A 144,179-nucleotide genomic window follows, 5' to 3' on the forward strand; every position below is an offset into this window, starting at 1 on the left:
GAAGTTGCTGAACAGTAGGCTAAATCAAAATTATTTGTAGTATCACCAGGTTAGAACATGGTTAGACCCTGAGATTTTAAGTGAAAAGGTTAAAAAGCCTTTGCATATCCTTTTTTCTTATAAACCGTATACAACCTGACTCCTTGCACATTTTTAATGAATGTCTACATCTCCATCCAGCTTCTAAAATTTGATTGGCTAGTTTCTTTAGTTCGTTGACTTTGTTGGTAAAGCTGCCAATGCCAATATAAGCAACATTACTTTTTCTATGAGCAAACTGAACATAATGGTAAAGGTATGGGACCTGTTATCCAGAATGCTTGGGACCTGGGGTTTTCCGGATAAGGGATCTTTCCGTAATTTGGATCTCCATGACTTAAGTCTGCGAAAAATAATTTAAATATTGCATAAACCCAATAGGCTTGTTTTGCCTCCAATAAAGATTAATTATATCTTAGTTGGGATCAAGTACAGGTACTGTTTTATTATTACAGAGAAAAAGGAAATAATTTTTAAAAATTAGAATTATTTGCTTATAATGGAGTCTATGGGAGATGGCCTTTCCGTGATTCAGAAGTTTTCACATAAGGGATACCTGTATATGAATTAGGCAGAGCTAAATGGCACAGGTGTATATAACTAACTTTAAAGGGAAACGAAAGGTAAAGTCACTTGGGGGTGCCAAAATGTTAGGCACCCCCAAGTGACTTTAACCGCTTACCTCGTACCCCGGGCTGGTGCCCCTGTTGGGAGAAAACAGCACCAGCCCGGGGCACCTGGAGCGGATCGCTTCCTTCTTCCTGGCTTCCTTTTCCGGAATGCCAGCGGTGGGCGCATGCGCAGTAGAGTGAAAAGCCGACTTTAATGTTTAAGTTCGGCTTTTCACTCTACTGCGCATGCGCGCGCAGCGAAACAGAAGGAAGGAAGCGCCGGCAGCTACCCCGGGCTGGTGCTGTTCCCTCCTCACAGGGGCACCAGCCCGGGGTAAAAGGTAGGTGGTCAAAGTCACTTGGGGGTGCCTAACATTTTGGCACCCCCAAGTGACTTTGGCTTTCTTTTTCCTTTAAAAGCTACTACAGGCATAGTATACATTATCCAGAAAGCTGTAAATTATGGGAAGGCCATCTCCCATTTTTAAAAATCCAATTTTAAAAATGATTTGCTTTTCCTCTGCAATAATAAAACAGTACCTTGTACTTGATCCCTAATAAGATATAATTAATCCTTATGAGAGGCATAACAAGTCAGTTGGGTTGAATTGATTTATAAGCTGACTTAGGGTGGTTTAGCTTTAAGTTAACTTTTAGTATGTTCTGGAATGTCCAATTGTTGCAACTTTACAATTGGTCATCATTATTTATTTTTTATAGCTTATAAATTATAAGTTTTCCTCCTCCATCTTTCCAGCTGGGGGTCACTGACCCCAGCAGCTTTGTGAGGCTACAATTTTATTGTTATTGTTACTTTTTATTCCTTATCTTTATATTCAGTCCCTCTCCTATTCATATTCTTTGCTAAGATAAACAAGACCCAAACAGATAGCTATTGAAATACCAAACTGCAGAGCTGCTAAACAAAAAGTGAGAGAACTGAAAAACAAAAAAAGATGAAAATCCATTGCAAATAGTCTTGGAATATCAATATCTATGACATACAAAAAGTTGATTTAAAGGTAAACAACACCTTTAAGGTAGGCTGATCTAAATTACAGAAAGACCCCTTAACCTTTGGTTCCAAGCATTCTGGATAACAGAATCCATACCCTTACCAATTTGGTAGGACTTGCTAAAATGAAAATGTTTGCATGTTTGTAAGCATAGAAAGGAATCATTTGCCTGATTATTCAGGCTACCAATCTGGAAGACGCCCCTCCACTGTGATGATGCAAAGTTCAGTAGTTGGAGGTCAGGGCACTTTTGCTTTAAGACCTACTGTGCATGTTGTCTTTGCATTGCATTCATCTTATCAGCAACCAACAGATTAATACTATACACATACTATCACATGAATCACTGCTGTCTGAAATTCTCATTACTTCCTGCTTGCAAGCTATGTATTAGCATGGTAATCAGAGGGCTGACTGAATACCACATCTATATTATCAGCCCGATTAAAGACAGCTTTATAAACGTTGTTGTGCTGTAGCACTATGCCCCAAAATAAATTATCCTGGGATCCTGATATGTGCAAAGGGCAGGCTGAACCATAAAACTAGACTACATGGTACTTAAGTGACCCGTGTATTCAGGAAAAGGAAGGGCAAATGTAGTCTACTAGCCCCAGGCAGTAGGTTTAGCCAGAAAAGACTATGCTGATTGAACACCTGTCTGTTCAACAGGAAGTTCATTTACTACTGGTGAAGGGAGAACGAACTTAAATAAAGTCCATACGGGGCAGAGACCTCCATCCTCTTGTCTCTTTGACTCTTAACTTATTGCAACTGTACCTTGTATTTATTGATATACTTTGTATTTATCTATTATTTTAATAACCCCCTGTTTGTATTAATCTATTGTACTGTACAGCACTGCGTACATAAGTAGCACTTTATAAATAAAGATATATATAAATGTGATACATAATCAAGTAGCTAGAATACAAATATTGGGTTGTTGGTGCTTAGAGAACCTATATGTCATGTAGGTTTAATTTCATAGGACTGAATGTTATATATTGCATATAACGAGGATCATGGGGGTTGAATTATATATATATATATATATAAGGAAGAGTGGAGCACACCCTACAAAGGCTCAAATGCCTTGGGTGCTGGCAAAATGAGGAAATATAAGGACAGAGAGCCGCACGCACAAGGACTTAGTGATTAGTGAAAAAATGTATTTGAAAAAATCCAACGTTTCGAGTACTGACTTGTACTCTTCTTCAGGGACAAACCACTTTGAGATATATATATAATATATGCAGGTATGGGACCTGTTATCCAGAATGCTCAGGACCTGGGGTTTTCCGGATAAGGGATCTTTCCGTAATTTGGATCTCCATAAAAATATTTAAATATTGAATAAACCCAATATGCTTGTTTTGCCTCCAATAGAAACAACAACAAGAGATCCTCTGCACTCACCCATTATCAATATATAGGACATTAAGACATTCGGTGCATTTAAGCTACTAAGAAATGCCCTCCCCTTTAAACAAAACAGGGATTGTTTGTCCATATATTGCAATATACTTCAAGCTGGCCAACTGCGTCAAAGTCATCCCTTTTGACCAGTTCCTACACTGACTTATGCGATTCATTACAAATTCTACTGCTTCAATATACATTTAGCAAAGGGACTAAGTTTTACCTGCAACTTTCTTGCTTTCAAGGTTAAAACCCCCATATGGTTGCCCTTTTATTGCCTCCACTGGGATCACCTGACTGCAGCTGGGAAGGGTGGGAGCTACAACAAGGAGCTGGCCACTGCTCCTGTATAAGCTATAGCAAAAAAAGGGAAAGTTGTGCTCAACCACTAAATTTTAAACCATTAGGCGGGGGTGCAATGAGGTTGTGACCACAAAATACATAGAAACAACAACAAGAGATCCTCTGCACTCACCCATTATCAATATATAGGACATATATGTATATATCACACATCACCAATTTAAAGATGATGTAAAATCTGGGAAAAGCACCCATTTAAAAGCATTATAAATTGGTGGGACCATAAAAATGGTGTAAAATGTGGGCAAACTTGAATATGTTGCACTTGATTGCTTTTTCTTCTTTGCATAAAAAAAAGAAATGTAATTTTAAGCCATCTTTTAATGATTTTTAAACTTACTGCCTAATTATATTAAAATCAGTTTATGTCTGGCCTTTGTTATTGCCTTCTAAGTTCACCGCACTAAAGAAAATATGTACAGAACTCGGCCCTCCACCAGCTCTCCTCCAACCCAGTTAATCCAGTTTCATTTCTTTATTCTAGTGTCAGTGCTAAGATTAAAGCCATTGAAGCTAAACTGAAAATGATGGCAGAAAATCCAGATCCATTGCTCCCCGGGCAGTCGACCTATTCCTACTTCAAGTCGAATGAAAAGAGAAAAAACGCGCCATACCCGAAATCTTCACAGAAATCCAAGAGATGATATTCTGCTACAAGCCACTACAATTTTGTCACAGGCAGCAACTGTTGCTTCAGTACTAAACAAACCTCATGCGACTCTTGCTGATTTCTAAAGACTTTGTGATAATGTGTGAAAAACACTCACGCATATTCCAATTTTATTTTTTAATTTATTTAAGATTTCAAATTTCTTGACTGTCGTTTTGTTACGCAAGTATTTGTACTTGAGTCCTCTATTCCTATACTGGAGAAAGTTTTTAAGCACATCTGGAAAGCATACATTTAGCAGGATTGAACAAATGTGGATTATGAAATGTAAGAATGCCTCAGTCAGAGATTCTATGTCAAGTTTTTGACTGCATGCTTGACATTAGTCTTCTGCTAAGAATGCATGAAACTTGGACCCATTCTCATTACCGCCATTAGCAATCTTCTCTGTTTTAAGTCTCCAGTCTCCAGTCTCCTTCCAGTTCTTCCCCAAGTACACAGATAAGCTCTGGTTAAGCCTGTTCTACTGAGAACCAGGTTGCACTGACCTCTGTGGGCACTGTAAAGAAGTTTGATGGAACTGCTGGCACGGAGAAGGAATTTACTTACGCAGGGAAAGTTTCCTAGTGGAGTTAACAGGCTCAGTGTATATGCCCAAGTGAAAGATGTTGGACTGTAGAATTGGCATATTACATTCATAAGTATATGAAGAATACAAGCAGTGCTTTCAGCCTGTAACAACCTGTTTGCTTTTTTTTAAGAAACTACAATATGTTTGCTTTTGTCTACTTGTAATATGGTGCGGCATTGTCTTGAACTACTGTTTGAGGACCAGCATTTGGGACAGTTCCAGGAGCATCCAGAACAGCAAATATGCATTCATCCCTGACCTATGGGAACCCATCTTTCAAGAGACTATAAGACTCGAGTGATAATAAAACAAAATTGTGGCAAGAAAGAACAGTGATTATTATTGCAGGGGGACTCAGAGGTGTTTATACCCTCCTGTTTTTTGATCGGATATGGGAATATTGCTGCCTATCGCTTCCGTTTGTTATTATACATGGGAAGACTTGTGACTGAGAATATGTTACTAAAATATATTTTGTTTTGTTTTAAATGTGTTTTTTATTTCTTTACACTGATTCTGCTTCATCTTCATTATGTTAAGCTTTCCCATTCTATCCACAAAGGCTCACTGTATTCCTTTTTCTCTCTTGATTTATTGTTGCTTTTTTTTTTTTTGGTGGGGGGGGGGTGTTCAGTGCAATCTTAGAATAGACAAGATAACCATCTCTTAGGGCTGTGACAGCCGCGCGACAAATCTCCCTTGTCATGGGCAACTAATCTCCCCAAAATGCTATCCCACCGGCAATTGCCTTGAGAGGAAACGTCTGTGATTTCAGCAAATTTCGGCGCCGTGTATGCCATCCCACCGGCGATTTACATTCTAGCCGGTGGGATGGCATTTCAGGGAGATTTGTTGCGCTCCGACTAATCTCCCCGTCGGTCACAGCCCTTAAGGAAAATACCCCGCCATAGACAATACTGAGAGTTGTCTCTGCTAAAACACACAGAGAGACAATTGTCAGCATTGTCTATTTTGTAGCCAAGACAAGTAGCTCCGTGTGTCATTGCCCTAAAGGGATCTTTCAAGGAAGAACTCTTTTTGCAAAGTGAAACAATGTAATTCTAAGGGAACCAATCCACTATTTTGGGATCTGGCCAAACCCTGAAACATTTGTGGAAGATGCGCCCAAATACTGAAGTGAATCCTAATTTGCATGTGCCAATTAAGCCATTGAGGGGTTAAAGAGAAAATGTTCAACTGTTTATGTGACAAAAAGTCACATGATTTTAAGGATTCAGTTCGGCCAGGCATGTGGATTCGGTCACATACGAATCCTGCTGAAAAAGGCCAAATCTTGCCCGAACTATTCGGTGCATCCCTAACACAAAATAACATTTTTTAGTTGTTTTAAAGTTTTTTGTAAATATACAAAACACTGAAACAGTGTGTGTCTGGCTGTTTACTTTCTCCTCATTCCTGGTTCTGACTCTTGAAACAATGTTGTAAACTAGCTGATAAAAAAAACTGAGCCGAGGAGACACAACTACTGTTACATTGGGTTTTTTTTGTTTGTTTGTTTGTTTGGGTTTTTTTTGTTCAGAGGATAAACAAATATTGCTTTCAACTGCAATTACATTTACAAACAACTTTGAAACCACAGACAATTTTTAATACTGTATACTGGGTGTAGGGCTCCTATAAGAATGTAGTATCTCCTACTACCAATAAATAAGATTTACTTCTGCTAATAAAGGGATTGGTAATATATTGAAATGGCAGGGGGGTTACCGGGAGAGCATCACTATTTATATGGAGATGGGGGAGCAGTCAATGATAGATGAATTTGAAAAGAGGGAAAGGGAAGTTTATGGAAGGGAAGCAAGCTAAAGTGGAGGTGTGGGGATGAAAAAAGGAGAGGATGTAGAATTCAACTATATGACAAGAAAGGTACAAAGGGAGTGGGGAAGGGTGGATATTCCAGGTGTTGAAGGTGGGCTCTTTGCCCATGAAAGAAAGTGAGAAGTCCAGGTAAGAGGAAAAGAATTATGTTGAACATGTTATTTATAATCTTAATACATAGAATTTTAACAGATGCTGAGGTTTCTATTTTTGTTAAGGCACTTTGCCTAAGGCAAATTTGCCCCATGAACCATGAACATTTCTGAGGTCACTTATATTGAAAAAAGGGGCAATTTAAGGGATGAGAAAATATGTATATATTAAATTAAAAACAAAAAACAAATCTTTGTACTCATCACTATACAAAGACAAGAGGTGCTCTGCATTCACACATAAAAGGCATTTTGTGTGTTAAGCTACAAAAAATGCCCTCCCCTTTAAGCAAAACAGGGATTGTTTGTCCATATATTCAGTGTCGGACTGGGAACAGAAAAACACCAGAAAACCTTACACCATGGGCCCACTCTCCAAACAATATTTCCTCATTTCCTCACCCAACCTCTTTATTCTCCTAGTCTCTTTTATTACATGCTAGCATCTATTCCTCCATATAGTTCTCCTCTTTCCTCCTATTCAGTAATAGGGAATGAGCAAGAAACAGGCCAAATGGTCAGGAGCAGGAGGGCCCACTCACACCTGGGCCCACCGGGAGTTTTCCTGGTGTCCTGGTGGGCCAGTCCAACACTGCATATATTGCAATATACTTCAAGCTGGCCAACTATGCCAAAGTCATCTGGTCTGGCCAGTCCTACTCTCTCTTTTATCTGATTCATTAAGAATTCTACTGATTCAATATGCATTTAACAAAGGGATTGAGTTTTACCTGCTATAGTGATACAGACAGTGGAGGATGAAGGTTGTCCTTGAATAGGGATAAATTAATTGCAGAACAAGTAATGGATGAGACCACATATTGCTGAAAGTATTATTTGCAGTTATATGCACAAATGAATGGGAATGGCAGACAAGGAGATGTGTTGCCCATGAGAAATATGCACGTCCTGTAGGCGACAAACCTCCTGAAAATTCTTAAGCATTGGTTTCAATGTAAATTACTGGCAGTAAAACATATGAGTCAGATAAATGCCTTACAATGCAGGAGAAGGCAATTAAAAATGAAAAGTTACACAATTCATATGTTTTCCTGAGGGCAATTCATACTGAAACCAGTGCCAAGGTGACAGATTTACTATATAACACAGTATACAATGGAGTAATCCTCATATACAGCACGTGCAAGAGCAGAATACACTATAAAGAAATATCCAGAGAAAGACAATGTGTTTGGGTTCATTGTGCTGAAAGATGAACTTGCCCGAGGTTCAGGTATAACAGGGTGTCTTGCAGTTTTGTCTGTTTTGCACTGATCATTTTTCATTTCAGAGAAAAAATCAGACCAACATCGATGCTAAATGAAAAATTCCACACAAACATAAAAAAAACCCAACTTTATTTATAAAACAAGAGCCATGCTCATAATTCGACCTTTCCCTACTTTATGTATGGTGGGTAAAGAGTTATTATATCATTAATGTATAGTGTATGGATCCCTAGGCATCTCCTACCCCAGCATGTATACTGGACTTGGTTGTGGACACTGACTATGCAAAAAGAATGCAATTTTAAAGATCATATCTAGAGAGATGCTTATAACTGGCTGTTTTATTGCTAAAGCCTGAAGACTTACTTGCCACTCCCTGAATATTTGCAAGCATTACCCTGGCTGCTTCCCATACATAGATAGCTCAACCCCAAATGGACATAGGGACAAATGTAGTGATTTTTATCCTTCAACTTTTCAGTTTGTTTTACAGAGATAAAGCAGCAGCACAAAGAGAAAATGCCAGTGACGAAGCCCCCATGCTTTGAGTATACATGTTAATAAAATGGCATCCTTTTAAGGGCCAGTTTGAAGAAAATACATTAAAAAATAAATAAAACTAAGTACTAAGGCCATTTTTTTGCCCACTGCTCCGTGCTTCCTGCAATGTGTATGTTGCTGCAGGCCTATGTGCTCCATTCAGAACGCTGATACCAGCTGCTTGTTCCTTCCATAGAGCGCTGCCTGCGCTAGGCTATGTTCTATGTTCTATCCCAGAGGGATGGCAGTACGGACAGGGCTGTGGTAGATTTGTGATCATGGTCAGACTCAGAAGGCAGCATTTCCTTGGGCTCAAGATGTCAATAAGTGAGCATAAGGGGCATGCAGTTGTGCCTCTGGGAATAATAAAGGACTCCTATTATCATCTTCATATCAAATCATCAGGTTCATTATTAGGTTCATACTCCTTGTGAATGTTCAGAAGTTTGCCAGTATCAGTCCCTGTCTGTGTAAAAGTTTTTATTTTTGATATACAGCCCTTGCTTTCATTAACCCATAATAACAAATGAGACACTGATTGCTGTACTAATTTGCCTTAAAATATTGATAAAATGTAATAATATGTATTGGTATATATGAATTCACCATGTTCTGTAAGTACTAGGGATGCACCAAAGCCACTTTTTTGGATTTGGCCGAATACCGAGCCGAATCCTAATGAGCATACGCTAATTAGGTGTTGGAAGGGTTAAAAATGGGAAAAATGATCAACTTCCATGTTTATGTGACAAAAAGATTTTTTGGATTCGGTTCGGCCAGAGGCATAGATTCGGCCGAATCCTGCCAAAAAAGGCTGAATCTTGGCCAAATCCCGAACCGTATCCTGGATTTGGTGCATCCCTAATAAGTACAGGTAAGGGATTTGTTATCTGGAAACCCATTATCCAGAAAGCTCCGATAGACTCAATTTTTAATCAAACAATTTAACATTTAAAAAGATATTTCCCTTTTCTCTGTGCCTTGCACAGGTATGGGACCTGCTATCCAGAATGGTCGGGACCAAGGGTTTTCTGGATAAGGGATCTTTCCATATTCCATGATTCGCCAGCTAAAACTTGCCAAGATCATGTAGAATTCTTTGTGTCAAAACGTTCTTCTTTCCTTCTAAACGTTAGAGGATTTTGGATTTTTGATGCTGTTTTTTGTGCAACAATTTGAAAAAGCCTCAGTTTCGTGACTTTTCTGCTACTTTTTTCCATGCGTACTTTTTCAGTTCAGACTTTTTAGTAAATTGAATTATTTGCTTATAATGGAACCTATGGGAGATGGCCTTCCTATAATTCTGTAATTTCTGGATAATGGGTCTCCAGCTAATGCATTCCATATTTTTACGTGATGGTAACTGAGCTGCAACTGAGGCAAAAGAATCCTAATGAGTTCTTTATTAAGTGCAAACAACCTGAAAACTTGAATGTAAGTTGGCAAGTTTCTATAGAAGTAAATGGGAGTTGTTATAGGCAAAGTCAAGCCATATTCAATTTTTTTTTTCGAAATTATCGAAAGACCCCTTATACAGAAAACACCAAGTCCCGAGGATTCTAGATAACAGATCCCATACCTATATTGCTAAAATCCCAATATTAGTTGGCTTTAAGCCACATAGCTACATACTGAAATACCCATGCCCAACAAGTTCAAACTTTTCCTTGATCATTCCTCCTTAGATTTTGGAGCACATACTGTATATTTTTAAATAAGTATGGCTGTGTGTACGTTATAGGCTGAAAAGGTTCTTTTTTTCTTGGTACATTTAGAATTCTGCAACCTACAATTCAAATAACAAAGTGATGTTCTTAATTTAAAAAGAATTTAACAACTTTTCAACTTGATCTTATTTATAAAAGAAGGGCTTTCATCTGAGTCCAGTTGTGCGGCACAATTAAGTTGTCACATTAAATAAAAAGCTGGCGTCAACTGAAAAACTTCATCATATCAGGTTACTCTGTGTGCAGCGGAAGCAAAATCTGCATGGAATTATATCACCAACAAAAAGCCTTAGTATAGAAACCCCCATTGTAGTTTAACAGAATTTTTCATTTTCAAAGAATTGTCAAGATCAACATTTGTATCAGGAATTCATGTGAAATGTAACAAAGCATAGATATACTGTATATGTGACAGTGTGCCAATACATTTTATTATCTGTTCCTTTATCTAGAATGACAGGAAGGCCATCTCCGTTACAGTCCATTTTACAGGAGAAGGAAAGACTAAAACACTGGGAGATGCCAAAATGTTAGCCCCCCCCCCCCTTGATTGTAGTAGAAAACTACACTGGGCAGTAAAACTATTTTATTTTTCTTTGTAATAATGAAACAGCACCTTGTACTTGATGGGAATTCAGCTGCATGATTCCATATTGGAGGCAAAACAATCCTATTGGGTTTATTTCATGTTTAAATGATTTTTAGCAAACCTTTCTGTGATCCAAATTACAGAAAGATCCCTTATCCGGAAAATCCCAGATCTCGTGCATTTTGGATAACAGACCATAGGCCTTTAAAAAATTTCTTGCTTTCCCCCACTCTGGGAAGTGAGAGCAGAAAGTAGTTTCACTGGAAACAAGGGTACAAATATATTTTAGCATAAATCATTATATTTTCTTATTTTAAAGGTTATCGTATTAAGTTCCGTATTTTATAATGATGCATTTTGCAGGAAAAAGTGGAATTTGATTGATTTCTCTCACCTTGTGCATTGCAGATAAGGAAATTCACTCATACAATGTAGAACTATGTATTTTCTGGTATAGTTACTTCAAAGGGATTCTATAATTCCACAATTTTCCCAATATATATATATATGTAATTTTACTTTTTGTGAAGTACTAACTTGTGCCAAGCAGTTTTTCCTTACTAAGTAAAAGATTGAGACATATTATGCAGGGCTGATAGTCAGACAACTAAACACCCCTAACTGTGTCTGTTGTAGTTTGTTTCTGCAGGAGATCAGACCACACAGAGCTATCCAGACATACAGGGGGCACATACAGGAATACTTTGCACCCTAGGACAGCAAAAGCAACAATGTTAACTAAGGTGCACTGCTGTCACGCACTGTGTCAAGACTCACTGCAGTGAAACAGGCAGTGGTAACTTTCCTTTAAAGCAGTGTTTTTCAACCTTTTTTGGGCAAAGGCACACTTGTTTCATGAAAAAAATCACGAGGCACACCACCATTAGAAAATGTTAAAAAATTTAACTCTGTGCCCAGCAGCAGTGCCCCCCTAGTACACTGGTGCCCAGCAGCAGTGCCCCCCTAGTACATTGGTGCCCAGCAGCAGTGCCCCCCTAGTACATTGGTGCCAAGAGCAGTGCCCCCCTAGTACATTGGTGCCCAGCAGCAGTGCCCCCCTAGTACATTGGTGCCAAGAGCAGTACCCCCCTAGTACACTGGTGCCCAGCAGCAGTGCCCCCCTAGTACATTGGTGCCAAGAGCAGTGCCCCCCTAGTACATTGGTGCCCAGCAGCAGTGCCCCCCTAGTACATTGGTGCCAAGAGCAGTGCCCCCCTAGTACATTGGTGCCCAGCAGCAGTGCCCCCCAGTACATTGGTGCCAAGAGCCAGCCCCCCTAGTACATTGGTGCCCAGCAGCAGTGCCCCCATAAGTCAGTGTGCCCCGTGGCCCCCCCTAATACATTGGTGCCCAGCAGCATTTTACTCTTCGGCGGCTTCAGCAGCATCTTCCCCTCACGCGCGCCGCCTCTGCACTTCTGCCTACACGCGACCGCACACAGGCCCTTTTATAACGTTGCGCCCCGTGCGTACTGACGTCACCCGTACACACGGGGCGCAACCAATGACAGGGCCCGGATTTTTTTTTTAAAGTAAAAATTGCGGCCCTTCCTACGGCACACCAGGCAACATCTCGCGGCACACTAGTGTGCCGCGGAGCAGCGGTTGAAAAACGCTGCTTTAAAGGACAAGACAAGCCTGAAACACAGGGCACCGATCTGCTAGTCATACAGATTCCTTGAACATTAGAAGCCCTTTATTGAAAACATTTAGGCCTAAGCCAAAATAGAACAGCATGTATCAAGTGCTCTTTGTCAAGCCCATTACATACCTTGCTTCACTTCCATTTGTTTATGGGACATCTTCAACACAAATATAATGTAACACAACATATCAATTACTGAGATATATCAATCACTGCTGAGTTGTTTCACCATGTTTTTTAGCTCAGCATCCTGACGTTTCAAATAGCATCTCTGACCACTGAATACACTCTTGGAAAGACAACTACAGTCTCATTCAAAAGGGATATGACTGCTTTGTGTGAGAAATACTGGTCTTTATGATTAGACACTGGATTCCGAATAATGCTGTCTGCCCTTAGACTGCTCTGGTCCTACAAAAGAGAGGGGGTTGATTGATGCGACTGATAATTTTATGATCATAGCCTTATAACTAGAGATGTAGCGAACTGTTCGCCGGAGAACTAATTCGCACGAAAATCGGGTGTTCGCAAGTTCGCAAGTTCGCGAACTTTTAGCGAAGTTCGCAATTTTGGGTTCGCCTTAGCTGGAGCCAAATTTTGACCTCTCACCCCAGAGCCAGCAGATACATGGCAGCCAATCAGGCAGTTCTCCCTCCTGGACCACCCCCGGACCACTCCCTTCCATATATAAACCGAAGCCCAGCAGCCATTTTACATTCTGCCTGTGTGTGCTTGATGAGTTAGCATAGGGAGAGAGCTGTGCAGGGATTTGAGGGACAGTTTAGGTAGCTTTGCTGACTAGTAATCTACTTTCTACTGCTCTGTATGTAGCTGCTGTGGGCAGCTGTCCTGCTGATCATCTGCTATAACCCAATAGTCCTTGTAAAAGCAGATTATTACACAAGTTTAGAAATGTAGTGTGATTTCTGTCCTTTACAGCACAAAATGCAATGCTGTGTCAACAACGTATTTTTCAGAGAAATTTTTGCACTTGATCCACCTCCTGCATGCCACTGTCCAGGTCGTGGCACCCTTTAAACAACTTTAAAATCACTTTTCTGGCCAGAAATGGCTTTTCTAGGTTTTAAAGTTCGCCTTCCCATTGAAGTCTATGGGGTTCGCAAAAGTTCGCTCTTTTTGGCAGAAGTTCGCGAACGGGTTCGCGAACTTTTTTTGTGAGGTTCGCTACATCTCTACTTATAACTAAAACCTCCTTTTTGAACATGTCTGCACTTGTAGGGAATAAATGACTGATTATGATGGGGTCCAGGAAATGTGCATTGATCAATTCCCACTATTTTGTAAAGTCTGTGGAAATATTAGTACTGCCAGTGCCACTTAGCCTTGGAATTCTCCCTTTGTATTGTGGTATTATAGCGGAGTTATTTAGCAGTAAGAATGGCCATATATCAATATGGTTGCAGCACACCCATAATAGTCGTTGCTCTCGGACATATATCCCCTATAAAAGCTACAGGGGGAGGGTTTAGACTGTGAGACTATTCTTTGACTAGGAGACACTTTCCCCAGGAATTACACCCACAACCCCCTTTGTATTATTGGATTACTCTGATGGCCACCTGACTCTTGCTACCATGCTTCAAGAGTCCCTAAGTGAGGTTAAAAACCCAGGGCTTCAAAATGCCACTGGGGAAAAGTAGTGTTCATGGAGCTTGCTAGCTTTGTTGAAACCTCTACACTGTCAGCTTAGAGCAGGGATCCCCAACCTTTTTTTACTCATGAGCCACACTGAGATGTATAAAAAGTGCTGGTGAACATTAGCTGAAAAAAGTTTTTTGGGGGATGCCAAATAAGGATTGCGATTGGCTATTTGGTAGCCCCATATGGACTGTGTCTCTATGCTTCTAACACTTGTTTCAAAGACCACTGGCCTAGAGTTTCCCTTCTGGAGCCAAACTGACTGGTACCTTACAGTCAGAAATGTCAAACCAGATTCATCCATAAGCTCGCAGATGCTATTAGATGTAATTAACAACACTTCTAGGTAAAGGACAGGAGTAAAAGTAGCAGTTTACCTTCAGGTTAACTTTTAGTATGTTATAGAGTGGCTTGTTCTTAGCATTAACCCTAATCTGTATTTGCCAGACCAGCCTTTGCTGCTGTTTAAGGCTACTGCACACAGGGCAATTTTTAGGCCCAAGAAACTGCCGTGCCACTCTAATCTGCTCTGTGTCCTTTGGGGTGCAGGCACTCGGAGTGGATTTTGGTGTAAAAAAATTGCACGTGTTTTGGCACTAAAATTTGCTCTGTGTGCCTGCATCCAATCAGATGCAGTGTCTCTGGGTGTCACACCTTTATATACAGCAATTTTCTTGTTTCATTTCTATTTAATAAATTCTTCACTCCCTGATTTTTCTGAGCTTGGATTTCTCCCAGCTTTCTAAAGTTGTATTCATTTCTATAAATCTTGGAGGCCCATTTATTTTTCTACCACAACTAAACTCACAAATTAAAAAAAGCACAAATGTTTCCTTATTAAATACCATGACAAAAAAGTGCTGAAATACATTAAAAAAACACACGAACACCTCTCGCCAAAAAATACGAAGAAATTGAATACCTTGAACTAAAATGACCGCAAACAAATTACCTAGGACAGTTCCCATTGACTTTAATATGACACATAATAAATGCCAAAAAATTGCATTTTTTAAAATGATAAATCATTTTTTTAGTGCAAAGAAATACAAATCACAGAAAAACATTAATAAGACCTTTGGTAAATCAGCCCCATATTCTTCTGGTCCTAAGTCATTTTGCTCTGCTCCCTCCTGTAGATTTATTTGTGCAAATTCTGCACGAGTTCCTCTATCTCTTTGCACACTTTCCCTATATGTTTAGAGAATTCAGGCTCACAGTTTTCCTGCTATGCTAAATGTCTTTATCTTTCCTTCCGTGGAACCTATCTGACTCTTTTCCATTTGTTCCTAGAACCTCAATGCGTCACGTTTGTACCATACATTATTATACAACACTTCTCCCTGGGCATATCATGCGAATGTGTTTGTTCTCGTGGTGTATAGAGCAGAACCTCGGTATTTGCCAGCAGATAAACAGGTGAGGGTTCAGTCCCATGTATGGGGTTTCACAAATATTTATGGTCCGAGTACTTAGTATAAGCTTCCACTGTTTATCTTCAAGGTTTTAATTCATCCATGTCATGACATAACTAGCCTTTGTAAGCCTGAGGCCCCTTGCACATGTGTTGTTTTGTTCTCTGATGCAAAAAACAGCACTTGACAAAAACCCAACCCCAGTCACCAACCCATGCCTTCTGTATAAACAAACCCCATTCCTTCTTTAAGCTGCAACTCTTTTTCTATAAAATTAGGAGCAGCTTATTATATAGAGGCTTTCCAGTTTTGACTGTGCTCACATGTATTGGAAGTAGAATGCAGCTTTACTTTTAATATTTTACCCTTATATATTTTATAATTAAATAACTAGGTGAACAGCATGTTCAGTTCAAGCCCTATTCATTGACCCTATGTTCAACAACAGTTATACTGCCCCTACAAATGCACTCCATTCTCATATGTGGGAATGTTATGTTGTGAACTGACAGAAACATAATTAGGTTTACCATGAAAAGGCAATCAAAGGCATAGCAATACAAAAGTGTACAAACATTTTAATTTGCAGTCGCTGCCTGGATTGACAGATTTTGATTAAATGATATTGGACTGCTAGTGAAAAATGATTACGACTGAAATGAAAGAGAGCAAAAAAAACCAACCACAAAATCTGTCTGCTTTTTGGTTGCTAGGGTCACTGACCCTAGTAACCAGGAGGTGTCTAATTTTTCAAAATGGTGAGATGCAGAATAGAAAGACAATACAAAAAGTACAAACAATGTTGAAATAACCTTTTAAAAACTCTAATTGGTAAATGATTTGGGAGTATTTTGTAGGTTAGCTAAATAATGAAAACAGTCAGCTTAATGCTAGGGGATGGGCTGGGGGAGATTTTATTAAAGGGGCAGTATACCAACTTTCTTTTATTTGTAATTAATATACGTTTTTAATTTACTTTTTGCCCTTTGCATAAAACAAATCCCCAGTGTACAGAGAAGCCTCTGTATAATGAGCTGCTCGTTATCTAAAAGCATAACAAGCTGCAGCTGGGGGATGGGGGGGTTGTTCCAGAGGGACTTTCAGGGGACTGGTGATTTGTTTTGATTGTGCTTGTAGGGATAAGGAACTAGAGTGTGACTTTAGTTTCAGTTTCAGATTTGACCCTGTTTAGTACAAGAAATAACAAAGACCATGCATATTTCCTAATGAAAAACATGAATGCTCAGCACAAGCCCTTTTCATTGATCTAATGTTGGAAAATGTGATACTAACAGTTCCTGTCACTGATAGTAATGTGTCATTTTTCATTTAATAGGAACAGCCCCTCTAAAGGGGGTCTGTGATGTGCCTATTGTGTGTAAATATATTCCCATATCAATATTTGTAGAGAATAAAATGTATTTTAGTAAGTAATTATGTTAGTGAGACTGCCTCTGATGCCTACAAACTGTTCAAGGCTTCCTATCAATGATGTTGAACCCTAACTCCCTGCCCCAGTCCCACAAGTCTCTCTGCTTGGCTTCCCCCTATTCATTCCTGATGCCCTGTACTTGCTCCAGTTCTATACATTCAGTTTGCTCCATGCTGTACCTTTTTTACCATCCACTCATTTCTTTCCTACTTTTCCCAGATTACTTGTGCTCTCTGCTCCCTCATATAAAGCTTCTGCCCCTAGTCCTATACTATTCATTCCTATAAATTTCTCTTGTCCCAAAGTGCAGGAAGCAGTGCTGATTAGCCTGCCAATAACCACTTTCTTGATTGCGCCAGCATAATTCAGTCAGAAATGAGCTGTTCTCAAACATAAATATTTACAAGCCAAATCCCCTATGACCTGGGTTAAAGTAGAGATGAAAACTAGAGATTTAAGTGTCTGCTTTGGCAGAAAAGAAAATACAACAAAAACAACCCCCTTAACCCATCAGTTATAATAAAGCATTTGCCTTATGTGTGGCCACTTAACTTTTTATAAATATAAAGGCTTTGTGAAGAAATCAAATACAGAGGCAGTGACTATATGGTTTGCCCAGCCTTTATCCCTAAACCTGCTCATGAACAACTCCCAGCATCCCTCTACAATCAACTACTTCATTAAGGTTAAGCAGCTTGGGGGCCTGATATTTTTAGATATTACATTTGATAATTCCCAAACAGATTACGTTTTGAAGTGCAAACCATATTTCAAATGTACTTTCTAATGTCCAATTAGAATCTTGCATATATTAATCCAAAGGAACAATGGCAAATGCATGCTATATGGTTTATTATTACTACTGGAAACTAAAAATCAACAGACAAGTGTTCCTACTATTATTCTATCTACCAAAATACTGTACATAAAGTTTGTGTCTTACTTGAGCCTACATATTATATATATATAATATATGTATATATATATATATATATATATATATATATATATATATATATATATATATATATATATATATATATATATATATATATATATATATATATATATATATATAAAATGTAGGCTCAAGTAAGACACAAACTTTATGTATATATATATATGTGTGTGTGTGTGTTTGTGTGTGTACTGTAATATCAAGAGCCAGATCGGGTGAGAAACCCCTATATGACGGTAAACCCCAGTAAAATCTACAAAATTGCGTTTTTTGTCATCATTTTGTATTTAGCCGAAAATATCAAAAGTTATCGTATATCAAAATATATCACAGGTAAACTCGAATGTGTAAAAAAAAGTTCTTTGCGTCCTAAAGTGCTGGAAACTGTTAACAGAGAAACGCAAGGATGAATATTGTATAAATTCTTCCCGATTAGATAACGTTATTCTGGATACACAGCAAGAGAAACAGTTGAACACAATATATTAGCGATATGTACTATAGCTGAGTGATAGTAGATAACTGACCAGCAATTATAGGTCAGTTAAATGTATCAATTAAGAATAATTTCGTAGAAACGAAATAGAAATGAATTAGATACTAGATAAAATAGATTCAGAACGAAATACAATAAATTAACAATAAGAAGGGTTACAGTTAATTTATATAGATAGATAACTCACTATTCTGAATAGTACATACCAATAAGTAGCTTATGTTTGACATGTAATAAGACAGAGATAGAAATAATTGAGATACATTAATAGTCTGGCAGTCAGTGAGTTAAAATTGTCATGTTAACCTCGGACTGTCACTGCAACTACTTTGGACTAAAAACGCCTGATTCTCAATAGCGAGTTTTCTAATCCCCATTTGCAGCACCCAAACCAGAACCCAAACAGAAACCGCAGTAAGAACTGGGCGGACGGCTGCGATTATACGCAGGTGAGGGGGAGTCTGTGGGAACTAGGGGGGCGTGTGGGATGCTTAACCCAATGAAAATCAGTTGTATTAGGGAATATCAGTGGTAACCCCTTCGCTGCTCAGTGGAACGAAATCGGAACGAATTATCTTTTACACCACGAAAATGGGTTTCCATGGGATGCTCACTCGTCTCTTTGTACCAATAGCTCAGGCGACTCGCAGGACTCCCTAACGCAAATGCATCTCTCAGTCTATAAATGTATATCTAATGCTTTCAATTGTAACAAATCGGAACATTTGCGATTATTCTACTGTTCGAAATATCCCTGTAACCAAAACGGGTTTCTCACTTCGTCAGATATCAGAGGCTGCGGTAGAAGGTTCCATGCTACAAGAAGATCTACACTTTGTGCCCTTACTGAAGTCGCATTTGGGGGGATTTTAGACGTTTCCCCACTCCCTACTGATTCCTTTCTAGAAGGTGGACCTCAAAGCTGGAGCTTCAGGACATTTGCAGACCTGCCTCCATTGCGCTAATGTTCCTTCCCTTCCTGCCTCCCAGCTCCAACCAACAGGAAAGTGCAAAGACGCAGCCCAACTTTCCATTTACAATCCCACAGTTCCTGCTGCAGCTGCTGTGGAACATTATAGGCTTCTAGATATGGGACTTCGGGACCTTCTAACTGGTCAGCGCTGGGACATTTGCACCGAGTTCTAATACCTTCCAGGATTTGTACTTTCTTCGGACTGGAACATAGTATTACTGCTGGCCATTCAGGCATTAGCTCTCTCCTAATGTACTGGAAAAATGAAAATCTGGCTCCTCATTCCGAGGGGAACAAGCTGGATTCTGAAGGGGATTCTGGAGGAAAGGTGAGTTTATTGTCTAAATAACACTTACTATCCTGTTCCTTTAGATGTTTTAAAGCTGCATTTCGTTAATTCGTTTAATAAATTAAACTTCTGATTGTTTGGATTACTGTATTTCTACTTGTAGACTTTCACAGCTTCGGTAATGTATTACATATACCTATAAAACATACATACACACACACACACACACACAGATATATATATATATATATATATGTATATTGTAATTATATACATTTGCATTTATATTTTTCGTGTTGTCAGAATATTTTTTGTATTTAACATGCCAGGTGCCTTATTTGATTCCACATACATACACTACAGACCTGACATACAGTTATAGAAAAAAAAAATCTATTACCCAAAAATCGAAACACTGGAAATTTGATTAAGCCAAACGCCACTTCTCTGTATAGGAATTAATTCGATTTTTAATTACAAACCGTTTAAAAAATCAGATTTACAATTCTTTGGGAAGCCTGGTGGATTTTCTGATTGACAGCTGAAATTGACACTTGCTGCCACTTCTTCTGGGCATTTACAGCAGTTTCTAATTGCAGGTAGTTTGTTTTTTTTCTCTGTGCTTTGGATTACATGGGAACGAAACGATTACCTCAAGAGGCATGGGTTAAGTGCAGGAAAAAAAATCAAACCAGATTCAAATTGCTTCATTAAAAAGACACTTCTTTTGTTGCAAATGGTTTAAATGCCTACTAGAAGTTCTTATTTGTTGTTTGAGGCTGGTTTATGTAGGCTGTGGGAAATATAAAGGCGAAGTGGATGGCGTGTAATGCAACTCGGTGCTGATCATTTTGTTGGCTCTGTCTCCTGAAGGTGATGTCCCAGGATAAGCAGATCCCTAGGGGAGCCTCCCGGCGCTTAGATGGCAAGAGTCCCCACATGATGGTAAGTCTGACATGTTTATAGACTTTCTGCACTGCTAGACATGACTGTGACAGGGGGACTTGACACACACACACGTTTTTACCACTGGCAGGCTTGTAAACAGGTGGACTAAGGCTGGTATGGAGGAATAAATATGATTATTGAAATCAAATGAGAAAAGAACCATTATGAGTTTAGGAAAAACTATTCACGATGTTACCAGGGATATTAAAAAGTACAGTTTTATTATAAGGAGCGGTGTAGATCTAGGGGCAGAAAAGCGAATGCAGAGCTACTGTTGGGGTAGGGGGGATGATTATGGAGATAGGGGAACACTGGGTCTGTGATGGCCTTGCTGGGCAGAACTAGGGCAACTAGGTTACCTTGTTATTACTAGAGACTATGTACAGAACTAGGGGTTTCCAGGGGGGCTGGAGGGCATTAGGGGAACCTAGTGCCCATAATATTATTATCATGGCAGCTTCAAACGATCATAGGAGACATATTAACGCAGTATTCGTATCAGGGACCCTGTAGAGGACTAGAGAAGACTGATACATCCATTGTAGAGGCTTAAGGAAGACATAAGTTAAGTGTAGAGGACTAGGGAAGACTGACAAGTCCAGTGTAGAGATCTATAGAAGACTGGTAAATCCAATGTAGAGGCTTAGGGAAGACATAAGACCAGAGGACTAGGGAAGACAGATAGGTCCAGTTTAGAGAGCTATAGAAACTAATAAGCCCAATGTAGAAGGCTGGAGAAGACTAATAAAGCCAGTGTAGAGGGCTAAGGAAGATACAAGCCCAGTGTAGAGGGCTAAGGAAGATACAAGCCCAGTGTAGAGGGAAGACTAGAGAGTCCCAGTGCTATTATGAGAGATAGTGGAATGGGGAGAAAACCTGAGGACATAGTTTATGGCAGTTAAAATAAGAGGCCAATTGAGGGGTACAAGTGAGGACATTTATAAAGGGAAAGGGCATTGTAGGAAAGGCAGCTGAACACAGTGCTTTAGGACAGGAACTGAAGGCAATCAAGGGACTCAACTACACACAGTTACTGTACCATGAGGGACACTGGGTAGGGTTGGGAGAGACAGCTGAACAGTGCAGGAATAGAGAACATTAGGGACACTGCGCTGTTATTAGAACGGTTTGTAAATGAAACTGAAAGAGACAGGGTATAAGATTATTTATGGGATAGCAGAAGGTTTAGATGGGACAGGTGAGGATTGTGTTCCATGAGGGTCAGTATTAGATGAGACAGATAGTGATTGTAGGAGGGCCCAATGCAGGTGGGAACACATTTTGGGGATAGAGGACAATTGATTTCATTTTGTTTCTTTTCGGGGCCAATAAAGGCATATTACATTTGCATATTAATGGATTCTTCTAAATAAATTGTACCGTTTAGCAACAATAGTCCCCACACTCTGCACCGTGTTATTCTCACACCGCAACTGATTGTAGTGTCCCAGTACTATGCCCATTATTACCCCAGCACCCCAGCATAGCACCCCAAGCATAGCACCCCAGCATAGCACCCAAGCATAGCACCCCAGCATAGCACCCAAGCATAACACCCAGCATAGCCACCCAAGCATAGCACCCCAGCATAGCACCTCAGCATAGCCACCCAAGCATAACAACCAGCATAGCCACCCAAGCATAGCACCCCAGCATAGCACCCAAGCATAACACCCAGCATAGCCACCCAAGCATAGCACCTCAGCATAGCCACCCAAGCATAACAACCAGCATAGCCACCCCAGCATAGCACCCCAGCATAGCACCCAGCGTAGCGCCCAAACATAGCACCCCAGCATAGCACCCCAGCATAGCCACCCAAGCATAACAACCAGCATAGCCACCCCAGCATAGCACCCCAGCATAGCACCCAGCGTAGCGCCCAAACATAGCACCCCAGCATAGCACCCAGCGTAGCGCCCAAACATAGCACCCCAGCATAGCACCCCAGCATAGCCACCCAAGCATAACAACCAGCATAGCCACCCAAGCATAGCACCCCAGCATAGCACCCAGCGTAGCGCCCAAACATAGCACCCCAGCATAGTACCCAGCGTAGCGCCCAAACATAGCACCCCAGCATAGCACCCCAGCATAGCCACCCCAGCATAGCCACCCAAGCATAGCCACCCCAAGCATAACAACCAGCATAGCCACCCAAGCATAGATCCCCAACATAGCACCCAGCGTAGCGCCCAAACATAGCACCCCAGCATAGCACCCAGCATAGCGCACAAACATAGCACCCAAGCATAGTACCCCAGCATAGCGCCCAAGCATATCACCCCAGCATATCACCCCAGCATAGCACCCCAGCATAGCGCCCAAGCATAGCACCCCAGCATAGCGCCCAGGCATAACACCTTAAATGCACAGAGAGCAGCAGGCACAGTGATGAATACCTAATACCTGACTCCTAGCATAATGTAGCACAAGCCAGTGATTAACAGACTTGCAGGAGAATTGACTTCTGATATATATTGTAAGCCAGAACCAGAGAACAGAGAGGGATAACTTTTTTTATCAATTTAAATTACATTTATAGATGTATAGAAATGTCACTATAAAAATTCGGCTTTTAGGTAGATATCCCCTTTAACCAGTACTAAGCGCAATCCCTCACCCGCAAAATAACAGCACTAAGTCATTAATCAACATGGGGCTATTGGTCCCCAGTGGGCCAGTGTAAGGACCAACTAGGAGGGTATACCTGTAACCATGCTATGAACCCAGTGGGAGGTTAGACCTCCAGTGGAGAGTCCCATAGCTTTGGGGTATGCCACAATTCTTCAGGACAAAGCACAGGAGTAGTAAGCGCGATTTATTACAGCACCGTGCAGAATATACCCCAAGCGCAAAAAGCAGCGTCAGTGTTTATTTCCCTATAACACAGCACTGTAACAGCACTAATATTAAAGGTACCAGTAACAAATGCCTACAGTCGCACCAAGCGCAGTGCAATTTCCCACGCAATACCCGCACAATGGCCCCGCATCACGCAAGTCCCACAGTGCCAGCTTCAGCAGTTCAACTTTGCCCCAACACCAAGTACAATAAGACCCAAAGGGAAATCTCAGATCTCAGTACCACTTAGTTACACAAACCATTGAGAAGACCCCCCAACCCATGTACCAATTAGTTCCCAGCACTTTGCGCAGGTTACAGCGCTATACCCGAACATTTTGTAACATTTTCTGATACAGTGTGTATTTGTGGCAGTTACCTTAGCGCCAAGCACAGCGCATCTTTAGCCCCATGTACAGAAGGTGTTGTACTGCGCCAGCCCATGCAAAGTTTTCCCTCAATACGGGTTGGGGTGCTGCTTTAGCACCATACAGAATAGCACCCCAGGCCAGAGATTATATTTACCCCTTCAACACCTTAATCCCTGCTTTACCATCTGTACTACGATAATCAAGAACTGCACAGCCCGACAGTAGCAATGTATAGTTATATTACATCCGATCTTCTCCAATCCTGCATTTTGGTTAGAAACTGCAATACTTTCCGAAGGGAACGGTTTAATATAAATGCAGGGTATTAGAGTCTATTAAGGTTGACAGTATAATGATAGGTTTCTGTATTTCTCTTTTTCTTCACGGTTGATGTAAAGAAAACACTAAAATATACAACAAATAAACGAACCGATTGCCTGTAGTTTATTTCGTTTCTCACAATATAATTGTCTACCAAATGAATCTGAAGTTAGCGCAGTTAATAATTTCCATATCTAATAAGGGGCAGCCTATAACTCCAAGCCTGCGGTATCATACACATGGGTTACCGAGTATTTTCCCGTTTGTCTGGATACCCTGCAGTGCAGAGATTAGTATTTATTATTATATATCTATTTACAACAGAGAGTTTTCTAACGGAATGAGATATTTTACTAACACCGATCAGCAATTATATAATATATAATTTCCCTTTTTAGTACATCATACTGGGAACGGTTGCGCACTGAATCTAATAAATAGAGAACCTGTGTTGTAGACGTGTAATAAATTAAACAATTCCCAATGTTCTTCACAATATCCCCTAATTAAAGTTCTAAGTTGGCAGGGGTAGGTGATTCCTTTCCGTACATCTTTATACCAGCATTCGGCGTCCGTTCTGATCTCACAGACAGCCGCAAGGTTTGCGGGGGATGCTGGTATTAGTAGTTCAGAAACATCCGAGTCGGGTAATGACAGAATTCATGCAAAAACCCACGTACAAGTTTAGGTTTTCTAATTTACTTGTTTAACCAATTTCCTCAAATGTATAATCTGCAGCAGAATCTGTACATTTCTTAATTTATGATATCGATTTAGTGGAACTTTTGTTTCATACAATATTAACCAACCCCTCATGGAAGGCATGAAACATATTCTACTGCCATAGATTTCAGCCCAGATCTCTTGCCTGAGAAATGGCTTTATCATTACATAAGGGAGAATGGAAGCAAGTAGAATACTGTTTGCAATATTGTGACATTAGTAAAGGGAGAAGAGTAATTGAATGTCTTGTAAAATGTATTCTACAATATTTAATAGCTATATTTATGTATAAAACACAAAAAGATCTATAAACGTTTGTGTTATTTGATGGGAGCTTTAGGAAAGTTGTTTAACTGAATTCAAATGTAATGAGGTAATCTCTGAATCAGGATTTTTTTAAAAAAAGGTCACAAAGGGGATATTTGAAGTATTTTCAACTTGCTGAATCTTTTCATATATTTTTCATTGTATCATGGATATGGATGTATAGATTTCATGAATATCACAGATGTATTTGTGTATACAAATCATTTACATGCATCACCTTTTGACAGAAACACAGTATGGAATCCCTGCCCAAAGCATGCAGCTACTTGCAATCACTGCAGTAAAACGTCATATAACTTTATTTAACTCCCTAAACACTAGCCAAGAGCCAATTTAATTTTGCGATTAGCATTTGGGCAGACTCACTTATGATATTCTCACTACTGGTAGAGAATTCCATATGTTCTGGAGCCAAAGGCGAACTCTGTACTCTGTAAACCCTTATCAAAGCAGTTATGCCTCCAAATATTTGCTTGTATGTGTATATATATATATATATTTATTATATTATATTACAATATATATTACAATTATACTCTTAGGTTAATGGCACAGGAAGCATTTGCTCTGCTGGTGGAGCCTTTACTTACCACTGAAGTGTATGGAAACCATCTGTCCCCTGTATGTTGCCCATAAAATGTGAATTTGAGCTTTTTAGGGTTAAAATCCACCTGTCAGCCCCACTGACAGGCAGTTGCCATTCAAGTCAATGGGAGGCAGCACAAGCAGCAACAAGTTTTTCTCGGCTGGCAGGAATACACCCCAGAGCAAACACTATAAGCACCATTAGTTGGATATATATGTACGGATCTGATATTTTATACTTTACTATTTTGTCAAGTTACTGACTATGCACGTCAAGTTCAAACCTGGCCGAACTGAAAAGATAAATACTGGATTCATTCACCTATTGCTATCCACAGCAATTTTATTTGTAAATCACATGGACATACATGAAAAAAGCTTGGCTGAGATTGCTTACTGTGATACATATGAACATGGATGGGTCATTCTAATTACTTTGGATGCAACTCAAATGATGTTGATTAGACATTGGATTGGTTTTTATTATTAAACAGAATCTGACCCTGTGCTTGCTTTCATTAAGTGGGTCAGTAAACTGGGCAAACATAATGTCTTTTATTACATAGCCCCCCCGAAATGTTTAAACATAGCAGTAATTTACTAATTGCATTTACTGTGAGTTTAGTACTGTGTTCATCAGGAGGGGTTTGGGGGGGGGGGCATGGACACACTCCCTAGCCACCCCCTAATGTGCATGTCATTTAACCTTGCAAGTTATAGAGCAAAGGCTGGGCACAGACTGGTCTTCTACTTACCACCTGCCCTATGGCATGCACTAAGTAGAGGATTGTGCACTAAGTAGAGGATTGTGCATTAAGTAGAGGATTGTGCATTAAGTAGAGGATTGTGCACTAAGTAGAGGATTGTGCATTAAGTAGAGGATTGTGCATTAAGTAGAGGATTGCATTGTGCCTGCATTGCTGGGCCTTATACTTTGAGCTGGATACAGTGCAGGGAGCAGGCTGAGGGCCTGGGGTCACTTATGGCCTCAAGTGCAGTATGCAAAGAGATATTTTGCTATGTTTTTCCAATGCTGATTTCAAGTCATAAATCAAGCTACGTTAGTAGTTCCCACAAAATGGGGCTACTGGTCCCCCAGCCGGGGGTGATCCGCTTGCCACAACTGTGTTTGATGCATTTGTTTGACAATTTCCGGCATTGTGTGAGAATGATATGTCCGCCCTTAACTTTCAGAGCAGCTGCATTGGAACAATTGGCGCAGGCCCCTGTAGGAGCCCTGGAGCTATGGTCTGGTCTCAAGGCGATAGTAGCTCCAGGGTTCCCCAGCATCAAGTGCAGGAAAATGTTAACCCAAGTGCATTTGATAATTTTGGATTTGATAATTTTTGGATTTGGATTTATAATGCACTGAACTGCAGTTAATTTTGCCGTCCCTGCAACTGTGCTTGTGGTCATTAATTGATCCTTCTGTCCCTGCACTCCTTCCATATAGTTGTATTTGTGCCGCTGCCTCATATTCTGAATTTCCTGTAGTTGTGCCTATTGAGGCAGAGTCCCCAATAGGGACCTGTATGAATTGCTGTGGTACAGTTGCGCTAAAATAATGCACATCAGGTCATTTATGTAACATGGGTGCAGGGTGCAAAGTGAAAAAGCAGCCAAAAATCACCATGGTGTTTGCACTTCATCCCCTGCCCCAGAGTGCCCAGAGATGCAGGCCGTTGCACCCAGAATGGACCTGCATCTCCCAAATGAATATAGCACTGTATTCCAAAAAGGAAACAAAAGGAGATCTAGCTGCTAAATACTACTTTATTTACAATACACAACATGTTGTGAGCTCAAGACTCTTTATCAACCGCACTTTAGCTACATACACCTTAGGTGGTGGTGTTTTATTGAGACAGCTGCTTGTTTCCCCCCATACAACCACCTTCTTAGATTTGATTTGATAGGACTGTATTCGTAAGAGAGATGTTGGCAGTGGTGTGGCATTCAGATGTGTAATTTAGGGTGCAGAACACAGGCAGGTCCTTTACTTACCTCTTGCTCTATGGTGGACTTTAAAGGAAAAATAAAGCCTAACTAAAGAATTAGGCTACACTATGTTTTGGGCTTCTGTGTCAGCACAAGGCAACCACAGGCCTTTCGCAGGGAAGATCTGTGCCCCAAAGATTCCCCAGTAGCTCCCCATCTTCTTTACTGCTGATTCCCTGCACATACTCTGCTGCTGAGCTTAGGGGCAATGCACTGTATATATAGAATATAAATGTCACAATATAAGGCTATTTAGTAAATAATAGAGATCATCACTGCATGCCAGCTCTGAAAATGATGCAGTCAGCATTAGAAATGAATCATCACCTTCTATTACAGGGCAACAATTTGATTGATAATTTGCTATGACCCCTAAGCTCAGCTTCTCTGAGCCCACTGAGCATTTACACTGCCCTGGACAGATTCCAGTATGGTGACCCCCATGACAACTTTGAAGTACTGGATCAGTACTGGATGCTAAACCTTTAGGCTGGTTTAATGACTTCAGTGTATGAAATATGGAATTTCTAGCCATATTCATTTTAGGCAGTTTTGTGCCCTTATTACTCCTGCACTGTGCTGAAAGGCCTGCCCCCTTCTTCCTTACCACAGACTCAGCCATTCTACTGCAATATACAGTACCTATAGAAAGCTAAATGAAAGCATTCTGTAATATACATTAAAGTTACAACAGTTTCTGAAATGAAAAAATCATCAAAACTACCTCAGCTATTATTAATGGTAATATAAAATGTAAATACATAATGCACGGTACATAATGTACAGTGTTGGACCGCCAGAGAACCAAAGGCCCAGGGCCTACTCTCACAACAATCAGATGGAGACAGTTTCAAATGGTAGAGTTTACCATACATTTTTACAATACAAAGAATTACAAACAGAGAAGATAAATAACTAAATATGAATAGATACAGGGCCATGTGGTAAGAGACATTGGGAGAAAGAGGTCCCTGTCTCATAGGGCTCACAATCTATGCGGCTAGATAATGTACAGTCCTGCTATGCATAAAGGTTTGTGCCCCAGTTAATAAAGACTGGATCAAAAATGTTTCTAGTTCTGCAATAGGTAGGATCTGTTGGTTTTTTTTTTAAAAGGTTGAGAGAGTGTTGAGAAAAGGTTGGAGTTGCGAAGGGAAGAAGCAGCAATACAGAAAGGTTTAGTACAACCAGTACAAGTAAATGTGGATGTATAAAAAGAGAGTGGCTCTGAGAGGAACAGTGGAGATGGCAGTAATATACAGGGATACAACTGAAGAAATGTAGTTAGGAGTGAAGAAAAGATTAGTGCCCTACTGGTTAGCAGAAGGATTTTGTATGCTATTCTGTGTTTGATTACTATGCAGCCATGATAAATACCGGGGATGAAAAGGTTCCCTCTTATGAGAAAGCTTAAAGATTCTAGCTGCAGACTTTAAACTTGATTGCAAGGGAACAAGGTGGTTGGGAGACACCCAACTTAGAAATAGGGTGTATCGGTGCCATCAGTAGTAATTGTAAAAAGGAGGAGAAGGTTGGGTAGATTATAAGCTCTATTTTAGATTTAGGTTCAGTTTGAGGTGGTTTGATTTATTCAGGAGGAGATTGCTAGGTGGCAGAAGGTTTGAATGTCATTGGTTAATGAAAGGAAGTCTAATTATATCTGGATATCATCTGATTACAAGTGATATTTAAAGATCAAATTAACCAATACAGATTTAATTGTGTAAGAGACAGAAAACAATTGGCTAGAAAGGTAGGAAGAGAATCAAAATGCAGCTTGATGACAGATAGGAGTGATCAACAGAAGTGGTGTAACTAGGGATTTATAGGCCCCAGAACAGGCATTGTGGACTGGGACCCCAGGGGCCCACCAGAGAACCTTAAACCCTAGGCCCACTCTCCAAACTATTATTCCTCCTTTCCTCACCCAACCTCTTTATTCTCCTAGTCTCTTTTATTTACATGCTAGCATCTATTCTTCCATCTATTTCTCCACTTTGTTCCCATTCATAAATAGAGAATAACCATAAAACATGGTCCTCCCCTGAGAATGTCGGGTGGGTGGCAGGGGCCTCTGCAGGGGGTGCGGCGGACCCCCCAGTCCGACCCTGGACACAGGCCTCTAAAGAAAGGAAAGCACCAGAAGCTAGGGTGAAACTTAATATATAAGTATTATAGTAAGTACAGGGGCACACTGTTAAGCTGGCCATACACGTGGCGATCTGACGATGTTTCGTGCGACCTTCGGTCGCACGAAACATCGTCAGATGTGCCACACACCATTCAGGGCTGAATCGGCAGGTAAGGAGGTAGAAACAATAGGATTTCTACCTCCTTCTGCCGATTCAGCGCTGAAGAGAGATTTTGATCAGGCGCCTTCTATGGCGCCCGATCAAAATTTTCCAACTGGTCCGATCGGCGAGTCGTCCGATATCAGCAGCTTCCTACGATATCGGTCGACTCGCCAACATACCATACACACACCGAATATCGTACGAAACGAGGTTTCGTACGATATTATCGGTGCGTGTATGGCCACCTTAAAGATGAGAGCATAGGATCAAGTAAGCAAATTGTTATTGTAGAGGACTGAGCAACTTCAGATAAAGTAACAAGATCAAAATCAAAGAATGAGGTAAAAGCCTAAAAAGGTCTAGATTACTGGTGTCTGTAGGGGCGGCAAATTAGTTTGCATCTAGAAATGTGAGTGATTCTGGTGGATTTGCATGTAGCAGGGTGTTGAATATGAAATACAAGTGTCATGGATATGTTATTGTTTATGGACATACTATAGTAAGCTTGCTTAGCCTTGAAGAGGTCAGTATTAAGGCATGACATAAGACATTTTTAGTGGGTGAAGTCAGCTTTTGTGCGGGATTTCCTCCAAATGTGTTCTGTGAATCCTGTAGAAGAGGGCAGGAATTGTGTCTGAGAGTTTAGCTAGGGGACAGGGGGAATGGGGCCAATATAGAGTACAGAATTGAATTCTAGGTATTGACAAGTTAATCAGGATCAGAGGGAGAATTGATGGAGGAGAGGCTAGAAATGACTGTTAGATGAAGCACATATGTGAACAGTAATGTTCAGATTCAGGATTTTTGGCAATGGTTTGGTTTCTGGTGCAGGCCAGGTCCAGGAAGCAACCAAGGGGACTGTGTCTGTCAGGTCTGGACTGGTTTTCAAGCTAAGCCCTGCCATATTAACAAAACAGAGGCCCAAACAGCCCCCCATCAGCCCAATAATTAGTGAGTGTCTATAGTATCTTACAGCAGCTCCTCTGGCATTTGCCAGAATTGACAGATTGTCAGTCCGGGCCTGGTATCTCTTTACTGCTGGAGAACAAAGGGGGATGGATAGTGGTCATGATTGTGCCAGTTTAAAGCTGGCCATACACGCACCGATACTATCGTACGAAACCTCGTTTCGTACGATATTCGGTGCGTGTATGGCATGTCGGCGAGTTGACCGATATCGCAGGAAGCTGCTGAAATCGGTCGACTCGCGATCGGCCAGGATAGAAAATTTTGATCGGGCGCCATAGAAGGCGCCTGACCAAAATCTGCTGTCAGCGCTGAATCGGCGGAAGGAGGTAGAAATCCTATTGTTTCTACCTCCTTATCTGCTGTTTCAGCCCTGACTGTGTGTGGCGGATCTGGCGATGTTTCGTGCGACCGATGGTCGCACTAAACATCGTCAGATCGCCACATGTATGGCCAGCTTAAGTCACCAAAGATAATTTCAATGCTGTCAGACCAAAGCAAAACGAATCTACATTCAGAGAGGAATATAGAAGACTGTGTGGTAGAAAACTGTCTGTAAACAACAGCCACACGTGCACTAAAGTCACATAATAACAAGAGTTTCAGTCTCTAAATGGGGGCAGTTGCATGTTTTACAAAGCAAACTAAGTAGACAAAAACGTACAAATATATAATAATAGTGATATTCCTGGGCTAGCACTTACCCTCTATAAGTCCTGTATCCCAGCCTGGCACTACAAATTATTTGTTATGGGTCTCCAGTGCTTGGAAATGTTCCATTTACTTACTTTGTGTGACCTCAACATTTTAAGAGGGAGTTGTCATGCAAAGCTCTAGATCTGCTGTACTACTGTACTGCTCAGTTGTGTTTTTAGTCTATGCATTTTATATTTATATTCATTTTTTCAATATAAACTCAGTACAAATACAAGAACCAACTACAACAGATTACAGTTATGTTCCATTACTGAAATGCAGTTGACTTGGGATTTAGGATATTTGTACTGTAATGTTAAAATGAGCGGCATATGTTATGAGCTAAACATGATTTTATACTGCAGGCAGTGGAAACTCCAGTTTCCAGAAAATGCACTCTAATGTTTACGTGAAGGAAAAAGGAAAAAGAATGACTTATATAGAAATGTCATTATATGTTCAAAAAAAAAAAGAACTCAATTATAGCTTTAATATTAAAGCATGAATCGTAGGTAAATGATATACCTAAAAAGGACATATTTAACTTTAATAGATCAGAGTTTTATTGGAGCACAGTAGAAGGGCGAAAGCATGATGGGAGCTGTAGTCCAGCAACTGCACAGATGGATTTTAAAGCAACAAAATGCACAATAAAAGTTTTATTTCCAAAGACCCAGTGCTATATCTGCCATGGGGCAAGGTAGCAACTTTACTGTATGTAACACTGTACCAAGAGCAGCAAAAATCACCCCCGGCAACTTAAAGAATTGATTTCCTTTTTTATTATTTTTACCAAATTTCATCTTTGGTAGTGTTAAAGCATGACTTTGCTATCAATTTATGAGGGGGTTCAGCACCGGGTCCTTACCAGGCCCTGAGTCTTTTTGTCATTAGCTCAATGGGCAACCACCGCCCTTTAGCAGTGAGGCTCTTTGCCTATGAAGATGTCCCTAGTACTTTCCCATCTCCTTTTTTAATTGCCAGCACACTGTGCTACTGTCAGGTACCTGAACTTAAGGACTGACTCACAATATACTGCATATATAGAATATACTAATCAAAATACAAGGCTGATTATTAATTAAATCAGATTCTCATTACAAGACAGATCAGAAAACAGTGCAGTTTGTATTAGAATTTTTAATGGGCCCTAAAGCATCACCCTCTGTGGCAGATAAACCTCATTTTCTGCTTGATGATTTGGGATGGCCCTTAAGCTGCCCAGAGCACACTGAGCATGTGCAGTGTCACTGACACTTCTAACAAAATCCAAGATGGTGCACAATTTTAGAGGCCTGAATCATTATTGTTATAGTGATTCTGAAAATTTGAGCTGGTGCAGTAAGTTCAGTATATAATACTAAAGCCATATTGTACGGTTATTTAATGATTGCCATAGCACTGTAGGGATAATTTTGCATTGGAGTATACTCTCACATATGTAATTAAGTTTGAATTGCATACTGAAGAGCTCATGGGGCACAAAAAAGTCTGTAGGTTTTCAGCCTCGACCCTTATACCAATCCACCTATGCTCTTAGTGCCCATATAACTGGCTGCAAGCAGTGAGAATGCCATGTACTGTAATTTAGTGGCCACTGGGAGAGCTTTAGTTTAGTTAAAAAGGGATTCTGGTAGTTGACCTTAAACAAACAGCTGTCCAGTACTGGAATATAGTGGGAAAACACTGACAGCTCTTGGTTAAATAACCCTATTAGATCCCACAAAGATGGCTTAGCATGCATTCGTCAAAAGAAAAAGCTGAATAATAATGAAAGATATTCCTTTTTCTTGAAGGTGATGCTGTGCCAAACCAGATGTTTCTGATAAAGGAGTCACTCCCTGGTTGTTGCCAGCGTTAAATATTTTCCGGTCTTTCTTATTTTTCTACATCCTGTTGGTAAGTTGGTGGTGATTAGGTTTTTCTGTAGTTGTGCTGCAGGCTTTGCAAACAGAGCGAGGGCATATGCCTATGTAATTAGAGGGGTTTTCTATATATGTCACGTCTCTTGGAGTGCTGAATAGCTCATTAGACGTTCTTCATTCTACATTGCAGTCACATCTAAATGAATGCCACAGACTTTCTCTTCCTCCTCTGTCCCATGTTTTCGAAATGTATATTTTTGTTGTGGACATATGTAGCTGTGATATTGAGATTTGGAACTTTGGAAGCTACCATATAGAAGAGTGGGGTATATACTGAAGAAGCAGGAAAGGACAACTTAACAATTTAAATCCACAATGGGATTTTTATAGCAGGGTAACAATAAGATATGTACCAACATAGCTATAAAGTTAAGTGTGAGTGTGTACTACATTTCATAAGTATAGTAAAGAAAAAAAAAGGATCAGGACAGAAAAAAGACAGGAAAATACTGCATTAGCAAATACTGCAAGATAATTCTGCTTCAGGTTGAGGTTGCCCTATTTCACATTGTTTAAAGTTATAATTGTGTGATCCAAGCCCAAATTTGTGGGCAGGTCACAAAGGCCTGGGCCTAGGGCAGCAAAGATAGATCTGGGGGCGGCAGTGGCATATCTATGTACTGTATACAGCAGATCCTGTGGTCGGGGACTGGGAAACAGGGGGCCCGGACAATGGAGTCTGTTGTGCCATAGTCCCCCCTCCCTGGCCCTTCTCCTACCTTTAAATATTGCATTGTGGTTGGGGCGGGGAGCTACCAAGTTATGCAGAATGCTGCCTGCTGGCTTCATCTGAACTGGGGACTGTCTTGTTTAGTTCTGGCAATAGAAGGAACTGCAGGGAGAAAATAAAATTTGTGGGAGCCGGTGGGGGGTGTAAGAGTGGGAGCGTGTGGGTGAACGGATGGGGGGCTGTGAGGGGGTGGGGGGATAGTGACACCATCTTTAAATCCAGTGCTGGTTTGATCTGCAAAGAGTTTGTATGCTCTTTATGTGTCTGTGTCATTTTCCTCCACCCAAAAACAGACAGGCTCCAGATAAAAAATGACTTAAGTGTGTGTGGGACCTTAGATTGTAAGCTCCCTGGGGCAGTGACTGGCGGGAATGATGTTGAAACTCTGTAAAGTGCTGAGTAAATGTTTGGTGCTATACATAACAGATAATAATAATATCCACACCATTCTTTCACTATTTTGTCACAATATTTGTAACCAGTTTTCTTCCAGCTACATGTACTCCTGTTCATATATTTGTTCAAATACATATGTGTATATGGAACATTCACTATTACATGGACAACAATCAGTGGCCTCCCAAATGTGCTTCCATATTGTATGTCTCTCGGACTGTAGGTAACCTATTAACTTATTGCTGATTTTGCATATGGCTGGTCCCATTTCTGAAGCTGAAAATTGTGCCAAAAGGTGCCAAGATAAATATGAGGAACTTAATGTCCTGATTCTGCCATAATGTCTCTATAGTTGTTTGCCTAATAATGAAGGCAGTTTTATTTATTTATCAAAGTTTTATAAATATTTGAAAATATATTGTCCCTTTAAAATATTTCCCAATATGTTGTCCTGGTTTTCATGGAATCTATCAAAATAATATGTGCCTAGGTGGAAACCCCGGTTTTTATTTCCTTACCTGCAGACTTAATAGGAGTTACTCCCTGCTGTTCCCTCTCCAGGAACTCTCCTGCACAAAATACTGCTTTCTCCATTTAAAGCTACAAGTTTCATATGTGGAATTTACCTGTTTGCCAGCACCGCTCATAAAATACAGGTTAAATGTTAAAAAAAGCATTATGGTGGCTCAGTGGGTAGCACTTCTGCCTTGCAGTGCTGGGGTTTAGTTTCAGGCTGGTGAGTAAAGAAAAGTAGCCAATATAAGTGTTTTGGTTAGAAAATAAAGTCAGGCAAAATAGATTTCTGGCTGTTCAGCTGTGCAGAAAAACATTAAGGGTGAAGACACACAGAGCTACTAGTAGCAGCTACTTGTTGTGGCTACTAAGATAGACAGTGCTGATCATTTACTGATAATTGTCTCTATGTGTGTTTTAGCAGAGGCCATTCTCATTATTGTCTATGGCAGGGTATTTTCTGGCATTTAATAGCTGTGACAAGTAGCTGCTACTAGTAGTTATTATTAACATTTATTTATAAAGTGCCAACATATTCCGCAGCGCGGTATAATAAGTGGGTTACATACATTGGACATACAGAGTAACATATAAAGCAATCAATACAAGAGGTGAAGAGGGGCCTGCCCAAAAGAGCTTACAATCTACAAGGAGAAAGGGTTGAGACACAAGGTGTGGGAATGGGCATGTGGACCGGATTTTAAATGCAATTAGTTGCTCATAATGCACTTACATATAGAGTGGATATCTGCACAAGGCCTTTGTGTGTCAGTGAGATGGGGACATCACCATTGTTTCTTCATTCATTGGTGCATATTTACTGACCAATATCTCATGAAGGAGGGCAGCTAGGGATGCACCCACATTACTTTTTGTTTCCTGCAGCCCAACCAAAAAGGAACCATTTGATAGCATTTCCCCACAGGTGTGTGGATATTTGCAGCTGTTTAAAATACTTCTCTCTGTAAATTGTAGCTTCCATTTAATTTTTTCCCTGCCATTTACAGACATAATAAGTTAAGGGGATTGTTTAATTATGTGCCCTTCCTATATATTATACATGAGTGGGACAAAATAACAAGACATAAATACAAAAATAACTAAGGGTGCTCTATATTGCAACAAATCTTATTGAAAAGACATATAGCAGTTCCCTAATGTGTATGTATAGTTTGAGAATAGTTTTCTAATTATTTTTGTTTTTTCTCAGTCTCACTCAGATGATGAAAATATGCCATGTAGTTTGGAGAAAGAGGACCACTCTTCACCCAGCCCTCCCTCCACCCCTTCAGTGTGCTCACCCCCATCCTCCTCATCCTCCGTCCCATCAGATGGAAAGAACATCTGCTCCAGCTGTGGCTTGGAAATCCTGGACAGATATTTGCTCAAGGTATCTTGTGTTATGTAAATGTATTGCCTCTAATGCCTCTTTATTATCCCTTCATTATACAGTGCCAGTAATTTTTGTTCATCTCTTTGCTGAGATTTAACCATCAGTCCATGCCCTGGTGAAGCATACAGTCTGAGCCCTTTATGAGATTCATATGCACAGGGGTCTATTTCATCTGATGCCAGTGAACTTTCACGCATGTTTTTGAAGTGTAGAAGAAAATCCGAATACCCATATAAAACCTACACAGACGCAGGGAGGATATACAAACTTCTTCCATATAGATTCCAGGAATCATTCTCAGGACCTCAGGTTGCCAAAAAGTTGTGCTAACGACTGAACCGCCATCCCTGCCCCAAACCTTGCTAGTGATCTTGATGATATTTATTGCTACACAGCTATGTATTACTAAACCCTTTTTATATAAACTAAGTAACTCCTCTTAAGCCCTTTCTGCTTTATTTGGCTCGCTCATTGTCCTTTGTGGGGGCTAAGAGCTAGTGCCACCAACTGTGTAGATGAGGGTCAACCCAGTGGCCAAACATGGCTAATATTATCAGAAGATGCTGAGACCAGAATCCAGGCAGTCACTTTGGGTATAGGATTGCTTTATCTGATGTTACAGTGGGTCAGAAATAGAAAGTAAGGGAACATAGGTTGCTGTTCCAGAAGACAATGTTGCTTAGTGCCTGCAGAGACTAACTGCTAGACAAGCTATTATACAGCAAGTTCCCCCACCAAAGAAGATAAGTTCCAAACTCCTTCTGCCAAAAGTCTTGTCCTGGGAAAAACCTCTATCTCTAGACTGCAGTGTGCGTCAAAATTTTCTAAACACGCATACTAAATGCCTTGTGTTTTAAAACTTTATACACAGTTCAGATGGATGCAGATCCACACATGACCACATATACTCTTTTTGGGGGTAAAATGCTGCATTGTAGGCAAAGACATGACTAATTGTGTCCAAAACTATTTGCTTAAAATGGACTCTATGGGAGATGGACTTTCCATAATTCAGAGCTTTCTGGATATAAGGATGAAAGCCCATCCCTGTATTGTATCTAATTATTGTTAGCAGGATCAGATGGATAGAACAGAACAAACATATCCACTTTATTATGAAAATCCAGCTTTTGTGACAAAGTTTTGGTCCAGAGCTACCCCCCCCTCCATGTTTTGCGGAGTTACCCAATTTTGGCTTCTCTCTACTGGTCTCCCATCAGTTGATAGCATTCTCCTGATTTTTAATCTCCCGAAGTTCGCTGTTACATCCGGGCACGTTTATGCATTTACCATTTGGTAACGCAGAGCAGCAGTCAATTGCACATGTGCGTGACGTACTTCTGGAAGAGTGTGCATGCATGTTGACCTCATTTCTGGCTAGCATGAATACATTTCAGCCCTCCAAAATTCTACCTCCTAGGCTTGACAGCTCTGCCTCTCACTCTCAATTTTCTCTGGTCTAGTCTATGTGAGAATGAACCCTACCAAGGCACCTTGGCACCCTTAAGTTGATTTCTAAGGACATAGAGTTTCTGACTCTCTTACTCTGTGTAACTACCCATTTAACAAATGGAACAATCTTACCAAGGCTTTCCTGCATTCTCTGACTCTTGCTAGGATGCTGTGAAGAGGACTCCAGTCCTAGGTGCCCCTCAGTAGTAGTAGTTTCTCAGCCACAGCAGCCTTCTTTCTGTAAGTGCGGGCTCATTTGGTCTTGTTGTTCCAAGGCATCTTTACTGGCATCTGTGTGTGCATTGATCTGTCTAGTTATTAGCCTGTTGGTTTCTTATAGATTTGTCATATGCAGCTATAATGTTTCCTGTTGAGCACTCATAGTTTCTTGGGGCACCTGAGGTTTTGCTCTAGTAGCTTCTTGTAGAGCTGTCATGCTGTTGCTGGGCCCTTGCAGCTTCCTGTTGTGTCTCTGTAGCTTGCCATAAAACCCTTATTACTTCCTACATTTACGAGTTGCGATAGACTTCTCTGTTTAATTGTGCCTGTCCTTTTACACTTTTCTCTTTTTCCAAGTGAAAAATTTGCCCCTTGCATACCCCCATTAATTATAAGCAGGATTAGACAGACAGACAGACAAGGCAAGAACAGAAATGTCCGTACTGGGATTCACAGCTGTAAAACTAAATACCAGGTTGATGAATCCCTATACCTGTGTTGTAGCACCTTTCCAGGTATTTTGTCAGGAGCACTTCACACTGCAGCTTCTCTCACTTTCACTTCTCTCTGGTCTCTCCAGCAGATTACTATATATTTTTTTTAATATCGAAATTTCTATATCATTTTTCATCACTTGAGAATTAACACTTTCAGAACCGCTGTACAGTAGGGAGTCAGAGATGAACATGGACTCACGATTTAGAAAATTGCCTTTATTCTCTTCTTGCATCCTACTCCCCCCATTAGTAGTAGCCCTTAGTAGTGCCAGAGAGCTGATTTTACAACGTATAGCCATTTCCATTGACTTTTTTCTGCAACCAATTGTCCAGATAATGTCCACATACCCACAGGAGTCTTTTTATCCAAAGTAAAGCATGCCTATATCTTCCAACAGTAAATTAGTGCCCATGGATATGTCCTCACTGTTATACCCATGGAGGAAGGTATTAATACATTATGTGGACACCCTTCGACTAACCAAGACCCCACAAGACCATGCACAGAGGTTTTATTTGAGTTGTTACAGGTGTCCTACTATCTACAAACCAGAGGTTACAGTATGGGCAAATGTTGACATGGTTTTCACCAATTTATGTATGGCCGATTACAAACAGAAACATATTCTGACCCCATTTGGGAGACACATATAAAGACTTTATAGGTTCATAGATGATCTGTTTATTTTGTAGATGTGCTTCCAGTAACAGTTTTAACTATTAAATGCCCTATAAGATTTGCAGCCCAGATCAGTGACACTGATATCTCCACATATCTCCAAAAAGACAACTCAGGTCTTTGACACATACACAGGATTCAACATTATGTAATAAAAAAGTCCAAAACAGACCACAGCCTCATAGCAAATTGACATTCTTAACAACATTTACTTCCTACTTCCTATAACTTTGACAAAGGCTGGTGTAACAGACGAAACGTTAGTTCACTCACCTGGCAATAAAGATTGTTTTTTTTCCACATAAGACCTGCGAGTGCGGCTTCTGGATTCTTTCTGTACATTTTTACTGAACACTGCACCCAGGCAACTGAAGTGTGTCGTTTTGTGAGTGCCGGCAGTCTCCTTTTTCGTATATATATACAGTGGCTTGCAAAAGTATTCGGCCCCCTTGAACTTTTCCACATTTTGTCACATTACAGCCACAAACATGAATCAATTTTATTGGAATTCCACGTGAAAGACCAATACAAAGTGGTGTACACGTGAGAAGTGGAACGAAAATCATACATGATTCCAAACATTTTTTACAAATAAATAACTGCAAAGTGGGGTGTGCGTAATTATTCAGCCCCCTGAGTCAATACTTTGTAGAACCACCTTTTGCTGCAATTACAGCTGCCAGGCTTTTAGGGTATGTCTCTACCAGCTTTGCACATCTACAGACTGAAATCCTTGCCCATTCTTCTTTGCAAAACAGCTCCATCAGATTAGATGGACAGCGTTTGTGAACAGCAGTTTTCAGATCTTGTCACAGATACTCGATTGGATTTAGATCTGGACTGTGACTGGGCCATTCTAACACATGGATATGTTTTGTTTTAAACCATTCCATTGTTGCCCTGGCTTTATGTTTAGGGTCGTTGTCCTGCTGGAAGGTGAACCTCCTCCCCAGTCTCAAGTCTTTTGCAGACTCCAAGAAGTTTTCTTCCAAGATTGCCCTGTATTTGGCTCCATCCATCTTCCCATCAACTCTGACCAGCTTCCCTGTCCATGCTGAAGAGAAGCACCCCCAGAGCATGATGCTGCCACCACCATATTTGACAGTGGGGATGGTGTGTTCAGAGTGATGTGCAGTGTTAGTTTTCCGCCACACATAGCGTTTTGCATTTTGGCCAAAAAGTTCCATTTTGGTCTCATCTGACCAGAGCACCTTCTTCCACATGTTTGCTGTGTCCCCCACATGGCTTGTGGCAAACTGCAAACGGGACTTCTTATGGTTTTCTGTTAACAATGGCTTTCTTCTTGCCACTCTTCCACAAAGGCCAACTTTGTGCAGTGCACGACTGATAGTTGTCCTATGGACAGATTCCCCCACCTGAGCTGTAGATCTCTGCAGCTCCCCCAGAGTCACCATGGGCCTCTTGGCTGCATTTCTGATCAGCGCTCTCCTTGTTCGGCCTGTGAGTTTAGGGGGACGGCCTTGTCTTGGTAGGTTTACAGTTGTACCATACTCCTTCCATTTCTGAATGATCGCTTGAACAGTGCTCCGTGGGATGTTCAAGGCTTTGGAAATCTTTTTGTAGCCTAAGCCTGCTTTAAATTTCTCAATAACTTTATCCCTGACCTGTCTGGTGTGTTCTTTGGACTTCATGGTGTTGTTGCTCCCAATATTCTCTTAGACAACCTCTGAGGCCGTCACAGAGCAGCTGTATTTGTACTGACATTAGATTACACAAAGGTGCACTCTATTTAGTCATTAGCACTCATCAGGCAATGTCTATGGGCAACTGACTGCACTCAGACCAAAGGGGGCTGAATAATTACGCACACCCCACTTTGCAGTTATTTATTTGTAAAAAATGTTTGGAATCATGTATGATTTTCGTTCCACTTCTCACGTGTACACCACTTTGTATTGGTCTTTCACGTGGAATTCCAATAAAATTGATTCATGTTTGTGGCTGTAATGTGACAAAATGTGGAAAAGTTCAAGGGGGCTGTATATATATTATGGGTTTATGGGTTTTATTAAGGGTCTCTGAAGAAAGGATTGTTGTGCATGATATTATTATTATTATTATTATTATTAACATTTATTTATAAAGCACCAACATATTCCGCAGCACTGTACAATAAGTGGGTTACATACATTGGACATACAGAGTAACATATAAAGCAATCAATAACCGATACAAGAGGTGAAGAGGGCCCTGCCCAAAAGAGCTTACAATCTACAATAACATATATATGCTAGGTAACAAATGTGTCCATCTGTATGTGACTAAATTTATGTAACTACCTTGCAATGAGCACCCCCGGATACTGTGAAAGTACATGTATATTACACGGGGAAGGCTAGGAAAATAATCTAATAAATGAATCCACAAAAACCATTTATCAGTATAACAATGGACTCATGCACATCAACCTATACAGGACAGTAAGAAAATATACAAAGGAATGCGTACGTGTTATCCTATGCAATCCAATAATATAGGATAGTATTCCTCATGTTGCATAGTATTCCAGTATTATTACAGTCCAGTGTGGATGAAGATGCTCTTTTAAAAAGTATCATATCCACAATGTTATGTTGTGAGTGGAAATGACACCCATTCATACTCCCAGTTGGATAGTAAAGAATTCCGCTGCCTCTGCCAAGTCCTCCCATCCTGCTAGGGGGCACTAGCAGCCAATCAGGGTCTTACCATGCATGCATCTGTCTATGGGGGATTGGTCATGAAGAAGATTTATTTAAATCCAAGCTATTACAGAAGTACAAAACATGCATGCTAAAAAGAGCCAATTTAATAGAGTGTGCTATTCTGTGTTTCAGGTGAATAATCTGATCTGGCATGTCAGGTGCCTGGAATGTTCCGTGTGCAGAACCTCCCTGAGACAACACAATAGCTGCTATATCAAAAACAAGGAGATATTCTGCAAAATGGATTATTTCAGGTATGCTGCAATTTGTTGAATTTCCCCCTCTTTGTGGTTCCTGCCCATTTTAAACAAGAACATATGATACAGGTATGGGACCTGTTATCCAGAATGCTCGGGACCTGGAGTTTTCCAGATAAGGGATCTTTCCATAATTTGGATCTCCATAACTTAAGTCTGCTAAAAATCATTTAAATATTGAATAAACCCAATAGGATTGTTTTGCCTCCAATAAGGATTAATTATATCTTAGTTGGGATCAAGTACCAGGTACTGTTTAATTATTAAAGAGAAAAGGGAAATCATTTTATTACAATTATTTGCTTATAATGGAGTCTATGGTAGATGGTCTTTCCGTAATTTGGAACTTTCTGGATAACGGGTTTCCAGATAAGGGATCCCATATCTGTACAGACTTGATTGTTGCAGTTCATGAATTCAAAATGTATTTATTGATTTGGTCCTGCTTTACCAACAAATTTGTTTTCCGGTGGGGGAGGTGGCTTACTCCTAAGTACTTGTTATAATTGATTGTTATGCTGTTATTTATTTGCACCATTTAGGGTAAAATGAGCCATTTCAGACTTATCTCTATTTACGTATCTTATTGCTGCTGTTATTTGTTTTTTAAATTATCGTCAGTGTTGATCAGTGCTTGTGCATATGTCTGCAGGGCAAACTGTGCGAGAGGAGGGAGAGTGGTGCAGGTAGCCAGCCAGAGGCATAAACTTGCCTTTGTACGGGCACACTTCAGAAATCATTTATATTGACACTTCTGTAAACATTACCTTGGATATTTGATACCAAGGCCCCGTGTTTTAAGCAGGATAGCTCAGTGGATTCCCTTATACATTTCTTCTGAGCCGAGTTAAAATTATTTCGGGTCATTAAGTCATATTCCTTTGAACAAACTGTTTGTTTAACTAATGAATACAGCTACGTTGTTGGGACCGCTGAAGCTTCAGTTTTATGGGGTTTGAGTTGCTAAGGAAAACAAGATGCTGGGAGCCAGGCAGGAATCCTGTTTGCCATTGGGTTTTTGTTGTAGTTCTTGAATATTTTCACCTTTTTATAAGCAGCTCACAAGTTTTGAACTGTTATCTGGTTGTGGGGGTCCTAGTTAACCTAGCAAGCAGGCAGAGATATGAATGCCAGACTATAAAATTAATAGGAGAGGGCCTAAACCGAAAGATAAGTAATAATAAAAATAATACTTTATTTTGTTTGCAGGGGGTCAATGACCCCAGTCAGCTGGGTAGCATTTCAATTTGGAAGTCTGCATGTTTTTGCTTTATATATAAAGAACCATGATGTCATTTACATGCGTCTGTGAATTACAATAGATACTGTTTATTAGAAATGCTTTTCAAGTCTATTTCGGAAAATGTACTGTATTTATGTTGTTATTTAATTGTTATGGAATACCTTGAATTTTCTACATTATAGGTTCTGTTTATAGGCATACGGGCACACTAAAGGTAGATATAACCGTATGACATAAAGAAATAAACTCTTGTTTATATAGAATATAATTGTAGTTCATTGATCCATTTATTGATCATTTTGCAAGGATGACCTTGAACCTAACTTTTTGTTCCTGCTCTAGTACTGCTGAATATACATGTAATTTTCCATTCTTTTATTGCACAGTGCAATATGTAAAACACAAGTGCAGTGACAAAGCACAGTTTAAACAAACACAACTGGCATGCTAAAATGACAATACAGGTGTGAATTTGATCACAATGAAGTACAATAGTTGTGCAGTGAATGCAATGCAGAGGTTCATATTCTGTTACATTCCTTTATAGTATGTATTACATTTTTTCAAAGTTGCATATCTTTACATGGCATCACTTTATAAGGACTTGAGGTCTCTAATCCATTTGTTCATTTTTAAGATGGCCATAAATGGTCTGATAAAACCTGCCAAGATAACATCTCCAGATTAATTTGGCAGTTTATTGGCTCATGTATTGACCCTTTGTGACAGCTTAACAGATTGTGATGCCAGTGGGGCAGGTGTGGAAATCTTGCAGGGTGAGGTCCTACACATCTCTGCCTGACAGGGCAAAGAAATGCTTGTTGGTTACCTCACCATTTGAGCAGATCTATTTGTGCATGGCCAGGTTAGATTGCACACTTGCACCTCTGAAGCTGCAGTAACATTTGAGGGGAAGACAATGCCTGATTCTAATTAGCATTCACAGTCAGTATTCTTGAATATACAGAACTGTATGACACCATATTATTTAATATTTCTGCCCTACATGTTATATATAAAGATTAGCAGTAAGACTGCAGTGTAGTAATTATTTTTAGAGTCGGGTTCCCATACAGTATATATATAAATGCAAAAAGAAAAAAAAGTTATATATATAAATAAAGTTCTGTGAGCACAGTAAGTTATGCCTATTGTAGTGATTACAGGTAATAGATTGTTGGTGTCCTGGGGGTAGACATACACACAAATCCAAAGTACAATTAACTCAGTGCACTCATTTGGCAAAAAAAGCGTGTCCGTGCCAATTTTGTTTAGTCTTGTTTCTACCCAGCACACTTATTTTTCCCTCTCTATTTTGGGGTGAGCGCCAATTACCCAAGCCCCTACAAAACCAAATACAGTTCCTTTTTTTCCCCATAGGTCCCTTGGCTCTCTCTCAGGCCCCTTGGCTCTCTCGCAGGCCCCTTGACTGTCTCTCAGGCCCCTTGGCTCTCTCGCAGGCCCCTTGGCTGTCTCTCAGGCCCCTTGGCTGTCTCTCAGGCCCCTTGGCTCTCTCGCAGGCCCTTTGGCTGTCTCTCAGGCCCCTTGGCTGTCTCTCAGGCTCTCTCGCAAACACAGCAAAGAGCCAGACTCTCTCACACACAAGGAGCAGCCCATATAATATTATCTATACTTCCCTGCATATGTTTAGGCCAGATGTATTTTCCAAGCACACTGCCACACCATGTATGTAATGTAGAAATACTGTAGATATAAACCATACTTTGAAAGTCCTATTAAGTAATAAAAGAAACTAAGACTGTTGTAATCTGTTAAAGCTTATAGAAGTATACAGAAGTATACTTTGTCTCACAAAGGATTAATGCTTGAATACTTCTGCTACCGACGTCCATATTTCAAAGTGAGACGTTTATGAGCTCTATGCAGGTAGAATGAAACTAGTTGGTTATCGATTCTATCGTGGGAACCTTTAATAAACATTCACAAACCGTAAAACTCCAAATAAAGCTTTTTAAAATGTTGTTCTGTTTGGTTTGTTTGGGGGCTTGTATTTACAATAAAAAAACATTAGGTGTGCTGTGATAGCCACTGGGGGTGGGAGGCTGTTGTGCTGGAACTGTTTGGGGTTATGACTGGGAGAGGTGGGCTGCTTTGCTGGGTGGAGTTACGTGTGCCATGTCTGGGGGGGCTGCTTGCTGGGAATGCTGGGCGGAGTTACGTGTGCCATGACTGGGGGGGCTGCTTGCTGGGAATGCTGGGCGGAGTTACGTGTGCCATGACTGGGGGGACTGCCTGCTGGGAATGCTGGGCGGAGTTACGTGTGCCATGACTGGGGGGGCTGCTTGCTGGGAATGCTGGGCGGAGTTACTTGTGCCATGACTGGGGGGACTGCCTGCTGGGAATGCTGGGCGGAGTTACGTGTGCCATGACTGGGGGGGCTGCTTGCTGGGAATGCTGGGCGGAGTTACTTGTGCCATGACTGGGGGGACTGCCTGCTGGGAATGCTGGGCGGAGTTACGTGTGCCATAACTGGGGGAGGGGGCTGCTGTGTCATCTGTGCTGTGGTTATTTAGTTTTAGGTTTGGCTTGATGTGCTGTCTGTCATTGTTTTATCTGATTTTTAAAAATAAAATAGTATTAGAAGCAAAGCAAATGGTTCTTCACGGTGAGGGCAGTGAGGCTGGGAAATGCCCTGTCATGTTGTGATGGCAGATTCTGTTAATGTCTTCAAGGGTCGCTAGGGTGATTTCATAGACAGGTATAATGTCCAGGGTTACAGTAATCTTAATCTGACATTCTGTGTACACTTTTATTAAGGCAAACTTTGCATCATCCCAAAATCTTTTAGTGACCAGGGGGTTTCTGGGGCTTCTGCTGCCTGCAGCCCTGATGTGTCCCCCATCACCTGCTCCGCACTTACTGCTTTGGCATTGGAACGGGTCATGGGGGGCTTGCATCACTAGTGCCGAGAGCGCTATTCCTATGCATTTTATTCTGCTGGGGAAAAAAAATCACATTTTTCGCACCACCCGTGGCAGTATAGGATTGTACAATGCATTTTGTTGTACCAGAAAAAAAAATGTAGATTTTTTTGCTTGGAAAACAAATGCCATCAGCATTATTAGAATTTCTAAGAAGGTTTTTTTCACCAGGAAAAAGTGCAAAGAAAAAAACACCCATTGACACTAGAAGAAATTCAGCAAAATAACACTGATTCCTATGCTATTAGAAAATTTTGGTTACATTTTGCGAATTTTTAGTTATCACGTCCCAACAAGCCTGACAGCTGCACAGAAAATGGAAATGATTAATAACACAAAAATGTTACAAATGTAAAATCACCTGCAAATCGTAAGGATACCACTGTCTGCATCACACGCTTCTTCCATCATATTTAGAGCAGGATAGAGAACAACAGCGAGATACAACTGTATCAGTATTAGAAATATTTGCACTTTTGCATTAAATCAAGATTTTCCATAAGTATGGCGTAGGAATATTTCTAAGTTAGTTTAAAATTGCACCTTACGTTGTGTTGTATATGAACCAAGCTGAAAGACGTGGAAAAAGTCTAAGAAAAAAATAATTATAATAGGAAATTGACTCAAAGAAAGTGCAACATATTGAAGCGATTGATGCTAAACAAAACCAGGGACTTCTCTGAAATCAGGCCCCGTCCTTCCAGATGTCGGTGATGAGCTTCCCAGCACACAAATACTTTTGCTAATGCTGGAAATGAGTGCACTCTAATCAAGGAGGGCATGTAACTATACCCCGCTGGCATCCTGTGCATGTGTTTGCTGATTTGGAGAGTTCCTTGATTTTGTAAGCTAGAGACGGCTGTAGGCTCCTAGCAAATCTGGGCTGGGGGGGACATGTGTGGCCAATGAACGTTAGGGAGCAGGGAGAATGTGAAAGAAAATAAAATATGCACTGCTGAAATGAACATACAGCATACTAATCATTCACTATTCTATGATAATGACATTCTACAACTTCCAAGGCTTTGTGTTTCATGGTACAAAATTATGTATGTGAGCAACTTACACTTGGTCAATGGCAAGTGTTAAACCGCCCATACACGTTAGGATTTTTAAAAGATCTTTTCAGTATTGTAGCTTATATTGAAACGATCGTTTAAAAGTACGATTTGTCCATCAATAAAAACGACCATTTCAAGCATTATCGTCTAGTTGAAGCTAGGAAAACTACCTCCTTCGTCCTGCAAACAATTCTTTGCTAACAAAAATTTTCAAACCTGTCCAAACGATTTTTTGACCGATGTTGGATGAAAAACTGCCAGGTGTGGTACCGTTTGATGCCCACTAACCTTATAATAATTTGATGGATTTGTCGGATTGCACTAAAATTGGTTGTTAGGGAGAGAAAGGTCTTAGGGCGGTGACACATGGGGAGATTAGTAGCTGCGCGACAATCTACCTTGTCGCGGGCGACTAATTTCCCTGAAATGCCATCCCACCGGCTAGAATGTAAATTGCCTGTGTGATGGCATATGCGGTGCCGCAGTTTGCCGAAGTTGCCTTGAGAGGAAACTTCCACTTCTTCGCCAAATCATGGCGCCACGTATGCCATCCCACCGGCGATTTACATTCTAGCCAGTGGGATGGCATTTCGGGGAGATTAGTCGCCCGCGACAAGGGAGATTTGTCTCTCAGCAACTAATCTCCCAGTCGCTGAGAGATAAATCTTAAAGGTAGTGGGATGCCCTGCCTTTGTCCTGGCAGTTTGGGATGGCTCCCTGGCAGGACACTTCGTGTTGCGCCCAACCAAAGAGGTCAGAGACAAGTTTTGTCTATCCAATGCCGCCCTACAAAATCTCCCATGGAGCCCTAGGTAGGTTTAACACTGAGTGGTCCAAAATGGGCAGGGTCAGCACGTGGTAAATTTCATATAACTAAGAATCAGTCTGAGATTCTGTTCAAAGCAAGAAAACTGCACGCGCTGCCCATACAGAACATCTAGTGCCATTCAGCTACAGCTAATGTATTTCCTCTGGCTCAATTAAAGGAGGTTAACTCTAGAGCCAAGCAATCAAGACCACTAAACCTTATTCACCCTCAGGATGTGCACAGTATATGTGATTGCTTAATGGGGGGAAGGTGAATAAGTGTTCTTTGGAACTGCTGCACATTGCACATTGCCTTTAACTGGTTCATTTTCAGCAATCAAGTTTTGGATACCAAAAAACAGGGTTAAATTGGATTAACTGTTAGTATTATGTTGTGAGTAACATTCTGAGACAATTTGCAATTGGGCTTTATTTTTTAATATCTGTTTTTTTTAATTATTTGGCTTTCGGTTGAGCCACTCTCAGGGTTAAATTATAGCAGTTATCTTTGGTGCTAGGGTCCAGTTTAACCTAGCAACCAGGCAGTGGTCTGAAGTAGAGACTAGAATATCAATAGGATAGGGTTTAAATAAAAAGATGACAATAACAATAGAATTGTAGCCTCACAGAGCAATTGTTTATGGCTCCTGGGGTCAGTGCCCCCCGTTTGAAAGATTGAAAGAATCAGAAGAAGAAGGCAAGTAATACAAAAAATATAAAAAAAAAAAAAAAAAATGAAGACCAATTGAAAATATGCTAAGAACTGGCCATTCTAAAATATACTTGAAGATAACTTGAATAAATACATTTATTATAAAATACAAAAAGGTTAATGTACAAATGCAGTGCAAAGTGCAGATGTATGCTTTTAGCCCACAATGCAGAACACTAAGCTACATGCACTGCAACTTGGATGCACCAACACTGAGACATATCAGCATCAGTTCTGGTTGTGCCCATGTTGCAATAAACATTTTTTTTGTGTGTTGTTACTAACACTGTCCCTCTACGAGAAAAACAGGTCCAAGCTGATAGTAATTCCTGGGTTCCCTTGTATTAATGTGTGTATATTTCATTAAAGCAGGCTGAAGGGGCATACTGGCACTAGTGATGTATGGGTTGTCCCGAAAACTGCAGGTCAGGTGGGTTCAGCTTGAATTTTTGGCGGCCATTGTGGGTTTGGGTGCGGGTCAGACTGGGAAAACTCACTGCTCCCAAAGATTCCTTTGGAACCAGTGGTGTAAGCAAAAGTAGTGCAAAGAACAATGACACAGAGCAATGATACAGAGCAATGATGCAGAGCAATGATGCAGAGCAATAACACAGAGCAATGACCCAGAGCAATGATATAGAGCAATAACACAGAACCATGATACAGAGCAATGATGCAGAGCAATGATACAGAGCAATGATGCAGAGCAATGACACAGAGCAATGATACAGAGCAATAATGCAGAGCAATGATACAGAGCAATGATACAGAGCAGTAACGCAGAGCAATGATGCAGAGCAACGACGCAGAGCAATGATACAGAGCAATAATGCAGAGCAATGATACAGAGCAGTAACGCAGAGCAATGACGCAGAGCAATGATGCAGAGCAATGACGCAGAGCAATGATACAGAGCAATAATGCAGAGCAATGATACAGAGCAATGATACAGAGCAGTAACGCAGAGCAATGATGCAGAGCAATGACGCAGAGCAATGATACAGAGCAATAATGCAGAGCAATGATACAGAGCAGTAACGCAGAGCAATGACACAGAGCAATGATGCAGAGCAATGACACAGAGCAATGATACAGAGCAATAATGCAGAGCAATAATGCAGAGCAATGATACAGAGCAATGATACAGAGCAGTAACGCAGAGCAATGATGCAGAGCAATGACGCAGAGCAATGATACAGAGCAATAATGCAGAGCAATGATACAGAGCAGTAACGCAGAGCAATGACGCAGAGCAATGATGCAGAGCAATGACGCAGAGCAATGATGCAGAGCAATGATACAGAGCAATGATACAGAGCAATAATGCAGAGCAATGACGCAGAGCAATGATACAGAGCAATGATGCAGAGCAATGACGCAGAGCAATGATGCAGAGCAATGACGCAGAGCAATGACGCAGAGCAATGATGCAGAGCAATGATACAGAGCAATGATACAGAGCAATAATGCAGAGCAATGATACAGAGCAATGACACAGAGCAATGATGCAGAGCAATGATATAGAGCAATGATGCAGAGCAATGATACAGAGCAATGATGCAGAGCAATGACGCAGAGCAATGATACAGAGCAATGATGCAGAGCAATGATACAGAGCAATAATGCAGAGCAATGATACAGAGCAATGACACAGAGCAATGATGCAGAGCAATGATATAGAGCAATGATGCAGAGCAATGATACAGAGCAATGATGCAGAGCAATGACGCAGAGCAATGACGCAGAGCAATGATGCAGAGCAATGATACAGAGCAATAATGCAGAGCAATGATACAGAGCAATGATGCAGAGCAATGATACAGAGCAATGATGCAGAGCAATGATGCAGAGCAATGACCCAAAGCAATGACACAGAGTAATAATACAGAGTAATCATACTGAGCAATGTGTGGGTTGGGATAGGTTTGGCTTAAGGAGCAGGTTGAGCTTTTCCTGACATGCACATCACTAACTGACACTATCTCAGCATTGGAAAGGAGAATGTATGGAAGCAACTACCTTTCTGAATGGAAAAAAATAGCACTCAATACTTGTCCAATTTAGCACTTTGGTGCAGGCATGGAAGCAACTGCCTTTCTGAACAGTAAAATGCTGCTCAATTTTGGGTCCATTTTGAGCATGTATTAACACAAATACCTTTCTAAATAGTGCTAATCCATGTCCAAGTTAGCACTTTACAATTGAAGTTAAGTGATGCAAAATAGGTAAAGATGCTGATCTTCAACTCTCTGTATGTCACTGACTGAACGTAGCAGAAACACAAGATCAAACTACAGGGATGGAATAGTGACACAGATAAACAGGGGAATGCAAGAGAAGCAGGGAATGAATGTACAATTGCATTTTGCAGTTCTGCTCTGTGTATTGTGGAATTCTATTACCTTCTTGCATTTACCAGTCATTTCATGATGATGATTTCTTGCTCGCTCATTATATAACCATTATATAATTATGAAAATTTGATGTGAGTTGTGATTATCTCCCATTTATTTTCTCTGAGGAAAAAACACAGTTGAAATACAGAATTTTTTCTCTGAGTGATATCACATATGAATGGGAGTTGTCATATTATTTTGCTTTTAGTGCCAGCCTTGTTTTCTCATTTTGTGAGGTATTTTGCTTTGGAGTGTCCTGTGGGCTGAAGGCTTTGAGTTTTGAGCATCTGGTCCCTGTATACTAATAGGGTGAATATACCCTTTAAACTAGTCCAGTTGGAACTTTTTTCTTTAATTTGATATATTATTTTGCTTGATGTTTTCCCAACAAAAAAAACAGTATATATATATAAATACAATCCCGAATGAACAGCACTCACGAAACAGATAATTACCGAATGCCTGGGTGCAGTCCTCATCAGTGCAGACAGTAGGAAAAAACGGATCGCAACTCACAGGTCTTATGTAGAAAAATTTTTGGTTTTATATATATATGGTATATGGTTTTGGTTTTATATATATATATATATATATAGGCAGTAGGTTTAGTTTACAAACATGTGCAACATGAATAGAGGGGACACAAATCCAATGTTTTTTTTCCACAATGCATAATTGTCCCTAAAAGTCCAAGGTTACATTATGCCAAATGCATTGAAGTCAATGGGTTTCTTTTTGCATTTTTTCTCATACAAAATGTGTTGAAGCCATTGGGTGTATTTCCTTGTGCCAATGGGTGATTTTCCCAGTACTGTTTCTGAGCATCCTGGTCTTACTTGGCCTGACCATGCTTTTGGTATGAACATGGCAATCAAGTGTAGGGGCGAGATAGGGCACCCTGCTCTTCACTGCACCCCAAGCTGCCTGTGATCTCTCAAGAGATCCTGAGAGTGCCCCAGTGTGTAAGCCACCATTAGGGGTTGGTAAAAATATATACAGGTACAAACAAGTAAAACAAATGATTACAGATCCATGCTAAAACTGAACCTTAACAGTTGTTACGCTGGTAAAAACTTACACTCACAATCTTCAGAATAAATACAGTAATCCGCGTCCCACACTCCCAAACCATTATCCCGATATTTATCCTGGGTTAGTATCAAAGATGTAAAGGACAGGTATGGGATCCCTTATCTGGAAACCTGTTATCCAGAAAGCTCCAAATTACAGAAAGCCCGTCTCCCATAGACTCCATTTTAATCAAATATTTCAGAACTGATTTCTGTTTTCTCTGTAATAATAAAACAGAACCTTGTAATTAATCCCAACTAAGATATCATTAATCCTTATTGGATGCAAAACAATCCTATTGGATTTAATTAATGTTTTATTGATTTTTTTAGTAGACTTAAGATATGGAGATCCAAATTATGGAAAAACCCCTTATCCGGAATACCCTTGGTCCCGAGCATTCTGGATAATAGGTCCTATACCTGTACAGTCAATTTAGTAGCCTTGGTTTCTTATTGCCCCAACCTCTCCTCCACTGCCCGTTTCTCAGCCACAATCCTCTCTGAACCTTAAATGGGGAAACAGACGCCAATAATGTAATACTGACAGCTGATCACCAAACAGAAACTGGGAGGATACTGACAGTGTGTGATTTCAGGGTTAGGAGTGTGAGGGACAGGTCTTTCTGCATCTGAAGGGGCTTTGTCTGCCCAGCCTGATTTATTTAGGAACCGTTATACTGTGTTAGTGAATTAGGCTGTGCTATATATTTCACACATACAGACCTCATGTTTTTTTTTTGCCAGTTGCTGGTTTTCTTCTGTTGTATTAGATGCCCACTTTTATTTTATTTTTGTTACAGCAATACAGGTATGGGAACTGTTATCCAGAAACCCATTATCCAGAAAGTTCTGAATTACGGAAAGGCCATCTCCCATAGACTCCTTTATAAGAAAATAATTCTAATTTTTAAAAATGATTTCCTTTTTCTCTGTAATAATAAAACAGTACCTGTACTTGATCCCAACTAAGATATAATTAATCTTCATTGGAGGCAAAACATTCCCATTGGGTTTAAATTATTTTTTAGTAGACTTAAGGTATGGAGATCCAAATTACGTAAAGATCCCTTATCCAGAAAGCCCTGGGTCCTGAGCATTCTGGATAACAGGTCCTATACCTGTATATGTATACAGGTATGGGATCCCTTATCTGGAAACCCAATATCCAGAAAGGTCCGAATTACGGAAAGCCCATCTCCCATAGACCACATTTTAATCAAATAATTTAGATTTTTAAAATTGATTTCCTTTTTCTCTGTAAAAATAAAACAGTGCTTTGTATTTGATCCCAACTAAGATATAATTACCTTATCTTTACTGGATGTAACATAATCCTTTTGGGTTTAATTAATGTTTTATTGATTTCTTAGTAGACTTAAGCTATGAAGATCCAAATTACGGAAAGACCCCTTATCTGGAATACCCTTGGTCCCGAGCATTCTGGATAACAGGTCTTATTCCTGTATATGTATACAGGTATGGGATCCCTTATCTGGAAACCCGATATCCAGAAAGCTCCGAATTACAGAAAGCCTGTCTCCCATAGACCCCATTTTAATCAAATAATTCAGATTTTTAAAATTGATTTCCTTTTTCTCTGTAAAAATAAAACAGTGCTTTGTATTTGATCCCAACTAAGATATAATTACCTTATCTTTACTGGATGTAAAATAATCCTTTTGGGTTCAATTAATGTTTTATTGATTTCTTAGTAGACTTAAGGTATGAAGATCCAAATTACGGAAAGACCCCTTATCTGGAATACCCTTGGTCCCGAGCATTCTGGATAACAGGTCCTATACCTGTATTGGTATTTTTATTCCTAGTGGGACCACCCTGCTCCCAGCCTCTCCTCTCCCAGTAAATGCCCAAAATATAGTGCTGTCTGATCCTGCCATTAAAGAGAGCACTAGTTAAGGCTTACCTTTTGCAGGTACTGCTAAGAGCTGAGCAATGGGTTGGAAACCTGGAGAAAATAAATTCTGTATTTGAGAATCCACAATGTGTTAGTAGAGTTTCTCATGGGAATTGAACCCTAGAAAAGTTGTTGCAGTCAGCAATGATGTCTAAAAAGTTAAAGAAAGCTTAGCCAGCCGATAATAGTCAAAGGACAAGAGAGTTTGCTGTTGCAAAAAGTAACTTGAGTCAAGTAGCACAATATCCACCCTGTGGATCTCCAAGGGAATTCTGTATCATTTCTATTGTCTGCCCAAGCAGCCCTGAGCTTTTCAGGACAACTGGCTAAAACACTGACCAAACTGAGCTGAAATGGAAACTTTTAGGTATTTTGCTGGGGGAAGAGCTGCTTGAGGGCTATAGAGATTTCACCCTATCACTGGGGAGAAGATGGAAGGTTTAAAGCTTTGCAAGTCCTTCTGTAGACATATTTAAAGCTAATTCACCCAGAGCATTTGCCAATTTCTGCATGGCACTGTAGAGGTGCATCATTGTCTCTACTTTCCAGACAAAGAAATAAGGCCTGTCTCCTGGTCTTGTTAAATTGAAACAGAGCCCAATATTACCAGTCAGCTTAGGTTTCATCCAAAGCACTAAGATAGATGAATTGAGAATTTCCAAGCTGAGTAAAAGAATCTTTGCTTTTGGGCCAATTGCTGTGACAAGCAGAGAGGTTACTAGGATAAGCCGCACACGTGAGGGTAGTAATGGACATGTTTATTAATGTTTGTATTCTTTTTACTTGAATCAGACTTTTTAGCATAAAAAATTGTGTATTTGATTAATGAGTCTAAAACAACAAATCTATTAAGTCTATTACATCTATTGGTGAGGTCATGTAGAAGTCAATGGCAGCTTTCCTTTGTAAAATATTTACTTAATTTGAGTTTTTCAGGGGGGGGGGTTGCTTGTAATCACATGAAAATTCTTAAGCAAATGAAGATTTTGAGGTGTTCATTTCATATTTGTTCCACAATTTTTTTTCATTTGTGCTTTATGTAATCATATTTTTGAATAAATGAGGAGACATTCGTGCTTCTTAAAAAGTGAGTTTAGTCATGGTAGGAAAAATAAATCTACCCCACAGAGTTGGAAGAACTGCGTGCTCATTGGAGGAAGCAGGAATGAGCTCAAGAATCTTCTTAAAGTGACATGACAGCTGAAATAAGTATACACAATTTAAACGTGCACAAAAAAGCAATGTGTTATGTTAACAAGTTGCCTGTTAATTGCTTCTAACAGACGTTATCAAGGAGAAATAAACCAAACCGTTCAGGAGTAGCTTTCTGGGTTGATGGAACACTTTGGGGGTAGTGGAGAGTGGGGGGGGGTTAGTAGGTTTAGTTATATGGTTTCTTCACAGGGCATCGGTATCGTTCTTGTCATAAAGCATTGCCTACACTTTGCTGATACAATGAACGATTTTCATGCCATAGAAGCATTTTATTGAGCCCTTTGTGTCAGTGGTATGGCTGAAAACATTCAGCGTCATTACATCCCACAGGCTTCATTACACTCCATGGGAGCAGTTTGTTTTGTAAGCACAAGTGTAAGTGGTAAACTGCACCTCCCACTAAATTAGCTGTGAGATATATAAGGCGTCTGAACGCAAATGGGCTCTTTCATTATATAACAATTCTAACATATATAACAATAAGCAGGCGGAAGAAAGGTGCTTGTTCAATATCTGCTACAAAGAGGTATAACCATCCAAGAGGTGTAATACACTAATATTACGTTTGTATTTGTTGTCAAGTAGCGTAACAGCCACCTTTTATTTTCAAAATATGTTATTTTGGACTGAGGGGGCACAGAAGTTCAGTATAATAACAGAGGTTGCAGTTAAAGGGGTTTTGTTCTTTGCTTTAAAGGCACTGATTTTGCTTCGTGGTGTCTAAGCTCAGCTTGATTGCTCTGAATATTTTTTCAGCCCTGACAACGTTAATTTGAGCACAAATAACCTTTACAAATTTTTTTTTTCTTTGTTTGCACAAAGAAAGCAAAGAAAGCAATTTCAGGAAATGAGTGTAACCTTGTGCCAATGACCTGCTTAAACTGAAGGTCAGCTATGTAAATGGGATTATGCACACTCGGCATGCATCCAGCATTGCTCGCAGACCTCTCCTTGGGGGCACACTGAGACCTTCTAGCTTATTATTTTGCCACATTTTCTACAGTTAGATTTTTTTTTCATGCAAAACATTTACAGGGGCCTTACAGATTACAGAAAAGAAAAGAAAAGACCCCAACCTGTTATTATGGATTGTATTGTTCACAAGTTAGGCAAAAATTCATTTTTAGTACAGGTATTGGACCCCTTATCCGGAAACCCGTTATCCAGAAAGCTCCGAATTACGGAAAGCCTGTCTCCCATAGACTCCATTATAAGCAAATAATTCAGAATTTTAATAGGGATTTCCTTTTTCTATGTAGAAATAAAACCGTTCCTTGTAATTGATCCCAACTAAGATATAAATAATCCTTATTGAATGCAAAACAATCCTATTGGGGTTAATTAATGTTTTATTGATTTTTTAGTAGACTTAAGGTATTGAGATCCAAATTACGGAAAGACCCCTTATCCGGAATACCCTTGGTCCCGAGCATTCTGGATAATGGGTCCTATACCTGTATTACGTTTGCTATTATTTAGGTAAGAAATGCATTTTGCTCAAGTGGCCGTATCTCATATAGTGATCTTATTGCCTTTTATTTGCTTTTAGCACTTTATTAAGATTCAAACTGAAGAGTTACTTCCAGATTTGTCATTTTCATAATTCATTTAAAAAATGATGCAATAAAAATATAATAAGCAATCAGTACGTAGTTAGGGGGGAAGCTCGCCAACCAAACACCTTTAGCATGACATTGCTCTCAAATAATACAGCAGGAATTAAATCTTCTGCAATTGCTTTTAGTTGGTTCTTTTTGGCCACGTGGCTCGAGAGAAGAATTCATGTGAATCATTATGAGAAATGTTTAGTTCTTGAAATTGTTAAATATCTGTAATTAGGTTTGTAGGTTTGAATGATTATTAGAATCTTTACTTTGAATTTGTCATGGATTGTTTTATTCTGGTGCTAAATTCGAAAAATATTTTATTTTAGCAAATTAATTATCCATGCTTTATTGAAATATATTTAAAAAAAAAATATACAGGTATTGGACCCATTATCCAGAATGCTCGGTACCAAAGGTATTCCAGATAAGGGGTCTTTCTGTAATTTGTATCTCCATAACTTAAGTCTGCTAAAAAATCAATAAAACAGTAATTAAACCCAATAGGATTGTTTTGCCTCCAATAAGGATTATTTATATCTTAGTTGGGATCAAGTACAGGTACTGTTTTATTATTACAGAGAAAAAGGGAATCATTTAACCATGAAATAAACCCAATAGGATTGTTTTGCCCCCAATAAGGGGTAATTATATCTTAGTTGGGATCAATTACAGGTACTGTTTTATTATTACAGAGAAAAGGGAATCATTTAACCATTAAATAAACCCAATAGGGCTGTTCTGCCCCCAATAAGGGGTAATTATATCTTAGTTGGGATCAAGTACAGGTACTGTTTTATTATTACAGAGAAAAGGGAATCATTTAACCATTAAATAAACCCAATAGGGCTGTTCTGCCCCCAATAAGGGGTAATTATATCTTAGTTGGGATCAAGTACAGGTACTGTTTTATTATTACAGAAAAAAAGGGAATCAGTTTTAAAATTCTGAATTGTTTGATTAAAATGGAGTCTATGGGAGACAGGCTTTCTGTAATTCGGAGCTTTTGGATAACAGATTTCCATATATATATATGGAAGGGATATATAAGGGATAGATAAGGGATCCCATATATATATATATATATATAAATATATAGACTGAATGGTGTAAATATATAGCAAAAAGGAAAGTCAAAAGAATCCTTCGGAGCCGACAGAAAAATGAAATAACTGGGGAAATCATGAGCATTTGGTATATAAATCCAAAGGGTCTGTATGTCCATAAAACTGCCCATAATGTCCTCTAAAGGAGCTGTCAAGACTGTCCCTCTGCCAGAGTGAAACAGGAGTCCATTTGGCTGCAGAAAAAAACATGTTTGCAAAGATTATTACCATTTTTACTCAAAACAAATGGAGTAGTGAGTTTGAAATATTGTGACTTAGGCTAGAGGCACAAGGAACGGATTTTCTGCTTACTTTCGCCTCCTTTTTCAATGCAGGTAGAGGCAAGTGGATCTGCTTACATGCACTCCTTGCATGTGGCTATAGGAAGAGGAGCATTAAAGCAGATCCGCTTTTCTCCACATGCATATAACATGCAGACACAGTAAAGTGGAGAATCCACTCCCCCTGGCCCCAGGAGCGTTTTCAATAGACTGACAATTTTAACCATAATTCTTTAGCTATGGGACAAGACCACCAAATGTGTACAGGTATGGGACCTGTTATCCGGAATGCTGGGGACCTGGGGCTTTCTGGATAAGGGGTCTTTCTGTAATTTGGATCCCCATACCTTAAGTCCACTAAAAAAATCATTAAAACATTAATTAAACCCAATAGAATTGTTTTGCCATCAATAATGGTTAATTATATCTCTAGTTGGGATCAAATACAAGGTACTGTTTTATTATTACAGAGAAAAAGGAAATCATTTTTTAAATTTTGAATTATTTGATTAAAATGGAGTTTGTGGGAGATGATCTTCCTGTAATTCGGAGCTTTCTGTCTCAAGTGCTGCTGCCACAACTCGCCTTAGGTGGCAGGACCCAGCAAGTTACCAGGGGCAGCAAAACTTAAAGCAAAACCGGGGACTTAAAGAGCTGAAATTCCGATTTGTAAAGCAAAATTTCAGCTCCTCTAGTGCAGAGAACGCTATTGCTTGGCCGCCGCAGGTGGCTAGGACCCCAGAGGTGGCACTGCTTTCTGGATAATGGATATCATACCTGTATCAAGGAGCCAGGAACACAAAACTTTTAATGGAATATCAAGCAAATTCATTTGATTTTTTTTTCTTAAAGCTGTAAAGAAACATTGAAACTGGAACATATTTCTAGTTAAACATGTAAATGTTAAATGAGGAATGTGGCTGAATATCTGTATTTATATACAAAGTGCAAAAAGCTGTTGAAATGTGTTCTGTTTGCACTTATAACAAATGGAGGAATTATTGTTTTAATATTTAAAGTGCTGTTTTGCCCTTTCTCATGTTAGTCTGTCTGACTATTTCTAAATAAGGGCAAACCCGCTGTACATTCTGTATGGTATGTGTTTTGTTCCCAAAGAATAGGCTGCAACAGGAAAATCACGTCCCTGTGGGAATTTAGTTAGCCATAAGATATACAGACAACATGTCCATGTTCATATATTGCAATTACAACAGAATAATGTAGAATAGAGTTAACTCTGATACATGGAATTCTGCGAATAGTGAATAGAGAAATGACAGCAGGGAGACCATGCATTTTGTTTTGGTTGCTTATGTTTAGCAAAAAATATTAATCTGAGTGATACAAAGACAGAATCATTTTGGAACCAGACCAACTTTGCCCCAAACTTAGCAGTTTTTTCTGCTTTATTTAGTTTAGAATAATAGTCTGGTATGTGGGTAGTTTAGCGTGAAAAAGTCTTCATCTTCAAAGAAGCCAGCTCAATCACATTGATGGGGTATGTGGTTATTTAGGCTGCCCACAGGAAAGCCTATAGGGCAGGCTATTACTGAGGGGACAATTATAGAGTTTCCACATACAGAAATGAATGCATGCATGGTTGAACACTGAATCCTGACATACAGTATATTAAAACTTAGTTTACTTAAATACACAAATGGCTCAGTAATGCTCCATGGAGGGTTCTAAGTCACTGGGACATGCTGCAGATATATATGTGTGCACTAATGAACCAGCAACACAACCAAATAGCATTGACAGATACAGTGTAGGTCACATTAGATTTAAAACTATACATGGGGGAAACAAGTATGTTTACTAATGCCCACAGAGGCAGTGCAATTTTGAGCATAATCATGCTGTATTTTTTCCCCAGAATGCACAAGCAGGCCTTGGGCCTGATGCAATTGCATCTGATTATTAAAAATGGACACAACGGCATATGTGCTTCATTGCATATTGGGCGCAGTTGTGCTAAATATTTTGCAAATTTTTGGGGGGAATATTTTTGTAATTTCCAGTGTTCTGCAGGCGAGTGACATCTGAGACCAAGTGAGCTGCACCATCACCTCCTGATCAGGCAGTAGCTCTGGGTTCCACTGTGTCAATAGGCGCAGCTGCTCCTGATTCATAACAAAAGGCAGGAAGGACTCAGCGGTGCCAAACACAACTATACAGGAGTGCAAGGAACACATAAGTACCTTTAATGACAGTGTCATATTGTAATGCACAAGTGACTGTGGGGGAATATGGAAGTTGCTCACTGCATCAGTGGATGTAAATGAGCCCTATGATGTTATCACTATAGATGGCTATACATTGTTTTAGATGGACTGGATAAATGGAAAAGGAAGGGGGGAAGGCCTGTATCTTAAGCATGAAGAAGTTGTAGTGATAAATAATAATTGGGCAGCAGCTGTAGGGGTAAAACTTTTCATAAATTGTAAGCTAACAGGAAAACTGATTGAAGGGGTATTCTACAGACCCTTTTGTATAAATGAAGAGGAAGGGACTCAACTCCAGCTGCAAGAAGCAAAACCTGTAAGTCTTAACATTAACACAATCTAACATAGCTTTTTATGAGGCCCCAAGCGTCACTTTCTCCCTAGGCCCCATTTTTCTTGAGAAAGTCCTGCGTGTCTGTGTGCTTAGCAGGGGTGGAGGATAGGAGTTGCCAAAAAAATACTGACCTTCCTATATGTTTGTGAAGATTCTCATTCATCCAGGATACAGGGTATCTGTAGTAAAAAGTCAAATCAACTGGACTTGCAGTGTTTTTTCTTTTTGCTGGTCATCAGACTGGCTTTCTTGAATGACTGGTAAAACATATTCAAGAAAAACAGCAAGTCCAGTTGATTTTACTTTTTACTACTGATATGACCTTCCTATAGTTATTATCTTTCTTCCCTGTAAATAACATTGACATCAGGCATCATTTTTACTGGCCAGGTGGCAACCCTATTGGAGAAGTGGCTGCAGCAGTGGGTGCACTAATGTGTTTGAAATGCCCTGGGTTGTGGTTGTTTGGTGATATCTTCAATTAGTTCTCAATTTTAGTGTTTTTATCTTATTAAGAAACAAGAAAAACCTAAGAAAAAGTCATAGTATATCAGTAGTCAAAATATTTGAATTCAGAGTGACTCTGGTAAATGGAAATATTTTGGTTACAGAGGATTTTGAAAAAAAAATGTGCTTGATCAGTTCTTTCACTGTGTATATAGAATAAAAAGGCCAAAGTTACAGGACCCACTCTGTAGTAGCGCAGAAGGATCAGTTCAAACAGGCTGTTACTTGGATAGAGAACTGCCTAAAGGACTGTGAAGACATGGTGGTTGCTAATGGAGTGTATTTTAATTGGAGTAGGCTTTTTAGTGGTTTATAGCCGCAGAGTTCTGTTTTGGGTCCAGTGTATTTAACAATATGTTGGGGGGACAATAACACTGTAAGTCCATATTTTATTGGCAAAAACTCATTTACTGTACTTTTCTATAATTTTTCGCCTGCCTGTAGTAGGTGTTAATTTTCACATAGCCGAATGCGATATTTAGCGCGCCTAAGTTATAGTGAATCATGCGATCGTATCAAAATGTCGCCAGTTTTATGCTGCTGATTGTCGCGTACGTAATGTCGCGACAATTAGCGCATGCGATAAATAGCATGCATGCGAAAAATACCGCGCACGCTATTTATCGCGACAAAAATATCGCATGAAATACCGCGCGTAAAATAGCGCAAGTATGCTTATAGTGAATCGTGCAAAAAGTCGCGGAAATTAAGACACGATAAAATTTTTATCGATATAAGTTTTATCGCACTTTAGTGAATCAGGCCCATAGTCTTGAATGGCTCATTTATTATGGGTAGGTAATAATTATAGGTAAAGAAAATCTGCTATACCTTAAGATCTTATGACATACTTGAGTTCAGTTATAAAGTCTGGGCAAATTTTTACCTGGGCAGCAACCTTGGCAATCAATCAGTGATTAGCATTTTTCGGTCAGGTTGCCAAGGGTTACTGCCCAGGTGCTATCTTGCCCAGTCTTGAGCCCAAGTGTATCATAAAACCTTAAGGGGCAGCAGATTTTGTTCCTGTCCCCAAAATACCAGCAGATTTCTTACCTTTAAAAAATAATTTTCACATATTTGAAAACATATACGTACTTGGAATATTATCCTTAAGACGAAAGCCTCAGAACAAAGATATTGAACTATTTTGTTTAAAATAAACACACGCATCAATCAAAGGGAGTGTTGGTCATTTATATGAGATATATACATATACAGATACGTACCTTTTATGAATACATGTCCCAAAGTGCTGCTGTCTTCTGATAATGATATGAAATAACATGTGCTTCATACAAAGGACCCGCACTCGCTTTGTGACTGATACACGTGCTTATGTGTCACAACATAGGGGCAAATTCAAATTAGTGAGAAAAAGGTTTATCTACCCATGGACGAGATTCAATTTGAGGTGCAACTGATTTCAGAAAAACCTATCTCACATGAAAAGGTTTTTCTCCTTGAATTGACTCTTGTCCATACCTTTTCATGATTGACCATGAGATAAGTTTTTCTCACTGAATTATATCTGGTCTATAGTACTGTATCTATGTTTCTAAACTGTGGTCTCCCTGGGGACCCTTCTCAGGGATAATATGCAACTGGGCCAGGATCAAGTCCAACACTTTATAATTACATGGTTAATATGAGTTTAATAAAAGGCAAAAGTCCATTGAGTTCAACCCTTGACCCCAGCGCATGTATATACTCATACTACATTTAACTGTAGATTTTAAGACCACTATAGCCTTGGATATTGTACTTGTCCTAGATGTCATACAAGCCATTCCTAAAAGCTAGGCTTCAGACCAGCTCTGACACTGTTTGCATCATGCGGTGGTTCTATATACCAACAGTGTCTTCCATTTAGTGTCAGAAGATGCAAGTGACTGAGCAGCATTAAACCATGCTTAGTTCATTATCACACCTTGTGGTATCCTTCACATTATTTCCCAGTATTTGCACTAACAGCTTATTCTCCCAGTTGTCATTTCCTGCATTTGAGGAAAACATTTCTCAGCACAGCGAGGAAAATGAAGCTATAACAAAATATGTACATTTGCCTCTTTTGTAGAGATGGGACCAGGGTTGGAACTAGAGGTAGGTAGCAAAGGCACCTCTGGGCACAACAGTGAGGGGGGGTGCAAAACAAAATGTACAGATTTGCCAAGAATAATACAGAAACACTGTTTCTGTAATATTCTTTTTTTGTATCCTTATGATCCTAAGTATGTTGGTATAACTTCAGATGTGCATAAATATGAAGCATTAATAAAGTTAAATAAAGTATTGAGTCTGCACTCACCATTTTTGACGATATACAACATAGAACTGCACATTTACACCATATATGAACTAATTAAGCTCATTCATAGTTCTGTAGTGGCTAACAGGGCTGCGCATTTTGTCCACAGAATACGGTAAAAGAAGTAACATTTGACACAAATTGGAATAACTGGGTGTCCATTCTTTAAACTTTATGCCAGACTGTAAATCTCTTGTTTGAAGAGCTGGGAACAATTGAGCATAATTACCTGAACTCTGAAGTCAATATGACGTATACAGCCAAACAGTGCACATCCCGTGCTGCTGCTGATTTGAAATTTATATGTGTTATTTATATGTGTTAGGGGGGAAGTCATCTTTTAACTGATTTGTCATTTCCTCTACTTATCAAAATGCGAATATTTATATATTAATGACCTTAAGGGGTGAGTCTTCTGACAATGTTTCTGCACAAAGGATTATGAAGGGAATACATTTATTGCCTCAGTAAAGTGGCTGCAGTCTGGAAGCAGCCAAAGCACATAGGCAACACACAAGGAAGGAGACTGGCATTCCTACTGCTAGTATATCGGATAGCTCCGAGGACAGTCATGCCCAATTGACCAAGTGTTTGAGCGCAGTTGCAGCCCCCATGTTAGGGATGCATTTGGGACCACACACAGCACAGAAGAATTATAAGGAATCTTAAAGGCCCGAGGAGTGCAAGACTGACACAACAATGCACCACTATTTATACCTGTTACACTTAGTACACTCAATATAAACTTATTGAGGATAGTAGAATGGTGTATCTGTAAAATAATATTAGGCCCTTGAATGATCAGAAGCTTGTAAGGTTGTTTTGTGTGTTTTCTATCAGTCTCCAAGGCCATATTGTGTATTATTTAATATATAGATTGTAGCTGTTTTATGAACAACAGGCCTATTCAGGAGCCTCCATTTTTTTGTGGGAAGCTGGGAGATGGAACAGCTGGGGAGGCTGAAAATATCCAACATTTGCTACAATATAATATGCCATTTATGTACTTTTATTTATGTTAACTCTTCCCACTGTGGTCCTGCTTTACTCTAAAATGGCCCTGCTTATTAGACATTATTGTCATAATGATCATTCTGCTATAGATCAAGGAATGTGTAGGGCAGTAAATAACAGTTCACCTCAACTTTTAGTTTGTAACTTAGTAGTTTAATTCTGTTTGCAGTGTTACTGGGGCTGTACTACACTTTGGTACAGAGGACATTTTCTTTACCCAGCTCACATTATTATTATTATTTATTTATAAAGTGCCAACATATTCCGCAGCGCTGTACAATAAGTCTGGTGAGTCAGAACTCACAGTAGCATGTGTATTACATGGGACGCTCTCAGGGGGCCCACACTATAGAATAGAGAAAGGCTTAACCACACTGCTATCATACACGTATAGATCTCTCAACTTGCCAATGGTTGTTTGAAACAGTTAACTTTGTATTTGCTCGATCACACTTAGATGACTGTTGGCCCAGACATTTTGAGAAACTAATACTGCATAGAAGTGGATGTTAAAAAGAGCGAATAGCGTATATAATAGATAAGGGAAGTTAATTTATACTTTAATTGTAATAATTTATCATAGAAAACTACCACTTTTTCAGAATGTCTGAAGGTTTTGTGAAGTCCATATTGTACAGCTTGTATGCATTAACATGTGCTGTATTTCTATCATCATTTATTTCTGACCCCGTTCTTTCTTTTATACCCGACATACATACCCTTGCTTACTTGATGTGATCATGATATGCACGTACCCATTTCCCACCTAGACAAGTGCAATTTAGTGCTCACTAAGTATTTCCCACCTAGACTTAAACATTCTTGGATTCTCCACACACACTTGCACTTTATAGGTGCTTCACCCCTTTATTTGGCCACAAAGAGTGCAACAGAATGTAATGTTTCAGGAAGTTACCCATTGTCAGATAGAGTGGCTCAACTGCCCGAAACGTTATCTTCTGTTACACTCTATGTAACTGAATAGCCCATAAAACACATGTGTGCGGTTCCTATTTTGCATTGTATCACTGTAAGAAGAGATCTTAATCTGGCTCAAGTGTTCTTGGACTTTATCCACTTTAAAAAAATACTTTTGTGGCAAAAAAAAATAAATCCCACACAAAGAAAAAAAAAAAAAAACAATGCCAGAAAACAAGAACAAATGAAACTTGCTTTATTGACATTCATATGATAGAACCTAATGCCCCTAGTGTCTGTCTCAGTATGATACAGCATCGTATATAAAAAATACTACTGTATTCAGCTGGAGAAGGATATGGTTAGTGGTACAAATCTTCATTATTGTGAAGAAATAATGAAGAAATTTTGATTCCTCATTTGCAGAAGGGTGTAAGATCCTAACCTGATTAAATCTAAGGAGCCTTAATGTTTTCCAAAGGTATTTGGTGCTTTCACATATCGATGGGCCAGATTTAGTTTCAAACATTATTTTATGGTTTATGATGATCACATGAAAACTCATGGATAAGATTTAATTTGAGCAAGAAAAACTTTTCTCCTAATTCAGTTCCAGTTTTTTTCCCCATAGACTTCAATAGAGTTTTCATGTAATAAACAGTGAGATTTGTCATTGAATTGCATCTGGCTCTCATCAAACTGAATTTTGCCAATTATTTTAGTTGTACCTACAGAATGAAATATTTCCTTTGCTATTTCTAGCTAGTAAAATGAATAGCAATGGCTAACAGAAAATTGCTCTGTCAAAAAAATGTTTTAAAATCCTTATACATCAAAATGTTTTGCAGATATTTGCCCCTCCCATTTTAAAGTTTCAGTAATTGAATTACTTGTGTGTTTTACCTTAAAATATTCATTGTACTGGCATGGAACTGTTTATTCAGAAAGTTCAGGGCCTGAGGTTTTATAAATAAGGGATCTTTCCACAATAAAGTCTACTAAAAAGCATTTAAACATTAATTAAGCCCAATAGGATTGTTCCCCCCCATTAAGGATTAATTGTATGGTAGTTGGGATCAAATACAAGGTACTGTTTTATTATTACAGAGAAAAATATTTTGAATTATTTGATTAAAATGGAGTCTATGGGCATTGCCTTCCTGTAATTTGTAGCTTTCTAGATACAGGATCCAATACCTGTGATTTAACTAACTTTTGGTATATTTTGGTTGCTCCTAAAGGTGGCCATACACACACCGATAATATCGTACGAAACCTCGTTTCATACTATATTCGGTACGTGTATGGTATGTCGGCGAGTCGACCGATATCGCAGGAAGCTGCTGATATCGCCCAATTTGCCGATCGGACCAGTTTGAAAATTTTGATCGGCCGCCTTAGAAGGCGTCTGACCAAAATCTCCCTTCAGCGCTGAATCGGCAGAAGGAGGTAGAAATCCTATTGTTTCTACCTCCTTACCTGCCGATTCAGCCCTGAATGGTGTGTGGCGGATCTGACGATGTTTCGTGCGACCATCGGTCAGAACATCGTCAGATCGCCACGTGTATGGCCAGCTTAAGTCTCTGCTTCAGCAGCTGTAAGAAAAGACTGGTATTTGTGTATAGTCACAACTGATTGGTCTAGATTGAAAAGATATTACAATATAGGGGTTTCTTTTAAATGATATCTTTTATTCTGTTCCATTTTGTGCACTGTACCCATTTCACGCTGCCAATGGAGAATGAAACATACCCCTGTGTTATCTTTCAGCCGTTTTGGTACAAAGTGTGCACGTTGTGGCAGACAGATATATGCCAGTGACTGGGTACGGAGAGCCAGGGGAAACGCCTACCACCTTGCCTGCTTTGCTTGTTATTCATGTAAAAGACAACTGTCGACAGGGGAAGAGTTTGGCCTAGTGGAAGAGAAAGTTCTTTGTAGGATCCATTATGACACCATGATAGAAAACCTCAAGCGGGCAGCAGAAAATGGTAGGAGCTCTTCTTGTAATTGTTATTCATTTATATGTACACTTTCTGCAACACTTGTCATTAATGCATACACTACAGCAGGGATCCCCAACCTTTTTTTACCTGTGAGCAACATTTCAATGAAAAAAGGGTGGGGAGCAACACAAGCACAAAATCTTTCCAAGTAGGTGACCAATAAGGACTTAGATTGGTCAATTAGTAGCCCAATGTGGACTGGCAGACTACTAGAGGTACTGTTTAGCAGTACAGATGGCCTTTATGCCTCCGAAACATGCCTCCAAATAAGAAATTCAAAAATGGGCACCAACTTTGAGGCCACTGGGAGCAACATCAAAGGGGTTGGGGAGCAACATGTTGCTCAGGAGCCACTGGTTGGGGATCACTGCACTACAGGTATGGAACCTGCTATCCAGAATGCTTGGGACCTGGAGTTTTCCAGATAAGGGATCTTTCTGTAATTCCGATCTCCATACCATAAGTCTACTATAAATTCACTTAAACATTAAATAAACCCAACAGGATTGTTTTGTTTCCAATAAGGATTAATTATATCTTAGTTACCATCAAGTGCAAGGTTTTGTTTTATTACTACAGAGATAAATTTGAATTAATTCTTTATAATGGAGTCTATGGGAGATAGCCTTCTCTTAATTTGGGACTTTCTGGATAATGGGTTTACCGAAAAATGGATCCCATACCTGAAGTGAAAAAATTATGATGGAAATGTGTTATATTAGCTGACCCCTCATTGGTTGAAGGGTACGTACGAGGTTGCATTTTAAAAAGAATATATACACCCCTTTTCATATGCTCTCATTCAGTTGGGCTTATGTAGAAAAGGTGTATAAACACTGTCTCAACTTAAATAAAAAAAAAAAAAAAATATATATATATATATATACAGTATATTGTTACACAGACTTATCTGATTTCATAGATTGATAGGAAGCCATGTTACACTGATGAACCATTTCCTAACATTCCTTGGGTTGATGGTGTATCGCAACATCTCCCTCTCCTTGTTCCATTGTGAAGTGATGGATTCTGGGACATAAATAATTCTTATTTATATAATGAATGGTGCACAGATTCTCTAGGTAGTAGAAAAGGCGAGGGAGGGACTGTAAGACTAAACAGGATTAGGGAGCTTGGCCCTTCAGCACAGGCAGACTAGCATGGTTTCCTGTCAGTCTGTGAAATCAAGTATGTTTGTGTAAAAAAATATATATATAAATATATATATCAGAAGGTCAGATTGTGTTTATGTGTTGATTTATTTTCATAATATAAGCTCAACTTAAAAAGAGGGTTTACTTTTCCTTTAAATGATAGAGCATAATCAATAAAGTGGTACTTTATTACTTACTTTTTCATCTGACTGATTGTTTATAACTACGAACAATCCTTTTATCATTACTGTTATTTTTAAATATGACCCACTCATTGACAGGACGATCCCAGGAATCATTGTCTAGGGTGTTAAAACTTCAAGTGCATATTTCTCTAATGTAATAAAAGGTAACAGGTTTGCCCAGGAGCAGTAACCCATAGCAACCAATACAATGTTTGTTTTTTAATTGGGGAAAACAATATGCTGTTTGGAGGGTGCACCACATGTACAAACACAAAGCAATATCTTTATAAAGAAACTGGGTGCAAATGAATATAGATACAAATTATATAATTACTCAATGCACACCTATTCAAAAATCAGAGAGTCAAATGGAGCAAATGGTATGTTAACATATAATGCTAGTTATATAGTAAGTAAATATTAACAAACAAGACCTTCACAGTTCAGTGCATAAGATACATACCACCAATTAGCCTTGACACAACAAAGCAGATATAGGAAAAGCAGACATGTGTGCATTGAGAAAACCCTGTTTCAGAACCAAGTCCTTTGTCAAGGGGAATCTAAAATGTTGGGGGTTTTCTATATCTGTATTGTTGGGTATTCCGGGGGTACCCGACCCACTGCAGGTCTCTACATGTACCATAACCGTTTGGGTTCCAATCTAGTTTGATTAAATCCAGATTCTGCAAAGAATGATGGAATTTAACAGAATCCTTTATTCTGTGCTTCCTAGTCCTGAATTTAAATAATCCCTAAATATCAATTGAACTATTCCTTAAAAATGAATATTACATTCTTAGTTTAGTTTATATAAAACTAATGTCTATGAAGATTCTCATTCATCCAGGCCATGATATACAGTATCTAGTAGAATTAAGTCTAAAACAGCTGTCAGAAGCCACTCGGATGAGTGGTGAAACGTTTTCAAGAAAAACTGAGAAAAGTCCAGTTGTTTTAGACTTAATTCTACTAGATACTGTATAAAACTAATGTTCTCTTGGATTATTGTATATTGAAAGCTCTTAGGCCCTTTCTCCTGTCTTCTAACAATATCCAATTGTAACTGTGAATCAGTTCTGGTGAAATGTTTGTCTTTACATGTTAGGTCTTGTATTTGTATCCCTTTACTATGTAGAGCACTTGGTAGATCACAAAGATCATACAGATTGGTCAGACAATTACAGAATTTAATGAAGAAAAGAAAACATCACTAGCTTCAGATCTCATAAAATTCCCAATCATTTCAGAAGCTATATTTTATTTAATGCATAGTGTTTTATGTATGTGCGTTTCTAGGTAATGGGATTACACTAGAAGGAGCTGTCCCATCTGAACAAGACAGCCAGCCAAAGCCAGCCAAGAGGGCACGCACATCCTTCACAGCAGAGCAGCTGCAGGTACTGGAAGTATATATACAAACATATACAGCATATACAGGCATTACAGAATAGGGCTGTGCTATTTCTGATCTGTTTTTATATAGATACATATGTTAATAGTACTTTTTTGCTTTGTGTAGGTCATGCAAGCACAGTTTGCTCAGGACAACAATCCTGATGCACAGACACTCCAAAAACTTGCAGATATGACAGGGCTGAGCAGAAGAGTCATACAGGTATGGATTATACTATTATACATGGGTAGTTATGTGATGAATGGCATAATTTACAATGAAATTGTCTTTCACGTGACAATATCCACCCTTTGTAATTACACTAAAGCAGGGGTGCCCAAAAGGTAGATCGCTGCCTACCACTAGATTACTTTAAAGTTTCTGGTAGACCTCGAGGTGGAATGTAATGGGATGACATCCCGCCACTTCTTTCCCCCCCAGCATACTGGAGCTTTTGAGTGTGGCTGCTCAAGCCATCTGTCTTTGTAGTTCCATCCTAGTATAGAAGATTGTCCCCACCGGGCCGCTGTATATATTTGTTCCCACTTTATATATGTTTCTGTGTGCAGACTACAAAGTGGGCCATGAAGAAGAGAAGTAAAAACTACTCCAATCCTTTCACATTAAACTTGAAGTTGGCACTTGAATAATGTTATGTGGGCATTAAATGTGAATTTGGCACATGTCCATTAAGTTAAACCTATTTATAAACTGCCTAACTGCAAGTTGATAGAGAGGAAGGCAAAAACCCCATCTGGAGCCTCTCTAATTTGTCTCAGAGGGGAAAAAGTGCTTCCTGGCAAGATGGCAATTGGACCAGTCCCTGGATCAACTTTGTACTAATTTTCGCTAACATTTTATTTTCTCACTTGCTAAAAAGCCATCCAACTATTTATTGAACCCATCTAATGTATCTGCTAGTACAACTACTTTTACTTTATAGCGCTCACTGTATCTTTCTTCATAACTGAGACATTCCTTACCCTTCAGCGGCTTAGTAGCCCTTCTTTGGTGGATGTTTACATGCTTCCCCCCACCCCTCTTGGATCACAGGCAGAAATTGATTGAAGGGGCATGCCGCAGGACCCAGTGCTCCACGATTCACTAAGTGGATGCATCACACTAAGTTGCATCCACCACAATTTGGGCAAGATGCATATCACAAAACAAAAACTGTAGTACCGTGTTAGCCAGTGTCAAAAATAATAGTAAAAAAACACAAATACAAGAGTATTGTAGAAATGATACCTATATTGGCTAACAATAAAAATACATTGCAAGCTTTCGGAGCTCTAAGGCCCCTTCATCAGGCAAAATACAAATGAGAACTGAAATGGCACAACATTTATACTGATAGATCAGAGAGAAGTGTTCACAAGCAATATATTAGGAAGTTACAGATAGATAGAGATACCTTGTGAAGATAGTAAAAGTAATTAATGTTTATTAGGGTGGGTTGTAAATAGTCCATGAATTCAAATGTATGGAGTTATTCAACACATTAAGACAGGGCCTTAATTTGGGGTCAGGTTTCATGTCACACTATCTGATCTGACTGAATCCAAACTATTTACAACCCACCCTAATAAACCTTAATTACTTTTACTATCTTCACAAGTTATCTCTATCTATCTGTAACTTAATTTAATAACCTAATTTATTGCTTGTGAACACTCTCTGATCTATCAGTATAAATGTTGTGCCATTTCAGTTCTCATTTGTATTTTGCCTGATGAAGGGGCCTTAGAGCTCGGAAAGCTTGCAATGTATTTTTATTGTTAGCCAATATAGGTATCATTTCTACAATACTCTTGTATTTGTGTTTTTTTATTATTAGGCAAGATGCATACAAAGCATTAATTTTGGTAAATCATGAGCAAGTTACCATGCATGCCATTTTCCCTGATTTTGTATTGGAATGGCGTCACTTGATGCACTGGCTGCAATATTGTCTCTAACTGTTATGGGGACCCTGGAATTTTCACCACATCCAAGCAGGCAGTAATTGAAGGGTTCCCTATCATTCATGGATGCACTTGCACAGTATTCATCATACCAGGCTGTCCATACACATTGGTTTACCCAGCAAGTAGCTGGCAGTTGCTAGGAGTATGTATGGGGGCAAGTACTTTTTGTAAATAGTATCATTGTGCACTTAGTCCAAACTAGCACTTTGCACTTCTGAGGAGTGAACATTACAATATGCATGGGTAGGTAGTTGTTTATGTCACCAGTGCAGTTAAGCTTACAACATTAAGTAAAAGTTAATATATATATATAAAATATTGGAAACAATGTGTAAACCTGGTGGCAGGCTAGCAGAAGTTGGAAGGAAAATGGGCAATCTGGATAATAAATCCCAGGACTTGATTAATGATTTTTTTTATTGGATAGAAATGGATTATAATTTTGTTCTCATTGTTACTCTACCCCTGGTAGTTTAGTCCCAGAATAGATCAGACTATTGTAGCTGGTTACACTGGAAAAAGACTGAGAGATTTGCAGGTGCTGGTGTTCACCAATGGCCTTTTGGGTTCCCAGACGTTCTGTGGCAACACCATGAAGATCTGACTTCCCCATGAGGACAAGTATGGGCAAAGGAACCAGGGGATGCAAGAGTCAGGGAAGGCAGCAGATACTGAAGTCCATATCCAGGCCAATGAGTCAAGGCAGGCAGCAATCAGAATCCACATCCAGGACAATGTAGGTAATCAGTATAGTACCCAAATGTAGCAGGAAAGGTATAAGCAGCTCAGCAGAGACACTGGCTTAGGCATGACAGTGTACCGGGAAAATTGTGAAGTGGCAAATGCCGCCCACACAAAGACCTAGCACGTTAAACAGAAGCCATGTGTAGTCTCACCAGAGGACCAGCAACAGGTTCATTCCATATAATCTGGACATAATACCAGCAATTGAATGCTAAAGTGTTACTATATCTGTATTATCAAATTAACTGGAATTGCTGTGTTTCACCAGTCATTCAAATGGCTTTCTCAATTTAGAATTCTGAATTGAGAAATCCAGTCGGATGACTGGTGAAATGTCTTCAAAACTAAACCACAGCAAGTCCAGTTGATTTGACTTATTACTACAGATATACCATGACCTGGATGAATGAGAACCTTCACTGATAAATATGTTACCATTATATTATACTAACATTACAAAAACCTGGTTTCTAAGGAGAGAGATCTACTCTGTGAAGAAGAATACTCTGTGTGAACAAATAAAATTTGTTGTTGTTGACCACTACAAGTTTGATTTTGTATTTGTTCTAGTGGGGAAAGCTTACGGCTCAGTCTGCAATGTACAATATTTAGGTGGTGAATATACTGTATAGTTACGTGGTTAATTTGGGTTAAAAAAAGACCACCAAGTTTAACCCCTCCAAAAAAATCCCAGTGCACATATATACACATATATACATATCTATACAGATCTATCTATTCACTTGCATATATAAAACATGTATACCAATAACTATACTAACTGACTCTAGATTTTAAGATTACAATAGCCTTGGATGTTATGTTTGTCCAAGAACTCATTCAGGCCCCTCTTATAGGCATTAACAGAATCTGCCATTACAACATCACTAGGAAGGGCATTCCACAGCCTCACTGCCCTCACCTTGAAAAAGGAGTGGCCTCTGATTTGCAAGATCCCCCACTATCAGTCTATAATGTCCCAGAATGTACTTGTAAAGAGGCATCATGTCCCCTCACAACCACCTTTTCTCTAGAGAAGACAATTCCCCTTTACCAGTTTAGTTGCAGTCTCTGCACTCTCTCCAGCTCATTAATATCCTTCTTAAGGACTGGAGCCCAAAACTGCACTGCATACTCAAGGTGAGGCCTTACCAGGGACCTATAAAGGGGCAAAACTATGTTTTCATGCAAGACAGCACTTTATTTGCTGTAGTAGCCACTGAATGAGAGTGCCTAGAGTTACACAGCTTGTTATCCACAAAAAATCCTTATCAGTTAATTTATACACCCAAGACACTACCATTTACTGTATAACTTTATGTAATAAAGTTAAGTCCATAATCTTGCATTTACCAACACTGAACCTCATTCACCTGTTGCTGCCCAGTTCCCCAATTTAATCAAATCTCTCTGCAAAGTGGCAGCATCCTGCATGGAACTTATAGTTTTGCACAATTTAGTGTTCTTGACCTCTAGGTCATTAATAACCAAGTTAAAAAGCAAAGAGCCAAGGACACCCATTAGGCAACCCCAGTAATTATAATCACTTACCTGATACTCCCTGCCAGTGCTCCTGTCATCAGAAAACTGCACTAGCCTGGGGCACCTGTGAGTGAGCGATCCTCCCTTCTTCTTTCTTTTGGGATAGCAATGAAAGAAAACGGGAGGAAGAGGATCGTTCATTCTCATTTACACCAGGCCAGTGCAGTTTTCTGCTGACAGGAGCACCAGCCTAGGGGTATCAGGTAAGTGAATATAATCACTGGGGGGTGCTTAACATTTGGCACCCCCAGTGATTGTACCCTTCCTTCTTTTTTAATGTGTAAATACTTTTTAGTAGATTTAAGATATGGTGATCCAAATTATGGAAAGATTCCTTGTCTGGAAACCCTCAGGTCCTGAGCATTCTGGATAACAGGTCCCACACCTGTACTGGATGGTTGTGACACTGCATTTAAAACAATTCTATAAGGGAAACCACAACATGGGCTCAGAAATATTTCTGAAGATCACTGTCTGTGAACACAGTTCGTCGCTGCATGCACAAATGCAAGTTAAAACTCTCCATGCAAAGAAGAAACATAATCCAGAAACTCTGCTGCCTTCTCTGGGCCCAAATTTATTTAAGATGGACTGAGTTGAAGTGGAAATATTTTAAAAATGTTGGGTGGAAATGATGGACATTTGGTCCTCTGGGCTAAAGAGGAGAAGGACCATCCGGCTGTTATCAGTGAACAGTTCAAAAGCTAGCATCCGTGATGGTATGGGGGTGGGGGCATTAGTGTACATGGCATGGGGAGCTTGCACTTCTGGGAAGGCACCAATAATTCTTAATGATATATACAGGTTTTAAAGCAACATCTGCCATTCAGATGACCTCTTTTCAGGGAAGGCTGTGTGTGTGTGTGTTTCAGCAAGACAATGCTTTTGATTTTGTTCTGTTTGCAATTAAAGATAGGGTTTAAATTATAATCAAATCATCCCATTTTCTTTTTATTTATATTTGACACAATGTCCCAACCTTTTTGGAGATGGGGTTGTATTATATAGTCATGGAGCTGTGCTTTTATAAATAGGCAAAAGGGACATTTGTTCTGTACTGATTGGAAAGGAGACGGTGGGAGAAAAGAAACTAAACAATACCTTGCCAGAGTGGACTGTGGACATTATCTGGAACTTTATGGGACAGTGTGTTATATAATGTGCCTCAATTCTTGAGATTATTTTATTTTGTTAGTAGAATAGTTAATTGCTGCATTTTACCATTACCTTGTCATGAATAGAGTATATTCACACTAAGGGGTTGATTTACTAAAGGGAGATAAAACGAGCGCTATTTATAGCATGTGTTAAAAATGTTATCGCTTCTTATTTTTTGCGACTTAACGCTCGATTCACTAAAAGGACAGGCGTCATAATTAAGACGCGATGTTCTTTGCGTTAACTCGCGATGAGCGTTTTTCTTGCATTAATTCCCGCCGTGTGCGTTATTTCCAGCTGCGCGCAATATATTTCACCGCTTGCTATATTAGTGCACAATATTACGCACGTAACCATTACTTTCGGAAAACTACTGTTCTTAAAATTACCGTTTCCCTGCAAACTGGAGGCTGCATCACTCTAAGGCCAACACAGACTTGAAAAAATCCCACTGCAAAGTACATATTGTGTTGCCAAAAGCTCACGGACCACAAGTAGGTGTTAATATACACACAGATTAATGCGATATTTAGCGCGTTTGACGCTTCATATGTGTTTGTGAATCATGCGTTAGTATTATTTCTATGCGAGAATTAACGCAATGCAATGTAAATAACGCATTGCGATAGTGCCTTTCTTTGCGCATACGATATGCGTCTTAGGCTGATGCCACACGTGGCGTTTTTCTGCTGCGTATTTTCTAATTCTCTCGGCGGCTGAAAAACGCCTGATATCATCATCCATAGAAATAACTTGAAAAGACGCGAAGCAAAGCACACAAAGCGTAAATACACTAGAAAACGCCTTTGCACGGATTTTTCAAGCGTAGGCCGAAATACGCCAGTATTTGCAAAGCAAGCTATTCCTATGTATACGCAAAGGCATCTGCCAGACCTGCGTTTTTAGCTATTTCGCACTATTAGTACCATGGAAACGGGATTTGCTTACGTCACCAGTACTAGGCTGAAAAACACCATAGTCAGGGGCTGTGTGGCTTGTGCAGCGTTTTTAGGCCGAGAAAAAACGCAGCAGAAAAACGCCACCTGTGGCATGAGCCTTAACGCATGCAAAATGACTTGGATGAATCAGGACTTAGTTATTGCATGCTTTTTAACACAAAAAAGCATGCAGTAAGCGTTATCGCCCTTTAGTGAATCAACCCCTAAGTGTTTGTATAAAGCCCTTCTTGCCTGTAGAATAGATATAGCTGACAGTTATAGGAGCTGTAAATACCTACCTGACAGGAGAAGATGAGATACTAGTTGATGGGATAACAAACATGCAGTTATGGAAACACCTTCAAACTCATTCCATAGAGTGTGCTGGCAGTCTAATAAACTGCATGGTTATGGGCAGAATTATATTAAGATTAAAAGACACACAAAAGAGTCTTTACAACTTTTGCAGACACTGAAGTTGATAATGGTCCCATATGGACCCAGTATAGGACCCAGGTATGTAGATGGATTGCCCAGGGCTATTTATGTATAAAAGAAAATTATTTGCTAAGTCATAAAACCTAAAATTCCCACCATGCCTGAAGACTGACACTTCTATTTGCAAACTAAACTTGATCGGTCCATTTTACCTGCTCCATTGGAATGCACATAATCATCACCCAAGTCTTCCGATATCATCCTAAGAAATAGTGTAGGGAGCAGCACCGTAGGGGTGGAACAGAGGTGTGGGCTAGGGTGGGACAGGCACCACAAACATGTCCCTGGGTCACATCAGATCTGGGATGGCATTTCTGTCGTTCTGATATTGCTTTCAGAAGCAGTGAGTATTAAGTTTTAGGAAAACTTAAGCTTACCAAAGAAGTAGGGTAGAAATGCTGCACCTTATTTTTTGGGGTTCTGTTTCAACCCAAGGCAACCACAGCCCTTGGGAAGATCTCTATGCCCAAAGATGCCCTTTATTTCTGCAGATTTCCGCCACATCCTCTGTGCTTCTGTTAGTTACCTGAACTTAGGGACCAACTCACAATACACATTATGTTTAGGGGGTTATGTAATAACATGTGTAAAGTTTGATACCGTTCCTATCCTATAGCCTATAGCAACCAGTTAGCAGGTTGCATTTCCTGGTTTAAAGTCAGTTACTGCATCTGGGCAGATTTTGGGCCTTTTATTACATATGGGGGATAGAATGTAAATGTCACAATACAATGGTAATTAGTAATTAATTCAGATTACAGACAAGGCAAGTGCTTGTGAATGTGTATTAAATGGATACTGACAGTATAATAAAAATAATTAGTAATTGTTATACCTTGACTAGATACCACGGGGATTGCATTAAGTGGGCAGCAACCTGAAGGGAGAGGCCTGTGCCACCACAAATCCACAGTTTCTACTCGGTAGAAAATATAGTGGTTCAGAAGACCTAAGGCAGCCTTGCAAAATGAGACCTTGCCTTCCCATAAAATGGAAGTCTGAGTAATGCTTGGTTAATAATGGATTTACAAATGGAATTTGTGCATTATGAAACATATAAAGTAATTCAGAGAGAAAAAAACAAAGTAGGTAAACCCTGTTCTAGAGTGAGCTGGAGGCTGGCTCAATTGGTCAATGCTTTTGTTCTCTTATCTATGACTGGGTTAAGAGTGTCCTAAGTAAAGTGGGATGTTGCTCTGCAAATTACACTCCCTTAATATATAAGAGAGTACTTTGGGTAGGGACAGTAAACCAAGGGGTGTAAGGTCCCGGCCCCTGGCCCCCTAGCAACAAAAAACTGTAGATGGATCTATTTAACCCAATCCATGCTGTATATGATAAAGCTTAGAATTAGTTGTATATATATACCTTGTAATTTTTTTTCAATCCCCAGGTCTGGTTTCAGAACTGCAGGGCACGGCATAAAAAGCACACACCACAGCACGGCGTGCCTCCTCAGGGCCCAACACCAACCCGCATCACATCCTCACTGTCAGACGACCTTCACTTCTCCCCTTTCAACAGTCCCGAAAGAGCAAGGATGGTAACACTGCATGGATACATAGAAAGTAAGTTGTGAGTTTGTTCACTGACATATCTGTGGGTGTAATGCTTCTCATTGGCTTCTGTAGTTTTCAAAAGAGCAGAAGTAACTCTGCTGTTTTGAGTACAGGTATGGGACCTGTTATCCAGAATGCCTGGGACCTGGGGTTTTCCAGATAAGGGATCTTTATGTAATTTGAATTTTCATACCTTGAGTCTACTAAAAATCATTTAAACATTAATTAAACCCAATAGTATTGTTTTGCCTCCAGTAACAATTAATTATAAATTAGTTGGGATCAAGTACAAGATACTGTTTTATTATTACAGTGAGAAAGGAAATCATTTTGAAAAATTAGAATTGTTTGTAATTGAGTCTATGGGAGATGGTCTTTCCGTAATTTGGAGCTTTCTGGATAAAGTGTTTCCAGGTAATTCATCCAAAAGTGTATTCCCACTGTGTGTTTTTATAAAGCCCTGCTTGCCTATAGCTATAGCTGACAGTTATAACAACCATGCAGTTATGGAAACACCTTCAAACTCATTCCATAGAGTGTGCTGGCAGTCTAATAAACTGCATGGTTATGGGCAGGAAAACTGTCTTTACAACTTTTTAGGCCACTGCAGTTGATAAAGGTCCATTATGGACACAGTATAGGGACCAGCATATAGAGATCATTTTTGGGGGTAAACATTGTATCCTTTGTTACATATGAACCTAGTAGTAAAAAAAAAACAGATCCATCATTATCAACCCTTTGTTCAATCCCTAAGGTCTACTTCATCCATAGGAAGGATAAAGTGGGCTTATCGCTCTAAGAACTCATTTTTAAATCCTTTTCTATCACAGTTACAGCCAGCGGGCAGGCGCCATTTTGTGGGCACTGTTATCAGGGTCGGACTGGGCCGCCGGGACACTGGCAAAAAACCCGATGGGCCCCGGCAGCCCAGACCTGAACCTTGCCAGCGCTGCCCCGGCTGACCGTTCCTCCCCTGACGCTTTAAACTTATGCGCACTCAGGGGAGGACTTCAGGTGGTTAGGGAGGCTCAGCTGGGGCCCCTACAGGGGGTAAGGGAGGCTCTGCGGGGGGGTTAGGGGGTGCGGGGGACACGGGGGCAAAAGCCTCGGTGGGTCCTGCACCCCCAGTCCGACCCTGTTATTAAGGGAAGCGTTGTATCACCCCAAAATCTTGTTTATGCTCCAGAATGGGGGACTTGATACCCAGGCACAATTATAGGCGGTGAGGAGGGAGGGGGAATGTGAGGAGACCAATGACATCTAGGAAGCGCTGGAGGTGGGGAAGGTGAAATATGATTGACTGCTCAGATTTGAAAATACATTTATAACAGTTATGGATAATTTTATTTAAAAAAAAAAAACTGGTTTTGTGCTTAATTTGCAAAGGACTTTGATTATACAGCAAAATTAGTCTCCTGTTTGCATTAAAAGGGAGAAAAATGTCCACCTCCGCCTTCTGTGATAATATAGTCCACTTAAACCACTTACTGAAATGCTGAAATATATTTCTGCAGGTCAAGTACAGTGTGGGCAGATGCACTGTAGGCTTCCCTATGCTGGCCCTCCTGTGCACCTCAAAGCTGACATGGAAGCAACACTGTCTAACAGAGGGGACAAGGTAGGTTTAAAACATCTTATCTACCATTTCTGTAAGTTCATTAGTTATTGAAAAACAGGGTTTTCTATAGGGCTGCAGAATATTCTGAAAATGTGCTAAAAAAAAGCTTCTACATAATATGACAGATCCCTCGGATTAATAAGCTGGAAGACCTTTATAAGAGAAGGTACCAATCCAACAGTTCTTTTGGGAACCACCATGAAAGCTTTCCTGAAGCAGCCCTTCTGTGTAGTGGAACTTAACTACAAGCTACTGGCTGATATAAATAGCTGGGGGTTTAGGTTTAGCAGCAGAGTTGTAATCTGGTTTCTGATCTTTGCTATATTCCCTTATTAACTTGACAAAGTTCCTAGCCACGAGGTTAAAAGTCAGATGTGGGTGTTGAACGTTATCACTTGGTTGCTCCGTAAGGTAGGAAATCTGCACCCAATGATATCACAGAAAGTTTATTAACCACATATTTTAGGAAAAACTGCCAAACCAACAATATATGATCTATAATGCCTCATTAATTCAGATGTATGCTACATGGCTTCATGTAAATCAGTTCAGTCTGCAGAACGCATCTGAATTACTTGCTAATTAGCCATGCAGAATGTGGATTTAATATGTGGCTGATATTATAGTGGTTAGGTGGCAACCCAATTTGTGATTAGGCATTTAGGACTGGGCCCCAACGTGAGCTGCAACTCCTGCTGCTTCCTACCTTAAACCTCTAAATGGCATGCAGTAGGGGGAGAACCTATGCACCTCCCCCTGCCCACCCCTCACTAATAGAGCAATGAATAACCCAAATACAATGGTGGCCTTTTTTGCACTTTGCATCCTGCATTGTTGCAGCCATCTATTAGCCTTTAGGGGTCATTTACAAACCTTTTAGGCACATGTGCTAAGGGGTATAATAATAATATTAATAATAATAATACTCACTCCTTTTTCTTTGCAGGTCATTCTTTTTCAGTACTAACCAACAAGCTATTGTTCCATCCACCCCAACGTTATGCTCTGTACTGTGACTGCAATGGATGACAGGACTCCAGCTCAGCAATGCAGAACACCATCACCTGTCCTGGTTTAGTTCAGGGGAACGGCACTTTGTGACTCGGGCACTGAGTTTCCGTCAGCAGAACAGCAGTTGAATCTCTGAAATGCCTCAGATATGGAACAGCCGCATAGCACAGGAACCCGTCGCTCCATTCATTTTTTTTACCTGAAGGCAAAATGCTAAATTCTCTGAAGTCTGGGAAGGTGAGCTAACAACAAAGACAACAAAGAAGACTGAAAAGGCACTCTTTTTTCCCATTGGTACCCATTGGATTTACACATAATTTGCTGTATTGTGGTGTAATAAGAAGTATGTTATATGGTGTTAAATGGACATTCTGGTACAGTAAATGCGGTTGCAATACACAAAGCATTGTGGCCCTGGAAAATAATCTGTATTATCCTTAAAATGATCAGTATGCCTGCTCTCGTTATTATATGCTTTACTTGCAAGCCTACTGTTTTCCGTTGGACTACTCTTACATGTTGATTTTCTAACATATTCTCTATAATTTCACATATAAAATGGCAAAACCAGAAATAGTAGTAGTTACTGATGCAAAATCACATACATACCTACAAAATCAGATCACAACAAAATGGAAAAATGACTACCATGGACAGATAATCTTTTGCATTCCATCTGTTAAATAATTGCAGCTCTAGGACTGTCTAACATGTCATAGGCCTACACTTTAATGTCATAAAATGCCTCAGCCACACAAATAAAAGGGCCAGAGAAGCAATAATAGTGGAGGCAGAACCTGCAACTGCCACCAGGGAGTGTAAAGAGCCCCATGGGCTCTTAACTGATAAAATAATACAAAATACATAGTTTTGAGGGTATAATGCCATATGGCCCGGTAGCTTTTAGTTATGCCACTATGTATATTGTACACACGTCCAATGCAAAGCAGGCAAACTTCCTTGAAATACATGTCAGACAGGATAAGTGACACTTAACTGGTCAGGACATGCTACCTTAGCTGAGCAGTGATCAACCCAAAAGTGATCAACTTCAAAATGCTACAGCAAGGGGCAAGAAATAATAAATAATTAAAACCATCTTTCTGCCTTTAATTAAATAATCTCTTTTGCAATTTATATTCATTTTCTGTTTTTAGTGAATACCAAGTTGCAGTTTTAGACTGTTAACACCAGGGTTCTGGCAGTCTTTTACAGTCACAGTATTAAGTTAATTAAAAATGAATGTAAATTGCAAAAGTGCTCAGAGAAAGAAGTACTCTGAGTAAGTTTATATCAATGACTTTGCCCAGGGGTGTTCCTGGCCCCTTGGCTGCCCTGAGGCGGCCTTTCCAATGCTGCCCTCTGCATTACAAGAACCAAAACTCCATTTTAAAAATTGATATTTCAGCTTTGCCTATGTGTACCCAGCTTTAATTTTCGAATTCCAAATCTAAATCTAGAATCCAAACCATAAAAACAACAGAACATTTTTTTTTGTTACTGGAAGGAAACAGATGCAGTCATGCTTACCAGAAGGATTTTTACCCCTATTTTCTGGAAATAGGGGTAGGCAGAAGAGGCAAGTCCCTAGGGTGCAATATTGGGGGGTGCGGGGCATGCACCTCTTTTGCCTGCCATTCCCTAGTTTTGGCTATTAGAAGTATGAATTCTGCATTCATGATTTGGTGCACATGGGGGGGTGGCGAGCAAGGCTTTGCATGTGTTGTGTAGGAAGGAGAAGAGAAGCAAACAAGAGAGGAGTGGGTGGGAATAGGGGGTGCTTGCCTTGGGTGCCCCCATCCCTGGGCCCGACACTGTTCACAGTTAAGTAAGCCATTTCTTAACTTACAGCACTGCACATTTTTTAGACACACTTTTATTTTGCTAAAAATATGCATTTATACAACATTTGTTCTCATATTTTGTATTCTTTCTGGATGTATATCTTTCATTAATATGTATTCAATAATTCATGAAACTGCAGGTCGGTCCATGGGCCCCATACATGGGCCAGTAAGCATCTGACTGCTGCTGTTGGCCCATGTAAGGCCATCATTTGCCTCCCTAGTCACCCAGAGAACATTGTCTGAATTAGGGCTGCACCAAGTGAGAATCATAAAGGAATTGCCCGAATACCAAAACAAATCCGAATCCTAATATACATATGTAAAATTAAAGAATTAAAGAGTAAAAGAGTGAAAAATGTTCAACTTCTGTGTTTATGTGACAAAAGGTAATGTGATTTTAAGAATTCAGTTCAGACAGGATCATAGATTTGGCCGAATCCAAATCCCAATCCCGCTGAAAAATGCTGAATTTTGGCTGAATCCTGCATTTGGTGCATCCCTAGTCTGATTAGAAAAGCAGTGTGGTTTTTTGGCTGAAAATAACAAATGCCTTCATGCTGTGTTGTATATTAAAGAAGAGGAAAAGTGAAGGAAATGTTAAGGGGTGCTCCCAGTTATTCTTATGGCTTAGCTGATACCCAGGGTTGGCATCACTGAAAACTGCAACAGCCAGGGGTGTTTCTGAAGCATGACGGAGCCAATATCTTCTTCCACTTCTTCATGCTCCAGTGGCTCCGTGCATGCACAGTAGCCACTGGAGTGGCTAAAGTTTGGCTTTTCACTGTAGTGCATGTGTGCCTACCTGGAAAAGAAGTGCAGGAAGATTGTTCGATGCTCCTAAAGAATTACCCTGTGCCGGCGCAGGGTATCAGGTAAGCGATTATAATCACTGGGGGTTACCTAATATTTGGCACCCTCTAGTGAGGTTTTCCCTTTCCTTTCCCTTTAAAAAGGCATCCATCACTATTATCAAATATCCATTAAACTGTGCTGGGTGTTTAGCCAATCTGTTTCACAGTGTTTATTTTCTCCCCAACTACAAACAACACACACATGCTGCCAGTTTCTGACTTATTTCCCCCGTTCTAACTGGCTGCTGCATAAGTTGGGCAGTTGACAATACACTATTAACAAACAGCATAAATTAGTTGTTTGCAGTAGGAAAGAAATGTTCGATCGAGGAAGAATGCAAATAAACCAAAAAAAAAAAAAAGAATGATCCATTTGTTTACAATTCAGGTGTATTTTTTCATATCAAAGATGTTTCCCTGTAGGTGAGAAGTAAATGCATGATAAACCCCATTTAAAAACATGACTTTGCACTAAATGAAATGCGACAGGAAGCTAAAGTTACCGAACGCTAATCAAATGTTTAATCAAATGTTTTTTTAAGAATTCCCTGGTTCTGGCATACTGTTAAAAAAAATCCAATTATATGGTAAATCTTTATATAAGCGGATCTTTTTTTTTAAGGTGCAATTCCCTACGGTAAAAAGGCTTAATAAATGTGTTGTTGACCATAACAGAATTTTTTGCAGAAGACTGGGACCTGAGTCTGCTTTTTGTAGCTTGGACATGGAGCCCAGGACTGCAAGAAGATAACAGAGGAACTCAGCATGAAGGTGGTGGAATTGTGCCTGAAGGTGCGGAAGGACAAAGAAAGTTGGTTTGTGGGTAACACATCTCTATATGAAATGAAGTTCATACATTCAGCTTGGTTCTACTTTTGTATGTGTAATCATAAGCCAAGGAGTATGTGTGGTGTGGATAGTGTGTCAGTAATGCAGTCATTTTGCCTTGGTACCTGAACTATTCATGTCATATGAAGAAAAGAAAACCACATTTGGTGAAGCTGAACGTTCTCATCATCACACTGTTATTTACAACAATTCCTCTTGTTTAAACACCAAGACTTTCTTAAATGATCAAATTTATTCTTGTGAGTTGCTGTTAAACATCTCTTTCTTAGCATCAATGTAAGTAAAATGAAGAATACCCCAAATGTATTATTTATTTATAAAAAAAAAAAAGAAAAGAAAACGTGTTGGCACTTTTTAAAAGCATATGTCTGTTTTGTTAAATATTCTTTAAATGTTGTGCAATGTAAATGTCCGATTTGTGTACTAAATAAAATTGACCTGAATTAAAAGATTTTTTTCACTTATTGAAAAATATATATCTGCCTGCTACCAATGCTATACACTTCTGCAGTCAGAAGAGCGGCCGGTTACCATAGTAATGACCAGGGCCGGAACTAGGGGTAGGCAGAAGAGGCAGCTGCCTAGGGCGCAACGATTGAGGGGCGCCAGGCAGGAGCCTCTCCTGTCTACCCCTAGTGCTACTTTGTCATTGCCTCCGCCGCTTGTCATTAGCGGAGGAGGCAATGAGCAATCTAATCGCACCGCCCCCCCCTGCACCTCCTCCTGTGCTTTGGCGCGCATGCGCCGTTCGGAGGGGCGGGGAGGTGGGTGGAGTTGGCTGACCGGGTTGCCTAGGGCGCCCGGTCCGCTTGGCCCGCCCCTGGTAATGACTGATAGGGGAGCTTCTGGAGGTTCAAAAACTTTTTACTTTTACACCAAACAACCAAAAAGTTGTAATTTGCCCATTAGGTGAGTATCTTTTTAGGTCATAGGATTTATACCTTGTAATAGTCACCCAAACAAAATATTATAGGGGTCATTTAGGATGCAAGTGATGCTGAGTGCAATTGCCATTATTTCTCCCATTGTGCAAAATTATGGTGCAAAAAGCATATTTTGCCACATGGGGTTTTACACACAACTGACTGCAGGGAAATTTACCCAGTTGAGCTTGCACTCATAAATGACCCCTTTTATAAACTATTCAAATATGGTGTAAGCAGTCCCTATAAATCTAGATAAAAATGCATAAACCTTTTTATAGTATTGTTTATTTCTAGGTACTATTTGAATGACTGTCACTGAAATATATGGATTTAACATATTTTGGTCTTCTACTACGTTTTGGTAGACTGTGATTGTTTTGGTCTGTATCCTGTAGTTTCATCCCATCCTTTCCGACATTTCTGTATAATCCATTCATGTTCATCATCATCTAGGACAAAAAAAATAGACACGTTTGTAAAGCTACCAATAGCCTTCAGATCAAGTACACTTTTTATAAAAAATAATTTAACAGAGTAAATTCAGTATATTCTGCCATATCCAGAGCTGAATATGGAGGAGTTATATCTATTTTTCAGACGACAAAAGTTGCAAAGCATTTACCCTATTTTTCAGATTAGAAACCGATCTAAATGATTTCACTACGTGGTACATCTGGAAGCAAACTTATCTGCTATAGCGATGGCTTAAAGGGAACATTGTATATTTTTATGTCAGGACCTAAAGAGTTACACTGCATATACGCCATTCCGAATGCAAACAAGCAATTGCTTTGTAATTACTGTCGTTGTAAGGCTATTTGAAACTGTGCAGCTGCAACCTCTTCAGCGGTAACCCACGCAAAAAGACAAACTGGGCTTATTACATTGAACAAGCTTTAGAGCTCTCCACCATTGTTAATAATGCTCAGCAATGGTCTTAACAGCCACTTGACTACCCTTTTCACACTACCTGGCTGTGCAGCCACCAATTTGAATCACAAATATGTGAGGGCTTTGGTGCAGCTGCTCTAGAGCTCACTTCTGACTCTGCTCCCCACAACGCCGCGTCGAGCCTAGATAAGCAAGCGGAAACAATGTTTGAGATGCAATTACATCTTAAGATATGATTAGAGCCTGCAGATGCAGGCCAGCATTTACTATATGTCCAAAAGCAGCCATCTGCAGAATACTAAGTTAACTGTGTCAGCCCTGCTCCAAAGTGGCCCTTGATTCTATCATAGTAGTTTCTGTATGCAAATCAAATCTCAAAATGATGGAAATGCTACACAAAGATATACATGTTACATTGCATGCTTAAAGGGAAAAGTCCCTTTGCTTTCCAGAGAATCTGTACAGTACAAAAAAGTAAAGGGACTTTAGAACCCACAACTTCACAATGAAGCAAGGTAAAGAAGGGCTTAAAACTGGCCATACATGTAAATATCTGCTCCTTTGGTGAGGTCCCTAAATAAGTGATGTTTCCCCAATATGTCCACCTTCAGGTAGCCAATATTGAGCTGGTCAAATCATTAGGCTTTCGGGGCTAACAAACAGGTCATACTTGCTGGTATGCAGGCCACCGGGTCAAGCACCACATCAGTACTCAAATGTGGTCCTCAATCCAGCAGCAAAATCTAACCTGTCTGATCAGTATCTTTCTGATATTTGGCCAGATATTGGTCGGGCAGTCCCATTGGCTGGCATTATACACAGTTATGACCAACTTAAGCAAGGTGGGAAAATTTATCCTAGAAAGCACAGAAAGACTATTATGGATTTCCTATTAGCCATGGAGAATTCAGTACAGACAAATGCCTATAATAATGTTCTATGGTATCTATCACTACAAACTAAAGGGGAATGTGTCTGTTGACATGTTTAATAGTAAGGGTATCATTGCATTGGCAGAGGAGAGTAGCAGGTGATAAGTAAGGGTATAGCGAGGTACATAAGTCAAAACCAATTTAAAATAAGACTAAATCTTCCAGTAGAACATCAAAAAGTACAAATAAAAGCCTAACATAAGTATCATTACTTTGTGCACATAACGTGAAGTAGCTTGCACCCCAGAATGGCTTACTGTAGGAATGTTGCCAATATGTCTGATGAACAAAGACTGCACTGCAAATGATTGGGGTTGTTTTGCCCAAAGAGTGAGAAACTTCTACCCCAATGGCTCCTTCATGTTGTCCTTTGCTTTTATTGTCCCAAGACAGGAGTCAATGGTGTTTTAGAAGATAATTTATATTATTGGTATAAGTGCCCAGGGACGTCAAACAGATTCATCATATACTAACACTCATTTATTTAACCTGTATCAGCTGGAGCAAAAAAAAATAAATATTTTTTTAGTGGAGATGCATAAATGTCTTCACCATGACATATGACACCATCTACCAATTAGACATTTCTGTGAAAACAAATAACATTTGAACTCTGCAGCAGAGAACATTCTCAAATGACACTCCCAGATCAGAGCCCAACTATTGCGAAGCTGCCTGTAAGACACTGCTACTGAAGACTTCCTGAATGTTTCCTACCATCTGCTTTAGTGGGCTGGCCTGCAGCCTTGGTATTTTCCTGCTTTTTCCTGCCCTTCCTGCTCCTTTCTGGATGGGTTCCCTATCATTGCAGACCCCTTCCTCATTTTTTTCTGCCTGCAGCACTTTGTTTTACTCTTCCGTTCCTTTATGGCCTTGTGCCCTTTTGTATTTCTTGCAACGCAATGGGAGATATTTTACGTTTTTGAATAAATACTAGATACTCTTATAGTCAATAAGGCACATTTACCAGATACAGTGCACATAGGTAGCATACTCAGTATGCCATGTTTTTTCACACAATGTCAGACTGCAGAGTTGTATTTTCATTAATTAGATGCAAGTTTCCCCCACATTTGTGTTCATTTGAGTCACTTGTGGCACTCAATTTGAACTATTAAAATTAGCATTTAATTCACTTTGCACTATTATTGGACTGGAAGGTCCAAGTTCCCCCCGGCCACTACCTCAAAGGCTCACCACCCCTATTGCAAACTCCCCTGCCACATACCTCCCACCTCATTTCGCACCTCCTCTCTACAGCCCTTGTGACCATTGCAAAATGACTGGGGGGGGGGGGATGGTTCACATTTAAGTTAACTTTTAGTATGTTATAAAATAACCAATTATTAGCAAGTTTTCATTTGGTCTTAATTTTTTATTGTTTTTAAATTATTTGTTTTCCACTTCTCACTCTTTGCTCACTGACCCCGGCAGCAGAAGAACTATTGCTCTGTGAGGCTACATTTTCATTGTTATTGTCACTTTTTATTACTTATCTTTCTATTCAGACCCAGTCCTATTCATATTCCAGTTTCTCCTCTGCATCCCTGACTGGTTTCTAGGTTAATTTGGACCCTAGCAACCCTAGCGATCACAACTATACACAAGTACATAGTGAGACAAAATGACGAATCTTTAAACCAGACTAAAAACCTCCATATTCATGATTTATGGTTTGCTACTAAAATAGGGGGGCAAATTCAGTTACATGTGGGTGTATTTAAGTTTGAGCCACTTAATTTCTTGCAGCATTCAGAAAGATATTAAATGTCTGTTGTCCCCAGAAGGCGACAGGACATGCTAGGAACTGTGTACCATTAGATTAACTCTTACTACTGACCATGATAGTCTCTCTCCACAGTCTATAAGTGGTTCCTTCTTCTAATCCCCAGTATGATGATGGACACAGTATGCTGTGTCGGAGTGTCACTCGTGTAAATACTGGTTTGGGTGCCTTAGGGGGATTTTTGGCTAGTTAGATTTTGCGTTCGTTTATATATAAAATAGCAATAATATTTTAATTGAATGAAACAAAAGTTACATTTTAAATATATAGATAATATACTTCTTAAAATGGTTACGAGCAACAGAGAGATTTCTTTTTTTTTTTTACTTTTTCAACTACATTTAAGGCGACCTTAGTGCACCCCCACTCCTTAATTCTCTCTAATATGTAGTGCTATAACGGGTGAGCAGTTACTATTTCTGTATTGCTAAAAAAATAAACAAGAACAAGGCAGATCTAAAGGACAGAGAGAACTGCTGAGCTGCAGGAAAATGCAAGAACAAACAAATGCCTATAATAATGTGGGAGTGCGCAGCATAGGAAGGGGTTGGCGCAAAACAGCTGTGTTGGTGGGGGGGCTCAAAAATATACTACCACTAATCTGTGGCATTTATTCATCCTCCTGATCCTATAATTCAAGTGCAATAAAAAGTTTAATTTATGTGTCGACGGCACTGAATTAAATATTCAATAAAATCATTATAATTGATAAAATAAAAAAATATTTACACAGTGTGACCATTAGCTGAATAAATTATCCACTCGCTAATGTGATGGCAACATCCAACAAACAAGAAATCAGAGTGTACTAAAATAACTCAAATAAGTAACTCAAAATAAGTCAAATAACAAGTTGAGAATGCAGATCAGGAAGACCAGTTCATGTAGCTGCTTACTGTCCCCACATGTTCCAGGACCCTTTTGTAGGTAGACCCCAGCATAATGGCTGAATGATCTGACTTCCCAAGGTTGGTTTTGGCTTTAGCGGTAAACCCTCAGTGAAGATGGTTATCTGCATGCCTAATAACTCTTGGACACACAGAGATTTACATATGCATCTGTGTCACATTCTGTTAAGTGTCAGGAGTGGATGGTACTGAAGGCATAAGCTGTTAAAGAGCTCCTAAAGCTGGATATACATAAATCAACAGCATATTGGCCTTAACTGGCCTTAACATACAAGAGGGCTTTGAAGTCCTCTTTAGCCTGCATGAACCTCACATACAATCTGATGGTTGGTATAAGGCTAAACTGTTAGTTCAGACAGATTTGTCCCATATATGCCCCCCTTAAGTTAGTTGACTCTAACATTCTGTATAACATTCTACATTACTGACCAAACAGCATATTTTTGGCCAGTTATATACATGAGAGGACACATAATCCAGATCTGGTTTTGAATATGAATTCATTATGTTTTTGAGTATGAATTACCATATAATCATTAGTTTGAGCTAATATGTTTTCTACAGGTATGGGAGCATCTGGGTTATCCAGAATGCTTGGGACTTAGGGTCTTTTTGATAAGGGGTATTTCTGTAATTTAGTTTTCCTTATCTTAAGTCTACTAAAACATAATTTAAACATGAATTAAACCCAATAAGATTGTTCTACCTCCAATAAGGATTAATTATATTAAAGTTGGGATCAAGTCCAATGAACTGTTTTATTATTACAGAGAAAAAGGAAATAATTTGTAAAAATTTTAATTATTTGATTAAAACCGAGTCTATGGGAGACGGCCTTTCGGTAATTTAGAGGTTTCTAGACAACGGGTTTCCTGATAACTGAAACGTTGCTGTTTACATTCCATAACATACTAAAAATTAAGATAAAAATGAACAACCCCACAAGCACTGGATATATCACAAACTCCTGTAACAAGAACTTTAAAGTATATATGAGGACATAGATGACTGGGTGTTCCCTTTATACTATAAATCATCGCAGGTTCCTGTGTTTTTAGAACACATGCTGCTTATCTCTGTCGATATTGTATTTTACATACCAGAAGTTTGGGATGAAAGCCAACACAAACTATCCTAGCAATTCAATAAGGAGAGTGTCAGGCAGGAGAGGTTGCATCAGATATTATCTATTCAATGTTTTCAGCACAAAGCTGGACACCTTTTTTCAATTCAAGATATCCCAGTGGAGACATTAGGAAGTTAAGATTATTACAGGTAATTTATATAACACAATCATTAAATGGACTGAATACTGTCTGGGGAACACAACCTTTGCACATGTTGCTGTAGATGTCTAACACTTGTGTTAAAAAAGTGTTTTAGATTTGAGAGTTGTCTGTAATGTTTGATGCCAAAAATACAACTTATTTGAAATGGCACATATAGCACACACTGTGTCAGACACAACAAGTCTATGGTGGATGCTGATGCTGGATAGAGAAAGAGACCATGATGTTTATCTATTAAAAGTCACAGACAATAGTCCAAATAAGAAAAGTAAGGAGAAGTTTCAGGGATCTGAGGCCCCTCTCTCTTTTGCCTGTGCCCTGTCACTCTTTAAGAATGGGCATTAGCAGATTACATTTTCAGTTTAGGCTGCAATCTGATACAAGCATAGAATGACCTGGCAAAGCAGTCACCATTCCCCCACCCCACCAAGTTTATACAAGGTCAACAGCTCAGGAAGTACAGCCCAACCTGTAACTAAATGTAGCGATACATGCTTAAGGCCAATGGCAGACTTCTTTGTCACCTGTGGGAGATCATCTCTTCCAAAAATGCCTTTTAATTAAAAAGAAAAGGAATTGGAAATATGGTTTAATTGCAGTAATTTGCAGAAGAGGGAATGGTATACAGATATAAGTACCATTGATGATGATGAAGATGATGAAACTCTCACTTAGCTTCTAGTCTAACTTGAGGGAAGGGAAAAGCTTCACTGCAAAGTTCAGGTTGGTCACATGAGTGACTACCACCCACTGGTCAACTAGCCAATTACATTTTAGGCAGGAACTGATCCAGAAAAGCTGGGCATACAATTTTTTGTGAAACTGGTGTGGCTGTGGATCAGCAAAGGGGGGAACCTGAGGTTCTCGTTGTATATTAAATCTTTCAAAACTCCTGCTGTGTTCATTCAAAAGCATATTGCCAAGAGGGTCATATACTTTAAAAGGAAATTAAACCAGCGTAATTCCATTTTAAAACAGATCACAGTCTATTATTATGCCTGCTAAGGCACTATAGGACTTAAGATATTATGCCTGATCTGACCCTTTTCTTTTACAGGCTTAGTTCATGCAAGTTATACCCTCTGGCCATTATAATATATGTTACTTAAGTACTTTCTATTGGGTGCAGGAATGTAGGCTACATTTCATGAAGAATTTGATTATGTGTAATGTTGTTGAGGGCCACTTAAATCATGTTTTATGGCTAAGATCCTCTGTGTGCTAACACAAGGGCCAATAAGGGAAGCACTCTTTTCTCCTGCAATAAAGGAATGCTGTGGGGTTAATTCTTGCCTCCTATCACTGAGAATTTGTCTTGGCATTGACAAGTTATATATAACATGCTCTTGAATCAGTCCTTGGAGAACAGTAAGTGCTGCCTGTGGTGCAGTGACTGTTAGCAGAGACTTTTCCAGCTAAGATGAAAAGCTTCAAGGGTGGGGGTAATAAGGGTTGCTGCAAAAAACAGGTTCAGTTGAATAATTGAAGAGAATTGGCATACAATTAAACACAGCATCACGTTCACCAGAAAAACACTTTTTTTTCTTTTACGCCAAGAGCATAGTCTCTAGCATATGGCACACAGAATATACAAAACTACCACCAGCATGCAGGTTATCTTTAATAAAAAAAAAAAGTATATATTTATTTTTATTTTCTGGTATGTACATATTACCCCAGAGCTTTACAGTCTCTCAACCAGTGAAGCTTACAATCTAAAATCTATATCAAACTTACACAATATGGTCAATTTTATCAGGAGCCAATTAACATGCCCACCTATTTTTTGGAGTGTGGGAGAAAACCAGTGCCCAAGCCACATACTGTAGTCCAAGTCCAAAGTATAACTTTGTTAGCGTGAAGAAGTCTAACTAGCTTTACAAATGGGGAAATGAACAAGAGGGGAGCATCTAAAATGTCTCTTTTGTGTATAGCAAGCCTTAAGGATAAGCTCAAAGAAACAACATATAATTTAAAGGAGAACCGGCCTATTTAGAGTAAATATTTTTTTTACAAAAGAAAAAAATGAAGAAAAATGCCGGTGCAACATTTGTTTCATGGCCCAGTGCAATTTTCTCTGACCAGAAGAAAACACTTAGCAGTTTATTTCACTGGGGAACGGGGGGGGGGGGGGCGGTGTTAGGACATTCTGGCACTACCCAGATAAATGGGCTTTAATAGCCAGTGTAACTGACACAGTTTTACCTAGTAGGTAATTACCCCTAGTGCTTTTAAGAATACTTGCAAAACCATAACACTTACAGGTAAAAAACTTGTGTTTGCAGCTACTGTTTTAAGTTCCTTTAATAACTCAAGATTCTTACCAGCATTTCTTAAGAATTTGTGCTGATAGTCATTCACAACCCGAGTCAGTGGGTTATAGAATCCATCCCCACAATCATAACAACCGTCTGGGATTTTTCGTGGAGGATCCAGATCTGTAAGCTGGGAGCGACCTGAAAAACAATTTTATCATCGAGGTTTCAAATCGTACCTATGAAATGATACATTTCCATTATTTAGTTAAGGCTAATGTCCCATGGATCGAATTAGTCGCCTGTGATAGATCTCTTCTACAGCGGGTGGCTAATTGCTCTGAAATAACCTTCCACCCTTCCACAAAAGGAATCGCCAGTGGAAAGGCCTACACATTGCTTCAGTTTTTGAAAGTTGCACAGAGTTTCCCCTGCAGGCAACTTGGCGTGACTTTAGAAAACCGAAGCAATGTGCAGGCCTTTCTTCTCAAACGTACATATTTTCACTCAAATAATTTGTAAATAATTTTTATAAGACTATATTATTCACAAGCAACAGCCAAGATGCTCATGGATGCTCTCATCCTATCTTGTCTGAATGCTGCAACCTGCAACTAAATGGACACTCTAACTCACATCTCTCCCCTCTACAATCTGTTTTAAATACTTCTGCTAGAATTCATCTCCTCTCATCCAAGAGAGTACAGGCCCCTCCCCTGCACAAATCCTTATAATGGCTTCCCATAAAATAAATTCTTTATTCCTCTGCACCTCACTAAATGTCTACTCAGAGAGGAGCAGACAAACTCCCCTGCTCCTCACTGAGCAACCGCTTGGTTGCATCCCCACACTACTACTGCTGTGTCCCCCCTTAATCCTTTCATCATTGCTGCTCCTTACATTTGAAATGCCATCCCTGAATACCCACACAGAGAATCCTCCCTTGGTCTCTTCAGAAATAAAGCACTCGCATAGCACCTGAACTGGGGGAACTGGCACCCATTGTAACCTGCAGCACTTTATATCCTCTTATGTATGTCTGTATGTTACACACCCACTTAGATTGTAAGTTCTGTGGGGCAAGAATCTCTTTCCTTTTGTCTCTTGGACACTTAGCTCTTCATCTTTAATGTAACTGTGCTTCGTATTTATTATTGTATTGGCCTGTTTATTTTACTAATCTACTGTTCTGCTGTACAGTGCTGTGTACATATGTAGAGCTATAAATAAAAATATACATGCATACATATTTACACCCTGCAGTGCTATATCAAATATTTGTCAAATAAAGAAAATATACATATGCATTCAATGTTATGGTACAAGTTGACCAGCCCAGTCAACTTATACCTTATACAAACCTTATAACCTTATACCACTAAGTGGTATACTTATAAAGCTTTAAACAAAATTCACACTGTCACTTTCAAACCATGGTAACATGGTAACATAGTAAGTTAGGTTGAAAAAAGACATACATCCATCAAGTTCAACAATAATGCCTATATATAACCTGCCTAACTGATGGTTGATCAAGAGGAACTCAGAATTAGCTTCTCCTCTTCCTCAGAGGGTAAAAAAATTCCTTCCTGACTCCAAGATGGCAATTGGACCAGTCCCTGGATCAACTTGTACGAAGAGCTATTGCCCATAACCCTGTATTCCCTCACTTGTACTGAGAGCTATCTCCCCTACCCCTGTATTCCCTCACTTGCTAAAAAGCCATCCAACCCCTTCTAAAAGCTATCTAATATATCAGCCAATCAAATGTTTTTAAATGAGAAGGAAAGTTACAATCATAGGGGGGAGCTAAATGTTAGGCACCCTCCTGTGACTGTAACTGCTTACCTGATACCCCAGGCCAGTGCTCCTGTTAGCAGAAAACTGCACTGGTTCGTGTGAGCGATCCACTCCGTTCCCTCATCTAGCGTTGAAATCCCAGGGCCAGCGCTTGCGCAGTAGAATGAAAAAGCTGACTATCTTGTTTAAGTTTGTCTTTTCACTCTACTGTGCATGCACAAGCGGCACAAAGGCAGAAGAAGGAAGAGTAATGCTTAGCTGCAGGTACCCCGGGCCAGTGCGTTTTTCTGTATCAGGTAAGTGATTACAATTACTGGGGGTGCCTAACATTTTGGACCTTTCCTTCTTCTTTAAAAAGCCAGTCTAGGAAGCTTTCTATGAAGCTCCACTCCACTATCTTACCAGTGACTTCCTGGTGTCCCTCTCCAACACTAACTTCTATTGTAGTATTTTCCCATTTTACACTTCTGTGCATGCACAACCCTAACTCTTTGCAGGAGGCAGCTGGAAGAGAGGTAAGATGGCAGCTTGGTACTTCTTTAAAGGGTTCCCTAGCCTCGTCACTGGCCCAGAAAAAAGTAGCAATTTTATTCACTAGGAGGGTGCCTAATATTTGGGAACTACCCCTCCCCCCAGGTAAATAAGGGTTTCCTTGTCCTTTGAGTGCCATCCCATTTCCTTCAATGGGTTACATCAGGTCAAAAATGGTGTAAAATAATGTTCCTTATAGTTTTATATTAAACTGGCATACAACTTTATAAATATGCTATTAATTTACACTATTACAATGTTTTTGGTTAATAAAATATTCTTGGCTAGACTGTACCTTTATATCACACATCAGAGTCTCAAACAGACACACTCTCAAACAGAAACACCAAACAAGTGTATGTAAATGTATGTAATTTCTAAATAGACACAGATCTCCAATCATACAGAAGTCAGACAGTTTCCTGCTGAGTTCTAGAACAGAGCAGAGAAATGTCAACAATGGAGTAGAAAATTTCCAGGAGACACATCTTGAATTGCCTACAGGGGGGTTTTAAAACTGCTTCTATTGCAAATTCAGTATATCAGCAATGTAAAACTTCACTGTGACATTAATTTGTTTGGTTATGTATAGATTAGTTGCCAATATTTCTAATGATGGCAACACGGCTGGTACTGGCCAGACATGACCCTGTGTGTGGGTCTAAAAGACACTATGTTCTAGTTGGAAAATGCTTGCATTCTGACATAAATAAATATAAATATGGTCGCCACCATTCTTAAAGAAACATTCTGGCCACATCCATAATGGAGGACCATAAGGGGCTGGACAATAACATGACATATGGGTTAGGGTGGAAGCAGGCATACGTTGAAAATTTGATTAGTTGGGTGGGGACATAAAGGGCAGTAAAGAAGAGGCTGACCTTGAAGCGGGATTGGAGATGGGCGTAATTACAATGGAGTAATGGAGTGATTACAATTTTACTGAAAAAAACATTGCTGATAATATATGGTTGTATAGTATCATCATTTAATCCACATTACCAGTGTAACCTAATTGTGTGAGAATTAAAGAAATTATATTTTAGTATGTTACAGGTAAACCTATTCTAAGTTACATTTTGTCTTTCTAGTCTCAGGTTTTTTAGTGTTTCTTTTATTATTATTATTTTTTTATTATTAATAATGTTTCTAGCCTGCAGCTGAAAATGTTTTATGGTAGTCTGGGTCACAAGCCCTGAAAACCTACAAACAGATTGATTGTTAGGCTTTAATATTATTATTATATTATTGTTACTCCTATAATTTAGTGCTTGTTTTCCTTTTCAGATCCTCTACCATTAATCTTTCTGTCTTGATTTTAAAACTGCTGTCTGTTTGCTAGCAGCCAGATAAAACTTTAAACTGCAGTTTTGAGAGCTTCAAAATAAAAAGTAAATCATTAAAAAACAAAAAAAAAAACAAATGAAGAACAGCTGTCAATTGTCCTAAAAGTAAGATAAGCAATATAAAAATAACAATAAAATCAGACTGTTTTTTAATGTTTTAGATCAGTAGCCTCAACAAGCAGATTTTCAGTTGCAGACAAATAAGTAATGCAGAATGAATTAAAAAAAACATACAAAATAAATAATGAAGACTAACTGAAAAGTTAAAGGAACAGTAACGCCAAAAAATAAAGTGTATTAAAGTATTTAAAATATAATGTATTGTTACCCTGCACAGGTAAAGTTGTGTATTTGCTAAAGTAACAGTACTATAGCTTATATAAATAAGATGCTGTGTAGCCATGGGGGCAGCCATTTAACCTGGAAAAAATGAGAAAAGGCACAGGTTACATAGCAGATAACAGATAAGCTCTGTAGAATATAATGGGGCTTTATCTGTTATCTGCTATGTGCCTGTGCCTTTTCTCCTTTGAATGGCTGCCCCTATGGCTACACAGCAGCTTTGTTTATATAAACTATAGTAGTCTTTCTGAGGAAAATGCATTAGCTGTACCAGAACAGGGCAACAGTACATAATATAGTAATTATTTTTATACACTTTAATTTTTTGGTGTTACTGTTCCTTTAAATAGAATTAGTTCATTTATAACACCCTAGAAGCTATTTTAAGGAATTTCCCCTGACAACAGCTCCCATCTCCCATATGAATTATAGGTAGAACCTAGAAAAATGAATTAATGAAGCTGTTTCTGGACACTGCCGAGCTGTTTTGATCTACTCACTTCCTGTCTAAATTGCATTATAGGAGAGGTTCAATACACTTTTCTGGTAAAGATATCCAACCTCATACCTGCAGGTTTCAGACCATCACATATTTCAGTATAAAATCTCCTGTCATACTGATCACAGTATCTCCAGTCCTCTTTATCATACTCAAGTCCATCTGCGAATGTGTATTTCCCCTGTACAAAGTAAATATAATTGCTAATTTAGCAAAGTAAATATAAGTAAACAAAAGTTATTTTAAAAACATTACTGCATGAACCAGAGATGAGGAACCTGCTGTGTTATAGCTTTTTCTGAACTAAGGGGCCCATTTACTAGTGTTCATATATTTTCCATTTTTATAAATGGTGTTTTATAAGCACTAAAAACCTTGGATTATACTAAATACATGAAAACGTTTATGATTTATTAAGTGAAAATACATGAAAAGCTGTTGAGGTCATGTAAAAATCAATGGGAGTTTTCTTAGGCAAATATGTATCAATCTTTATTTAATTGGTAGTTTTAGTGGTTTTCAGGGGGTTTGCAAAAGCACGAAAATTAAAAAATTAAGGTTTTAATTCCGAATTCTCATTCGCTCATTCTCTTTATATTTGGATCTTTTGATAAATAACTAGACATTTACGATTTTAGTGGAAATTAGTTCTTTCATGGTTTCGAAAAACTCTAAAACCACAAAAATGCAGAATGTTGATGCTGATATGTTGAATATTTCTCATTTTTATTTTTCATAAAACCACAAATGGCAGTCATTTAACAAAAAGTCCACGACTTTTCCCACCACGCCGTAATAACTATGTCAGTAAATATTGCCATTTTACATCTTTTGCGATGGGTTGTGTGCTCCCTCAAAGATCACTGGACAGGAAATAACGCAGCTCTAACAAAAAGTAGTGTGGGAGTATAAGACAAACCTTTGTCCATTAATTGGCTGATCGACCCAACAGGTTAGTTTTTGTGTACCGTGCAATGTATGATCATAGGGGGCGGCCCTTACTACTTAAAATGGCAATTTTCTATTTAGGAGTACTGAATGGCACAACAACTAAATAAGTATATTTTTATGAAAGTGATTTATTTAGATGAAGACGGGTTTTGCAATATATTTTTATAGAGATCTGCACTGTTCATGGGTACAGTTTTGCTATAAGTAATACATTTATTAAATGCATTAAACTACAATACTGATCAATACAAATGAATTTAGTTTTTTCTACAGCTTTACATTTCTAGGGCTCTTACAGTCATTGATTCCTGTGCAGTGGCTCCTTTATACTTTCCACTTCACGGGAAGGGAAGTCTGTACCCACAGCACTGGGTTCCATGGGCTACTGAATGCAGGTAAGAAGAAACATCAAGTGCATCTAAATCATTTTACATGTACCTTATAAACCAACATATTGTCAACTTTTTTTGATCAACTGCAACAACATTAAAATAATAAATGGTGGCTTGCTTTTTCCCCGCAATTCATGTAATAAGCTAAACTGTAATAATAAAGTCAGAATATGTGTTGAAGGTGACACATTAAAACATTAAGAACATTAAAAGTGGTTACCTGTAGAGCAATACCATGGTCCCAGAGGGCAACATATTTGCTTCCATTTGGAAAAAACAGTGTTCCTTGCCCATGAAACATGCCATCTTTCATTTCTCCCTCATAACGAGTCTCAGTTGGGAGAATGTACTCTCCTTTTCCTTCCAGCCTAAAATATCATGGTACTATTCAGTTACCTGTGCCATAATTTACTTTACTGCAGCAAAAAAACATTTACAAAGTTACAATAACTGGTATGATATGGTGTATGTCAGGTATGGTACCTGTAAATACTAGTGGGGCAGATTTATGAAAGAGCAAGAAAAAATGCCCCCTTTATCACCAGTAAAAAAGGTCTCCTTAAATAAATTTTGTTTTTACAAAATGTAATTCTGATCATTTTCTCATTAATGAAAAGATGTGTGAAGGGAAAGATGACAGTTTTGTGTGTTTTGCCATTGTGGTAAATTTTCCTGCCACACCTTTGTGGACTGATCTGAAACAGACTTTGAATTTGAAACAAATTTGCAAGATTTTGGCCCACAGGTTTTCATCAAAAGCTGACAAAAGCTTTGGTTTCTGAGCCAAATCGATAAAATGTAACATGTTATCATAAATATAAAAAAAAAAACTTGTAAAAAACAATTTGGCCTGCAAGAATAACAGGGAGAAATGAAGTGCAGGGAATGCAGGAATTCACCACAGATATCAAAGAATCCTATTGATATCACTAGCTGTTTGCTAAACTCTGCACTGGCCCATGGGTATTCTTCTGCCGAAAAATCTCAGTGCCATCTTCCGTTTTCTTCTCGCTATGGTCCAGGCAGGCATATGTGCACAAAAGAGTGAAAGCCAAACTTAGAAACAGAAAACCTGCTTTTTCACTCTAGTGTGAATGTGCATGCATGTACCCCGGCTAACATTCTTTAAGTATTACAGAAATCAATTTTAAAAATGTAAATTATTTGATTAAAATTAAGTTTATGAGAGATAGCCTCAGAGCTTTCTGGATAATAGGTTTCTGGATAATGGATCCTATACCTGTATTGTAAACTGCTTCTTGAGTCATGAGCATCCAGCGCTCCTGCCTCATCTGCCTATCCTTACTTCTGTTCCTTCTTAAAAATATTACAGTCCATACATGCAAAGTAACCTGGGCTGATGCAGTTTTCTCCTAACAGGGGCACTAGTCCAGGGTATAAGGTAAGCATTTACAATCACTGGGGGTGCCTAACATTTTGGCACCCCCCCCAGTGATTTTACCTTTCCTTCTCCTTAAAAAGCAGAATTAGTCACTTTCTGCACTCCTAGTGATCACAAGCAACCGCCACCATTGCATACTACAGACCAATCTAAACTTTGTCTCTTAAGCTGGCCATACACGCACCAATAATATCGTATGAAACCTCGTTTTGTATGATATTCGGTGCGTGTATGGCAAGTCGGCGAGTCGACCGATATCGCAGGAGGCTGCTAATATCGGCTCGCCGATCAGCCAGGTCAGGGTCGGACTGGGGTGTGAAGGGCCCACCGGGGCTCCCGACCCAGGGGCCCTGCAGGCGCGTCCTCTCACCCCCCCCCCCGTAGGGACCCCCTAACCCCCCTCGCAGGGCCCCCACCTGACGTCCTTTCCCGAGCGCATAAATTTGACGCGTCGGGGGAGGAGCGTTCGGGAGGGGGAGCGCCGGCAAAGGGTCGCATCTGGACCGCCAGGGCCCACCGGGATTTTTCCCGGTGTCCCGGCGGCCCAGTCCGACCCTGGGCCAGGTTAAAAGATTTTTAACCGATGGTCGCACGAAAGATCGCAAATCGCCACGTGTGTGGCCACCTTTTTGGCCAGTTCATGCCCAGTTTGACCAGGTCCATGACGGAGCTGCTGTCTGCCCCCCGGTGGCACCCTACTTGAAACAATGTATAAAAGCCAGATTTCCTTCAGCCAAGACTCCATAATTCCCATAAAGTCTTTCATGCTTCTGCTACACTTCAAGATCCACAACAAACAGAACAGCCAAATATTGTTTTTCACAGCAATTACATTATTTTTGCAGCAATTACATTTTCAAATATCTGTAAACAGATAGGAAAATTTGAATTCACATATATTGGAAAGTTGTTTTGAATTACGTTTAATTTCACTGCATAAGAAATGGAGGTGAAGATGCCCTTAAAATTGCTTTATGCCCAAGGGGTCACATGTCCCCATTAACTTATACATAATCACGCCTTTCTTTTTACTTTTAGATATTCTAAATCATTGTTGAAAAGTTTCTGAGCTCCTACATACTGCCATAAACTGCTAATCTAACCTTACAGAAATGTAACTAAATGTGGTCGACAAGGGTCCTACTATGGTTGGGCTGAGTAGGCAGCACATTCGATGTATAACATTCCTTCAACACCAGCAAACAAATCTCAATTACCTTCCATGCAATCGCTCTCCCTTATACTCACTACCCGTGTACTCCATGTTCTATCACCATGACAACTGAAACGCGTCGCCGCAGCAACCAGAAGTCACATGACAGACTATCGTTCTGATGGGTTGGAATTTAGTAAGCCCTGGTTAATGTTGCTCTGTAATATCATTGGGACGATTGGCATTTAATTTAAGTGTGGGCATTTAGCGTAAATTCAAGCAAGAAAAAAAAAAACAAAAAAAACCCTAGGCGACCAAGACGATCACAGCGTGTTGACGTAAGCGCGTCGTTACGTAACAGCAGTACGTCGGCGGCGCATTCGCAGTGAGCTGACCTTCCGGGGACGGAGGTAGTCATGCCCGGTCAGGTGGACTTACCGTCTGCTGAGGAGCTGTCAGTGCAGGAGGTATGTGTATTGTGTAATGTGTACCTCTGCGTGTATAGCAACATATAATTGTGCAGTGTAGGATCAGCAAACCTTGTTAGTTTTTTTCTATTAGTTTATATTATAATGTTAATGAATCCTATAAAAAATATGTATTCATTTAGTATTTTACCCAAATCTGAGTGCCCCCACCTCCCACACACACTTTTTAACTACTGCTGAGGGCATTAACCCCATTGATTCAGCCTGGTGCCCATGTTTGACTCTTCAATTCACTTTTCTAATACCACTTTCCCTTAAAGCAACACTAAAGGTATAATCACTGGGGGGGGGGGGGCATAAGGGGAAGGATAAGCTTCTACAGAAATGCCCCAGGTGGGTGCTGTTTTCTACTAACAGGAGCACCAGCCCAGGGTATCAGGTAAGCAGTTATAATAACTGGGGGTGCCTAACATTCCCCCCCCCCCCCCCAGTGATTTTAACTAAAATATAAAATATGTCTTTCAGTGCCAAGAACACATTTATTTGTAGTTGCTGCATCAAAAGATACCGTTGCACAAAACTGTTATTACTTGTTGATATTACTTTTCCTTTATAAAGGGTCTGCATGTTAGCCTCTGTAATAGTTACTAGATAAGAATTTGATTAGGCCAGGGTAAATAATTGCTGGTTGGTACAGACTAAGAAAAGATTGTGTAGTAGGTATTATCCATCATTGTTGGGAAGATGTAAAGAGGCATATCAAAAAGAATATATACAGTCAGCCTCACCTGGTGAATATTTAGATGTAAAATAAGGGGTTACTGTCTGTTGCTTGCATATAATTCAGTTTGTATAGCATCTGCTGGCTTAGCGGCTGGAAACACCCAACTAGTTACACGGGGTTGAAAAAAGACCATCAAGTTCAACCCTTCCAAGTAAACCCAGCACACACAAACCTATACTGACCTACCTATCCACTCACATACAGACCCACACTGACCTATCTATACTCTCACATACAGACCCACACTGACCTATCTACCCACTCACATACAGACCCATACTGACCCATCTGTTCACTCACATACAGACCCATACTGACCTATCTACCCACTCACATACAGACCCATACTGACCTATCTACCCACTCACATACAGACCCATATTGACCTATCTATCCACTTACATACAGACCCATACTGACCTATCTATCCACCCATATTGACCTATCTATCCACTCACATACAGACCCATACTGACATCTATACACTCACATACAGACCCATACTGACCTATCTATACACTCACATACAGACCCATACTGACCTATCTATCCACTCACATACAGACCCATACTGACCTATCTATACACTCGCATACAGACCCATACTGACCTATCTATACACTCACATACATAAATATATAATATATAATAACTAGAGCTACAAAGACCAGAAGAAGAAAGAAAAGGCAAAATTCCCAGGCATTGTTGTGCTTCTGAGGGGAGCCTTACCACAGTTGTTAGGCTAATAATTACACTAAATAAACACCATTTCTATTTCTATCATGTCAGTGCTCACATGGGATGGTGTTTGGCAACAAAACGTGCAACAATCTTAAACGAAATCCACCCATGTGCACACTGACAGGTGAATTCTGTGTGTGTAAGTAGCACGGGGCAGGTGGTAATGTATTTACATGCACAATTTCCTGTCAGTTGTTTAAGAGTCTGTGTTTGCCTCAGATACTTATTAATAATTCTTTTCTTCCAAAACTGTTCAGCTTGATGTCAGCTCTGCTGTTTTAAAAGCAGCTGCCCATCACTATGGCTCCCAGTGTGACAAGCCCAATAAGGAGTTTATGCTATGCCGCTGGGAAGAGAAGGACCCCAGGAAATGTCTAGTGGAGGGAAGAAAAGTGAATGCATGCGCCCTGGATTTTTTCAGGTAATTGCTTGGAACGCTGTGAGACGAGACATCCTATTCTGTTAAGCTTGCAATACAAGCACTGGTTACCCCCACTGAGCCATTTTAGCAATAGGACATGCAATATTCAACTTGCTTTTGCTGTGCTCCATGTATTCAGTTGGGGCACTTATCAGTGAATCAAAATCAGAAACAGTTTTGCAAAATTATATGTTGACCATTAAAAAATCATTAGGAGTTTAGTGGAAGGTCATTTTGTAATTTATGGGATTCTTTAAATAAAAAGGAATGTACCAGCCAAAGTACTGGTGAAGCAGAGGCCTCTCCCAATCCTCTACACATTAATCATCACCTGACTCCTGCGTTCATTCTTATTGGGTGCTCCCATATTTATTACAGTGCCACTGACACAGCTAAACACAAGGGCATGTTTAGCCTGGTCTAGTGATAAAGTGCATGCTCATATTGCATTAAAATACTATTCCCACATTTTTCAGCTGAGATGCTTAAGTTTAATGTAGACATTTAGTACTCTGTGTATATTTTGCAACTGTGTGAGAATAGCTGATAACATTCTCTGTCATACAGTTTAAAAAAACTGGTAAAACTAGAAATAAATAATTGCTTTTTATTCGTTATTGTCCCCTAATTAGTCAATGGGGGGATATGATGATGTGCAAATGGAAACTTAGTAATTTACAGCATTTATTTATATTTGGTTATAACTCATTACCTAATATTTTAAATGTACTTATTTATTATTTATTTAGGTTGAGTTTGTTGTTTTGTAATGTATTGTAAATGTAAATCAGACCAAATTTGTTTTTTTAGAGTTTAAAAGATATGGGAGGGCAGCAGGCAAAAAACTACTGCTTTGTAAGGCTAACATTCTGCTGATGCTGTTATTGTCAATTTTTATTACTTATCTTTCTATGCAGACCCTTTCTTGTTCAGATCTCACTCTCATTTAAACCACTGCCTAATTGCTATGGTAAACTCGTCCCTAGCAACCAGATAGGTGCTGAAATTCCTCACTGGAGAGCTGCTGAACAAAAAGCTAAATAATTCATAAATTTTAACATACCAATTGCAAATAGTCTTAGAATATGAATATCTACATGGTTCACGATTTTAATTTAAAAGTGACCCATCTCTTTAAGATTTACCCTTAAACTGGAAAAGCTGTCATTTCTAAAATGTAAACATCATTCTTAAAAGTTAAGAAATATGAATTTGGAGAAAGCCAAAAGACGCCTTCAACTCTGAGGCAAGGTATTATTTTGTTAAAACAAAATCTTACTCGTAGGAATCGGTAATACACCTTTTTATTTGTGTGCTTTGCAGGAAAATCAAAACTCATTGTGCAGAGCCTTTTACTGAATATTGGACTTGCATTGACTATTCCAATCTGCTAGAACTCCGCCGCTGTCGCAAGCAGCAGGCAGCATTTGACAACTGTGTCCTTGACAAGCTGGGATGGACAAGACCCGAACTGGGAGATTTGTCCAAGGTAGGGGTTTTTCAAAATACATGTCCGCATTTTGTTAGCTACGTATTTTCCAGTGTATTAGCAACATTATCTAAAAATATTTATATATTTTAAATAATTGATTTCAGTTTTGTTGAAAGTTCAATACAAAATACACAGGCTGCATTTAAATATGTTATTAAATCCACATACTTCCAATAATTTTAGAGTCAAGTTTTCAGCATGGTTTTAAAAGTCTCAGGTTGCACATGAACCCTTTGACAGAATTTAAGAACCCCATTATTTATATGAAGATGTAGAGCAGGGATCCCCAACCTTTTATACCTGTGAGCCACATTTAAATGGAAAAAGTGTTGGGGAGCAACACAAGCATGGAAAAAGTTCCTGATGGTGCCAATAAGGGCTGTAATTGGCTACTTAATAGCCTCTGTGTGGACTGGCAGCCTACAGAATGCTCTGTTTGGCTTTATACTTGGTTTTATGCAACCAAAACTTGCCTTGAAGCCAGGAATTCATAAATAAGCACCTGCTTTGAGGCAACTGGAAGCAACATCCAAGGGTTTAGTGAGCAATGTAGTGTCAAGTTTTTTAGAACATAACTGTAGTATAAAATAAGCATATAAAGAATATAGTACCATAAGCAAGTTTCACTTTACATTAGATCAGTATGTTCTAGAACAACCTTGGGATATTACATTTCAGTATCAAACATCTGTCTGTTATCTTTAGCAGGCCTCTTTACATGTAAGCATTAATGTTTGGCTGAACACTCATTTGGTATTTGTGTGAATGCAAAACACTTTACCACATTAAGTGTAAAGTATCAGAAAAATATAAAATAAAAACAAACCCTGTTAGTTTTACCAGGGTAACAGCCAACTTGCAGAGGCTTGGTGCATTATCAGACGCCAAGTTGAAATGTTGAATTCGTAAGCTTTTAAATAAAAGTAATAGTTAAAATTGTTTGCTTTCTAAAATCAATATAGTTTATATGAATAAACTGCTATATAGGCATGGTGGCAGCCATTCATGAATAGATAAGCTGTCTAGAATACATACAGTGGTTTAGTTCTTAACACAGGAGGGTGAAATATTTGCTTTCAGCATAAGAAATACTGATTTAATAATGTTACTGCATACATTAAACAGTTTTTTTCCTGCACGTAGAGATTCCACAAAGTGTACTTAGTAGCCTTACACCTATTTTTTATCCCATTAGGTCACTAAGGTGAAAACAGACAGAGCTTTACCAGATAATATCTATCACTCAAGACCAAGGCCTGAGCCAAACCCTCCAATTGAAGGAGAGCTAAAACCATCAAAATATGGCAGCAAAATGTTCTTCTGGACCTGGTAGATTGCAAATAATTTTGTTCACTTTCTGTTCACATCTTCTGCTTGGACCAGTGTCATTATCTTATGTATAATGCAAATAAATTATTAAAACCTTATGTGTTGTTTGTTAATTTAAGTTGTACAGGTATAGGATCTTTTATCTGGAATACTTGGAATCTGGGGTTTTCTGGGTAAGGCATGTGTCTGTAATTTAGATCACCATTTCTTAAGTCTGCTAAAAATCATCTTAACGTTAAATAAACCCAATAGGATTGTTTTGCCACCAATCTGGATTCATTCAGTTTAGTCCCCATCAAGTACAAGGTACTGTTTTATTATTACAGAGAAAAAGGAAATCATTTTTAAAAAAAAAATTAGAATTGTTTGCTAAAAATGGGCTTTATAGAAAATTGGCTTTCTGGATAACTGGTTTCTGCATAAGGAATCCCATAGCTGTAATTTATCAAGACGTATTAAATGAATAAATGTCTTCTTTGCACCCCCCACGCTGGTTTAACTAAATTCCCTAGTGAATTTTACCTATATTTTGGGGGAAAAACCAAACTGAATAAAAGTCATTATTTGACGTGTACAATTTGAAAAAAATCTCTAAAGGGAAGTTTGGCTCTATTGTGTGTAAGAATTTACTGCATAAAAGTTTGTATCAAATTGAATTAATTCTAATTGAAAAGAAAAGATGTGTAAATCCAGGTTTATTTCATGCAGGTAATGGAACAATTCCGCAGCCAGGCAGCTTGTTTGAGTAAAATAATCAATTTAACCTTTTGAGTGCTAAGCACCAACTTTAATCCTCTTAGCTAACTTTTCCAGGGTTACTTCCACAAAGTTAAGGGTAGTTCCATGTGGGGCTGATTCTCACCCTGCTTTAATCAGCTGATCTGATGGGCTCGTAAAATAGTATGCGTTTTTTTGCTGAAATCCACTCCGTGTGTAAGCACCAAGGCTTACACAGTGCCTGTTTATACACAGGCCGAGAATCAGACCTGTGTGGTACTAACCTACAACAGTTACTTAAGGTGGCCATACACAAGCTGAACTTCACAGCATGCTGTCTGATCGCCAATGGGTCAAACACCTGGATACTATACTAGGAGCTATTCACGTGTGTGCCCAATTTTGATCTAGGAGAAGCCTGTGCTTCCTGTTATTAGATTTATCTAAAATCATCAGTCACTTCTGATAATGGATGGTTTTTGGCCTGAATATGTGCATCTATGGTGGGAGCCATGTTAAATTTTTGCCAATGACGGGCAGATTTGGACTCTTTTCTGCAAGGTGAAAATGGAGATAAAGCATACACCCTGTGTGCGGTCAGCCCATAATTTGCAATAAGTCTGAGCTAAGTCATGCCACCTGTCTGCCTTTTTGTACTGAACCATACTTTTTTCTTATTGTTTTATTACCAAAAAATCATTTCATCAGGAAATTGAAACTACCCCACCCAGATTACCAATATACTTGATAATTAGAAAACCAGTATACAACCCCCTCCCTTTACCCTTTGTTGTGACTTTTTTTGTAAGCAAGAGTCTATCATGTAGGGGTGTTATGTGTGCACTGGAAATCAACACAGATCTGCAGTCCACTCCCACCCTCCTTGTTTTCAGTATGCACTCAGAGGCATGAGATCAGCCTGTCATTGCACGCATTGGGTGGATTTAGGTGCGAAAATGGAGACTTTCACATTTCTACATTGAATTCCAGATTGGAGTGAATCAACCTTTTCTCCACAGGCACAGAAAACACTGTGTGCCATTGGCCTGAGGGTAAGAACCCAAGGAGTCATTCAGTCGTCGATAGATCTCTGTTATCGCAGATGACTAACTGATCAAAAATGGCTTTCTACAGGAAACAATAGGAGTCGCCAGTGGAAAGCCCTTCACATTGTTTCAATAATACAAAGTCGCACAAAGTTTCCCCCTGCAGGCAACTTCACGTGACTTCGGAAAACAAAGCGAAGCAACAGACTTTCCACCAGCGACTCCTATTGTTGCTGGTGGAAAGCCATTTCGGAGCAGTTAGTTGCCCGCGATATCAGAGATCTATTCAGGGGTGACTGGACCGCTCCATGGGGTTTTACCCATAAGCTTCAATAAAGATCACACTAAACTTTTTTTTAGAAATGAGATACAGTAAAAGGTGAGTGAACACAGCTTCACTGAAAGAGTACTTGCTGCAATATTAATCAGAATTCCTACTTGGGCAGGATAGAAGTAAATGGTCACATCAAACTGATTTTTATGTTTTTACATTTTCAATACTTTAATCTGTGCAGGAAGCCGGGGATTAAGGCAACACTGTAATAAATATTTATAACGTTACAGGTTGACCCTTATTTAATATGAAAATGATGACTAGATATTACAGTGGTATGAAAAACTATTTGCCCCCTTCCTGATTTCTTATTCTTTTGCATGTTTGTCACACAAAATGTTTCTGATCATCAAACACATTTAACTATTAGTCAAAGATAACACAAGTAAACACAAAATGCAGTTTTTAAAAGAGGGTTTTTATTATTTAGGGAGAAAAAAAATCCAAACCTACATGGCCCTGTGTGAAAAAGTAATTGCCCCCTGAACCTAATAACTGGTTGGGCCACCCTTAGCAGCAATAACTGCAATCAAGCGTTTGCGATAACTTGCAACGAGTCTTTTACAGCGCTCTGGAGGAATTTTGGCCCACTCATCTTTGCAGAATTGTTGTAATTCAGCTTTATTTGAGGGTTTTCTAGCATGAACCGCCTTTTTAAGGTCATGCCACAACATCTCAATAGGATTTAGGTCAGGACTTTGACTAGGCCACTCCAAAGTCTTCATTTTGTTTTTCTTCAGCCATTCAGAGGTGGATTTGCTGGTGTGTTTTGGGTCATTGTCCTGCTGCAGCACCCAAGATCGCTTCAGCTTGAGTTGACGAACAGATGGCCGGACATTCTCCTTCAGGATTTTTTGGTAGACAGTAGAATTCATGGTTCCATCTATCACAGCAAGCCTTCCAGGTCCTGAAGCAGCAAAACAACCCCAGACCATCACACTACCACCACCATATTTTACTGTTGGTATGATGTTCTTTTTCTGAAATGCTGTGTTACTTTTACGCCAGATGTAACGGGACACGCACCTTCCAAAAAGTTCAACTTTTGTCTCGTCGGTCCACAAGATATTTTCCCAAAAGTCTTGGCAATCATTGAGATGTTTTTTAGCAAAATTGAGACGAGCCATAATGTTCTTTTTGCTTAAAAGTGGTTTGCGCCTTGGAAATCTGCCATGCAGGCCGTTTTTGCCCAGTCTCTTTCTTATGGTGGAGTTGTGAACACTGACCTTAATTGAGGCAAGTGAGGCCTGCAGTTCTTTAGATGTTGTCCTGGGGTCTTTTGTGGCCTCTCGGATGAGTTGTCTCTGCGCTCTTGGGGTAATTTTGGTCGGCCGGCCACTCCTGGGAAGGTTCACCACTGTTCCATATTTTTGCCATTTGTGGATAATGGCTCTCACTGTGGTTCGCTGGAGTCCCAAAGCTTTAGAAATGGCTTTATAACCTTTACCAGACTGATAGATCTCAATTACTTTTGTTCTCATTTGTTCCTGAATTTCTTTGGATCTTGGCATGATGTCTAGCTTTTGAGGTGCTTTTGGGCTACTTCTCTGTGTCAGGTAGCTCCTATTTAAGTGATTTCTTGATTGAAACAGGTGTGGCAGTAATCAGGCCTGGGGGTGACTACAGAAATTGATATTGAAATTGAAAATTGAAATTGATAAACCACAGTTAAGTTATTTTTTAACAAGGGGGGCAATCACTTTTTCACACAGGGCCATGTAGATTTGGAGTTTTTTTTCTCCCTTAATAACGTAAACCTTCATTTAAAAACTGCATTTTGTGTTCAATTATGTTATCTTTGACTAATAGTTAACGGTTTTTGATGATCAGAAACATTTTGTGTGACAAACATGCAAAAGAATAAGAAATCAGGAAGGGGGCAAATAGTTTTTCACACCACTGTATATTGAGGGTTTTTTTGTTTTTTTTTAATTAAAACTAACTAGATAGAAACCATGATCTAGTGAAGTATTGGCATAGAACGTAGGAGACTGAAGGCAGCTGGAAGAATGTGCTATGGTCTCAGTCCATAATTTATCTTTTTGGCTATAAAAATAATATTTCTTGTTTGGGTAAGCCAAACTTCACATCATCATGATAAATCCACCAGCTCCCCTGTGATACATGGTGGCAGCATCATGCTGTGTCTCTGCAGCTGGCCATGGAAGGCTTGTGCAACAATATATATGGGGGGAAACCTGATCCTTAAGAGAAGACATGTCTTCCTGCAAGACTGTGACCCAAACATAAAGCCCAAACAACACAAGAAGCAGCAATGTTAATATACTGCAATGACTAAGTCAGAGTTCAAATCTCAATCTAATAGTAAGTTTGTGGCAGATTTGAAAAAGGTTGCTTACACAATTCCCATGCAGTCTCAATGAGCTTAAGCCATTTGGCAAAGAGGAATGGGGGAAAATGGCAGTGTCCAGATGTGCAAAGCTGTCAAAGGCATATCCACACTCAAATTCAAGGCTCAGTCGCTGCTATTAAATACTAGCAGTTGGTGTATACGTTTTTTTTCATTGTTCTTTATTCTTAAATGGCCCCAGGCTGGCACATGTGCTGACTGAAAAGGCCAGATTTTTGCTTAAAGTCTGGGTTTTTGCTCTACTTTGCATGTGCCTGCCCAGAAGAGAAAAGAAAGAAGCGCAAGAAGGCACTGCCTCTACAGATGTACCCCAGGCCAGTGCAGTTTTCAGCAACCAGCAGAACCAGTCCAGGGTATCAGGTAAGTGATGATGGGGGATGGGGGTGCCTAACATTTGGCTCCCACTGATTTTATTGTTCCTTTAAAATATGCCCAACAAGTAGACACTAAACTGTCCGTGTACGTGTCCTATCACTGGGTCCCAATTCAGGTTTTGACTGTACTCCTACCTCACCCAGTGCCCCCTTGCCTCTAACATGGTATATTACAAGCTGATAAGAAGGAGTTAAAATTAAGTTGGATTAACTTTCTTTTTCTATAACCGTTTCCTTACCTCAAATTAACCAAAGTAATTAAGATTAATTGGAAATGAAATTGAAGATTGTAAAAACATAATAAAAAGCAGGACTTTTCAGGCAGAGAATTAATGACCATTACACTAGAACACATCCTAAGGACAGAGAATTATTGTCATGCAGTCTAGGAGCTGCAATTAGAGAAGGATTGGTCTGAGTTGGTGTTCCTATTCCTCGGGACCAACCTCATGCATCAATAGGTCTGCTGACAACAAAACCAGAGAAAACATCTGGCTTGTACAACGTAAGTACTTTCAGATGGCTTTTCGCAGAAAATTCCCAGGTTCTGCATTTAGGGAAAACATGTTGTCATCATATAAAAGATGATGTCATTTTAATTTGCATGATAAATTCGGCAAGTATTTAATCTAAGCAGATATGTTTGAAAAGACCCCAGACAGAGGGCAACAAGGATCCGGTTACATTACAAGGCGACTCAGTAGAACCCAGCACAGAATTCACTGTTCTTCTTTCACATCCTTGTGGTGTGAGCCCACCCAAAAACTACATTTTACATAATGAAAAAAAATGTACATGAATTAATAGGCCATTTACACAAAGGGAGCAGATTTCTATTTAGGATACCAGCATCAGTGAAGCTCCTACAGCTCAGCACAAATTCTTCTATGAAACCTTGTCCATTTATGGCCAGCTTAAGTAGGGCTCAAAGCATGTTGAGAACCTGAGGAGCCAAAACTGTTTCATTTACAAATTACTAAAATGTTTTAATGAATACATATTCATTATATACAGTATATAATGAATTATATATAAATGTTGCAAAGTGTTGTGTGTATATGTATATATATATAACATTGTGAACAAGGTCCAAGACCAGGACTGAAACGTTGATGTAATAATCATGTAATTATCTACAATAAAGTATTGAAAAGTGGAGTGCGCATAACTCATGGAGTATTTTATTTATATACTGTATATATATATATATGTTTGAGGTTTTGGGTGGACATCCCATTTAAGCATATATTTATTTATTATATTTATTTTATATATTATTTTATATATTATATTTATTTTATACCTCAGTGAGTGACTTAACAGGGGGTACATTATTCCCTTTATAAATATGGTCTGTACAGACAAAAGATCACCATGCCGCCTCTTACTGCTGATAGATAACATACGCTCTAAATGTAGTGTTTCGATTTTGATATTCTCCAAGTCTTTTTACTACATAGTAACATAGTAGATAAAGTTGAAAAAGGCAGGTTCAACCTACCTAACTGCTAGTTGATCCAGAGGAAGGTGAAGCCCTTCTGAAGCCCCTCCAATTTGCCTCAGAAGGAAAAAAAATCCTTCCTTCCAGTACCTGGAACTTCTTATTGAGTTAATTTCAATAACTGAGTATTTTAACTTAGAAAGTATTTCCTTACTTTCTATAAAAATATCCATTTCTATAGTTAAAAGGGCCAAAAGATCATGTGGCTTACTCATTTGTGGCTCTGGGCCTCTGGGCAATCCACATGCTGTAACTTGGGGGGGTTAAATAGCTCTAGGATAAAGGATCTGAAAATTCTCCATCACCATCCATTCGCCATTACCTCTCAGCACCTTGCAGCCAATCAGCAGCTGAGGGACCTGACAGGGAACTGTAGTCCATCGTTCCCAGTATGAGAACAATTGCACTTTCTGCACTACTTGAACTGAAATTCCAGTTTGAGGAAATATCACCAAGAGCAGCTTTTTGCTGCCCCTGGTAACCCACTGGCCGGTGATTTTTACCTTGTCTTATGGCAGCAGCACCCCTGCCCATTACAGAAGGAAGAACAGGAGAATGTTCAGTAAAGTGGGATAAAGCAAAAAAGATAGTATATAGCATGAAATAGAAAAGAAACCTGAAACAGGGCGAACTAATTTAATTATATCTGTAAGTAAATTACAATTAAGTCCTCTTTTCCATATATATCCCATCTTTTGACCCATAATTGTTTAGGCAATAGATTACAATAGCATAAAATATCATGATACAAAATTACTATAGAGTGTAAGCTGTTTTTATAAGAGTGCCTGTGTCTGTAATGCCTTTTCCTTTGGACCGCGTTTAAACCTGAAAATAGGTAACTTAGGGGCAGATTTGTCAAAATTCAAGTTTGAAAAACAAAAACACATACATGAAAATAAAGCTCGTGTGACTTTTCTTCTGGAGCGCTAGCTTATTTCAGAAACATAAGTGAAAGAATATTCCTGTTTATGTTTTGTCTCTGAAAAAAGTTGCACTCTGGCAAGAATCATATTCCATTGATTTTCAATGAGGATAAAAATCTTGAATGTTTTAATGAACTGGAAAGATGAATATTCTCATTTCTCATTGACTTCTATTGAACCTCAGCAGCTCATTTTTTTCTGACAACTTTTCCTTATTAAATTTTGATTCTCCAGTATATTGGTGTTTGCATTTTTTTGCCGAGTTTTTTTCCTGAATCATGAAATAAATGCAAACTTGATTTTTGATAAATTGGCCTCTATTACTCAATTATAATTGCCCATGCACTAATGCAGTGATCCCCAACCAGTAGCTCGTGAGCAACATGTTGCTCCCCAACCCCTTGGATGTTGCTCCCAGTGGCCTCAAAGTAGGTGCTTATTTTTGAATTCCTGGCCAAACAGAGCCTTATTTAGGCTGCCAGTCCACATAGGGGCTTCCAAATAGCCAATCACAGCCCTTATTTGGCACCCTCATAAACATTTTTCATGCTTGTGTTGCTCCCCAACTCTTTTTATATTTGAATGTGACTCATGGGTCAAAAAGGTTGGGGATCCCTGCACTAACCCTACTAGTATGTTTCAGTCAGGTCTCCTGGATTGCACCCTAATCCATGGAATCCTTTCTGAGTGCAGAAGGGTTTTCATAGTATAACAACTCAGTCTAAGGGGCACATTTACTAATCCATGAATCCGAATCCCGAATGGGAAAAAATCGAATTGGAAACGAAAATTTTGTGACTTTTTCGTCGCCGTCGCATTTTTTTTTAGTATTTTCCGTGATTTTTTGTCGCCGCCACGACTTTATCATATTTTGCGCAACTTTTTCGTCGCCGTCGCGATTTTTTCGTATTGAGCAATAGTAAACAGCGGAAAAACCAATCCAATTTTTCCGCGACGGTGCCGAAAAAGTCGTGGAAAATATACGATAAAGTAACGGCAACAAAAAATTTGCGGGACATGTGAAAAAGTTGCGACGCCAACGAAAAAGTCGCAAAAATACCGATCATTACGAAAGAACGCGTTCGGTTTCGGTCCGTTCATGGATTAGTAAATCTGCCCCATGTCTATCACAGTTGGGGGATGAATATTCTTCCATTTCCCTGCTATAGTGAACTTAGCTTCCAAAAGAAGTCTATTGTCTAATCTTTGAGTTGGGTTATTGATCTTGGGATAAACTTGCTGAGGTTCAAACTAGGGTTGCCACTTTAGCTGGTGGCCAAACCTGAACAAAAGGGGCTGGGCTGATGGCATTGGGGGGGTGGGGGTGTAATACTGGGGGTGGGCATTAAGACATCAGGGGTGGGTACAATGATGCCAGGGCAGGGTTAAGGGTCACTTGCACATGGATTGCTGTCCAATTTTCATAACATTTAAAACCAGACAGAAATGTTTGAGCTGGACAGCACTTTGAAAAACTGGGATGTCCAGTTGAAAATGGGACAGGTGGCAACCCTAGCTCTATATATATATTCTGCCTGATGGGAAAAGTCCAATCCTTAAATTAAAGGTATGAGATCTTTTATTCTGAGATTGGTTATCCCCAAAGCTAATGAAGGAAAACAATTCCTCATTTTTCACTGATTTGCTTTCTCTCTCTGCAATGATAAGAAATTAAATGTAATTGATAACTAAGCCATGGTTATATAAACAAACCACAGTAAGTAACTTAATATTTACATGTTTTCAATTTGGGTTTCACAAGGCTGAGAAATGAACAGCCCTAAGAAAAACCAAACTGTTGGGGTCAAAACCAAACAGGTGGCAACCTTAATTTAAACAGTAACCCCCATATGTAATAAAAGGATAAAAGGTACTACGTTTGCCCAGTAGTAGTAACCCACAGGTGAACAGTGAATTCTACTTGCTGATTGGTTGCTATGGGTTACTGCTCCTGGGCAAACTTAGTGCCTTTTATTGCATAACCCCCAAAGACTATATTTATCCAATGTCCTACTGTAATCTGAAGGTGTAGTTTTCATTTTTAAAGTTAACAGTCCTTTTTAAAATTGAAATCGTTTTATTCTCTTTATTGCGTTAAAATGAGAATAAAAACATGCTGTTTGTCCTCTTGAAGTAACGATAGGGGGAAATGTCATAGCTGCACAGCTACAGCCTGACCAACACATTATGCAGTTTCAAAGCATGGAAACACTTGAGTGGGCACGTCATAGGGAGATCATAGGGAGGTCAGTAACTCGCTGTACCAGCTCTCTATCTCTCTCTCAGTGTCTGGCTTGGGAGTGGTCTCAGGGCTCGTGGCAGCCACAGATGAAGTTAAGTGGAGGAAATTAGGGTCATCACCTGCTAAATGCTCCATACAGGAAGCGCGTTTGGACACAGGAAAGAAATACAATAGACAGTTAAAAGTTTAAAGCAAAATGAGAGGGGGATTCATTGTTCACATAGATGCATGTAATAAATATCTGGCAGGTCTGTGGATCAGATTAGAAAGAAAGAAATGCTTTATACATTCCTGGGAAGTCTGTATTTATTAGATGTGTTTCTACTATGCATGAAATATCTATCCGGTTATATACACAGCTTAACAATATTACTAAGCATCTTCCAAATGCTACTAATATACAGCATGGTACTTATACTATATACTTATGTTCCAGTATTGTTCCTCTGTCGTATTCTCAGGTGCTTAAACTCCGCCATGATTTTGATCCATTTTGCCCACCAGTATATAAAAATCTTATAAGACAAACTGAATAGCCAGGACAAGTAAGGACAAGTAGTCCTATAATAAAGGTGCTTAAGGTGTTTGTACATAACCGCTGTAATTTGAATATAAACACAATATTATGCACTAATACACCAACGTGGCTACAGATATGATTACAATAAGGTATTGGTGTTTATATCCAATTCCTTTTTGCTATCCAACAATGTTAAAGAGATGCAACTTCCAGTTTTTTGCACCTTGCCCCATTTTGGTAAACGAGGGCCAATCTTACTAAGAGAATATGTTATTTGAACCCGTCGGTGTATGCATATCATTGGTGCTGATCATTCCCTAGGAATTGGCATAATTCCAATAAAACCTTTCAGCTTGATATAAACATTTACTAGGATAGCTGCATGTTAAACCCAATTCTTTAAAGGTATGAAAATGTGATCTAGTTATGCTCGGTGCAACTAAGTCCTTCCAGTCTTGTGTTTCAAATCAAATGCTTCTGCGTCTGTTTACGCAGGGGAACCCTGGAGCTACCATCACCCCCTGACCAGGCCGAAGGTTTAGGGTTCCCATCATGCCGAGCAACCAACATACACATTACACTTGTGCCTAAAGAATTGGATGCAGATACTGTATCACTCCTACAGTAAACACCAGAAATGACGGTGGACAGGCTTCAGCACAATTGCATCTGATTTGCAATGAAGTGTGAGCGCAGTTGTGTTAATTTTGGCAAATCATATACAATTGCATCAGATGCAACATCCAATTGCAACAGCAATGGCACTGGAATTCTGAGGGAAACATTGCATTGTGGGTAAAAAATGAAAGCTTAACTCACTGAACTTGCGGTCACAAATGACACCTATAATGTTTTGGATATAGGCAGAGATTTATAGAAGAAAAGGCATAATATCACTGTGGGTGCCAACATGTTAGTTACTCCCTATTGATTGTAATAGTTTACTTAAAGCAGTCCCGGTAGTTCTGTAGAAGCACTATGTTGCAATGATCTTCTTGTACTTAGATGCTCTTTATGGCCTAGTCCTGGTGTAGAGCAGTCTAGCAGTAGAGTGAAAGAGAGAACTTAGAGGTAAAAAGCCCACTTTTCTCTCTGCTGCACAAACACACCTTGCATAGGGGGTGCAGGATCCAAGAACAGGAAGATTGGGATGTGTTGCTCCTTCCACAGTACCCCAGTCTGATACAGGTTTCAGGGTCTCAGGTGATTATAATTACTGGGGGTGCCTTTCCTTCTCCTTTAAAAAGACACACATCTTCTTAAAGGGAAAGTGAGCCTTGTAAGCATTGCCTTTAAGTGACTGTGTGGTTCAACTGCTTCCACAGGAGGTCCACTAAATCAGTCTTGGCTTTTAAAGTCTATATAGTTTTCTACTTGTTGTGCCCTACTCTGAAAATCATTATCATATAGATTTTTGATACAGTGCATTTTTGTTTTTTTCTTTTAAATATATACTATTTTATTGTGTCTTTTGTACATCTTATATTTCTCTGTTGCAAAACTTGGATTCCTTGTAAAATGAACAATTTCTATATACCACCTTTTTCCATCAATTTTATCCAAGACAAGCAGAGTGTGTTTCATTACTGCAGACAGATCATTAATACAGTGCAGAATAACCCCAGGCAGAGCAGAAATACAGCGCAATGGGCTTTATGAATGTTAGGTTCGGTGTGTCAGTAACACATATTACCCCAGGCACAGACAAAGAGTATCCCCCGAAACAGATTAGTGTTACAGTATGTACTTTGTGCATAATACTCCAGACAAACCATGATACTATAAGCTATTATGTCAGACAATCCTTTAATATTGAGTAGTAGGATCTGTCTTTGATGATGAGTAGAACATGAATTGCATGCATACATGGTTTCCATGGTTTTATTTGATCAAGTTCCTTAGATTCAAATTGTAAAATTTCAAGTTTATTTGAATCTAAAGTTCCCAGACTTATCTAAAGTTCCCAGACTTGATGTGGAATGGTTATTAGGCTTAGACAGATGTGTGGCATCCTACGAAATGCCTTTCATGACATATGAGGGGAATAGGGGCTAAATTGTAGAAGTGCAGTTGCCAATAGCAACCAGTTGGATGTTTGCTTGTACTTTCCAACTTGTAGTAGACTGTTAAAAAAAATTGCTGTTTGGTTGCTATTAGCAACTGAGTTCAGAAATCGAATTCTAGTCATTATTTTCAGCCCATGCCCTCAAGAGCTCAAGGTGCTGATCCAAACTAATCAGAACCAAAAATATGTGAGCTAAGGCATGAGGCCATTTTTAATATTAACATAACTTTAGACCTTCCATTGCAAGGGCTAATCTCACACTGCCTAGTCTTACCTTCTCCATCTGCAAAAGTCATTTTTAAGATTAAGATTAGACCTTTCACTACTAAGGCAGTCTCTAATACACTACTACTACTACTACTAAGGCAGTCTCTAATACACTACTACTACTAAGGCAGACTCTAATACACTACTATTGCTACTAAGGCAGATTCTAATGCACTACTACTGCTACTAAGGCAGACTCTAATGCACTACTACTGCTACTAAGGCAGATTCTAATGCACTACTACTGCTACTAAGGCAGACTCTAATACACTACTATTGCTACTAAGGCAGATTCTAATGCACTACTACTGCTACTAAGGCAGACTCTAATACACTACTATTGCTACTAAGGCAGATTCTAATGCACTACTACTGCTACTAAGGCAGACTCTAATGCACTACTACTGCTACTAAGGCAGACTCTAATGCACTACTACTGGTACTAAGGCAGATTCTAATGCACTACTACTGCTACTAAGGCAGACTCTAATGCACTACTACTGCTACTAAGGCAGACTCTAATGCACTACTACTGCTACTAAGGCAGATTCTAATGCACTACTACTGCTACTAAGGCAGACTCTAATGCACTACTACTGGTACTAAGGCAGACTCTAATGCACTACTACTGGTACTAAGGCAGACTCTAATGCACTACTACTGGTACTAAGGCAGACTCTAATGCACTACTACTGCTACTAAGGCAGACTCTAATAACTGCAGTAATCTTTTTGAGCCTAAAATGGCTGATAACAAGGAACTATAGCTTTCCATAATGTATGTGTAATTGAAGTAACTTACTAGGGTTACTTACAAAGGCACTGTAAGCAAGTCTTAGACAGCAACAAGGGGCACAAACTCATGTCAACTGTTTGCCTGAATGACTGGTAAAATGTTTAGTGGAGAATGATGATTTCCATGGCTTCTTTTACAAGTCAATTCATATTGTCTCAGATCAAAGATATTTCAACATGAGGCCCTATTACTACACTACATTGCATGTCCTATTATTGTACTATATCACATATGGTCATGTGTCACTCTCACTAAATTTGAAGTAAAGCAGTTTCTCCGGGGCTGACTCTAATTTATGACATAATTGAAACCTGTGGCTGTACTGAGATAAATGATAATTATAAATCACGTTTGGAGGGGAGAGACTCCACATTCAAAGTATTCTCTTTGTGAAACTGTAGACAATACAGTTCAGATTCTCAATGGCATTCAATCTATTGCATTGGTGTTGTGAGCAGAAAGCCTTGTGTAAAAAGTTATATGATACCTAGGAACTAAAAATAATGGAGCACATGGTAAAATAATCTGAAATAGCCTAGTGATGTTCAATAACAATGAATATACCAGATATTTCTTGACAATCAGAAGGTTTTTAAATATTGTTTTATAACAGGTTAGCTCTTCTGGAGCCCTCTATAGACTAAAGGCAATTACACATGATTGTTTGTTCACACGCTCCCCTGCAGCAGCTCTTTCACGTGTTGCGTGGAAGCTGCAAGGGAACACACCCTAGGATTTGCTATGTGCAATGTGAGCATAGTTGGAAAGCATCAAGTTTTCACCTTTATTTGGGGGTTCCAAGAGGCATGTGTTAGAGCCCTTACAAGTTTATAGTGTATTCTAACAGCCCTGTTGTTTACTGAAATACTTTTGTTGTTGCTTCAAGAACCTTTGAGCCTTTGATCAAAAACACCATGAACAAATATTATGTCTTCTAAACCCATGCTGACTGTTTTGGAATGTACAGGCTAAGGGGCCTATTTATCATACTGTGTAAAATAATTTATGCTGGAAAACGGTGTAGAAAATACTGTAAAATAAACCACACATTTTTGCACTGGCATTCTATGAATTATGTGGATTTTATGAAATATGTGGTACAGGTAAAGGATCCGTTATCTGGAAACCTGTTATCCAGAAAGTTACGAATTACGGAAAGGCCATCTCCCATAGGCTCCATTATAAGCAAATGATTCTCATTTTTAAAAATGATTTCCTTTTTCTCTCTAATAATCAAACAGTACCTTGTACTTGATCCCAACTAATATATAAATAATCCTTATTGGAGGCAAAACAATCCTATTGGGTTTATTTAATGTTTAAATGATTTTTGGTAAACTTAAAGCATGGAGATCCAAACTAAGGAAAGATCCCTTATCTGGAAGACCCCAGGTCCTGAGAATTCTGGATAACAGATCCCATACCTGTATAATGTAATAGAGCACTGACAGTATCTCCTCCCCCAGGGGGAACCACAGGAACACAGGAGCCTTTGGACAGTCTGGAACAAATAATTTTCTCATATTCTTGTCGATGACCCACTATAGCAGGAACGGGTGATGGTTTTCTGTAGGAGAACTGGATAGAAATGAACAGGTTTAAGTGATACATGGAAAACATTAGTGATGCGTATCTGGAGTCGAATGGCAACAATTTTGACGATTTTAAGGACCAATGATCTTGGGAACTAGCAAGGAAAGGAGTTTTGAGGTGAATGTTTGTGGTAGAAAACCAGACCTTGCCCCTTAAACAGAACTGAATTGAAGATCTGTGTTTTCTGTCAGTGAAAGTTTCCTATGCATGAGATGTTTTCTCCAAACTAACCTTTGTAGCATTCCAGATGGCTGACATGTAGGAAATAATGCCACTGACAGCATGGACATCAGAAAGGAGTAAGTTCTGGGAAGGGACAATGGAGGCTGGCGATTAAAGGGGAACGGTCACCCAGTATAATAAAAGTGCTTTTCAAATTAAACATGAAACCCAATAGGTTTTTGTTTTTATTTTATTTAAACATCCATACCTGTTATAAAGGGATTCTGTCCTGATTTGTATGGTGTACTTTTCATTTCTAAATGACACTGTTTACATAGCAAATAAGCGTGACTGAAGTTTATCAGAGCACAGGTCACATGGCTGTAGTACCCTATGAAATTTCAAAATGAAATCTAAAAAAATCTGTTTGCACTTTTAAAAAACGTATTTCAATGCAGGATTCTAATGGAGAAGCTCTACTGACCGATTTGTTTTGAAAAAAACATGTTTTCCCATGACATTCATATATTGCCTGCCCAGCATCTGGAATAGAGGCAAGGCAGGCAATTACTTTCACTTTCCATTCTGCACTTGCTAGATCTAACACATTTGCTCTCTCTCCTCACTGTGTATAATTGTGTACCATATACATGGGCATCCAGTCCCCCATGATTTTGGGATGATGCAAAGCTTGTCTTAATACGAGTCTCCACAAAATGGTGCCTGTCTGCTTGCTGCGGGGAAACAAAGGAAACAAATGCTGGGTCATTTCAGACTATATATATATATATATATATATATATATATATATATATATATATATATATATATATATATATACAGGTATCGGACCCCTTATCTGGAAACCCGTTATCAAGAAAGCTCCGAATTACGGAAATCCCGTCTCCCATAGACTCCATTTTAATCAAATAATTCAGAATTTTAAAACTGATTTCCTTTTTCTCCTTTTCTCTGTAGTAATAAAACAGTACCTTGTAATTGATCCCAACTCAGATATAATTAATCCTTATTGGATGCAAAACAATCCTATTGGGGTTAATTAATGTTTTATTGATTACGGAAATCCAAATTACGGAAAGACCCCTTATCCAGAATACCCTTGGTCCCGAGCATTCTGGATAACGGGTCCTATACCTGTATATACGACAGTGGCTGGCCATATTATATATAGGCACCCGAGGGCTTGAGACTAGGGTGGCAGCTTTATTGGGGGCGGCCCCCAATTTCAACAATTTCATTGTTATTGCTACTTTTATTACTTATCTTTCTATTTAGTCTCTCTCCTATTCATATTCCAGTTTCTTATTCAGACTACTACCTGGTTGCTAGGGTAATTAGAACCCTATCAACCATATAGTGGCTAAAATGCCAAACTGGAGAGCTGCTGATCAAAAAGCTTAACGATTAAAAAGTACAGAAAATAAAAAGTGAAGACCAATTGCAAATTGTCTCAGAATATCAGGCTCTACATCATACTAAAAGTTAATTATAACTTTCACCAACATTTCTGCTCCTGCTTGGGGTTTTTTTTAGGCCCTAACCAATGAACTAATGTAACTAGGCCTGGGTTGTCCTATATAGGAATGCAATAACTGTCATTGTCCATTTCTTTTTTTTATTGCCAGTCCAGAGTATACTTAACATAACATTGTATTTGCTTGGCATGGATTTTGAGGAATGACAGCCTGACTATTTGATGTGTAGACTGTTCATGACATTATTTCCCAGCATTCTTAGGGAGTAACACCAATTCTTGTTTCCATGATGCTAAAAGATGATTTCCTAAATACAAATAAATTGTAGTGTTTTTCTTCCCTAAGAGCCCAGCTCTCTATTTATTATGAAGTTTGGCCTTTAATCGCTCTGAAGTGCTCCACGTACTTTAAATAAACAGAGGAGAGGGTTCAATCTAAGAAGACATGAAAGAATTTGGAATTTGGGTACCAGGCAGAAACACATGTCAGTAATTTGGCTGCCTTGTGTGTTTTGGCTTGAAGAAAGCATTTCAACATAAACGGGGAAAAGGAAAATCTTATCCTGCTGGCGCTGGGGGTTACGAAGAAAATTGGTTTCAGCTGAAATCTATAACTTAACCCCTTCATATGCGTCATCCAAAAAAAAGGTGGAATTCTAAAGCTTAAACTATCTTAATTGTCAAAGTATAATAATAAACAGCAGACAAGTACTGTTTTGTGTACATATTGTAGCCGAATATTGGTCCTAGTTGCCATTCAGCCTCTCCTATAAGGATTCTCTCACAGGTGGATCTTTATTATCTAAGGTTAATGCCAGACAAGGTGTAGAGCGAATATTTTCGGCAAGCGGAAAAGCACTTGCCGAAAATACCACCCTATGCCTCCTACATGTGCCTGCACCCGAATAAATGGAATACACTCAGGTGCAGGCACATGTAGCCGAAATACGCATAAAAACGCAAGACTTTCAAACTCTCGCATTTTTATGCGTATTTCCATTATATGTGCCTGCACCCGAGCGTATGCTATTCATTCGGGTGCAGGCACAAGTAGCAGGGTAGGGAGGAGTTTACGGCAAGCGTTTTTCCGCCTGGTATTAGCCTAAGGGCTTAAAAGATTCCTTGCTGGTCTCGCTAGAGCTCCTGAGTAAATACTAAGTGACTGTGGTTCCAATGCTCAGCTGGAAATATTACTGGCCCTTGAATGATTTCAAAATCATGGAACGTGAGCATGGTTCCACTAATCATCTACACCAGTGCTGTCCAACTGGCGGCCCGCGGGCCGCATGCGGCCCTCGACCCCCCTCTTTGTGGCCCCCCACCTGTCTGGCTGCTTTGATGTTTTACCCTTGTGTGAGCTTTAAATGGTATCAGTACTGAGATTAACTGCCCCCCTGCATTGCTCACACCTCAGATTCAGGCTGTAATCCCCCTGTATTGTTTAAACATGCAATCCCCTGTGTTTTTCACACCTTTTAGTTTCTGCATTGTTCACCCCCTGCAGTGTTCACACCTCAGGCTCAGGCTGTAATCACCCACACTGTTCGTCTGTTCACACCTCAGACATTGTATGTACTGCCTGGCCTAGGGTGCCTGTGTGTAGACAGCATAGGGTAGGCAGAGTATGGCACATAGGCAGCATAGGGCAGGGAGGGTATGGCACACACAGGCAGCATAGGGCAGGGAGGGTATGGCACATACAGGCAGCATATGGCAGACACAGGCATCATAGGGCAGGCAGAGTATGGCACACACAGGTAGCGTAGGCCAGGCAGAGTGCTGCCTGTGTGTGCCATACTCTGCCTACCCTATGCTGCCTGTGGGAGGTGAACCTGGCAGGGGTTTGTTCTGGGAGTTTGTTAGCAGTTGGAAATAGCCATTATATGCTCCCTAAGGTGTGTAATTATATGCTGGGGGTTGCTGTGCTATCCACAGGGGAGGAGAAGTCATATGGATTTTAGGGTGTGTCTTAATATGACATAATATAATTATTTCATATATGAATGATGGTTGATATCCCTGCAGTGAGGACCAAGCATTTGGGTTTTTTCTGCACTAACACCATTGTGATAAAATGGTTGTGGTTTGAAGTGAGTGTGGTTTAAAAGGGGGGAGTGGTCAAAACTGGCTTCCATTAGCGGCCCTCCACCATGTATGCAAGAGAAATTCCGGCCCTCGGCACCGCAGAAGTTGGACAGCACTGATCTACACATATAGGCTCAGTTACAAGCATGGAAAGTGCAATTTCAGGCACATTTTGCTATAGTTTTTACCCACAATGAAGCATTTGCCCTATAATTCAAGAGTAATTGCACTTGTAAGGGTTTCGTATGCCCAACACAATTGGGTCCAAGTCCAGTTGGTGTAATTTCTGGTATTCCAGGGCCAGAACTTGGGGGATGGGGCAGAAGAGGCACATGTCTAGGACCTCTTCTGCCTGTTTTATTTAGGCATTGGTTAAAAAAACCTATGGTACTAGTGCATATCAGAGTACCATACATGTAGCAATTTACAAGCAATTTTAAGAAATGGTTTTGTTTGTATTGCCTCTTAGTATAAACAAATACACAGAAATGGGGGAATGGCCATTTTTCCAACCTATCAAAAAGATGAGTGGAGAGAATTAGTTAGGACAATTATATTGGTTTTACCTTGATTTGGCTGTTTGCCAGTTTTATGAACATTGTATTTTATAACTAAAAAACCCTTTATAAAGACATATGCGCTTGCAAAAATACTAAATCCCTCATTTGAGAATGTGCTTTGATCAACCCCCACTCTCCTCTGTATGCTTGCAGCTAATTGGCCAGATCAGTTGCGCTTCCATTGTACTTATATATATTCCATGAGGTTGTAGATTCAAGCCTGTGACTGAGGCCAGTGCCCAGTTCAGGAAACACGTTTACTGAATAATGGATCCCATACCTGCATTATAGATAATAATAGATAATATATAATATTTAAAGGAACCATGTATATGCTTGGTACACAGTTTATGTACCAACCTCCAAAATTCTTGCTAAATAGCCAGAAGAAGCAGATATTACTTATCGAAAACAACATTTTTGTGAAAACAAGAATACACTTCAAAAACATTCATGAAATAACAATACAGGTATCGGACCCCTTATCCGGAAACCCGTTATCCAGAAAGCTCCGAATTACGGAAAGCCTGTCTCCCATAGACTCCATTATAATCAAATAATTCAGAATTTTAAAACTGATTTCCTTTTTCTATGTAGAAATAAAACGGTACATTGGAATTGATCCCAACTAAGATATAAATAATCCTTATTGGATGCAAAACAATCCTATTGGGTTTAATTAATGTTTTATTGTTTTTTTAGTAGACTTAAGGTGTTGAGATCCAAATTACGGAAAGACCCCTTATCCGGAATACCCTTGGTCCCGAGCATTCTGGATAATGGGTCCTATACCTGTATAAGCAAAACACCTAGATTATATGTAATACAAATTACAATATCCTTAAGAACTTAACTCTGATTTCCTCCAAGCTGTCATTATTTCAGCTAACTTCAGTTTATTTTTCCTTTGTATTTGTGTAATAGAAATATAACAGGAGGCTAATGTGTATGTATTTTGGTTTTTGCTTCCGCCCTTTATAAAGCGAATTCTGTTTGCAGTTACAGTCTTGCTTATTCTGCCATTGCCTCAGAATGAGTGGCTTCAGTCATCCCTATATTTCCACATCCTTATTTGTGCTTTTAATAAGAAGAAACTAATTAATGGCTGTATGACATAATGCACGTATACATGGTAGCACAAACAGACCACATGTACACTTAAGAAGACTAATACGGATGAATTATTCATGCAGAAGTAATTCTGACTACAGTCAGTGAGGTTTGGCAAAATCTTGTCCTGTATTAAAAAGCTTATATATTCAGAGGAGGACAGGGTAAGCACAGATAAGGTCCATTTAGAATTTGTGGTAAGGTATGGGACCTGTTATCCAGAATGCTTGGAACCTGGGGTTTTCCGGATAAGGGATCTTTATGTAATTTGGATCTCCAATATTGAATAAACCCAATAGGCTTATTTTGCCTCCAATAAGGATTAATAATATCTTAGTTGGGATCAAGTACAGGTACTGTTTTATTATTACAGAGAAAAGGGAATCGTTTAACCATTAAATAAACCCAATAGGGCTGTTCTGCCCCCAATAAGGGGTAATTATATCTTAGTTGGGATCAAGTACAGGTACTGTTTTATTATTACAGAGAAAAGGGAATAATTTAACCATTAAATAAACCCAATAGGGCTGTTCTGCCCCCCATAAGGGGTAATTATATCTTAGTTGGGATCAAGTACAAGGCACTGTTTTATTATTACAGAGAAAAGGGAATCATTTAACCATTAAATAAACCCAATAGGGCTGTTCTGCCCCCCATAAGGGGTAATTATATCTTAGTTGGGATCAAGTACAAGGTACTGTTTTATTATTACAGAGAAAAAGGAATCATTTAACCATTAAATAAACCCAATAGGGCTGTTCTGCCCCCAATAAGGGGTAATTATATCTTAGTTGGGATCAAGTACAGGTACTGTTTTATTATTACAGAGAAAAGGGAATCATTTAACCATTAAATAAACCCAATAGGGCTGTTCTGCCCCAATAAGGGGTAATTATATCTTAGTTGGGATCAAGTACAGGTACTGTTTTATTATTACAGAGAAAAGGGAATTATTTAACCATTAAATAAACCCAATAGGGCTGTTCTGCCCCCAATAAGGGGTAATTATATCTTAGTTGGGATCAAGTACAGGTACTGTTTTATTATTACAGAGAAAAGGGAATCATTTAACCATTAAATAAACCCAATAGGGCTGTTCTGCCCCAATAAGGGGTAATTATATCTTAGTTGGGATCAAGTACAGGTACTGTTTTATTATTACAGAGAAAAGGGAATCATTTAACCATTAAATAAACCCAATAGGGCTGTTCTGCCCCCAATAAGGGGTAATTATATCTTAGTTGGGATCAAGTACAAGGTACTGTTTTATTATTACAGAGAAAAGGGAATCATTTTTAAAAATTGGAATTATTTCCTTAAAATGGATTCTATGGCAGATGGCCTTTCTGTAATTCGTAACTTTTTGGATAATGGGTTTCTGGATAAGCGATCCCATACCTGTACCTTATTAGTAGGCTGAAAAACCTCACTGTGGTTTCATAAAGGTCCATGCATTTAAAATATATCATAAATCAATATAACACAAGTCACACACAGCTCAGGAAATACCTCGGTATCCATGAACACCTGCAATAAGTGTGGGGCTTGCCCTTCCAAAATAATTTGGTTTATTTAAAATGATTCTTGTCATTCGACTGCTTTATCAACCAAATATTAATCAGTTATATATAACAAGTATTAATTAAGTATGTATGCATGCATGTATGTATGTGTCTATTGGTAGAAAAACCTCGCACTACAGTGATTTATATTATTACAGGGTGCACAAAGTGTAGTATATTGAATATAAGTCAAGAAGTGAAAGGAACACAATTTTTATTGGCACACCTGTAGAAGTCTTAAAATATAACTTTTAATTTTATTAACAAATAAAATATATCTTAAAATTGGTAAAGCGAAAAGAAAAAGGGAAGAAAGATTAAAATATAAAATGACACACCCTAGATCTATCTATTGTACTAGGCTCCAATGCCTATCAAAAGATTGGCAACTATTTTGCCACTTTGTTCGTGTTGCTGTCAAATGTTTCAATAATGATTACAAGCAACTTATGTAGCGATTGTTGGAAGTCTTTTACTGTTTCCAGAGATCACCATTCATGTCTCAGGGGATATTTCTTTGCAATACGGGCAGTAGTTTTGAGGTAAGTATCGTTGACGGCCATCAATAATTAAATTGCAACTTTAAGTAGATATATGAATCAAAAAGTATGTCGTTCGCAACTGTTTCGACTTTACTGTTACTATTTAGTCGATTTCCTTATTAACACTTAGTATAGTTCAACATCTTGATCAATCCAATTATTGATATGGACTGCAATTCCATTTCCCACCATTACAAATAGGTAAGTTTACATCTAACAATACCTTGACGGTGTAACCCGGTCAGTATGAGCTTATATGCTCTCTAGTGGCGACTTAAGGTAAGTATTTAACATCGCATCCGTACACCAATGAAACTCTTAATATGTCACTTGCAGAGTTTATCTACTACAAAGACTTCTAGATTTTCAACTAGATGTAAAAATACATAGAGTGCGCTTCACGAGATATATTTCCTTTCTAGGATTAATTATAGACTCCCCCGCGCTTTAATCAGCTTTATTGCTCGCACCAAAATTATTATACTGACATGATTATCCAGTGGGTCTCACATAAGGCCCTCTAACCAATTGCCTTTGAGTCGTTAATGGTCCAAACCGACCATATCTACAACTTGTAGCGTTATACAGAAGTTTCCTTAGTGCGCGGGATCCTCCATCCACTTAATAAGTATGACGAAAAAATATACTGCGCTACACATTATTCGGGTAAGTCTCCCGTTACAGTTCCAGGGTATTACCCCGTCAGAGAAAATTCAACAGGAGCATACAGTGCCCGTATCGCTGTGCTAGCTACCGCAATATTACCTCAGCACAGGGAGAATTGAACTACCTCGTCAATCAATCTTAGCCGTCCTTAATAAATACCCCGGCTTTATATGGAAATAAGAGAGCGCCTGTGTCTATTCAATCCCTCGGCGATAAGTTTAGCACAAATTCAAATTGTCCAATGCGGATGTCAACACGCGGGGAGAAAGCCGGTGCCTACCACCTCAAAATTTTTACCTCAGCTACCGGCTTTCATAAACAACAATTATTCGTTGTGATCACCTTTTTCATGTGTAAGTAAGGAAGCGCCTATGTCTCCTTCCTCAGTCCCTCGGCACCACGTTTGCACAAATACACATTGTCCACTACTGATATCAATTGGCGGAAAGAAAGCCGGTGCCTACCACCTCAGAGTTTTTACCTCGGCGACCGGCTTTTATAAACAACAATTATTCGTTGCAATGACCTCTTTCGTATGCAGATAAGGAAGCGCCTATACCTACTCCCTCAAACCCTCAGCAACACGTTTGCACAAATACACATTGTCCACTGCGGATGTCAAAAGGAAATAAAAGAGAGAGGGAGCGCCGGTGCCTACCACCTCAGAGTTTTTACCTCAGCAACCGGCTTTCAAAAACCAGCGATTATTCATTGCGATCGCCACTAAAGATTATCTACAAATGTTAGTACTAATCAACTTGCTACGACTTCAATTGCAAAGGGGAACCTGTGCCTACTACAACCATTTCTATACTTCGGCAAACAGGTTACCTTCGGTCACACATTGACCGATCACAAAGGTCGCCTATACCACCTAACCCAATTTTGCTAACTCCCAATTCGAGCATTAAATCTAAACTTGGAATATCATATTTCCGCTACACGATCCGCTGTGCCTACTACCAAAAGGGTTATTACCTCGGCACAGAGATCTAGGGTGTGAGACGCCGACGCGCGTTTCGCTATTGCTTTTTCAAGGCGGGGTTAGACCCCGCCTTGAAAAAGCAATAGCGAAACGCGCGTCGGCGTCTCACACCCTAGATCTCTGTGCCGAGGTAATAACCCTTTTGGTAGTAGGCACAGCGGATCGTGTAGCGGAAATATGATATTCCAAGTTTAGATTTAATGCTCGAATTGGGAGTTAGCAAAATTGGGTTAGGTGGTATAGGCGACCTTTGTGATCGGTCAATGTGTGACCGAAGGTAACCTGTTTGCCGAAGTATAGAAATGGTTGTAGTAGGCACAGGTTCCCCTTTGCAATTGAAGTCGTAGCAAGTTGATTAGTACTAACATTTGTAGATAATCTTTAGTGGCGATCGCAATGAATAATCGCTGGTTTTTGAAAGCCGGTTGCTGAGGTAAAAACTCTGAGGTGGTAGGCACCGGCGCTCCCTCTCTCTTTTATTTCCTTTTGACATCCGCAGTGGACAATGTGTATTTGTGCAAACGTGTTGCTGAGGGTTTGAGGGAGTAGGTATAGGCGCTTCCTTATCTGCATACGAAAGAGGTCATTGCAACGAATAATTGTTGTTTATAAAAGCCGGTCGCCGAGGTAAAAACTCTGAGGTGGTAGGCACCGGCTTTCTTTCCGCCAATTGATATCAGTAGTGGACAATGTGTATTTGTGCAAACGTGGTGCCGAGGGACTGAGGAAGGAGACATAGGCGCTTCCTTACTTACACATGAAAAAGGTGATCACAACGAATAATTGTTGTTTATGAAAGCCGGTAGCTGAGGTAAAAATTTTGAGGTGGTAGGCACCGGCTTTCTCCCCGCGTGTTGACATCCGCATTGGACAATTTGAATTTGTGCTAAACTTATCGCCGAGGGATTGAATAGACACAGGCGCTCTCTTATTTCCATATAAAGCCGGGGTATTTATTAAGGACGGCTAAGATTGATTGACGAGGTAGTTCAATTCTCCCTGTGCTGAGGTAATATTGCGGTAGCTAGCACAGCGATACGGGCACTGTATGCTCCTGTTGAATTTTCTCTGACGGGGTAATACCCTGGAACTGTAACGGGAGACTTACCCGAATAATGTGTAGCGCAGTATATTTTTTCGTCATACTTATTAAGTGGATGGAGGATCCCGCGCACTAAGGAAACTTCTGTATAACGCTACAAGTTGTAGATATGGTCGGTTTGGACCATTAACGACTCAAAGGCAATTGGTTAGAGGGCCTTATGTGAGACCCACTGGATAATCATGTCAGTATAATAATTTTGGTGCGAGCAATAAAGCTGATTAAAGCGCGGGGGAGTCTATAATTAATCCTAGAAAGGAAATATATCTCGTGAAGCGCACTCTATGTATTTTTACATCTAGTTGAAAATCTAGAAGTCTTTGTAGTAGATAAACTCTGCAAGTGACATATTAAGAGTTTCATTGGTGTACGGATGCGATGTTAAATACTTACCTTAAGTCGCCACTAGAGAGCATATAAGCTCATACTGACCGGGTTACACCGTCAAGGTATTGTTAGATGTAAACTTACCTATTTGTAATGGTGGGAAATGGAATTGCAGTCCATATCAATAATTGGATTGATCAAGATGTTGAACTATACTAAGTGTTAATAAGGAAATCGACTAAATAGTAACAGTAAAGTCGAAACAGTTGCGAACGACATACTTTTTGATTCATATATCTACTTAAAGTTGCAATTTAATTATTGATGGCCGTCAACGATACTTACCTCAAAACTACTGCCCGTATTGCAAAGAAATATCCCCTGAGACATGAATGGTGATCTCTGGAAACAGTAAAAGACTTCCAACAATCGCTACATAAGTTGCTTGTAATCATTATTGAAACATTTGACAGCAACACGAACAAAGTGGCAAAATAGTTGCCAATCTTTTGATAGGCATTGGAGCCTAGTACAATAGATAGATCTAGGGTGTGTCATTTTATATTTTAATCTTTCTTCCCTTTTTCTTTTCGCTTTACCAATTTTAAGATATATTTTATTTGTTAATAAAATTAAAAGTTATATTTTAAGACTTCTACAGGTGTGCCAATAAAAATTGTGTTCCTTTCACTTCTTGACTTATATGCATGTATGTATGTATGACTGACTGATACATGCATGGTATAAATAAAAGTAATTCCATGTAACATGATATAATTTACATTATATGGAATCTAATGGGTCAGTGACTTTACTGTGTGTATGCTTTATGTCTAGTAGAACAGTTTACAGTTGCTTTCTGGTATGCAAAGTACATGGTTATGTACTTTGGTAGAAATAACATAAATGTTATACACTCCTCCTTAACTGAGAAAAATCTGGGGATTTTTGTGGATAAAAAAAACTGTGAACTCAGCGTCCCTCAGTGGCTACTAAAGCAAATTAAGTGCTTTCTTGCATAAAAATGGGCATTGACTTGAGGTATAATACTTAATTTTGCCCCTTTATAGGTCCCTGGTAAGGCCTCACCTTGAGTATGCAGTGCAGTTTTGGGCTCCAGTCCTTAAGAAGGATATTAATGAGCTGGAGAGAGTGCAGAGACTGCAACTAAACTGGTAAAGGGGATGGAAGATTTAAACTATGAGGTTAGACTGTCGAGGTTTGGGTTGTTTTCTCTAAAAAGTAATTGCAAGGGGACATGATTATTTTTTACTTGTACATTTGGGGGCATTATAGACAGATAGTAGGGGATCTTTTCTCCCTTAGAAAAAACAAGGGAAAAGGGGCCACCTGTTTAGACTTGAGGAAATAAATTTTCAGTAATAGCAGGAAAGGTGGTTCTTCATGGTGAGGGCAGTGAGGTTGGGGAAAGCCCTGCTGGGTGATGGCAGATTTTATTAATGCCTTTGATTGGATGATTTCTTACAATCATAATATCCATAACTATAGTGGTCTTAGGATCTACAGTTAGTTTACTATAGGTATAGAGTAAAACTTCAATTTTACAAACCCAGATTTTAAGTTTCCCTCATTCTACACCATTTATTTGTGGTTCCACCAATATATAATGCATAATGCATTTCCCTGATTTTACATTTTTTTTCTGGTCCCCTGAAAAACGTCAAATGTGGGTTCTACCTTATACAGTTTAGGTCAATGTGTTGAAGGAGGGCTTGAACTTGCTGGACTTTAGTTTCATCCCAAATTAACTAAAAAACTATGTATAAAAACAAATCAAAACTTTTCATAAATAGGTCATAGCAGCTTCAGCTCTTTAGATTTTTTTTCTTCACCTGGATTATACGGAATCTCAGTTCATGTTCCATTAAGATATCCATGCTCCAAATATCCTGCAATTTCCTAATACAGCCTCCTAAACGTTATTGATGTAGTTAATTTATGGATAACATTTTTATAATAAAACTTGGATAAAGAAGTTAGAAAGAGATACATTTGGGCAGGTTCAATTTGAAAACGCTATTGAAGTCTATGGGAACATTTGAAATTGAATTAGGAGAAAATATTTTCCTTTGAATTGAATTTGGCACATTATGTGCTACCACTGCTCTGTATGCACTTACACTGGATAATGTTAGCCAAAAGTAGGTGCTCTGAATTTTACATTCAGTTCCTAAACTGTTCCTCAGTACAGCAGATCCTTTGGAAATTAATGTTCTCCTGATTAGTGATGAGCAAATACTTTTGGCAGGCATGGATCCGCAGCGAATTTCCGCATTTCGCCATTAGCGGATTGTTTTGCAAAACTTATGTGAAAATTCACAGCAAAAAATTTGTCAATAAAAAAAAGCACAGGCATAAAAAAAATAGACGTGGGTGACAAAAAAATAGAAACGATCGACGAAAAAATCACCCGACAAATGCGTTTCGCAAATTTCCTTGCCGTTTCACGAATTTTATGGCAAAGCAAAATGGGACAGATTCGCCCATCACTACTCCTGATACATTTGTACAAAGCATGTGTGTTTATAAGATACTTCAGTTATAAATGGGCCCATCGTTAACGGCCTTCCTATATTTTTATAATTTTTCCCTATTAATAACATTGGCATCAAGCCCCAAAATGTTAGGCACCCCCAAGTGACTTTAATCGCTTACCTTTTACCCCGGGGTAGCTTTAGCGAGCGCTTCCTTCTTCCATGTTTCTCCTGCCGGCGAAATCCCGGGGCTGGCGCATGCAAATTAGAGCGAAAAGCTGACTTTGTCGTTAAAGTTCGGCTTTTCACTCTAATGCGCAAGCGCACCAACGCGGAAGGAGGAAGCGCTGCAGCTACCCCGGCTGGTGCTGTTCTCTCCTAACAGGGGCACCAGCCCGGGGTACAAGGTAAGCGATTAAAGTCACTTGGGGGTGCCTAACATTTTGGGGCTTGATGCCAATGTTATTAATAGGGAAAAATTATAAAAATATAGGAAGGCCGTTATTTTTTTCCAGATAAGGTGGCAACCCTAAACCTTACTAAGTGTTTTATGGAGCTAGTAACTATTGCTTCTAGGATAGTGGTTCTCAACCTTCCTAATGCTGCGACCCTTTAATACAGTTCCTCATGTTATGGTGATCCCCAACCATAAAATTAAAAAGTCATAAAAGACTATCGGAAATATGTGTTTTCCGATGGTCTTAGGCGACACCTGTGAAAGGGTCATTCGACCCCCAAAGGGGTCCCGAACCACAGGTTAAGAAGAGCTGTTCTAGGAAGTATTTCTTATTTGCAGATGTATGTATATAGTTATATAGTAAGCAATATTGGCTCACTTTCCCCCTGAAATAGAATGGAATTTTAGAAATTTTGCCCAAATCCTTTGTATACATGTCCATAAGTATGTGTGTTCTGACTGTATAAATGTGCAAATGTCTGTCTCAATCGGGTTTAGACTTATTACATTTTGTTTGTGGTTTTTAAGCTTTTACCTTTGGCAAGAAGACACAATGGCAAAATAAAGAAGGGTGTGGAAAAGTATGAAACAGAAACCCCTAGATCATTTCACTAAAAGAAATCTGTAAATGCATTCAAGAAAGTATAAGCCTGAGTTAATTTATATTTAGGAAATATCCACAAGACTTTTGAGCTTTAATGTAATAACTTCAAGATGTATTAATACAAATAAAACAAGGCAGTCTGAAACAAAGTGCTAAAATCTGAAATCAAAACTTTCCAAACTCCTTCAGGTTTATACAAAATGTTAGTATTTAATGGGAGGTTGGCTCCAGAACTGCTTTCTGCTGTGTTCTCAACTATGATTTTCCTCAATGATGTTGAGGAAGAAAGCTTTTGTAACAGAACCCAGTGCCCTTGCAGTTTTTTTGAAACCTCACAATTGCATTGTCTTGTCATGAGAAAAGGGGATAAAACATATCATTAAAGATATTCATTCATGCTGGTCATTAATAAAAATCTTCATATACATATTGCTACTAATTTTGGGTAGAATACGCAGGGTATTGCAGGAACTGGAATGGGAATATGAGAGCATGGGGAAAAAATGTAGACTGCAGGGACCACCTAGGCTTTAAACAACAGTGCCAATATAAGGGAATCACACCATGCAGCCTACCGGTAAAAAATCTGCGAAACGCAAGCACACCCATTTTGACGCGACCGTGACTTTTTTGACGCACAACAAATTTTTCCACTGAAGTATTGTGAAACGAATCACCAATGGTGAAATGTGGAAATTGGCTACGAGTCCATGCCTGGCTAAAAATTTTTCTCATCACTACCTGTTATGACTTTGCAAAGAGTGGTTGTTTTCAGAGCGAGCTGAGTTAGCACGACATGCCAAGGGCAAGGAGGGACCAATCAACATATACACCATTTTACTGGCACAAACCAGATACACCTAGGGGCCGATTTACTAATCCACGAACGGATCGAAAGCATCTGAATGCGTTTTTTTCGTAATGATCGGTATTTTGCGTTTTTTTCATCGCCGTCACGACTTTTTCGTAAATTAACCAACTTTTTCATAGCAGTTACGACTTGCGCGAATTGTCGCGAAAAAATCGGAAGGTTTGCCCGCCATTTACTAGCGCTCAATATGAAAAAGTTGCGACAATTCGCGCAAGTCGTAACGGCTACGAAAAAGTCGCGACAATTCGCGCAAGTCGTAACGGCTACGAAAAAGTCGCGACAATCCACAAAAAGTCGCGACGGCGACGAAAAAATCGAAAAAAATACGAAAAAGTCGCAAAATGTTCGTTTCCAATCCGATTTTTTCCCATTAGTAAATCAGCCCCCTAGAGAACAAATGAATGAGGAGTTGGGAAGATGAGAACAAGACATCCCAGAATATCATGGGATACTGTATATCACTGAAGTATTTTATTTACACTGCAGCTAGTAATGAGCTATGTCTCCCAACAACTGTCTGAGAAACTTTGGATATCAACAGATACATGGATAGAGTTGAATTAAATCTGTAGCCAGGGGCATCGGCATGATTTGCACTTTTTTTGGGACCCCATTCTCTTTATATTTTTGGAGTCACCAACCCTACTAATCCCCATAAAAGGCACAAAGTTTGCCCAACTGCAGCAACTCATAGCAACCAATAAGATATATATTGAAAGGCATCTGGCAGGTCCCCCTGGAATATAAACTGTTGTTGCGAGTTAATAGCTATATAAGTACTTGCTGTGCACCAAACAAAATGGTAAATCTAAATTAGGCTTGCGAAGATTATAGTATACATTTACAGTTATACAACACCAGTTTTACCCTTAGAAGGGGTTAACACAGCAATTTAAATCAGACTATGTGAATTTTTATTGAACTGTTACCTGCTCTTCACAGAAAACAGCTTCATTATTATATATTCTACAGTTATCTCAAGGTTAGGGATAGTAGGAGGATAGCTTAAGTAGAAGTGAAAGCGGGAGAATATATATTAGCAGATTCTTCTAAATATATCACTTGCCTATGGTTTGGTCTACACACAAATCCTGAGGATAGGTAAGTAATGCTGACCCTCAAATGGGATGAAGAATTATATACTCCGTTGAACATATATGCACCAAATACATCTATTTACTCTTTGTTTTCCTGGTGAAACCACTGACTAAACATACAGTAAGGAAATAATATTGGGAAGTGACTTTGATAACTAAAGTTTAAGAACTTTATTGATCCTATACCAGAAAGACACCAAGTGCAAATATATTATTTAAGCTCCCATCGACCATTATTTTGGTTCAGATTGCAACATCAAAATAAAATCCAATACTTTTCTCGTACACAAAACATACTCTTGTATCGAAAGGGTATAGCGCTATATGCACTGTTGATTAATAGGAGGCAGTGTTATTCCTGATAATGCTTCTAGCTAAAATCTAAAACATGTCAAACAACTACTAGCAATTATAACTGGATGTTCCCTCTTATCTCTACATTAATGATTAGCTCGTTACATTTGGGGATTAAAAAGACGATACCATAGAACACTATAGGGCTCATTTATGGCTGCAAGTGCAGTTGTGGTCACACAAAAACTGACACAGTCACCTCCTGCGTGCAAGTGTGTCTTTTTGAAGCTAGGGAACCCTGGAGCTACAGCCACCTGAAAGATAATGGCAAATCCAGATTTCTGTGAGCAGCCTGAACTAAGTGCTGGAAATGACACTTTCCCAACTCTGGAATTTTCAAAGTAACTTTGTTCAATATGCAGCAAAGCAAAAGCACAATTACATACAATTTGATGCATCGGTTGCAATTACATTAGTTGCACAGTCCAATTGCAGCTGCGTAAAAAACATATGGCAACCTGCATTGGAAATTGCACTTGGCACACTGCACGTGCAGTCATAAATGACCTTTTAATAATGAGACTGGGCTGTCTTCTGCAAATTAAACTACAACAAAAATACTTTTTTCAGATGGGCTAACAAAGTAGGAAGACTACAAGAACAACTAGTGAAACTCAGGTACTCCAGATATCATATCTTGCCATTAGTAGCATTAGCCAGGAATGAACCAGCAGCGTTTCTGGGGCAATGCCCACTCCACACCTACGTCTTTAGCATTGGCGCGAGTCAAGGGGGGCCGCATCGCTAGTGCAGTAAGTGCTACAGTGCTTTTTGCACTAGCAGAGCCAAATATCTGTTTTAAAAAATGAAAACGTGGCTCTTACATTTACCAGAGAAAGCTTTTTGCCATCCGTGGTTACTGGCCACTCACTGCTGCCCAATGCAAGGTTCTCACTGTCCCTCATGGCAGGGGCAGCCCTGAATAAACCACGACCCCACAGTTATACAAGGCCTATAATGTTTTTTTTTATGAAAAGAAGGGTACCTGCATATCTTTTAAATAAGAACATGGCTAAGACTTTATTTTAGTTCAGTTACACCATAGCCAAAGTATAGATAGCAAAGAGTGGTGATAAATGGAACATTTTCTAATTGGACCAGTGTGGTTAGTGGAGTACCGCAGGGGTCTGTCCTTGGGCCTTTGCTTTTTAACTTGTTTATTAATGACCTGGAGGTGGGCATAGACAGTACTGTTTCTATTTTTGCTGATGATACTAAATTATGTAAAACTATAAGTTCCATGCAGGATGCTGCCGCTTTGCAGAGCTATTTGACAAAATTGGAAAACTGGGCAGCAAACTGGAAAATGAGGTTCAGTGTTGACAGGTGCAAGGTTATACAATTTGGTAGATATAAAAAAAATGTGAGTAATATGCTAAATGATAGTGTGTGGGGGCAGGGCCGCCATCAGAAATCACGGGGCCCCTCACAACACAATTTTCTGGGCCCCCCTCCTCCCACGCCCTGCTCCCCAATGGCCCCTCCACACAGACATTGGTAGCCAGGGCCTCCTAAAACATTGGTAGCCAGGGCCCCCCTAAAACATCGGTAGCCAGGGCCCCCCTAAAACATTGGTAGCCAGAGCCCCCCTAAAACATTGGTAGCCAGGGCCCCCCAGCATCCTCCAGTTACCCCCCTCCCCGGTCCTCCAGCTCCCCCCCAGAGTCCTTCCCAGCATCGTCCAGCTCCCAAACCCCCCAAGCATCCTCCAGCTTCCCCCCAGCTCCCACCAGGCTCCCTGCTGCATTTGCACAGCACCCCCCCCCCCCCAGAGTCCGCCTGTGGCTTCCCCCAGCTCAACCCCCAGTGACTCCCTCTGGCTCCCCGCCCCAGCTACTTACTCTCGCCCTCCACCCCAGCTACTTACTACCGCCCTCCACCCCAGCTACTTACTACCGCCCTCCACCCCAGCTACTTACTCCTGCTCCCCTGCGGCTTCCTCTGGCATCCTCCAGCTCTCCCACCGGCAACTTTCTTCTTCTGCATCCTCCTCGCTGCATCTTAACTTTTTAAAAGGTTGCGCCCGTGCGTAGGGACGCACGCACGGGGCGCAACCAATAAAATTTCCCGCTGGCCACCAATGAACCAATGGGGCCCGGAGTTCTTTAAAGGGGGCCCGAGCTAAAAAACTGTATCACGGCCGGGCCCCCTCTAAAGCGCCGATCGTCCGGGCCCGGGACAACTGTCCCCCCTGTGCCCCCCTGATGGCGGCCCTGTGTGGGGGTATACTTAACCGAGAAGGATCTGGGAAGTTTTGTGGATAAGAAGCTGTGCAACTCTAGGCAGTATCACTCAATGCCTACTAATACAAATAAAGTGCTGTCTTGCATAAAAACAGACATTAACTTGAGAGATGAAGACATAATTTTGCCTCTTTATAGGTCCCTGGTAAGGCCTCACCTTGAGTATGCAGTGCAGTTTTGGGCTCCAGTCCTTAAGAAGGATATTAATGAGTTGGAGAGAGTGCAGAGACGTGCAACGAAACTGGTCAAAAGGATGGAGGATTTAAACTAGGACAGTAGACTGTTGGGCTTGTTTTTTCTTGGGAAAGGTGCTTGCAAGAGGACAAGATTAGATAGGTCAGTATAAGCATATGTGTTTGTATGTGCACTGGGGTTTATTTGGAGGGGTTGCATTTGATAGACTTAAGCTGTCATTGCAGTTCAAGTACACCATAGTTCCTATATTATTACAGATCAACTACACCATAATTCCTGTAAATTACATTACAAATTATCCTTGCTATAATCCACATATTACATTTGACTGCAGTGTAAAATAGTTAAGCACTGTTGTATGTAACAGCAATATGACTGATGGGGCACCGGTAACAAGGATTCCCTGATGAATATGAGTCTAAAGCCCCCAAAATAATGTGAATTTACACAGACGACTTTTGCAATTTACATTTTTTCGGTGACCCATTCATTTGCAGTCTAAAACTAAATTATTTTTTTTGGCGTAGACCCACATTGAATCTGGCCCACCTACTTTAGAGAGCTGTGGGGCAGTTCTACAGTATGTATAGATCCAGTATAGCAGGGTCCTCTAAGAGTTAAATAGAAAACTTTGGCTCAGTCTTACACTACCATTATGCAACGTTTACTAACATAATAATAATGTGTACAAAAAGTTCTTTCATACAAGAAAGTGTGTTTTTCACCATAAGGGTTGGGCTAGTGCTCTAGATTTAAATACTTTGACTCTTCTAATGGGGTTGCTCCACTTATAATCTACAGAAGGATAAATGCTTCCAGCTATTAACAAACACAAACAAAGGAAAACCTTTGTACGAGTCTCAAATGGCTGTATTTGTCAGGTTAATTAATTAGTCTCTACAAAACACAAATAAAGATTTCTTTGTTCAATTCCCTAACAATTTATATCAGTCCACACGTATATTTTTTTTGAGATATACAGTCATTCATTTTACTGCAAAAAGAATAAAGACAAAAAACAGGTACTGTGCATGAACAAGAATAAGGAAAGCCTGTTTAACATGCAGAATATGATCCATTTTTAAACATTTTCGACGTCCCATGGGAAATATAAAGAACAGAAGTCTTAATGAATTTAAAGTACACTGTGGAAGAATTGAAGATCTAGCTTTGTTTAACCTATTTGGCCCAATTTTATTACATATATATGCAACCTAACTTTTGCAAAGTATCCAGCCAAACTCTATCTTCTGCCTGTATGTTTGCTTTCCTTCCTCCGAGACCTATCTGGCTCACCAACTTTTAATGTGATCCAACTTACAGTTTGGTCATCCAAGTCAGATATGCATAGTGTTGGACTGGGGCCTCAAACTTTTTAAACATGGGGCCAGTTCATGGTCCTTCAGACTGTTGAGGGGCCGGACTGTAGTCCTCAAACTACGCCCCCCCCTGCATCCTCAAACTACGACCACCCCCCTCGCATCCTCAAACTGCGGCCCCCTTCCTGCTGTATACTCCCGCTCCCTGTTTCCCCGCTGTGCCTTCCAGCTTCCTGCTCCCCCGCTGTGTCCTCTGGTTCCCTGCTCCCCCGCTCCCTTCTGTGCCCTCCGGCTCCCTGTTCCTCCGATCCCTGCTGTGCCCTCCGGCTCCCTGCTCCCCACTGTGCCCTCCAGCTCCCTGCTCCCCTCTGTGCCCTCCGGCTCCCTGCTCCCCACTGTGCCCTCCGGCTCCCTGCTCCCCGCTGTGCCCTCCGGCTCCCTGCTCCCCACTGTGCCCTCCAGCTCCCTGCTCCCCGCTGTGCCCTCCGGCTCCCCGCTCCCTGCTGTGCCCTCCGGCTCCCTGCTCCCCACTGTGTTCTCTGGCTCCCTGCTCCCCGCTGTGCCCTCCAGCTCCCTGCTCCCCCGCTCCCCGCTGTGCCCTCCGGCTCCCTGCTCCTCGCTGTGTCTGCAGACAGGTAGTAGCTAAGGGTGAGGATGCAGTAAGGGCCGGGTAAATTACCTTGGGGGGCCGGATCTGGCTGGCGCGCTGTAGTTTGCGGATCCCAGGACTGGGGTGTCTGGGTCCACTGGGGCTGGCACCACAGCCACAAACTCCTCCACCTGCCTACTGACCCCACTACACTCACGTTGCCCTACATACCTTTTGCTTGCGGCACGGTAGGGGGTGGGGATGAGCACCCAAGTTCCTGGCAGGGAGTGGGAATGGATAGGCAGGGTCCACAAGAGCCAGGCCCACTGGGTTTTATTTTCTGTATCCTGCCAGCCCAGTCCAACTCTGGATATGAAGAACTCAACTTGAATGTGTCCAGTTTAAAATGACACTCTGTTATAAATAAGATGGTTCATTTACGTCTAAAAGTGCAGTGAGCAAAGAGATGCAATTGTGCAGAAATCCGCTTGGTGTCATTTCTGGTGTTTGGCGTACAAGTGACATCTGCGCCTATTGTCCCCTGCTTCAG

General features: G+C 39.6%; 4 protein-coding genes and 1 long non-coding RNA gene across 8 annotated transcripts in view; 3 read left to right on the forward strand and 2 right to left on the reverse strand.

Annotated features, from left to right (window-relative positions):
* Positions 1-5,181, forward strand: part of rbm18 (RNA binding motif protein 18) — an 11,102-nt gene extending 5,921 nt beyond the window's left edge. For both annotated transcript variants that reach the window (XM_012968288.2, NM_001011054.1), the window contains exon 6: positions 3,936-5,181. In XM_012968288.2, the coding sequence (XP_012823742.1) occupies positions 3,936-4,095 (160 nt within the window). In that variant the 3' untranslated portion in view covers positions 4,096-5,181. The remainder of the gene's footprint in view (positions 1-3,935) is intronic.
* Positions 5,182-18,908: 13,727 nt separating this feature from the next.
* lhx6 (LIM homeobox 6) lies at positions 18,909-81,932 on the forward strand. 2 transcript variants are annotated; one of them, XM_002941138.5, is made up of 10 exons: positions 18,909-19,673; positions 20,508-20,579; positions 36,482-36,661; positions 42,349-42,470; positions 67,902-68,122; positions 70,776-70,876; positions 70,999-71,094; positions 79,113-79,287; positions 80,796-80,899; positions 81,846-81,932. In XM_002941138.5, the coding sequence occupies exons 1-10, from the start codon at positions 19,596-19,598 to the stop codon at positions 81,864-81,866; spliced, it is 1,170 nt and encodes a 389-aa protein (XP_002941184.1). In that variant the 5' UTR covers positions 18,909-19,595; the 3' UTR covers positions 81,867-81,932. The 2 variants fall into 2 exon arrangements, with proteins under 2 accessions (XP_002941184.1, XP_031746510.1); XM_031890650.1 differs by lacking the exons at positions 18,909-19,673; positions 20,508-20,579 and adding an exon at positions 33,510-33,606.
* Positions 58,548-80,848, reverse strand: LOC116406554. The gene is made up of 3 exons (XR_004219561.1): positions 80,770-80,848; positions 79,088-79,268; positions 58,548-58,741 (listed from the first exon to the last, which is right to left on the reverse strand). It is a non-coding gene; the product is annotated as an uncharacterized LOC116406554 (long non-coding RNA).
* A 3,738-nt stretch (positions 81,933-85,670) lies between the features above and the next one.
* morn5 (MORN repeat containing 5) lies at positions 85,671-103,143 on the reverse strand. Of its 2 annotated transcripts, NM_001016143.2 has the most exon segments (6): positions 85,671-85,999; positions 86,282-86,832; positions 94,514-94,645; positions 99,035-99,146; positions 100,529-100,676; positions 102,928-103,024. In NM_001016143.2, coding segments are annotated over 5 exon segments (537 nt in total). In that variant the 5' UTR covers positions 102,975-103,024; the 3' UTR covers positions 85,671-85,999; positions 86,282-86,734.
* Positions 103,144-103,261: 118 nt separating this feature from the next.
* ndufa8 (NADH:ubiquinone oxidoreductase subunit A8) lies at positions 103,262-108,156 on the forward strand. The gene is made up of 4 exons (NM_001103021.1): positions 103,262-103,330; positions 105,074-105,237; positions 106,561-106,726; positions 107,925-108,156. Exons 1-4 carry the CDS (start codon positions 103,280-103,282, stop codon positions 108,060-108,062), a joined length of 519 nt encoding a protein of 172 aa, NP_001096491.1. The 5' UTR covers positions 103,262-103,279; the 3' UTR covers positions 108,063-108,156.
* Positions 108,157-144,179: the final 36,023 nt, after the last annotated feature.

Source organism: Xenopus tropicalis, chromosome 8 (genome assembly GCF_000004195.4).
Source record: "Xenopus tropicalis strain Nigerian chromosome 8, UCB_Xtro_10.0, whole genome shotgun sequence".
Taxonomy (NCBI): Eukaryota; Metazoa; Chordata; class Amphibia; order Anura; family Pipidae; genus Xenopus; species Xenopus tropicalis.

Coding starts and splice junctions, on each gene's coding strand:
- ndufa8 (NM_001103021.1), top strand. CDS start 103,280: ATGCCCGGTCAGGTGGACTTACCGTCTGCTGAGGAGCTGTCAGTGCAG. Junction 103,331..105,073: donor AGGAGCTGTCAGTGCAGGAG/GTATGTGTATTG, acceptor AAAACTGTTCAG/CTTGATGTCAGCTCTGCTGT. Junction 105,238..106,560: donor TGCGCCCTGGATTTTTTCAG/GTAATTGCTTGG, acceptor TGTGCTTTGCAG/GAAAATCAAAACTCATTGTG.
- lhx6 (XM_002941138.5), top strand. CDS start 19,596: ATGTACTGGAAAAATGAAAATCTGGCTCCTCATTCCGAGGGGAACAAG. Junction 42,471..67,901: donor TGCAAAATGGATTATTTCAG/GTATGCTGCAAT, acceptor GTTATCTTTCAG/CCGTTTTGGTACAAAGTGTG. Junction 68,123..70,775: donor CAAGCGGGCAGCAGAAAATG/GTAGGAGCTCTT, acceptor GTGCGTTTCTAG/GTAATGGGATTACACTAGAA.
- morn5 (XM_018096252.2), bottom strand. CDS start 102,974: ATGGAGTACACGGGTAGTGAGTATAAGGGAGAGCGATTGCATGGAAG. Junction 100,677..102,927: donor GGAGAGCGATTGCATGGAAG/GTAATTGAGATT, acceptor ATGATATTTTAG/GCTGGAAGGAAAAGGAGAGT. Junction 99,147..100,528: donor ACCATGGTATTGCTCTACAG/GTAACCACTTTT, acceptor TACTTTGTACAG/GGGAAATACACATTCGCAGA.